The sequence below is a fragment of the Choloepus didactylus genome, chromosome 4 (genome assembly GCF_015220235.1).
Source record: "Choloepus didactylus isolate mChoDid1 chromosome 4, mChoDid1.pri, whole genome shotgun sequence".
Classification (NCBI taxonomy): domain Eukaryota; kingdom Metazoa; phylum Chordata; class Mammalia; order Pilosa; family Megalonychidae; genus Choloepus; species Choloepus didactylus.
Window position 1 is genome coordinate 64160348 of NC_051310.1, and position 144179 is coordinate 64304526.

Sequence of the window (144179 nt, forward strand, 5' to 3'; positions counted from 1 at the left end):
TCCAAAACCACTGATTTATCATTGCAGTCTATGTATTTTAGATCCTGTAGTAAGTAAATAGTGGAGTTATAAATCAAAAATACAGTAGTATTGGTATTTATATTTACCATGGAATCTTTACTGGAAATCTTTAATTCTTCATGTAGTTTCAGTCAATTGTTTAGTGTCCCTTCCTTTCAGCCTGCTCAACTCCCTTTAGGATTTCATATAGGACTGATTACTGGTGATGAATTTGCTCAGCTTTTGATTATCCAGGAATGTTTTTATCTCCCCCTCATTTTTATCCTCCAGGTGTTTGTGAATTCTCCAAGTCTCTGATGGTTATTGACTTCTATTTGTATTCTGTTGTGGTTAGAGAATGTGCTTTGAAGAAATTCATTTTTTTTTTTTTTTAATTTATTGAGGCTTGTTTTTATGCCCCAGCATATGGTCCATTCTGGAGAAAGATCCATGATCACTACAGAAGAATATGTGTCCCAGTGACCTGGGATGTAATATTCTATATATGTATGTTAATAATTTCTATATCTCTCTCTCCTTTCCTTGTTTCTCTGTCAGTAGGGCTCCCTTTAGTATCTGAAGTAGGGTAGGTCTTTTACTAGCAAAATCTCTCAGCTTTTGTTTGTTTGTGAAAAAATTCAGCTCTCCCTCAAATTTGAAGGAGAGTTTTGGTGGATAAAGTATTCTTGGTTGGAAAGTTTTCTCTCTTAGAATTTTAAATATGTCATGCCTCTGCCTTCTCACCTCCGTGGTGGCTGCTGAGTAGTCTCTAATTAGTCTTATGTTGTTTCCTTTGTATGTGGTGAATTGCTTTTCTCTTGCTGCATTCAGAACTTGATCCTTCTCTTCAGTATTTGACATTCTGATCAGAATATGTCTTGGAGTGGGTTTATTTGAATTTATTCTATTTACAGTTCACTGGGCATTTATGCTTTGTGTATCTATATTGTATAGAAGGTTTGGGACATTTTCCCCAACAATTCCTTTGAATACTCTTTCTAGATCTTTACCCTTCTCTTCCCCTTCTGGGACACCAATGAGTCTTAAATTTGGATGTTTTATTTTATGTATCATATCCCTGAGATCCATTTTGATTTTTTTGATTTTTTCCCCATTCTTTCTTTTGTTCTATCATTTTCTGTTCTGTGCTCCTCAAGGAGGCTGAGTTGTTGTTCAATTTCCTCTAATCTTGTATGATGAGTATACAGAGTCTTTTTAGTTTGGCCTACAGTTTCTTTAATTTCCATAAGATCTATTTTTTTAATTTCCTTTTGCAATATCTTCTTTATGCTCTTCTAGGGTCTTATTTATGTCTTTTATATGCTGTGCCATTCTCCTCTTCATGTCCTTTATATCCTGAGCCATGCTCTTGTTACCAGTCTGTAATTCTTTGATTAATTGTGCCAGGTTCTGTGTGTCTTCTGATCTTTTGATTTGGGTGTTTTGGTCTGCGTTTTCCATATCATCTTGTTTTATCATATGCTTTCAGATTTTCTGTTGTTTTTGGCCTCTTGGCATTTGCTTTACTTGATCCCTAATTTGACATAACTGCAGCTTGGTGGTGTACACTTTCTCTAACTAACCAGTAGGTGGTGTCCATGAGTCACCTATTTCCCTCAAGTCAGTTCTCCCCCACTTTGTCTTTGTGTTGTGTGGGGGTCTGATTCTTGTGGGGTCCAATTTGTGTACTAAGTTTGGGTGTGTTGCTGGTGCTGTCCACCCTGAATGTGGAGTGTGTGTCTGAGCAGTTAGGGAGGCAGGGCAGCTTTAATAATCAAATCTCCCAGGTGTTCCTGGAGATTTAAGGCTGTTGCAGGAGCCTAAGCCTTCATTTCAGTCTTTCCACCAATTGTCTCTGCTGCTGACCCACAAGTCCTTGGTATTCATGTGGGGTCCCTGGGATTTCCTAGTGGTTCCCCCTTCCCAGGTGTTTTCTTCCAGGACCTCTGCTGATGGAGGGCCATGCCACATCAATAGTGCATGCCAGCCTCCAGGGAAGCCCTGAGTCACTGGGCCATGCAGGGGTATTTCCAGCCTGCTTCAAAGATGGTTGAATGGGACTCATTAACTTCCCCCTTTACACACAGCTCTGCCCTCCCAGCTCCAGGACAATCAGGCTTGGGTGTATTAAAGGGCACTGTCCATGGCTGATATTGTGGCTTGTGTGTAGTGCTGCAGGAAAGGATCCCCATCACACTGGGTTTCTTAGCACAGCTCTGGGCTGTGGGTCCGGCCCCGGGCAGGAGCCTCCCCTGCCTGCTGGGGAGATGGCTGCAAGGAATGCAGTTTTTTTCTCCTTTTGGCTCCCCTCTGCTCCTCTGGTCTTGAGACAATCAGCAGCAGGTGTGGGAAGGGGTATCCTCCATGCCAGACACTGAGGCATTAGCCCAGCTTTCTCCCATCATGCTTCACTGTGCAGCTCTCCCTGTCATCACTCCCAGTCTTTTTTTTTTAAAGGACTAGTCCATCTCCAAACACCAGCCCACCATTTCCCCCCACTGCAGTGTGGCTGTGGGACTTTCAGCCAGCTTACTCATTTCAGAATGCAGGCTCCTGGTTTCACCAAATACATGTTCCCTGTGGATTTAGCAGACCTTGTCCAGCTGCTGCATCTCTGGCAGTGGTGTTCTGGCAGCAAAATGTTTTAATTACACTGAACAAGGATGTGTGTGAGTACAGGTGAATGAGGAAGGCTGGGGACATATAGGACACCAGAAGGAAAGATAAAAGATAAAGACTGGGACTGTATGATTCAGTGTAAACTATAGTGGTCAATGATGTTGAATAAAGGTGCAAATATAAGAATGTTTTTACACGAGGGAGAACAAATTAATATCAACTTTGCAAGGTGTTGATAATAGGATGGTATTTCAGGAAAATACAATCAATGCAAACTAGAGTCTATAGTTAACAGGAAGATAATAATATGTCTAATCTTATTATAACAAATGCAATATATTAAAGATAAATATCTGTAAGTGGTGGGTTTAAGGAAGGGGTATGGGATTCTTGGTGGTGGTGGTGTTTGAAATTTTTAATGTAATTTTTTATCTTTATTTTATTGTTTTGTCATTTTTTACTTTATTTTTCATTTTTCTTTTTTCTCTTCCTCATTTTTGGGAGAAGAAATGGAAATGTCTGCATATATTTTGTGGTGGTGAATGCACAACTATCTGATTATACTGGAACCACTGATTGTTTACTTAGGATGAAATTTTTAACAAAATAAACAGATGGATACAATTGCTGGAGAAAATTTGGTGAGATGGATGTACTTAATCACTGCTGGTGGAGAAGGAGAATGATTCAGCCCCTCTGTAGGGCAGTGTGGAGGTTCTACAGAAAGAAAAGTATGGGGTTTCCACATGGTTTTGCAACCCCTTTATTGGGCATAATGGAAAAACTGAGAGCAGGGACATGAAAGGACATTTGCACACTGGTGTTTATGACAGCAGTATTCATGATTTGCAATGGATGCAGGTGGCCTAAGGGTATATCAGCTTATGAATGGAAAGGTGAACTGTGGTGTATACACACAGTTGCAGAATATCTCTCCTGAGGAATTTGATAATGAGGATGTAGACTCTTCTCTATGCTGCTCTCATATACCACCTGATGTTTTGTTCTGATAGTGAAGAACCAGTTATTTCTTCTCATATAGCAGTACGTTTAACAGAAATTTTACCTGAAAACACTCAAGCACAATTTCCAAATGATAAAGGTGGAAAGGCCTTACTATTATAACTGGGACAGATGGTTCATATCCTTTAAGTCCTATATTAGAAGGTCATACTGAAGGAGAAGTTAAACAGTTAAAATATGAATATTTTCAAGAAAGCAGTAAGGCTTTCTCAACCTTATTAGATAATATCTAACTTTCTGGTTCTCTGTGCAGAAAGAAAAAAGGATGGGGTTTCAGATGCTACTTTAATCATAAAGAAGTCATAAGTAATGTAGCAAATCTGAATACAATTCTAATCAAATATATGTTTATCAACAGGATGTAATGTCTAAAATAATCATATAATGAAATAAGAGAACTATATTAGTAAGTTAGAGATAAATAGTAGTAAACTTCTAATATTTAGATTTTATGTAAGGAAAAAGTATGTAATATTGCTCTTACAGAAGTAATAGCTTAATTAGAAGAAATATTATCTGTAGAGCTTTGCAGACATTCAAGCCTACATCTGTGATAATACTGTGAATACCCTCCTTTGTTCTTGAATCACTCATGGATCAAGATGCTTTGTGAACCACTCATGGTTCAAATGTAAAATAGAATATGAATTGATTGAATGTAAATCAAAAGCGCTATAAATTCTCTGTAACACAGACAAGGGGGAGCTCTCTGATCACATGTCCAGATACATCTGGAGGAGCAGGGGCTCCCAGGCTTGGTAATGTATCAATTTTTACATTGCAACTTGTTCTTCTTACCTTAAATGATCCTTTAGTAAAAATGTTTTGAAATTGAATTCTTGTCTTGAGTGTTCTTTACTTTTAAACTATACTCCTCATTGAGTGAGAGTTTACTTCCTGAAAACCAAAGTGACAGAATCATGACTAGATAAGGCTCAGACCTTTTCTAATGGAGGTCACTGGTTTGAGGTGTAAAGAGACAAACCCATGACAATACCATGGAATATTGAGCACCTGCAAGAAGAAATTAAATTTTGTGGTATGCAATTATGTAAATGGACTTTGAGGACAGTGTAATTCATGAAATAAACCAGAAATGTAAAGACAGACATTATAACATCTCACTAATGTGGTCTAACTATAATGTGCAAACTCTGAGAATTGAATCTGACAGTGTAGGTTATCAGGGGAAGGCTTATTGTAATGGTTACTAGATTGCAAGCTCTTATAGCAGTTACCTCTATTCTTGAGTTGTAACAGTGATTTCTAGATTCTGAGATGCTGAGCTCTTGTGTATAACCTGGTCAGTCCCTCAAATTTTGCATATCTGTATGACAGCTGAGACTCAGAGTTAGAGTTCAGTAGCTATGAATGTTAAAATTACTCCACACAGCAAATGTTAAAGAAGCTGGAAAAGAGATTATACTTCAATTAGAGATATGAACAAAATGACCTTGGTTAGGACTATGGTAAATCAGGCTAAAGTGTAAAGGATGATATTGACTGTGCTTTAAAACTTCAACTTCTGGGTGAGACCAAAGAGAGAGATGTTTATTTGGTGGAAAATCTTTACTTTCTGTAGCACACTATGTTATTTAACTTGTATGGTCAGTTTATTCAAATACCATAATTATATGGAACCCTGAATAGGGAGTGAGGTCTGGTTTGTTTGTACAGGTTAATGTGATGTCCCAATATATCCCAGAGTAATTTGGGCATAGGATAAAATTGTAGTTGTAAAGCCCCCTTCAGACACTGGTGGAAAATGTGGAAATATTAAATTTACCCACCTGGGGAATTCCATATATTTTCACAAGCATTGGGGACCATCAATTTAGTATGCTGAGTCCTTAATCTTGGGCCTTGCCCTTATGAAGCTTGTTATTGTAAAGAAGGGTCTAAGTCTACTTATACATGTGCCTAAGTGTCATCCCCAGAGAACCCCTTTTGTTTCTCAAATGTGGAGTCTCTCTCTAAGCCAACCTGGCATGTGGACTTGCTGCCCTCCCCCATATTTGGGACATGACTCCCAAGGATATAAGTCTCCCTGGAAATGTAGGACATGACTCCTAGGGATGGGACTGGACCTGGAATCCTGGGATTGAGAAAGGTTTCTTGACCAAAATGGGGAAGATAAATGAAACAAAGCAAAATTTCAGGAACTGAGAGATTTGAAATGGAGTCGAGAGGTCATTCTGGAGTTTGTTCTTATGCATTATACAGAAATCCCTTTTTAGCTTTCATTATATTAGCATAGCTAGAAGGAAATACCTGAAGCTGTTGAACTGCAACCCAGTAACCTTGATTCCTGAAGACAAGTGTATAACTACATAGCTTATATGGTGTGAGCATGTTATTCTGAAACCCTCATGGCTCAAACTCCCTTTATCCAGTGGATGGATAGATAAGCAGAAAAATAGGCGCAAAAAGTAAATGAATAACAGGGGAGATGGGGAAATGGGTTGTTTTGGGTGTTCTCTTATACTTTTATTTTTGTTCTTATTTGTATAATTTTTGAGTAATGAAAATGTTCAAAATTTATTGTGAGGATGATCACACAACTACGTGATGATGCTGTGAGTGACTGATTGTACACTTCAGATGATTGTATGGTATGTGACCTTATCTCAATAAAATTTCAAGAAAAAGTATCTTTTTCATTCTTAAAGTAAAGTTTATCAAGGATGCCAGAATATAAGAACATGTTCTGACTAAAACCTACAACTGCACATACACCCTCACACTCAGTCACGCTCAGATACACATAAAACTCTACATACAATAGGTTACTAAAGAGAGATAGATGATAGATGATGGTTATAGATAGGTGAAATGAAAGGGAAAGATGGAATATCACAACGTATAAAGTGTTACTGGATGTTTTTATACATTTATAATTGGGCATGAAATTGAATTCTAATGCAGCAAGTAAATGCAAACAATTTTAAAAATCAATAATACAGCAAATATCAAAGAAGTAAAAAAAACTGCAAAATAATGAATATTATAAATAATTATTTCAGACCATTTTCCATGGGCATATAAAATGAATATATAAAAATAAAAATATATGATTAATATTGTACTGAATAGATGTATGAAATCTTGACAAAAATATTTCAAATAAAATATTCTTTATTATACCATTTTTATATGTTTATTTACTCAATACATGTTTTCCCAACATTCAAAACATTGTCATGTATTTTACCAATTAGTGCATGGCTGTTTTTCTTTCCTCAAAAATTCTGAATTTAAAAATGCAATTGTTGAAAATTTTCATAATAATCAGGAAAGTGTTTTAAATCATTTTTTTAGACAGAGACAATAATTTTATGAGACCAGTATTATGCTGATATCCAAATCAGGGAAACATATTTTTTAAATTACAGACAAATTTTCAGCATGAACATAGATGCCAAGACCCTAACCAAAACTTTAGCAATGAGAATTCAAAAGTAGACTAAAATAATATTGTATTATAATCAAATGCAATTTAGCCAATCCTTGCTTTGTATTAATGGTACTGAGTGAATAAAGCCAGAAAATATATAGCATATAATGTTTGATTCCATTTACATAAAATTTCAGATAATGTGGTCTAATGTATAATGACAGAAAACAGATTAGTAGTTGTCTGAAGATGGGGGACAAACATAAGGAAACTTTTGAAGGTGATGACTATGTCCATTGTCTTGACTGTAATGAGGTTTTCATATATATATGTGTGTATATATATATATAGGTATTTATATATTTATATACACACACACATATATATGATATATATATATATATATGTCAAAACCTTTCAGATTGTAAAGTTAAATATATGTAGTTCCTTGTGTGTTTGCTGATCTGGGATGGTGGCACAGTCTCTTCTGCCTGTGTTCAGCAAGTGAGCTATAAATGAGAGTCAGCTGCTCTAGTTTACTGTAATTGAGAATATCAATCTCTGTTCCATGTTCTCTCTCATTCTCCAGAAGTTTAACTCTGCCTTACTTAAATGACAGTTGCATGAATCCAAGGAAGTGAGAAGTAGTGTGTAATGTCTCTGTATGCCTACAATACACCTGGGACACTGTTGCTTCAGCCTCATTATTTTTAACAAAGCAAATCAAAGGTCAGTCCAGATTCAATGGATTAGGAAAATGGGATCCAAAATTTCATGGAGTCAAATTGCAGTGGTTGTTGATATAAGAGAAGGAAATTTTGGGCAATTTTTACAATCCATCTAACGTACTGTAATAATTGTTAATATACTCATGTTATACTGAGTCATGTTATGTTTGTGATCACAATGCTGGTGTCCACTTTCCATTTTTTAATGCAATTTTGTTAAGATATAGTCATATACCATGTAATTCATCCAAAGTATACAAATAATGGCTGACAATATCATCATATAGTTGTTTATTCATCACCACAATCAATTTTAGAATATTTTCATTATTCCAAAAAAAGAAAAAATAAAAATAAAAAGTAACACCCCAAACAACTCATATCACTTAACCCCCCTAATATTTATACATTTTTGTCTTTATTTTATCTGCCCACCCACTGGAAAAAAGGAGTATCAGTCACAAAGTTTTAACAATCACATGGTCACATGATAAAAGCTATATGTTTATACCATCATCTTCAAGAATCCAGTCTAATACATTACATTTCAACAGATTCAGGTTAAAATATTAAATTTTGAAGAGAAATTTGGATTCTTTTTTTATTTTTCTATGTAGAATTGTTATTTTTAATACTTGAAAGTAGCATCATATGAAAATTGCTGTTCATAAATTTGAAAATCATTAGAAATCATTTTATAAATTTGCAGTGGGCTTGCAATATTCCTTTAAAATATTAATTTATTATTAATTAATAAATTAATAACAATTAATTATGTTTACTACTCATTACATTCAAAAATTAAACATAAAAATGAAATAACTGTACAGAGAATACTAATAAACCATTGATTTTTCATAAACCATTTATCTTCCCATTGAATCCCACTAGAGAGTGTCACACAATGGTAGCATCACATCCAGGTTGGAATTGGGTGGTCATTGTGGTAATACCACTACAGCCTTTCCCACAACCCTCCCCTCTTGTTGAGTGTACTTGTAGAAAAAAAAGAGAAACAGAGCAGTTTAGCATAATGGGATTGACATTCCTCAGGTGTACCTTAGTCAGGTGACTATCTGGTCCTCTTTTCCATCTAAGGTAACTACTTCCCAATACCTACTGAACTGCCATGCTTCCCTTCTCAGGAATACAGTATTTAGTGTCCAAAGAAATGAGGGTACCACTGGGTAAATTTTACTTCCTGATCAGCTTTGCCTATTGTTTTAGTTTTCCATTCCAATATTCTATTGCTGTGTTTCCTCAGGGTTGATAAGAAGCATGAGAAGTCTGTCACATAACTTGGAAGTGTGCCCATTGCTTGGCCATGTGTGCTGTAAATAATGTACCTTGACATGAATGGAGTTTGGTTGCATATATGGACACATGGCACAGCTGTTTCTGTAAGGTTGCAATGGTGTGGTGACACATGGGAATTGCTGTCTCTTATCTGGAATATGTGTTTAAGGCAGTGAGACACCACCAGAACCTGTGCCTAAGAGACAGGTGTCCCATGTGTTTGAGCTGCAGCATTGTGTAGGGCATAAGCCGTGGTTGATGTAGCCCAGCTACCATTTTGATTTCATTGGAAGAAGCCAAAAAACTGGGTTACATCTTGGGCTTCTGCTTCCTCCTGTGTGCTTTGGCTCACTCTTACCACTGAGGTGGGCTTCTGTGTCCCATTCCAGGGTGGATCAAGCAGGCAGTCATTGCAACCTGTTGAATACATGCTTGTTCAGCATAGGAATCCCACTCATGTTCCATTTAGATGGCATTTTGTCTTGGACATGTATATGGGTGATGAATAGGTCACCTTACCAGCTAGGAAGATGATGACACAGCTCCTGTCTTCATATGAGGGAGGCTTTAATAGTCTAATTATTGATTTGTCAGTTACAAGACCATATGGGTAAATCCAATTTACAATGGCTCATGAGACTGTAATTATGTAGCAGTAAGTTGTGGTTGAAGAGACCTGCACAATGAGCACAACTGCATGGAGTTTTGCTCTTTGGGCAGAAGGCCTTCATCCGGTCTTAGTCAGTAGGTTGTTGTTCTTGGATTGGATGGCAGCAGCAGATTTGTAGCTCCATCATGAACCAAGTCATGCTGACCAGCTGGGACATTTTCAAACAGGGGCCACACTTGACCAAGAGAGGGGCAGAAGGAGCCCCAGCAGGCTATTCATCCCCCTTAGGTAAATCAGCTATTTTTCATGGAGTTCACTGACTTCCTGAGGCCCCAGGCAGGTTAGGTCTTTGATATAACCTTTCTATTTAAGGATGGAGCTTTGCTGAGCCTGTTCAGCTTTGTTAGTAGGATTAGTGAGTACCCAAGTGAACATGGGCAACTCTGATCTTAAAATCAGTTTTGGTATTCAGGGCGAAGAACAGCACCTCAGCACTTAATCTATGGTAATCTACTGTCTGCCTTCAGGCTCCTGAAGTCTTTTACTCTGGCCAAGACTGGGTTGTTGAACTGTGATGGGGTGTCTTTTAACACTTCTGCCTGAATTGAGTCATAATTCAAGAAAGTAATGTCATTTTCCCCACCAGGGAGAAGGTATTGCTTTTGTTGAACAAACAGCTTGGCTATGGCACATTGGTAGTGTGCAGGAGTTGATAAACCCCATGGTTTGGGCTGTAAATTCTCATAAAGAGAGGTTGAAACCCCTCAGTTGATGCTGGTCTTCCCAGACACAGGTAGCTAATTGTTGAGACCTATAATACACTAGAGGAGGAAATGTGATCACTGGTGCATAAAAATGTCACAAAGGACTCCACTCACAAGCACATTCACAGTATAGTGTTATTGGCTATAATTTCAATTCTTTTTTTTTTTTAATTTACATGCCACATAAATCCTCCCCCCTTTTCTCTTCTACCCAAAGGTGATCTAGGGCCAACAATCACTGGAGGGGACCTGGAAAACTTAGCCCCACCCCAGATCATTATTCTTAAAGGGGGTAAGATCAGGGTACAAGTGAGGGAGTCATCTTCTCTATCCAATGCTTTGGGTTCATAGTCAAAATCTCTTCCTCACTGGGACACAGGGAAGCCTTTTCAACTTTGCTTCAAACCACCCTGACTGGGTACAAAGAATTAGAGGGCAGTGATGCAGGATACACAATGTTTCTAGTTCTGTGATCCCTCTTCCTCATATTCCCTTATTGTTCATAAGAGTGCCTTAATGCATATCTTAGAGGGAACCCCTTCATCAAATAGTTTTGGTGAAGCTCTTTTTAGGAAACCCATAAATTTCTCCTTTATCTATCACTTGCTTGAGAAACCAAGTCCACATTTCACAGTTAGCAGACTCTGTCCCTCCTTTGTCTTTCCCCAGTCACACTTTGCATTTCTGTTATGGCACTTTGTTCAGGACAGCTTCCCCAGTCTCAGTTCCTCTCCCTCTGAGCCTGGCTTGATGAAGATAACTGACACTTTCTTGCTATTTCCACTCACAACAGACATTATGGGTGAACTTATTCACCACCTCCCCCACAATCAACCTGGAAGACAATAATAGGACAGGGGGTCATCCCCTGGGGTGTTCCCTGTTTCATGATATCTGAGACAGGACCTTCACAACCATGTCCTGCCCTTGGGTAGGGATTTATAATGAAGTATCTATCACCATCATTCTCAGGGCCTTCAGAGCTTCATGCATAGTTCTCCATTGGATTTTCCTTTGTGGGAAATCTCCTTCAGTTGAGAAAACCACTCTCATACTCCCAAGAACACAGACAAAAGCAGTTTGCGGGAACAAGAGGGTGGAGTGGTGAGGTGTGAGTTTTAGTTACTCCTCTGGGGAAGTTTGTAGAAAGCCAGGAACTGCATGGACTGGACACTGCAGAGCAATTTGAGTTTGGAGATACTTCATACAACACTCATGAATGTGTGGAACAGCTGAGATCAGTGAAATCTGTAAGTTCTCAAACCAGGGGTCACATGCCCCTCCCTGTCAGTCTCAGTCCCATGGGAGGAGGGGTTGTCAGCCCCGGGAAACAGGATGGAGAACTGCAGTTACAGCACTGATTAAAGTCACAGAGGGTTAAACAAAAATTCCAACCATAGATAGACTGAGACCAGACACCAGAGAATCTGGGAGCAGTGAGCCTGGCAGAGAGGAGACAGGGCTAGGAAAAACAGCAAAAAAAAAAAAAACACCCCCAAATCAAAAATAGACAAAAATAAAAGCAGAGACATTTTGGAGTTTGGGTGAACATAATATAAAGAAGGGCTGGGTTCAAACAGAATCAGGCATGTATGCAATTCCAGGCAGTGAGGGCCCTTGTCTGAAAAGGGGTTTCTTTGCTTTCTTGATTGTTCCTTAATCACCCTCAATTCCTTGTCTTTTAGCATTTCAATAGCCTATTAGATTTGCAAGGACTGTAAACAGCCCATACTGGGCCCTTCTTTTCCTTTTTTTGTTTTTTCTTTTTTTTTTTTTTTTTAACTTTTTCTCTTTCTATAAAACAGTTATTCTAACAAGCCCATTACAGAAAGCCTCAAAGACTTGCAATTTGTGACTGGACAAGAGCATAAATAAGATAGCTCTGGGGGGGGGGATTCTGGGAAGATGATGGCATAGAAAGAAGTGGAAGACTTAGTCTCCCCCAGAACAATTCATAAATGAACAAAAACCCAGTAAATAACCTGGAATGGTAGCAGGGAGACAAACATGACAGTACACTCAACTTCCACCGACATGAATTGGGAGGAATGCCCAAGATCACAGCATAAAATCTGTAAGTAAAATTGTGGACCTGCACTGAGAGCCGAGAACCTAGAGCCGGGAGCCCCTCCCTCATGGAAACCATGCCATGCACTTTCTCAACCCAGCTTCAAGTGAGGTTTTAATAATGACTGCTCAATACAGACAGCAAATCCTCCAGAAGCAGAGGCTTTTGGTGACAACTGACCTTGGGAGAATTGGGGGAAATTTTCTGTCTCTTGCTCTCTCTCTGTGGAGAAAACCTCAGCTGCTCTCAGCCCACAAGGCATTGCAGTAAAGACAGCCTCACACATTCTGTATTCTGAAATGAGCTGAGATCCCCATGGCACAGCCAAGCGGCCCACAGTTTCCCTAGAGGGACGGCGCACACTGATGGCATAGTAGGGCATCCCCCTCAGCTGAGGGAAGATCATGGCTGGGAGGGGGATCCGCTCAGAGAACCCAGGGGTTCTACACCAAGTCCGGTGGTTTAGGGGACACAGAGAGAGAGCTGCCCTTCCTCCCTGGCCACCCATGCATGTGCCCCACATTCAGGGCAGGCAACTCCAGTGGCATGCACAGGCTGAGCTCTCCAACTGAACACACAAGAATCATTTCCCCCCATTACATGAGAACTGACTGGAGGGATATAGGTGGCTCACAGACACCATCTGCTGGTTACTTAGAGAAAGTGTATGTCACCAAACTGTATCTCTGAAAAATTAGATCAATATCCCTTTTTTTTTTATACAACTTGAAAGAACCCTATCAAGCAAAACAAATGCCAAGAGGCCAAAAAAACAGCAGAAACTCTTAATGCATATGATAAAACCAGATGATATGGAGAATCCAGGCCAAACACACAAATTGAGATTTTGGAAGAAACGTTATTCCTCACAAATTTAATTAAAGAACTACAATCAAAGAATGAAAACATGGCAAAGGATTTAAAGGACATCAAGAGGACCATGGCCCAGGATATAAGGGCCATAAAAAAGACACTAGAAGAGCATAAAGAAGACATTGCAAGAGAAAATAAAAAAATAGAAGATCTTATGGAAATAAAAGGAACTGTTGGCCAAATTAAAAAAGACTCTGGATATTCATAATACAATACTAGAGGAAGCTGAACATCATCTCAGTCTCCTAGAAATCCACAGAACAGAAAATGAAAGAACAAAAGAAAGAATGGAGAAAAAAATTGAAAAAATTACAGTGGATCTCAGGGATACAATAGATAAAATAAAACATCTAAACTTAAGACTCATTGGTGTTCCAGAAGGGGAAGAGAAGGGTAAAGGTCTAGAAAGAATATTTAAAGAAATTGTTGGGGAAAACTTCCCCAACCTTCTACACAATATAAACACACAAAGCATAAATGCCCAGCAAACTCAAAATAGAATAGATCCAAATAAACCCACCCCAAGACATATTCTGATCTGACTCTCAAATACTGAAGAGAAGGAGCAAGTTCTGAAAGCAGCAAGAGAAAAGCAATTCACCACATATAAAGGAAACAATATAATACTAAGTAGTGACTACTCAGTGGCCACTATGGAGGTGAGAAGGCAGTGGCATGACATATTTAAAATTCTGAGAGAGAAAAATTTCCAGCCAAGAATACTTTATCCAGCAAAACTCTCCTTCAAATTTGAGGGAGAGCTTAAAATTTTCACAAACAAATGCTGAGAGACTTTGCCTATAAAAGACCTGCCCTACTTCAGATTCTAAAGGAAGCCCTATGAACAGAGAGACAAAGAAAGGAGAAAGAGATATAGAGAATTTTAACAGACATATATAGTACCTTACATCCCAAATCACCAGGGCACTCATTTTTCTCTAGTGATTACAGCTCTTTCTCCAGAAGGGACCATAAGCTGGGACATAAAACAAGCCTCAAGAAATTAAAGAAAAAAAATTGAATATACTCAACATTCTCCAAACACAATGGAATACAAATAGAAGTCAATAATTTTTGAACTATAATTCCACTATTTACTTCCTACATGATAAAAAATACACAAACTCTAAGGACAAATCAGTGGTTTTGAACTCACTGTAAAATATGTAATTTTAGACAACTATATAAAGGTGGGGGAATGAAGGAGTATAGGAACATAGTTTATGTGCCCTATTGAAGTGAAGGAGGTATCAAAGAAAAACAAGATTTATAGGGATCTAAGAGGTTAATTTTAAGCCCCACAGTAAACACAAAGAAATTATCAGAGAATATAACCATAGAGATGAAATTAGAGTTTGGGTTAAGAGAAATGGGGGAAGGGGCAATGGGAAGTTAAGAAAGGAGTGTAGGGTTGCTGTTTGAGGTGAAGGGAAATTTCTAGCAATGGATGGTGGGAAAGAGAATAACATCATTCTAAATGTGATTAATCCCACTAATGGAAGACTAGGGAGGGGGTGGAATGGGAAGATTTAGGCTGTATATATATTTCCACAATTGAAAAAATGGAAAAAAAAAAAATAAAGACAGTCTAACTAGATGACAATTGAATGCTAAGGATGAATTTGGATGGGATTGGAGGGTGGAGGACAGGTGGCTCGAAGGGTCACAGTTGAGACATAAGGAAAAGGAAATATAGAATGTAAGCATTGTATCATTGTTGAATCTCTTATACTTCTGAGCTCTGCTTAATGGAATTACATAAAAGAATGTTCTTGTTCATGGGAAGTACATATGTGAATTATAGTGTATGTTCAAGGATGTGTGCAGCTAACTCTTATAGGTTCAGAAGACAGAGAAATATAGGATGGATGATAGGGAGGGAGGGAGGGTGGGAAAGAAATAGTGATGTGACAGCATGTTAAAGTTGGTGGATTGAGATATCGGGGGAGGGGTGTCAGGGTATGATGAAATTCTGTGTATGGTTCTAGTATTGTTTTTGCAGCTATTCATGTAACTTTGAATTTATTTCAAAACAAAATAAAAATAAATAAATAAATGCAACTTATTATAGATTAAAAAAAAGATAGCTCTGGGAGACAAAGGAATATGTCTTGTGGGGAAGGAAATTCACAAAATACCATAACTTCCCAAGAAAACGGGAGCCTCGCCCAGCTCCAATGGTAGTCATACTTTTAGGAAGTCAGATCCCAGGGGATGGAATTCAGAAACCAGCTTCAGTCAGCCAAATCCCTGAAAGGGTAAGTGTCACTGGGAGAACTAAAGGCTCCACACCTCCTTACAATGATGAGGGCTGCAGGCTGTTAAGCATCACTTGCTGGACAGCATAGGAGAAGCACACAGTCTAAAGGTCTCACAGGAGGGTCTCATTCTCAAGGAAACTCCATACCCTCCTCCTGAGACCTGGGCATCCCTGGACTCAGAAAAACTGACTGGGGTTAACCATATCTGAGGAGACCACCATACAAGAAGGCTACATAGAGGCAGGGAAAGAAACAGAAAAACAAGTGGTGAAAAACTCTGATCAACTAAACAGACTCTAAGTTAAATGTCTAGAATAAGCTGAACTGAACACCAAATGTTAGAGAACAAAGACAATCAACAAGAAAACCCTACATGTAAGAGTGAAAACAAGTTCCAGAATAAACTAATCAAGAAATTCAGATGCCTAGACAGCTTAAGATAATGAGCCATACTAGCAAACATGAAAACATGGACCAGCCAAAGGAACAAGTAGTTCAACCAAGATACAGGAGTTGAAGTAATTTTTTCTAAGTAAATTCAATGAATTGAAGGAAGAACTAATTGGAGATGTTCAAACAAATCTAAATAAATTCAAAAATCCAGTCAATGAACTGAGGGAGGATATAGCAAAGGAGAGGAAGGATATAAGGAGGACATTGGCTGACCATAAGGAAGAATTCTTAAACTTGAAAAGCAAACGGCAGAATTTAAGGGATGAAGGGCATAATGGAGGAGATGAAAAAGACAATGGAGGGAACAACAGTAGATTTGAACAGGCAGAAGAAAGGATCAGTGAATTGGAAGACCAGACATCTGAATTCACACACATGAAAGAACAGATGGTGAAAAGAATGAAGAAATATGAAGAGAGTCTTAGGGAACTGAATGACATGAAAAGCACATATATACATGTTATGGGTGTCCCAGAGGGAGAAGAGAGGGGGAAATATGCAGAAAGTATAATAGAAGAAATAATCAGTGAAAATTTCCCAACTATTATGAAAGACAGAAAATTACAGATTCAAGAATCACAGTGTACCCCAAACAGAATAGACCCCAATACAACTACTCCAAGACACTTGCTGATCAGATTGTCCAATGTCAAAGACAAAGAGTGAATTCTGAAAGCAGCAATCCATCACATACAATAGAAGCTTGAAAAGACTATGTACAGATTTCTCTGCAGAAACCATGGTGGTGAGAAGACATTGGTATGATATATTGAAGATACAAAAAGAGAAGAATTGCCAACCAAAAATTCTATATCCAGCAAAGCTCTCCTTCCAAAATAAGGGAGAGATTAAGATATTTTCAGAGAAAATGAGAGAGGTTTTGAATAAGAGACTGGTGCTACAAGAAATGCTAAAGGTAGTACTACAGGCTGAAAGGAAAACACAGGAGAGAGAGTTCTGGAGTAGAGTATAAATATGAAGACTATCAGGAAGGGTAAAAAGAGATAAAGCACAAAACATGATGTATAAAATCTGAAAGACAAAATGGTAGAGAAAGTACTGCTCTTACAGGAATAACACTAAATGTTAATGGATTAAACTCCCCAATAAAAAGACTGGCAGAATGGATTAAAAAACAGGACCCATCTATATGCTGTCTACAAGAAACTCATCTTAGACACAAGGACAAAAATAGGTTGAAAGTGAAAGGTTGGAAAAAGATATTTCATGCAAACAGCCACCAGATTTCTATTCCAGAATGTATTTTATAACACTGCTATACCATTTGTCTTTTTCAAATTCAGAAGCATTTTGTTGATGGTTAATTAATTTGGAATGGTCTTATGAGGGAATTTATTTAAGGTATGAAACCTTGTTGCCAATAAAATTTGTTGCACTGCTCCTTTTTGTTTTTGCTGTTCTTATATTCTGGCTCAGTTTGGGGAGTGTGTTTCTATTTTTCTTTATTTAATGGTGAAAACAATGCTTCTAACAGTTTAGATACTTGTTTAACATTTCATTTGTGTTCCTGATAAGTCAGGAATCCCCAATGTTTTCATAACTCTCCAAAATCATGAACTACTCCAAATTCTCATCTGTTGTCAGTATATATATCAACAGCTTTTCCTTTAGCTACATGAGAGCCTCTACTTAAATGTTTTAACTTAGGTTGCAAGGTTATGATGAGGCCAAGAACTTGTTGACATTCAATTGCTTCTAATGTATCATTTTCTGCATAGCCAGCCTGAAATTTATCTGTTTCTGTTTTAAGATAAGTCACATATACAAATAAGGTCAAGTCCAGTTTAATCAAAGGTTTTTTGTAAGCCTAGTCCTGGAGAGGAATAATTGTAAACACTGAGAAAGCACAACAACACCATCTTGAGGCTCACCTTCTTCAATGCAGTGGCAACATGTTTGGGGATTTGTATTACAGCAGAGGATTTGGATATTTCAAGGAGAGGATTTGGGGATTTGTATTACAGCAGAGGATTTGGATATTTGAAGGAGAAAACAATATGATTTCCTAAGAGGTCAGCCTGATAGTTCACATATGCTGGGGTTTCCTTGTAATTACAAGCCAGTATACAGCCCATGGCTCTTTTAACCATAAAGTGAGACCTTCAACCAAATAACCTGATGCCTCAACTGATTTGGCAGCAGTGGTTCTGCCTTCAGACAACTGGGAATGCAGAAGCTTAGAATCCAACTGAAGGCTTCATACATATGGGTCTCTGTTGACTCCTGTGTCTTAGAGTGAGGACAATTAAAGCTTGATCTTGATTTTCACAAATAATGAAAACGTTTACATGCAATTGGATAAGCTTAAATTTGGTGGTTGCCAGGACTGCATGAAGTCTTTTTGAAGATGTTTAAATGGTCCTGTTGGTTAAGGCATTTGACCCAGTCCCAACACTTCACTTTCACCAGGGTTATGTTAGTGACAGGTGAAACATGATCTATATACAAGCCTTGCTTCTCATTTAAAGTGCCTTTATTTTCCTGAAGGCAAAGCTCTGACCTGTACATGATTGCAAGCACTTTCAGGGAAACACCAATGTGTAACAATGTAACAGAAAAGGAAATTTGGTTATTTTTGTAGGATGTAAAATTTTTTTAAAAATTGAAATTATAGCCAATAACACTATAATATGATATAGCCAACTGAAAAGTCACAGGAAAATTTGAGATCAAGAAGACTATGATTTGCTTGCAGAAGGCAAAATGTCAAATTCTCAGGGGTGTTTCATACTGTGTCAAATAAGGTCAGAGGTCACTATGAAACAATACTTGACTCCCTATTTAACCAAGTGACAATAAAAGATATAAAAAGTAATTATGGATGTTAATGATTTTTTCTTATTTGTAGTTATTTTTAAAGTGAAAAAAACTGAGTTCTTTTAAACAATCAAATACATGATCAGTCCAGGTAACAACTGTGATAAAACAGAATATCTGCCTTCTAGGTCAAATACTCAAAAGGTAAATAAAGTTTTTCATAATATCTAAGAGCAGACCAATAATCCCAGTCAGTATTGTCATTTTAACAGAGAGAAAACTAAGTTGTAGTTTATAAGAATACACTATTTCTTAAAAATCTTATAGGAAAATCTGTTAAATCTTACCAAGCTTTGACCACAAGATAAATGAAATTTATTTTCTGCAAATTGTCAAAAACTTTCTAAATCCATTAAAGTTTTATCCTACATTTTTTATCTTTTCAAATTCTTTAATAACAAGTAATTTTTATTTAGGACAAAACAACTCATTCAATGTTGTTAAAATTGCAACTTACCATGAATGCTTCGCATTGTGGACTATAATCATCCTTGACCAATTTTTATTGTTTATAAAATCCTTGCAATTTTTTGGAATGGGAGCTGCTGGGCTGCTCCTGACAATGCTCTGTGCCTGTGCCCATTGTATTTTATGGAACATAAAAAAGAATTAAAATATAATAATAAAATTCCAAATAAGTAAATAATATTTACAGACTATTTTCTTTGTGTCACAGCCCATGAGGGCTATTCCAGTTCACAGGCCAAAGAAGAAAATGAGCATTTTCTGATACATGAACTTTTATTCAGGGCTTACCAAAAGGATGAGAAGTCACAGAGAGATCATGATGGCTCTCTCAGGCTGGGTGGGCATCACATTTGCAGGGAAGTTGACCACATGCTTGAAAGAGGACAGCAAGCCAGTTATAAGGCTTTAAGACAAAGACATTCCTAAGGATGGGGGAACATAGATGGGGAACAAGTCACTATGATATGGGTTGTGGTGCAGGAAGGACTAGATTAATATTTGATGGTGGGGAGATCTGGGATACAATTACATGTTGCTCTTTTGTGAGATCAAGAGCCTCTCACTTCCTGCCTACTCCCCATTTCATGTTTTAAAGATACATTTTAAGGTCAGCTCACCCTTTTTCTACTGGCTTACAAAGATTAGCTCCCTAGGTCACATAGACCACTCTGTGCTAAGGTCTGCAGGCCTGTTTTTATCAGGCCAGGGGCTGCCACAATCCACCCCAATGCAACAGTTTGCATTGACCATAGGACAGAATTTACATCCATAATTCACAATTCAATAAACAACATAGGATTAATATACTGGTACAGAGATATAATAAACCTATTAGCAAGTGGCACAATGGTCAAATTAATGAGTTCCACCATTTAGACAACAGAGCCATTAGATAAATTATCACTACTTTGTATGTGATTTTGCATATGATCAAGAGTGTGGGTTACATTTTGTGAATTACCAGGCACAAACATACAACACTGAATATTAATTAGAGCACAAGTACCACCTGGGGCTAAAATAGCTAAAGGAAAATATCTACCAGGCAGTCTGCTTTATTCTATACCTATTTTTTACCATTTTTCATCTGTGACTACAGAAATAATTTTCCCTTTTCCACCAACTTTCTGCAACTTTCTATATTCATTCAGGTTTTGTTCCATATCTTTTTTATTCTGCATTGAGGACACAATTACTTTCCTTTTCCTTCAATAAAAACATCCCTCATACCCTCTATATTCAAGTCACCAAAATAAATCTGGAAATTTTTCTTAAGCAAACATTTCATAACATATAATTACCATTAAAATTAAACTTGTTAGAATAATGCTAAATACTCAAGACATTTTAGTTAATGCATTATTGAAATAGTAATACATATTTTTTAAAAGCAAGAATTAACCACAAATGTAAGCATTCAATTGGACAGCTGAGTGGTTAACAGTCTATAATGTGAATCTTCATTTGTAGATAGAAGAGTTCCAGGTGTGGGAATTTTAAATACCATATTTTCTTCCCCTGCAGGGAGCCCTTCAGTGTCAGATGTACAGTTAGTTTGGGGTATAATGAGTGCTTGCAAAGTTATGCATGCAGTTCCCTGGGGGTTGGGGAGTCCCAGATGGGAAATACAAATAACTCCTGGCATCCTATGTAATTCTAATACCCCATGGACTTAGGATTTTCAACAGCATGGCTTCATGGGCCAAAACCAGAGCCAGTTGAAATTAATTTCCCCCAAAGTTTAGTGTTTGTGGCACAGGGAAGAGTAGGGTATCATTGCCCCATTGCAGCTTGAAGTCAGCCAGCCCCTTTGGGTCTGGAGTTAATGCTGATACAGTCCTTGAGTCCACTGTTTCTATCATTCTTTAAGTGTTCTTTTAAAAGGCCATTCTCTCATTCAATTAACCGAGCTGCTGTGGGATTTAGGACAAGTGAAAAGTCTAAAGGACATCAAGTTCATAGCCCAGGCTTGGATTAATTGCCCAGTGCAGTGGGCCCCCTATTGCTGTCTACAGATGTGGGGATCCTGATAAAAGGCACTTAATTTTTCCAAGCTACCTATGGTAGCTTCTTGGTTGGTCTTGCCCAATAGGAAGGCCAGCAGTAGTCCATTAGCCATATCCATGGTGGTAAAGGCATATTTTTCTCTTTGGACAGAAGAAGGGGGCCAATTTATTCTACTTGCCACCAGATGACAGCAGTTTTCTGGTGCAGTCATTCAGCCACTTCATGAGTCATCTGTGTTAGGCTGTGGAATATCACTAGGGTATCCACTTCTATATTATCTGGTAATAAATTGGTGGTGTGGGCAGAGACATGAAAACAGTTACCTTACATTTGTGGCAGGCAATCCAGATGTCTTCCCACCAGATGGTGTCAGCAAAGAGCTGGATAGTAATGGCTGTCCAGGTAGCAGTTACCCATGTGCCAATCAATGCAGAGGTAGGTATATTTCCTTTTCTATCAATGGTGGGCATGGGAGGAACCACATCAGGAGGATTGACAGGAAGAGGGGCTTATTGCACTTCCACATAGGAGACAGGTCCTAATATTTCATGAATCTCTGTACTTAAAGAGCCATTGTCAAAAATGCCACATTGTAGGATGCAGACATTCCATTTTGTCAGCTGCTCACCTGAGCACTCCCCAAATGGGGCTCATTTATAGTGTCCCATATCCACACACCTGTGTGGCTATGGTCTTCTGTAAGGTCACTGGACACCTAAGTTAGACCTTCAACTTGTAAAAGAGCATTATAAGCTGTGCACATTTGCTCTTTTATAGGGATATATCTGAGTTCTGTGCCCTTCCATAGTTAGGACCAGAATTTAATAGGTACACATTTAGCTTGTTGACTTTGCCACAAACTGCACCCAAAGCCAATATTGGCACTGGCCACTTCCAAATCACAGGGTATATTGGGGTCCACACCCCTTAAAGCCTGTACTTGCACAATAGTTTGCTTAGCCATTTTAAACACAGCCTGTTGTGGAAATCCCATTCCTATGCTTTTCCTTTTCTAATTAGGGTGTACAAAGATATTAAAATTCATGCTAAATAGAGTATAAACACTTTCCAATAACTTAATAAACCAAGGAAAGCTATTAACTGTTCAGAATTTAGGAATGTGGGTAACTTTGTATTTTAAAACAACAACTGAAGGAATAGCCTTAGTTTTACCCAACCAGACAATACCCAGGAACTTGATAGAGTAGTCAGGCTTTTCTGGAGATTTCCAGTTTTGAAGGTATCCTTGTAGAAGCACAGCAAATGTCCATTGTTGTTTTCCCCACATGAAGGCTAACATAGGTTGACTGAAAGAATCAAAAATTATTCTAAATAACCTATTAGCAAGGTGTAACACAAAACAAAACAGGAGCAACCAGTTCACAAATGGCTTTCTAGGTTTTTATTGATATTGGCTATTAATATCTCTAAATTCAGCCAGGGGAAATTCCTAAGATGAAATGAGCAACTTTTGATTAGATGCTGCTGCTACTGCCCCACACACTTCCCTCCTTGGGAGAACAGGGTATTGAGCTTCCTCTGTTTTAACCCATTGTTGGACCACAGGTTGATCATGCTTACATTCCTTAGTATTAATATCCCAGTCAGACAGGGGCTCTTCATCTTTTGATGAGAAATCAACAGGGTCCCACACTTTAGGGTCCCATTTAAGGGAAGCTATGTTATGCCTAACTTGCATTTTGGGCATCTTATGCCCTCTTAATCTAGTGTGCTGGCATGCCAGTATTTCTAAACTTTAATCCAGAACATCTTTCAAATCTGCTTGTGCTAGAATCATATCTTCTTCTGGCTTTAGTTAATTCCCAGGTGGCTTACAGCCATTTTTCTGCTAAAGTTTCTTCAGTAGTGGTGCATAAGCCTCTAACAATGACCAGCCTGACACAGCCACAATCTGGTGACCCTTTTCTCTTTCTGAATCCCCAATACTCCTACAGCATGCTGCAGTATGGCTATTAGTACAGCCAGAGAGTTATAAATATTTCTATATGCCCTCAGCAGATTCCACTCATCTAGGAGGGTAGCCACCCCTCCACACATAGACATCCATTCTGCTGGGAAGGTGGGCAACCCTTCCCACATAGAAGTCACAGGTCATCCTGGTCTCCTGCCCAGGGAATTCTCATTTGCCTTCCCCAAGTTCATGCCATCAGGGCCCAGGATTTCCTTAATCTCCAGCTGGCAGCAATTTGATTCTTCTGGCTGGCACACCAATTGCCACAGCCTATGAGGGCTATACAAGTCCACAGGCCAAAGAAGACAATGAGCATTTTCTGATACATGAACTTTTATTCAGGGCTTACCAACAGGGTGAGAAGTCATGGAGAGATCATGACAGCTCTCTCAGGCTGGGTGGGCATCACATTTGAAGGGTAGTCAACCATGTGCTTGAAAGAGGACAGCAAGCCAGTTATAAGGGTTTAAGACAAAGACATTCCTAAGGGTTGGTGAGCATAGATGTGGGAACAGGTCACTGTGATATGGGTGTGGTGGTGCAGGAAGGACTAGATTAACATTAGACAGTGGGAAGTTCAATTACATCTTGCTCTCTTGTGAGACCAAGAGCCACTCACAACATGCCTGCTTCCTGTGTCACATTTTAAAGTTACATTTTAAGGTCAACTCAACCTTTTTCCCTTTACTGGTTTACAAATATAATAGGTTAAATATTAGCTGCCTAGGTCATAGAGAGTGCTGTGTGCCAAGGACCACAGGCCTGTTTTTTGACTAGGGGATGCCAGAGAAACTCTGGCATTAAGAGAGTCTGGGAAACAAACCTCATTTCAGTTAGAACCTGTGGAGAAGGCAGACTCATCCCAGGTACCCAAAGATTCCTTGATTTCAAGGGGGTTCTTGGACTGCACATGGGCATGCCTCATGGTGAGCTCTGGTAACATTGAGTACCCAGGATGCTAAGCAAAATGTCAAAGATACATTAATAACTTCCGTGCCATTGAAAAACTATGTGGGCCAATATTTGGCCAGTGGCACATATCTTAAAACCCAAGTAGCCAAAATCAACAAGGAAATGCCTTGGTGATTTTGGCAAATGATCATCCTGGGAGAGTCAAAAGCTCACCATCCATTGGGTGCTGCAGAAGAATCCCTATACAGGTAACTCAGACAATATGGGCAAAAACCCTCCTCCTATCACCTGCCCATTTGGAGTGCCCTTTAAATATTCAGATCCCAGAAGCAGCCATTGTGTTAGAGGCCAGTCACTTAGCAACCTGGGGATCAGTGTGAGTCAGGTTGGAGGCAGCAAACAGCATAACAGGTCCATGTGCATTCTAATGAACTGCCTGAAATCAAGGCAATTTGGGGAACCTGGGCTGACTCTGTCCTCTCCCAAGCTTTTAGCTGAAATAAATATCCTTTCCCAAGATTCCTTAATACCAGGATTTCCTGCTGTATGTTTGGTACAGGGATTCCTATTTGGAGTAATGGAAAAGATCAGTAAATCTTGGTGTTGACTGTAGGAGATTCTGCAAATAATGTTCAGCAGAAAAGTCTATATGTGAAAGAGGTTAAGAAGGATATGAAGTAGTGCATATGAAATTAGAAGAAAAGAGAGGAAAATAAGAAAAAATAGGACCTAGCAGCAATAAGGAAGACCCATAGGAAAATACGTTGCCTGAATTAAGAGTACAGTTTTTATATTGGAAATGTAATGTAATCACCTGCATTGGAGATACCACATTGTTCTAGTTTGCTAATGCTGTCAGAATGCAAAACACCAGAGATGAATTGGCTTTTATAAAAGGGGGTTTATTTGGTTACATACTTAGAGTCTTAAGGCCATAAAGTGTCCAAGGTAACACATCAGCAATTGGGTACCTTCACTGGAGGATGGCCAATGGTGTCCAGAAAACCTCTGTTAACTTGGAAGGCATGTGGCTGATGCCTGCCCCAAAGTTCTGGTTTCAAAATGGCATTCTCCCAGGACATTTCTCTCTAAGCTGCAGTTCCTCAAAAATGTCACTCTTAGTTGCTCTTGGGGTGTTTGTCCTACCTTATCTTCTCTGGAGCAAAAGTCTGCTTCCAATGGCTCTCTTCAAACTGTCTCTTATCTGCAGCTACTCTCTCAACTTCTGTGGATTCTTCAAAGTCCTCCTCTTGTCTGTGGCAAGCCTGCTCCTTCTGTCTGAGCTTTTATAGTACTTCAGTAAATTAATTAAGGCCCATGCCAAATGGGCAGGGCCACACCTCCATGGACACTATACAGAGTTATCACCCACATTTGGATGGGGTAGATTTCCATGGAAACAACCTAATCCAAATGATTGAACTGAATCCCCACTAATATGTCTGCCTCCCCAATATTGTATCAAAGAACATGGCCTTTTCTGGGGTATATAATATATACAAACTGGTACATTCCACCCCATGGACCCCAGAAAAACATGGTCTTTCCATATACAGAACACATTCATCCCATCACAATATCACAGAAACTTAAATCATTCCAGTAACAATAGTTAAGTACAAGATCCCATCAAAATCAATTACAGGGGTGGCTGGTCCTAAGGCATAATTCCTCTCTGGCTCTGAACCTGTGAAACTTAGCACAAGTTATCTGCTTTCTATATACAAAGGAGGCACACTCATAGGGTAAACATTCCTATTGCCATAAGGGGAAACTGAAAGGAAAACAGTATTTAAGGGACCAAAACAGTTCCTAAAACTTGCAGGACAAACTCCATTAGATTTCAAAGTCTGAGAGTCATTTACAGAATGATGTTGCATCCTTGGGGCTTGAGAGAGCAGGAGTCTATCCTTTCCTAAGGACCTTTTTGGCAGCCCTTTCCTCTACAAATGCTGGAGTGAGTTCTCCAACATAGCCACACATTGGGAAGACAACCTACTTTGCCCCACCCTCCTCAAACATTGGGGCATCACCTGGATTCCTTTCCATCTCCAGGGCACATGCTCAACCCCTTCAGAACAGCAGGGTGGTTGCCAGGCTCTCTCCATTCCCCTGGGAATGTGCTCCACCCTCTTTGTGTCCTGGGGTGGCAAAACTCTTCTGGAGCATCAAGGCAGAAGGCCCACCCTCGACCTCTGGGCAAATTCACCCTTTCCACACATGTGGGCCACTCTGTTCTCCAAGCCAGAAACCTCTTGACTCCAGGTCTCAATCTCCATGGCTCTGTCCTTGAAGAAATTTTTCCTTCAATTTGTTCCTTGTCTGTCTCTTCCAGTTTTAATTGGCAGTAGCTCTGTCTGTAAAGAGCTCACAAAAATTCTGTTGGATTTGCATGAAACACAGAGGGGTCAAAGTCATCAGACAACAGGACTTTCCATAAATCTTTTCGGCTTAACTCCTTCTCCAATCTTGTGTTGTACTGAAATCATGGCTGGGTTTCATGTTTGGTTACATCCTCATGTTGGGCTGTAGCTTCTCAGGTTTCACTGTCTCGAAGCCCAGAGATTTCAGGTCATCAATTTCTGGTTTCTTTGATACCAAGACTTCATTTCTTAACTTATCTCTGTCCTCTTGCATTTTACTGCAAGGAAAAGCCAGACTACTTCTATGTTTTGCTTGGAGATTTCATAAGCTAAATATTCCAGGTTGTCACTTTCAAATTCTGCTTTCCTTCCAACACCAGGTCTCAATTTTGCCAAATTTGCTGCCACTTTAACATAAGGATCACCTTTCTTCCAGTTCACAACATCACATTCATCATTCCTGCTCAAGGCCTCATCAGAAGTATCTTTAGAGTTCATATTTCCACAGTGTCTTCAAAGCAGTTTAGGCCTTTTCTATCAAGCTTCTCACAATTTTTCCAGAATCTTCCCCTTATGCATTTAAGAAGCTGCTCCAAAATGTTTGGTGTTTGCAAACTCAGCAGCACCAGCACCCCACTCTTGGTACCCAAATCTGTTCTAGTTTGCTAATGCTGCCAGAATGCAAAACACCAGAGATGAATTGGCTTTTATAAAAGGGGGTTTATTTGGTTACACACTTAGAGTCTTAAGGCCATCAATTTTCCAAGGTAAGAAATCAGAAATTGGGTACCTTCACTGGAGTATGGCCAATGGTGTCCAGAAAACCTCTGTTAGCTGGGAAGGCATGTGGCTGATGTCTGTCCCAAAGTTCTGGTTTCAAAATGGCATTCTTCTAGGACATTCCTCTCTAAGCTGCAGTTCCTCAAAAATGTCACTCTTAGTTGCTCTTGGGGTATTTGTCCTACCTTATCTTCTCTGGAGCAAAAGTCTGCTTCCAATGGCTGTCTTCAAAATGTCTCTTACCTGCAGCTACTCTCTCAGCTTCTGTACATTCTTCAAAGCCCTCCTCTTGTCTGTGGCAAGCCTGCTCCTTCTGTCTGAGCTTGTATAGTGCTCCAGTAAACTAATTAAGGCCCATGCTGAATGGGCAGGTCCACAACTCCATGGGCACTATACAGAGTTATCACCCACAGTTGGATGGGGCACATTTCCATGGAAACAACCTAATCCTAATGATCCAACATAATCCCCACTAATATGTCTGCCCCCACAAGATTGCATCAAAGAATGTGGCTTTTTCTGGGGGACATAATATATACAAACCAGTACACATGTTAATGAAAATTTGGACTATGATAGAAGCAAAGTAGTTAATTTAGGTTATTTGTTTTTCCTAATACTTTCCCTTTTTTTTGCATGTGAGGTGGTTTTTTGTTGTTGTTTGTTGCTATAAATTTTTGATAAGGTAAAAATTGAAATGAAAGAAAATAAAAATAAAAGTTATCATTTAAAAAATAATCACCCTGAGGGCACAATAATTTTCTGCCAAACCTGCCCAAAATTTATAAGCTCAATCTAATCATGAAGAAACATTTTAAAAACACAAAGAGAGGAACATTCCTTAAAATGTTTCTACAGGGCACTTCAAATATATCAATATGAAGGAATGAAAAAATATCTATATTCATATTAAAGAAAATAAATATACCTGACAAAAAATGCAATGTTTGATATGAGACTGGACACTTATTTTGTTGTTGTTGTTTTCTTTCTCTATTTCAATTATTATTATAATTATTAAGGTTTTGCTTGTTCTAAAGGACATTGTGGATTGTGTAATCAAGGTTAATTTCCTGACTGTGATAATCTTTCTGTGAATAGATAAGACAGTGTATTTGTTCTTAGATGAAATGCTACAAGAATATTTAAAGAGAGAGACATTTTGGTTATACATTAATTTCCAACGGTTGAGGAAAAAGTTATTATACAAAGAAAATAAACCAATATTAACTCAGCAAAAATAATTAAATAAATTAAATCAATGTCAGATGAGTTGGTTTCCCACCTCATGAAGGTAGAGGGTCAGATTAGGGCTAGCTTACACTCACCTGCTATCACTAGATTTGAAATGAATGGTCACAGTCAGTGCCATCTGGACCTACACTCTTGGGCATCAGCACATTTGGGATTTGACAGGTAGGGAAGTCTTCTTCCTTTGCTCAAAACTGTGCTTTCAGAACTGGAAAAAATATGCCACAGCTGTTGTTACTGCTTCCCAAGTCCAGTACCATGTAAAAGGGGGTAGTTGGGAAGGGCACTCACAGATTCCTGGGTAACACACACTATCAGGGTCAGGGCAGGCTGGCTCCCAGAGCAGAGATATCCCTCAGGGAAATGGTAATTCCTGGATGAAGAACCAAGCAATATTGATGGCACACCATCATGCCTGCCCTTTGAGAGTCTCCACACTTTCCTCAATCATGACTCCAACCCACTCAATTCTAAAACACAGCCAATCATCATTATCTGGGCTCTGCATCACAGGAACCCCCTTGACAGTAACTCAGCATTTAGGCCCAGAGTGAGGCTTCTGGCAAGCACAAATAGAGCTTTCCAAGAAACTGCCAAAATCCTATTCTGCTTTGGGAAGCTGGGCTGACTATCTCCTTTCCAAATTTTCTAGCCACAATAAGATTTGTTTCCAGAGATTTCTTAGCTCAGGAATTAATGCAGAATATTGGGCACACCTGAGTAATGGGATTCCTATTTGCAGTAATTGGAAAGATTCAGTAACACTTGCTGTGGAGTGTAGCTGATTCTACATGTAAGGATCTGCAGAGAAGTCTATATTTGAAAGTGGATATGAGGGATACAAAGCAGTCTAATGGAACTAAATGACAAGAGAGAGAAATAAGAAACATAGGACTGTGTCACAATAAACAAGACCCCTAAGAAAATACATGGACTGTATGAAGAGTGGAGTTTATAATATTACAAATCTTTGACTAACTGCATTGAAGATAACACATTAATGCAAACATGGACAATGATGGAAGCAAAGTAGTTATTTCAGGTTATTTGCTTTCTTGAAGCTCTTTGTTTTGTTGTGAGGTGGTTATTTTTGATATTTGTGCATTGTTTTAGTTTATAAAGTTTAAAATAAAATAAATACAATGAAAGGAAATAAAAATAAAATATAACATTTAAAATTAATCACCCTGAGAGCACAATAATTTTCTGACATTCCTGTCTAAAATTCATAAATTTAATCTCATCATGAAGAAAGACTGAATGAACACAATTTATTGAAAATTCCTTAAGAGGATGATTCAGTAGTTTTCAAATATATCCAGATGATATAATATGAAGAAAATGAAAAAATATGCAAAGCCCCCCTGGGGAACATGCTCACTATCAGGGCAAGGATAGGCTGGCTCCCAGATTAGGGATGTCCCTCAGCACAATGGTAATTCCTGGACCAAGAACCAAACAATATTCAGTGTACACCATAATGCCTGCCCTCTTGGAGTCTCCATCCCTGTCTGCAATTATGCCTTCAACCCACTCAACCCCAAAAATATCAGCCTGTCCAAATATCATGTGGTCTCTTCATCATAGGACCACCTTGATTGCCACTCAGCATTTAGGCCCAGAAAGAGACTTCTGGCAAGCACAAATAGAGCAAGAAATCCCACCACTAAGACAGCCATGCACCAATCCTCATGTCAGCTATAAACAGTGGACAGGGCAGACACAGCAAAGTTGTCCAAATTTCCCCTGACTTCAAGTGGGTTCATTGACTGCACATGTGCATGCCTCCGGTAAATGAGCACCCAGGATGCTAGCTCTGTGCCTCAGATACAGTGGTAACATCTGTGCCATTGAAAAAGATAGGTGGGACCATGCTTGGTCAGGGACACTTCACTTAAATTCACACCTAATGCACAACCTGGAATTTGCCCTTGGGTCTTCTGGTATGGGATCATTTTGGGAGAGCCAAAGCTCACCATTAAGTGGGTGTGCAAGTGATTCTGTGTGCTGCAGAAACATCCTCATATGTCTACTCCAGCCTGCATGGGCCACAACACCTCATCCATCACCTGCTTACTTGGGGTGCCCTTTAAGTTTTCAGACCTCAGGGCAGCCATTGGTTTATAGGCTCTTGCTTAGCTACCTGATGCTCATTCTGAGGCAGTGAGGGTCAGCATAACATGTGCCTGTGCATTACAAGGACCAGACAGAATTCTAGGCTGCTTTGGGAACCTGGGATGACTCTGTGCTCTCCACAGTTCCTAGCCACAGTGAGATTTCTTTCATGAGGTTTCTTAGCTCATGATTTCCTGCTGTATGTTGGGCACACCTGGGTCCAGGGATTCCTATTTGCAGTATTGGGAAAGATCAAGTAACACTTGGTGTGCATTGTAGCTCATTCTGCACATAAGTTCCAGCAGAGGAGTCTATATTTGAAAGTGGATATGAGGGATGTGAAGTAGTGTAATTGGAACTAGATGACAAGAGAGAGAAATAAGAAACATAGGATTGTGCAGCAATAAACAAGTCCCCAAAGAAAATATATGGACTGTATGAAGAGTACAGTTTACAATATTACAAATCTTTAATCAACTGCATTGAAGGTAACACATTAATGCAAACTTGGACAATGATGAAAGCAAAGTAGTTATTTCAGGTTATTTGCTTTTCTGAAACTTTGTTTCATTTTGATATATGGTGGTGATTTTTGATGTTTGTGCATTGTTTTAGTTCATAGATAAAGTTTAAAATAAAATAAATACAATGAAAGGAAATAAAAATAAAACTAACTTTTAAAAAATAATCAACCCAAGGGCACAAAAATTATCTGACATTCCTACCTGAATTTCATAAACTCAATGTCACCATGAAGAAAAACTGGATAAATATAATTTGAGGAAAATTCTTTAAAATGACAGTTAAGCAGTTCTCAAATGTGTCCAGAAGAAGGAAAGAAGTGATATATATTTAGATGAAAGATTATAAATATACCTGAAAATGAAATGCAATGTTTGATATGAGACTGGACACTGTTTTTTTTTGTCTTTCTTCATTTCTATCATTATTATTACTGTTAACAGTTTGTTTGCTCTATAGGACATTATAGGGTAATTGTTGGGTGTGGACAAGGCCTCTATTTGAGATATTGGTACTACACCAAGGTTCATTTCATGATTGTGATAATGTTCCTGTGATTAAATAAGAGAATATCTCTGTTCTTAAATGAAATGATGCAAGAATAAAGAGACAGACATTGTGTTTACACATTAGTATCCATGGGTTAAAGCAAAGGATTTGTTATACAAAGACTATGAACCAATTTTATCTCAGTGACAAAAATAAAATAAAATAAACCAACATCAGATAAGTTGGTTGCCTTCCTCATGAAGGCAGAGAGTCAGACCAGGGCAAGATTACACTGATCTGCTTTCATGGGATATGAGAAGAATGGTCACAGTCAATGCCACCTGGGCCAACTCCCTTAGGCATCAGCATATTCAGGATTGGACAGGTCAGAGATGTCTTCTTCCTTTGCTAATATCTTCCTTTCAGCACTGGAAAAAAAATGTGCCACTTCTGTGTTTACTGTCTCCCAAGGCCAGCAACAGGTGAGAGGGTGACTTGGAGTGGGCATTCACAGTTTCCTGGGGAACACACACACTGTCAGGGCCAGGGAATGCTGGCTCCCAGATCAGGGATTTCCCTCAGCACAGTGGTAATTCCTGGACTAAGAACCAAACAGTATTCATTGTAAACCATCATGCCTGTCCTCTGGGAGTCTCCATCCCAGTCCCCAGTCATTCATCCAAACCACTCAACTCTAAAACCACAGCCAGTCACAGTCATGTTTTCTCAGTATCACAGGACCCCTTGAAAGTCACTTAGCATTTAGACCCAGAGTGAGGCTTCTGGCAATAGCAAATAGAGCAGGAAATCCCACTGCTAAGACAGCCATGAACCAAAATTCATGTCAGCTAGAACTTGTGGACTGGGCAGATGCATCCCAATGTCCAAAGCTTCCTTGACTTCAAGAAGTTTTATATAATGCTCATGGGCATGCCTCATGGTGAGCTCTGGTAAGTGAGCACCCAGGATGTTAAGCTCCATGCCTCAGATACAGTGGTAACTTCTGTGATATTGAAAAATATAGGCAGGCTCATGTTTGGCCAGGGACATTTTACTTAAAGCCCAACCTATGCCTGGAATTTGCTTAGGACTTCTGGTATATGGTTGTCCTGAGAGTGTCAAAAGCTCACCATCCAGCAGAGGCACAAGTGATCTTGTGAGCTGCAGAAGCATCCTCATACTCCAGACTGCATGGGCCACACCTCACACATCTCCTGCATACATGGAGTGCACTTTACATTTTCAGACCTCAGGGCAGCCATTGGGTTACAGGTCTTGCACTTAACTTGATGCTTATTGTGAGACAGGTGAGGGTCAGCATAACATGTCCATGCACACTCCAATTGCCCACCAGAATTCTTGGTTGCTTTGGGAACCTGGGCTGACACTCTCCTCTCCACAGGTTCTAACCCAAGTGAGATATTTTACTGAGGTTTCTTAGCTAGGATTTCCTGCTGTATGTTTTGCACACCTGGGTAAAGTGATTCCTGATTGCAGTATTGGGAAAGATCCAGTAACACTTGGTGTGGAATGTAGCTGATTCTGCATGTAACATTGAGCAGAGGAGAAGTGGGGCAAGATGGCAGAGTGGCAAGCTTTAGGTTTTAGTTAGTCCTCCAGGGCAGTAGGTACAAAGCCAGTAACTGCATGGACTGGACACCAGAGAGCAATTTCACTTTGGATGTACTTCATACAACACTCACAAATACATGGAACAGCTGAGATCAGTGAAATCTCTAAATTCTCATGGCCAGAGTACTCATGACCTTCCCTGCCAGTCTCAGTCCCATGGGAGGAGAGGCCATTAGTGCTGGTAATGCAGAGGGAGAACTGCATTTGCAGCTTTTATTGAAAACTCAGGCTGCTGATCCAAAATCCAAACATAGATAGACTGAGACCAGACACTAGAGTATCTGGGAGGAGACAGCCTGGGGGAGAGGAGACAGGGCTAGCTGAAATAGCAAAACAAAAACTCAAAAATAAAAGCAGAGACTTTTTGGAGTTCTGTTGAACATAGAATGGAGAAAGGCAGGGCTCAAACAGATTCAGACTCATGTGCAAATCCAGGGGGTGATTTTCCTAAAGACCAGTTTCTCTGCTTTCCTCATTGTTCCTTAATGTCCCTAATCACATTGTCTTAGCATTTCAATAGCCTTTAGATCTGCAAGGAGAGACCTTTTTTTTTTTTTATCTTTTTCTCTTTTTCTAAAACAATTACTCTAATAAGCCCATTACACTAAGCCTCAAAGACTTCTAATTTAGGCCCAGACAAGAGTAGAGCTAAAAGAGCTCTGAGACACAAAGCAATAAGACCAGTGGCTGAGAAAATTTGCTAAACACCATAACTTCACAAGAAAATGGGAGTGACCCCTTACAGACATGTTCCCAGTGGTCTGGGAATGCTCCTGCCTGGCACTAGCAGCATAGCCCAGAGCTGCCCCAAATGACCCAGTGTTATGGGAAGTGTTTCCAACAACTCATGCACAAACCACACTGTTGAGCATGGATAATAAGCCTTTTCCTGCACCCTCAGCAAATTGTCCTGGATCTGGGAAGTTGGAGCAGTCTGAAAAAGGGGGAAATTAACATGCCCCCATTCAGCCATCCTTTCAGCATACTGGGAACACCTGTATACAGCCCTGCAGCCAGAACCCTCGATTGGGGGATGGTGCTCACCTCTGAGGTAGAACAGTTTCCCTCAGCAGAGGAACTAGTAGTGCATGGCTTGGAAGAGGGACCCAATCACATGTCCTAGGGACCATATGCCAATACAAAGGACATGGGGGTAGGCAGCAGAGACAAACTGTGGCAAGACTTAACTGAAAGATTAGACTATTATAACAGCTTTAAATCTAAAGGAACACCTGCAAGATTTGATTATTAAAGCTGACCCATCCCTAACCACTCAGACACACACCTCATATGCAGGATGGGCAACACCAAAAACACATGGAAGCTTGTGGCACCACTGGATCCCAACAATGAATCTACACACCCTCACTCACCACAAGACAAAGTAGGGGGAGAACTGCCTTGAGGATAATAGGTGGCTCATGGACACAACCTGCTGTTTAATTAGAGAAGATACTCCATGAAGCTTAGATCTTACAAATTAGTGATAAGGGTATGAATCAGTAAACATATCCTAAAAGAAACCTATCATGTTAAGCAAATGTCAAGAGGCCAAAAACAACAGAAAATTTTAAAGCATATGGAAAAACCAGATGATATGGATAGCCAAAGCCCAAACACCCAAATCCAAAGGTCAGAGGAGACAGTACATGGAGCAATTTAACAAAGAATGAAAGACAAACAATGAGAGCATGTCACAGGAGATAAAGGAAATGAATAAGAGCATGGCACAGGATAAAAAGGACATGAAGAAGAACCTAGAAGAGCATAAAGAAAAAATTGCAAGAGTAAATAAAAAAATAGATGACATTATGGAAATAAAAGGAATTGTTGATGAAATTGACAAGATTCTGGATACTCATAGAACAAGACTAGAGGAAGAAGAACAGTGAATCAGTGACCTAGAGGACAACAGAATGTAAAATGAAAGAACAAAAGAAGAATAGGGAAAATAATAAAAATTGACCTTAGGGATATGATAGAAAATATAAAACATCCAAATATAAGACTCATTGGTGTTCCAGAAGGGGAAAAGAAGGGTAAAGGTCAAGAAGAGTATTCAAAGAAATTGTTGGGGACAACTTCCCAAATCCTCTAAACACCATAAATACAGAAATTATAAATGCCCAGTGAACACCAAATAGAATAAATCCAAGTAAACCCATGCTAAAACATATTTGATCAGACTGTCAAATACTGAAGAGAAGGAGCAAGTACTGAAAGCAGTAAGAGAAAAGCAATTCACCACATACAAAGGAAACAGCATAAGACTAAGTGGTGACTACTCAGCAGCCGCAATGGACATAAGAAGACAATGGCATGACATATTTAAAAATCTGAGACAAAAAATTGCCAACCTAGAAGTCTTTATCCAGCAAAGTTCTCCTTCATATTTGAGGAAGAGCCTAAATTTTTCACAGAAAACAAATGTTGAGAGAATTTGCTGAAAAGAAACCTGACCTACTTGAGATACAAAAGGGAGCCCTAGTGACAGAGAAACAAAGAAAGGAGAGAGAGATATGGAGAAAGGTACAGTACTAAAGAGATATGTTATGGGTATATTAGAGGACATTCAGAGAGAGAGGGAAAATATATCTGAGAAACATAAACCAAAGGAAATGATGGCTGATTCAAGAAATGTCTTCACAGCAATAATGTTGAATGTAAATGGAATAAACTCCCAAATCAAAAGATATAGATTGGAAGAATGGATCAAAAAAATTAACCATCAATATGTTACATATGAGAGACTCATCTTAGACAAAGGGACACAAAGAAATTGAAAGTGAAAGGATGGAAAAAAATATTTCATGCAAGCTACAGCCAAAAGAAAACAGTAGTAGCAATATTAATCCCAGAAAAAAAAAGACTTTAAATGCAGGGATGCTATGAGAGACAAAGAAGGCTACTACATACTAATAATAGGGGAAAATCAACAAGAAGAAATAACAACCATAAATGTTTATGCACCCAATCAAGGTGCCACAAAATAGATGAGACAAACACTGGAAAAACTAAAGGAAGCAATGGATGTTTCCACAATTACTGTGGGAGGCATCAACACATCACTCTCTCCTATAGACAGATCAACCAGACATAAGACCAATAAGGAAACTGAAAATCTAAACAATCTGATGAATGAATTGGATTTAACAGACATATAGAACATTACATCCCAAATCATCAGGATACACATTCTTCTCTAGTGCTCATGGAACTTTCTCGAGAATAGATCATATGCTGAGACATAAAATGCCTCAATAAATAAAAAAAAATGAAATTATTCAAAGCATATTCTCTGACCACAATGGAATAGAATTAGAAGTCAGTAACCATCAGAGACAGAAAATTCACAAATACCTGGAGGTTAAACAACTTGCTCCTAAACAATCAGTGTTTTAAAGAAGAAATAGCAAGAGAAATTGCTAAATATATACAAACAAAAGAAAATGAGAACACAACGTACCAAGACATATGGGATGCAGCAAAAGTGGTACGGGGGGGGGGAATTTATAGCACTAAATGCATACACTGAAAAGGAAGAAAGAGCTACAATCAAAGAACTAATGGATCAACTGAAGAAGCTAGAAAATGAACAGCAAACGCATCATAAACCAAGTAGGAGAAAAAAAAATAACAAGGATTAAAGCAAGAATAAATGACATAGAGGAAAAAAAAATAGAAAGAATAACTATCACCAAAGTTGGTTCTTTTAGAAGATGAACAAGGTAGAAAAGCCCCTAGCTAGACTGACACACTGAAACAGAGAGAAGACGTATATAAACAAATTAATGACTGAGAATGCTGACATTACTGTGGATCTGAAAGAAACTAAAGAAATTTTAAGAGGATTCTATGAGCAACCTGTGCCAACAAACTGGATAATTTTGAGGAAATGTTCAATTTCCTGGAAAGATATGAACAACCTAGACTGACCAGAGAAGAAATAGAAGAGTTTAACCAACCAATCACAAGCAAAAAGATACAATCAGTCATCAAAAAACTACCCACAAATAAATGCCCAGGGCCAGATGGCTTCACAGGGGAATTCTACCAAATATTCCAAAAAGAACTGACACCAATCTTACTTATACTCTTTCAAAACATCAAAGAAAATGGAACCTACCTAACACATTTTATTCTTAATATACCCTTATTAGTTTTAATTGTCTCCCTCTATCTTTCAAACAGAGATATCACAACATAATTAAGGGGTCAGTGAAAAGAAATAGATATCAATCCTAAATGTGTTTGCTTGAAAATGCTTGGAAATTTCATTTATCCCCTCTTAGTAGTAGATAAGCAAGTACCAGGAAAATCAGCAAGGATATAGAAGACATGAACAAGACTATTTACTAACTGGATTTAATTGCCTTTGATAGAACATTCTAACCAACAACAGAAGAATGCACTTTCTTTTGAAGTGTATATGAAACATTCTCTAAAACAGATCAACCAAATTATGGGCAGAAAACAGACCTTAGCAAATGAATTAGAATCATACAAATATCATTTTCTAACCATAAGAGAATTAAAAAGGAACAAAAAGTATGTCTAGAAAATCCGTAATTATTTGGAAATTTTAGATATCATTTGTGAATATCCTAGATATCAAAGAGGAAACCACAATAAAAGTCAGAAAATATTCTCAAATGAAAATGAAAACAACATATCAATATCTGTTGGATATTGCTGAAGCAGGGCTTAGAGGGAAATTTATAACATTAGGTGTTTAAATTTAGAAAGGCATAAAGGTCTAAAATCAATGATATGTTTGCATTTTGTATAACTGGGAAAAGAAAGGGAAATTAAAACCAAAATAAGCAGAAAACAGGAAATAATAAAGATAGCAAAAGTAGCAAAATTGAAGACAGAAAAATAAGAGACAATCAGTAATACCAATAGCTGAATCTTTGTAGATATTAATAAAATTAATAAACACCTAGCCAAACCTTCAAAAATGAAAAGAGCATGGTACTGGAGAAGGCACAAGATGACAGAGTGGTGAGGTGTAGGTTTCAGTAACTCCTCCAGGGCATTAGGTGGAAAGCCAGGAACTGCATGGACCAGACACTGGAGAGCAATTGGACTTTGGGCAAACTTGACACAACACTCATGAATGTGTGGAACAGCTGAGATCAGCAAAATCTGTAAGTTCTTGTTGCCAGAGGACCCATGCCCTTCTGTGCCAGGCTCAGTTCCATGGGAGGAGGGGCCATTGTTGCTGGGAACCAGGAGGGGGGAACTGCAGTTTTGACTCTTATTGAAACCTCAGGCTACTGATCCAAACTCCTAACATAGATAGACTGAGACCAGATACCAGAGAATCCAGGAGCAATCAGCCTGGTGGAGAGGAGATAGCACTAGCAAAAACAGCAAGTAAAACCCAAAAATAAAAGCATAGACATTTGGAGTTATATCAAATGTAGATCAGGGAAGGGCAGAACTCATACAGAGTCAGGCTTATATGCAAATCCAGAAGGGGAGTTTCCTTCTCTGAAGAACTGGTTTCTCTGCTCTCCTGATTGTTCCTTAATGGCCATAATCTCCTTGTCCCTTAACATTTCAATAGCCCATCACATCTGCAAGAACTGCCCTTCTCTTTTTTTTAATTTTTTTTCTCTTTTTCTAAAACAATTACTCTAATAAGTCTGTTATAGAAAGCCTCAAAGACTTGCAATTTGGGCCAAGACAAGAGCAGGCTAAGAGAGCTCTGAGACAGAAGGCAATAAGTCCAGTGACTGAGAAAATTTGCTAAACACCACAACATCCCAAGAAACAGGGGGCATCCCCTTACACCCATCTTCCCAGTGGGCAGGGAATGCTCCTGCCCAGCACCAGTGCCACAGCCCAGAGTTGCCCCAAACAACCCAGTGTGATGGGAAGTGTTTCCAACAACACAGGCACACAACAGAATATTGGGCATGGACAAGAGCCTTTCCTCCACCCTCAGCTAATTGTCCTGGAGCTGGGAAAGCAGAGCTGTGTGAACATGACCCATTTAGCCACACTTTCAGCAGACTGGGAATGCCCCTACACAGCCCTGCAGCCCAGAAATTCCCTAGAGGGATGGTGCTCAGCAGAAGACCTAGGAATGCACAACTTGGAAGAGGGACCCAATTGCAAGTCCCAGGGATCATATGCCAATACCAAGGACTTGTGGGTCAGCAGGTGAGACAAACTGTCACAAGATTGAAGTGAAGGATAAGACTATTGCAACAGCTTTAAATCTCCAGGAACACCTGAGAGATTTGATTATTAAAGCTGCCCCCTCCCTCAGAAACATGCGCCATATGCAGGGTGGGCAATACCAACTACACACACAACCTTGGTGCACTATTGGACCCCTCAAGACTCACACCCTCACTCAACCCAAAGACAAAGTGGGGGAGAACTGGTTTGGAGGTAATAGGTGGCTCATGGATGCAACTTGCTGGTTAGTTAGAGAAAGAGTACTCCTTGAAGCTGTATATCTGAAAAATTAGAGAAAAGTGTTTGAATTGGTCCACATATCCTAAAAGAACCCTCTCGAGTTAAGCAAATGCCAAGAGTGCAAAAACAACAGAAAATTTCAAACCATATGAGAAAAACAGATGATATGGATAACCCAAGCCCAAACATCTGAATTTAAAGATCAGAGAAGAAACAGTACTTGGAACAATTAATCAAGAACTAAAGGCGAACAGTGACAGCATGTTGGATATAAAGGACATGAAGAAGAGCATGGCACAGGAAATAAAGGACATGAAGAAGAGTCCAGAATAGCATAAAGAAGAAATTGCAAGAGTAAAAATATAGATGACCTTATGGAAAGAAAAGAAACTGCTGACCAAATTAAAATGTTTCTGGATACTCATATTACAAGACTAGAGGAAGATGAACAGTGAATCAGTGACCTAGAGGACAACAGAATGGAAAATGAAAGAACAAAAGAAGAATGGGGAAAAAATTAAAAAAATTGAAATGGACATCCGGGATATGATAGACAATATAAAATGTTCAAATATGAGACTCATTGGTGTTCCAGAAGGGGAAGAGAAGGGTAAAGGTCAAGAAGAGTATTCAAAGAAATTGTTGGGGACAACTTCCCAAATCTACTAAACACCATAAATACTGAAATCATAAATGCCCAGTGAACTCCAAAAAGAATAAATCCAAATAAACCCACGCTGAAACATATTCAATCAGACTGTCAAATACTGAAGAGAAGGAGCAAGTTCTGAAAGCAACAGAAAAACAATTCACCACATACAAAGGAAACAGCATAAGACTAAGTAGTGACTATTCAGCAGCCACCATGGAAATAAGAAGATACTGGCATGACATATTTAAAACTCTGAGAGAAAAAAACTGCCAACCAGGAAGTCTTTATTCAGCAAAGTTCTCCTTCATATTTGAGGAAGAGCTTAAATTTTCCACAGAAAACAAATGTTGAGAGAATTTGCTAAAAAGAGACCTGACCTACTTGAGATACAAAAGGGAGCCCTAGTGAAGGAGAAACAAAGAAAGGAGAAAGAGATATGGAGAAAGGTACAGTACTAATGAGATATATTATGGGTACATAAAGGACATTCAGAGAGAGAGAAAAAATATATCTGAGAAACATAAACCAAAGGATAAGATGGCTGATTTAAGAAATGCCTTCACAGTAATAATGTTGAATGTAAATGGAATGAACTCCCAAATCAAAAGATATAGATTGGAAGAATGGATCAAAAAAATTAACCATCAATATGTTGCATAGAAGAGACTTATCTTAGACAAAGGAATACAAAGAAATTGAAAGTGAAAGATGGAAAAAATATTTCATGAAAGCTACAGCCAAAAGAAAGCAGGAGTAGCAATATTAATCTCAGATAAAATAGACTTTAAATGCAAGGATGCTATGAGAGACAAAGAGGGCCACTATATACCATAAAAGGGGCAAATCAACAAGAAGTAATCATAAATGTTTATGCACCCAATCAAGGTGCCACAAAATACATGAGATGAACACTGGCAAAACTAAAGGAAGCTATTGATATTTCCACAATAATAGTGGGAGACTTCAATACATCACTCTCTCATATAGACAGATCAACCAGACAGAAGACCAATAAGGAGATTGAAAACCTAAACAATCTGATAAGTCAATTGGATTTAACAGCCATATATAGAACATTACATCTGAAATCACTGGGATACACATTCTCCTCTAGTGCTCATGGAACTTTCTCCAGAATACATCATATGCTGGGATATAAAACAAGCCCCAATAAATTTAAAAAAATAAATTTTTCAAAGCATATTCTCTGACCACAATGGAATACAATTAGAAGTCAATAACCATCAGAGACTTAGAAAATTCACAAACACCTGGAGGTTAAACAACACACTCCTAAATCTGGTTTAAAGAAGAAATAGCAAGAGAAATTGCTAAATACATAGAGGCAAATGAAAATGAGAACACAACATACCAAAACCTATGGAATGCAGCAAAATCTATACCAAGGGGGAATTTTATAGCACTAAATACATACATTAAAAAGGAAGAAAGACCCAAAATCAAAGAGCTAATGGATCAACTGAAGAAGCTGGAAATGAAAAGAAAACCAATTCTAAACCAAGAAGAAGAAAAGAAATAACAAGGATTAAAGCAAAAATAAATGACGTACAGAACAACAAGAACAACAACAACAAAAAAAAACAATAGAGAGGACAAATAACACCAAAAGTTGTTCTTTGAGAAGATCAAGATTGAGAAGCCCATAGCTAGACTGACAAAATCAAAAAGAGAGAAGAACCATATCAACAACTTAATGAATGAGAAATGTGACATGACTGCAGATCCCAAAGAAATTAAAAAAAGTTTAAGAGAATACTATGAACAACTTTTTGCCAACATACTTGATAATGTAGAGGAAATGTACAATTTTCTGGAAACATGAAAAATCTAAAATGACTAGAGAAGAAATAGAAGACCTCAACCTACCAGTCACAAGAAAAGAGATCTGGTCATCAAAAAACCTTCCACAAATAAATGCCCAGGGCCAGATGGCTTCCCAGGGAAATTCTATAAAACTTTCCAGAAAGAACTGACACCAATCTTACTTAAACTCTTTCAAAACATTGAAGAAAATGGAACCTACCTAACTCATTTTATGAAGCTAACATCAGTCTAATAACAAAACCAGGCAAAGATGCTACAGAAAAGTAAAACTATATGTGTATCTCCCTAATGAATATAGATGCAAAAGTTCTCAACAAAATACTTGCAAATTGAATCCAAAGGCACATTAAAAAAATCATATACCATGACCAAGTGGGGTTCATTCCAGGCATGCAAGGATGTTTCAACATAAGAAAATCAATCAATATATTACAATACATTAACAAATCAAAACAGAAAAATCAAATGATCATCTCAATAGAGGCTGTGAAAGCATTTGACAAAATCCAACAATGCTTGATTAAAACACTTCAAAATACAGGAATTGAAGGAAACTTCCTCAATATGATAAAGTGCATATATGAAAAACCCACAGCCAGCATAGTACTCAATGGTGAGAGACTGAAAGCCTTCCCTCTAAGATCAGGAACAAGACAAGGATGCACACTCTCATCACTGTTATCCACCATTGTGCTGGAAATGCTAGCCAGGGCAGTACCGCAAGACAAAGAAACAAAAGGCATCCAAATTGGAAAGGAAGAAGTAAAACTGTCATTGTTTGCAGATGATATGATCTTATATCTGGAAAACCCCGAGAAATCGATGATACAGCTACTAGAGCTAATAAACAAATTCAGCTAAGTAGCCAGATATAAGATTAATGCACATAAGTCAGTAATGTTTCTATATGCTGGAAATGAACAAATTGAAGAGACACTCAAGAAAAAGATACCATTTTCAATAGCAAATAAAAATATGGAGTACCTAGGAATAAACTTAACCAAAGATGTAAAAGACCTATACAAAGAAAACTACATAACTCTACTAAAAGTAATAGAAGGGACCTTAAAAGATGGAAAAATATTCCATGTTCATGGATGGGAAGGCTAATTATCATTAAGATGTCAATTCTACACAAACTCATCTATAGATTCAATGCAATCCCAATCAAAATTCCAACAACCCACTTTGCAGACTGGGAAAAGCTAGCTATCAAATTTATTTGGAAAGGGAAGATGCCTTGAATTCCTAAAGACACTCTAAAAAAGAAAAATGTAGTGGGAGGACTTATACTCCCTGAATCTGAAGGTTATTAAAAAGCCACTGCTGTCAAAACAGCATGGTACTGGCACAAAGATAGACATATTGATCAATGGAATTGAATTGAGAATTTGGAGATAGACCCCCAGTTCTATGGCCGATGGATCTTTGATAAGACCCCTAAATCCACTGAACTGGGACATAACAGTCTTTTCAACAAATGGGGCTGGGAGACTTGGATATCCATATACAAATGAATGAAACAGGACTCCTACCTCACACCCTACACAAAAATTAACTCAAAGTGTATCAAACATCTCAATATAAAAGACAGTATCATAAAACTAGAAGACAATGTAGGGAAAAATCTTCAAGACCTTGTATTAGGTAGACACTTCCTAGACTTTACACCCAAAGCACAAGCAACAAAAGAAAAAATAGATAAATGGGAACTCCTCAAGCTTGCATCTTTCTATACCTCAAAGTAATTTGGCAAAAAGGTGAAGAGGCAGCCAACTCAATGGGAAAACATTTTTGGAAACCATGTATCTTAAAAAAGATGGATATCTTGCATATAAAAAGAAATCCTACAACTCAATGACAGTACAGACAGCCCAATTATAAAATGGGGAAAAGATATAAAAAAACAGTTCTCTGAAGAGGAAATACAAATGGCCAAGAAACACATGAAAAATGTTCAGCTTCACTAGCTGTTAGATGCAAATTAAGACCACAATGTGATATCCTCTCACACCAGTTAGAATGGCTCCTGTTAAACAAACAGGACACTTCAAATGCTGGAGAGGATGTGGAGAAATTGGAATTCTTATTCATTGTTGGTGGGATGGTATAATGGTTCAGCCACTCTGAATGTCAGTCTGGCAGTTCCTTTGAAAACTAGATATACAGTTACCCTTTGATCCAGCAATTACACTTCTCTGTATATACCTGGAAGTCCTGAAAGCAGTGACATGAACAGATATCTGCATGCCAATATTCATAGCAGCATTATTCACATTTGCCAAGAGATGGAAATAACATAAATGTCCTTCAGCAGATGAGTGGATAAATAATAGGTGATATATACACATGATGGAATACCACATGGCTGTAAGAAGGAACAATGTTGTGAAACATATGACAACATGGATGAGCCTTGAAGACATAAAGCAGAGAAAAATAAGCCAGGCACAAAAAGAGAAATATTATATGCTACCACTAATGTGAACATTGAAAAATGTAAAAAAAAAAAAAAAAAAAAAAAAGTTTTATAATGTAGAATGTAGGGGATCTCAATAGAGAGCAATTAAGGAAATGGGAGTGATAACCCAATAAGAACAGATAAGCTCTTTGGGTAAATTTAATATTCTGGGAATCCCCAGGAATGACTATGGTCTGTTAATTTCTGATGGTTATAGTAGGAACAGGTTCACAGAAATGTTGCTATATTAGGTTATTTTCTTGGGGTGGAGTAGGAACATGTTGGAAGTAAAGTAGTTATTTTAGGTTAGTTGTCTTTTACTTACTCCCTTGTTATGGTTTGTTTGAAATATTTTTTTAATTATATGATTTTTTAATTTTTTTGATATAATTGATTTAAAAGAAGTTAATGAAAAAAATGAAAAATTATGCAGGACCCCTTGAGGAGCTGATAGAGAATGCAGGGGTTTTGGGCTTTCCCACATCGATTTTTGGTGATATGCTCAAAGATATATGGGACCGGTGGTTTGATGCGCTGAGCCCTCTTCCCCTTGGGAAGACTGTTGCTGAAAAGGAGAGGCTAGGCCTCCGTATAATTGTGCCTAAGAGCCTCCTTCCAAATGCCTCTTTGTTGCTCAGATGTGGCCCTGTCTCTCTAGCTAAGCCAACTTGGCAGGTGAAATCACTGCCCTCTCCCCTATGTGGGATCAGACACCCAGGGGAGTGAATCTCCCTGGCAACATGGAATATGACTCCCAGGGAGGAATCTTGTTTGGCACCATGGGATGGAGAACATCTCCTTGATCAAAAGGGGGATGTGAAAGGAAATGAAATAGTCTTCAGTGGCAGAGAGATTCCAGATAATCCAAAAGGTCACTCTGGTGGGCACTCTTATGCACAATATAGACAACCCTTTTTATGTTCTAATGAATTGGTATAACTAGCAGGAAATACCTGAGACTATCAAACTACCACCCAGAACCCATGAATCTTGAAGAAAATTGTATAAAAATGTAGCTTATGAGGGTTGACAATGTGATTGGGAAAACCACATGGACCACGCCCCCCTTTGTCTAGTTTATGGAAGGATGAGTAGATAAATGGAGGAAGGAAAAAATTCACCCAGTGTTATTTTTTTCTTTAATTGCTCCTTTTCACTTTAATTTTTATTCTTACTATTTGTGTGTGTGTGGTAATGAAAATGTCAAAAATTAATTTTGGTGATGAATGCACAACTATATAATGGTACCATAAACAACTGAATATACACTTTGTTTTGTATGACTGCATGGTATGTGAATATATCTCAATAAAATGAATTATAAAAAATGAACATTAAATTTTAATATACTTTAGAAGAGGAAAGCACAACAAATAAATACTTGAATGATAAACGATGAGTAACATATCTGAAGTATATTTGAATGTTATTTCATAGTTATATATTTCAATTTTTCAGACTGTGATGCATAACTACATGTTTGCATAAATATCTGGAAAACAACTTAATAAAACAAGATGTTTTAGAGTTTTGTTTATTTTTTTGTCATTAATATAAGACATCTGTCAACAATTTGGGAACTATTGAAAATCTACATATTTTATTTTATAATATATAAATACCATGTAATCTGGAAATAAATTTGTGAAATAATTAATTTGAGCTGTATTTATAAAAGTAAGTCGGGCCTTTGAGAGAGATAATAATAACCAGTTTCAGTGATAACTTTCTGTATTATAAATGTCACATTTATACTGACAAAAGTACTATTTACCTTATGTATTAATCCAGGAAAAAAATATGTATAATTTTCTAATTTCCTTACTATTTCACTCATTTACTTCTGGAAGGATATTTAGAGACCTTGAAAAACAAGGGGGGAAATCTTATAAAAATTTTAATTACAAAAAAATTTCAGCAGAGGAGTCAATATTTGAAAGTGGATAGGAGGGATACGAAGCAGTCTAACTGGAACTAGATGACAAGAAAGGGAAATAAGAAACACAGGACTGTGCAGCAATAAACAAGACCCTTAAGAAAACACATGGACTGTATGAAGAGTACAGATTATAATATTACAAATCTTGAATCAACTGGATTGAAGGTAACACATTAATGCAAACTTGGACAATGATGGAAGCAAAGTAGTTAATTCAGATTATTTGATTTTCTGAAACTTTGCTTTTTGTTATAAGATGGTGATATTTGAGGTTTGTGCATTGTTTTAGTTTATAAAGTATAAAATAAATACAATGAAAAGAAATAAAAATAAAAAATTCATTTATAAAAAACAACCTGAAGGCAAAATAAGTTTCTTCCCTACCTGTCTGAAATTCATAAACTTCAATCTCATCATGAAGAAACACTGGATAAACACAATTTGAAGAAAATTCTTTAAGAGGATCATTCAGCAGTTTTCAAATATGTCCAGATGAAGGAAATAAATGATATATATTCAGTTGAAATGTTATAAACATACCTGAAAAGAAAATGGAATGTTTGATATGAGAATGGACACTGTTTTTCTTTTTGTTTTGTTTTGTTTTTTGTCTTTCTTCATTTCCATCATTATTATTAACATTTTGTTTGTCTATAGGACAATATTGGGTATTTGTTGAGTGTGGACAAGGCCTCTATTTGGGATAATGGTACAACACCAAGTTTAATTTAATGATTGTGATAGTGTTCCTGTGAATACATAACATGATATCTTTGTTCTTAGATGAAATGCCACAAGAATAATTAAAGAAACAGACATTTGCTTTACACATTAACTTCCATGGGTTAAAGCAAAAGAGTTATTATACAAAGAATATGAACCAATATTAACTCAGTGAAAAAATAAAATAAACCAACATCAGATGAGATGGTTACCCTCTTCATGAAAGCCCAGGGTCAGACCAGGGCAACAGTCCACTAACCTGCTTTCATGGAGAAGAGAAGAATGGTCACAGTCAATGCCATATGGGCCTACTCCCTTGGGCATCAAAGCATTCAAGATCAGACAGGTCAGGGATGTATTCTTCTTTGGTAATGAACTTCCATTCAGCACTGGAAAAAAAGGTGCCACATCTGTGGTTAATCTCTTCCAAGTCCAGCACCATGTAAAAGGGGGACTTGGGGTGGGCATCCATAGTTTCCTGGGGAACACACTCACTGTCAGGGCCAGGATAGGCTGGCTCCCAGATCAGGGATTTCCCTCAGCACAATGGTAATTCTGAACCAAGAAGAAAACAATATTCAGCATACACCATCATGCCTACCCTCTTGGAGTCTCCATTCCTGTCCCCAATCATGCCTCCAACCCACTCAACACAAAAAATATCAGCCTGTCCACATATCATGTGTTCTCTGCATCACAGGACAACCTTGGCTGTCACTCAGTGTTTAGGCCCGGAATGAGACTTCTGGCAAGCACTAATAGAGCAGGAAATCCCAATAGTAAGACAGCCATGAACCAACCTCATGTCAGCTAGAAACTGGGGACTGGACAAATGCATCCCAGTTGTCCAAAGCTTCTGTGACTTCAAGCAGGTTCACACACTGCTCATGGGCATGCCTCATGGTGAGTTCTAGTAATTGAACACCCAGGATGCTAAGCTCCATGCCTTAGGTATAGTGGTAACATATTTGCCATTGGAAAAGATAGGCAGGCACATGCTTTACCAGGGACACTTCACTTAAAGCACCGTTTATGACAGTCCAATCTGGAATTTGACCTTCTAGTATAGGATCATCCTGGGAGAGTCAAAAGCTCACCATCCATCTGGTGTGAAGGTGATACTGTGAGCTACAGAAGCATCCCGTATACATTTCCCAGACTCCACAGGTCACAACATCTCCACAATCTCCTGCACACTTGGGGAGCAACATAAGTTTTTGTTCCTCAGGGCAGCCATTGGGTTACAGAACTGTCACTTAGCAACCTGATGCTCAATGTGAGGCAGGTGAGTGACAGCATAATTTGCTTATGTGCATTCCAAGCACCTGCCAGAATTCTAGGCCACTTTGGAACCTGCATGCTGACTCTGTCTCCTCCACAGGTTTGAGCCCCAGTGAGATTTCTTCCCTGAGGTTTCTTAACTTGGGATTTCCTGCTGCATATTGGGTACACCTGGGTACACAGATTCCTATTTGGAGTAATGGGAAAGATTCAGAAACACTTCGTGTGGTGTGTAGTTGATTCTGTACACAAGGGTCAGCAGAGAAACCTCTATTTGAAAGTGGATATGAGATATGTGAAGTAGTGTAATTGAAACAAGATGACAAAAGAGGGAAGTAAGAAACATAAGACTGTGAAGCAATAAACAAGACCCCTAAGAGAATAAATGGATGGTATGAAGAGTACAATTTACAATATTATAAATGTTTAATCAACTGCCTTGAAGATAACACTTTAATGAAAACTTGGACAATGCAGGAAGCAAAATAGTAATTTCAGGTTATTGATTTTCTGAAACATTGTTTTTTTATAAGTTGGAGATTATTGATATATGTGTTGTTTTAGTTTATACATAAAGTTCAAAATAAAATAAATACATTGAAAGAAATAAAAATAAACTTATCATTTAAAAAATAAACACCCTAAGGGCACAATAATTTCCTGCCATTCCAGCCTAAAAATCATTAACTAAATTTCATTAGGAAGAACCTCATTAAAAAGACACAATCTGAGGAATATTCTTTAAAAGGATGGTTCAACTGTTTTCTAATGTACAGATGAAGGAAAGAAATGAGATATATTGAAAAGAGAAAAATGTACCTGAATAGGAAATGCTGGTTTTGATATAACACAGGGCACTGTTTTTATGTTATCTTTCATCATTTCTATCATTATTATTACTATTAACATTTTTTTGGTCTATAGGATATTATTGTGTAATTGTTGAGTTTTGGACCAGGCCCCTAGATGTGATACTAGTACTACAACACGGTTAAATTAATGATTGTGGTAATATTCGTGTGAATACAGGAGAGAATGTCTCTGTTCTTACATGAAATGCCACCAGAATAATTAAAGTGACTGACATTTTTTACACAAAAATTTCTAATAGTTAAGGAAAATATTATATAAGGAATATGAACTAGTGTTAACTAGTTGAAAATATAAATGAAATAATCATCTTCACATGAGTTGATTTCACTTTTCATGAAGGTACAGGGTCAGATCAGGGTGAGATTACACTGACATGCTCTCATGGGACATAAGAATGGTCACAGTCAGTGCCACTTGGGCCTACTCCCTTGGGCATCAGCAAATTTGGGAATGGAGAGGTCAGGAAAGACTTCTTCCTTTGCTAAAAACCTTGCTTTCAGATCTGGAACAAAATATATGCCACATCTGTGGCTAATCTCTCCCAAGTCCATCACCATATAAAAGGGGGACTTGGGGTGGGCATTCACAGTTACCATTGGATCATTCTCACTGTCAGAGCCAGGGTATGTTGGCTCCCAGAACAGGGATTTCCCTCAGTGCAATGATAATTACTGGACCAAGAAACAAACAATATTCAGTGTACACCATCAGGCCTCCCAACTGGGAGTCTCCAACCCTGTCCCCAATAATGTCTCCAACCCCACAACCCTAAAAATATCAGTTTTCATCATGTGGTCTATGAATCACAAGACAACATTGAATGTCACTCAGCCTTTAGGCCCAGAATGAGACATCTGGCAAACACAAATGGAGCAAGAGATGCCACCACAAAGACAGCCATGAACCTATCTTCATGTCAGATATAAACAGTGGACAGGGCAGACACAACCAAGTTGTCCAAATTTTCCTGACTTCAAGGGAATTCATTGCCTGGACATGGGAATGTCTCAGGTTGATCTCTGGTAAGTGAGCTTCTGGAATGCTAAGCTGCATGTCTGAGACACAGCAGTAATTTTTGTGATATTGAAAATTATGGCAGGCCCAAGCTTGGCCAGGGACACTTCACTAAAGCTCCACCTATTCCACAACAACATGGAATTTGCCTTTGGACTTTCCAGTGTAGGATACAGTTAGGAGAGTCACAAGCTCATCATCCATCAGAGGTGTAGGTGATCCTCTGTGCTGCAGAAGCTTCCTCATATGCCTATTCCAAACTGCAGAGACCACAACATCTCCTCAATCACTTGCACTCTTGGGGAGTGCTTATAAATTTAAGAACACAGGGCATCCTTGGAGAGAGAGGCATGTTGCTTAGCAAACTGATACTCATTGTGAATCAGATGAGGGTCAGCATAACTTGCACATGCACATTTCAAGCACCTGCCAGAATTCTAGGCCACTTTTTGAAGCTGGGCTGACTCCATCTCCAACACAGTTTATAGCCCAAGTGAGATTTCTTTGCTGAGGTTTCATAACTTGGGATTTCCTGCTGTATTTTGGACACATATGGATAAAGGTATTCCTAATTGTTGTAATGGGAAATTTTCAGAAAAACTTCATGTGGTGTATAGCTGATTCTGTACACAAGGCTCAGCAGAGAAGACTATTTGAAAGTAGATGTGAGGGATGTGAGGAACTGTAACTGGAAGTAGACAAGAGAGGGAAAAAAGAAACAAAGGACTGTGCAGCAATAAACAGGACCTCAAGGAAAATACTGAGACTATAAGAAGAGTACTGTTTATAATATTAGAAATCTTTAATCAACTGTCTTGAAGATAACCCATGAATGCAAACTTGTGCAATGGGGGAAGAAAAGTACATATTTCTGTTTATTTGCTTTTCTGAAACTTTGCTTTGTTTTATTACAAGGTGGTGAATTGGATGTTTGTGTGTTGTTGTAGCTTATACATTATGTTTAAAATGAATTCAACACAATGAAAGAAACAAAAATTAAATTTCACATTTAAAAAATAATCACCATGAGGGCACAAAATTTCTCCATTTCCAGCATAAAATACTTAAACTCAAGTTCCTCAGGAAGAATCACTGAGAAAAATACAATTTGAAGAATATTCTTTAAAAGGGTGTTTCACCAGTTTTCAAATATATCCAGATGAAGGAAATAAAGAGATATATTCAGATGAAAGAGGATAAATACACCTGAAAATGAAATATAATGTTTGATATGAGACTGGACACTATTTTTGTTTTTGTTTTTTTCCCATTCTTTATTTCCATCATTACTATTACTATTAACATTTTGCTTAGTCTATGGGATATGAATGGGTAAATGTTGAGTTGGGGACCAGGCCCCTAGATGAGATAATTGTACTACAACCAGGATAACAATCATTAATTGTGGTAATGTTCCTATGAATACATAAATGAATCTCTCTGATCTTAAGTTAAATACTAAAAGAATAAGTAAAGAAACAGACTTTTTTACATATAAATTTCCAATTGTTAAAGAAAAGCTTATTATTTTGTAGCTTATAGAAAATGTTTAAAATTAATGCAAAACAATGAAAGAAACAAAGATTAAACTTTTCATTAAAAAAATAATCACCATGAGGGCAAATAATTTTCTGCCAATCTGACCTAAATTTCATAAACTCAATTTCATCAGGAAGAACCTCTGAATAAAAAACAATTTGAGGAATATTCTTTAAAAGATGATTCAGCAGTTTTCTAATATGTCCAGGTGAAGGAAATAATTGAGATATATTCAGATGAAAGGGAATAAACATACCTTACAAAGAAGTGCAATATTTGATATCAGACTGGACACTATTTTTGTGTGCCTTTCTACATTTCTATCATTATTATTGCTATTAACATTTTGATTGGTCTATAGGACATGATTGGGTAGTTGTTGAGGTGGGGACAATGCCCATAGATGAGATATTTGTGTTACACCCAGGTTAATTTAATGATTTTGGTAATGTTCCTGTGAATACATAAGGTATTGTCTCTGTTCTGATGTGAAATCCTATAAGCATTATTAAAGAAACTGACAATATTTTACACATAAATTTCCAATTGTTAAAGAAAACCTTATTATACAAGGAATATGAAACTTTGTGAACTTGGTGAAAAAAATAAACAAATGCACTTCATATGTGTTGGTTTCCCTCCTCATGAAGGCACAGGGTCAGATCAGAGTGAGCTTACAATGACCTACTTTCATGGGATATGAGAAGATAGGTCACAGTCAGTGCCACTTGGGTCTACTCACATGGGCAATGGCAAATACAGGAATGGAGAGGTAAGGGAAGTCTTCTTCTTTTGCTTATAACCTTGCTTTCAGAACTGGAACAAAGTATGCACCACATATGTGGTCAATCTCTCCCAAGTCCAGCACCATGTAATATGGGGACTTAGGGTGGACACTCACAGTTACCAGGGGATCATTATCACTGTCAGAGCCAGGGTATGTTGGTATCCAGAACAGGGATTTCCCAAAAGGAAATGATAATTCCTGGACCAAGAGACAAACAATATTCACTGTACACTTCATGCCTGGCTTCTGGGAGTCTCCATCTCTGTCTCCAATCATGCCTCCAACCCACTCAACTCAAAGGATATCAGCCTGTCCTCATATCATGTGGTCTCTGCATCACAGGATCACCTTGATTGTCACTCAGCATTTAGGCCCAGAATGAGACTTCTGGCAAGCACTAATAGAGAAACAAATCCCAGCACTAAGAGAACCATGAGTCAATCCTCATGTCAGCTATAAACAGCAGACAGGGCAGACACATCAATGTTGTCCATATTCCCCTGATTTCATGTGGGTTCACTAACTGAACATGGGCATGCCTCATGGGGAGCTCTGCTAAGTGATCACCTGGGATGTTAAGCTTCATGTCTTAGATCCAGTGGTAATTTCTGTGCCATTGGAAAAGAAATCAGGCCCAAGCTTGTCTAGGTTCATTCATTAATTCTCCATCTATCCCACATCAAATTTGAATTTGCTCTTTAGCATTCCATTATACCTTCCTCCAGGGAGACTCAAATGCTTATCATCCATCAGGAGTGCAGGTTCTCCTTGGTGCTGCAGAATCATCCTCATATACCAACTCCAAACTGCACAGGCCACAACTCCACCATCATCTAAACACCTGGGAAGCCCATTACATTTTCACACCACAGGGCAGCCATTGGGCTAGAAGCCAGTTGCTTAGCAACTTCATGCTTATTGTGAGGCAGATAAGGGTCAGCATAACTTGCACATGCACATTCCAAGCACCCACCAGTATTCTAGGCTGCTTTGGAAACTGGGGTTTCTCTCTCTCCTCCACAGGTTTGAGCTCCAGTGAGATTTCTTCCTGAGTTTTCATAACTTGGGTTTTCCTGCTGTATATTGGGCACACCTAGGTACAGGGATTCCTATTTTGAATAACGGGAAAGATTCAGAAACACTTGGTATACTGTGTAGCTGATTCTGCAAACAAGGGTCAGCAGAGAAGCCTCTATTTAAATTTGTATAGGAGGATGCGAATCAGTGTAACTGTAACTAGATGACAAGTGAGGGAAAAAAAAAACATAGAACTGTGCAGCAATAAACAATACACCCAGGAAAAGACAAGGATCGTATGAAGAATATTGTCTATAGTATTAGAAATCTTTAATCAGATGCCTTGAAGATATCCCATTAATGCAAACTTGTGCAATGGGGGAAGCAAAGTAGTTATTTCAGGTTACTTACTTTTCTGAAACTTTTCTTTGCTTTATTATAAGGTGGTAATATTTGATGTTTGTGTGTTGTAGTGTATAATGTTTAAAATGAATTCAATACAATGAAAGAAACAAAAACTGAACTTCTCATTTAAAAACATAATCACCACGAGGGCACAATAATTTTCTGCCAATCCAGCCTAAAATTCATAAACTCAATTTCATCAGAAAGAACCTCTGAAAAAAACACAATTTGATGAATATTCTTTAAAAGGATATTTCAGTAGTTTTCTAATATGTCCAGAAGAAGGATAATATTGAGATATATTCAGATGAAAGAGAATAAAAATACCTGAAAAAGAAATGCAGTGTTTGATATGAGACTGGACACTATCTTTGTTTTATGTCTTTTAAATTTTCTATCATTATTATTAATGTTAACATTTTGCTTAGTCTATCAGACATGACTCAGTAATTGTTGAGGTGGGGACCAGGCCCCTAGATGAAATATTTGTACTAAAACAAGGTTAATTTAATGATTTTTAATGTTCCTGTGAATACATAAGAGAATGTCTCTGTTCTTAAGTGAAATACTACAAGAATAATTAAAGGAACTAACATTTTTTTACTCATAAATTTCCAATTGTCAAAGAAAACCGTATTATACAAGGAATATTAAAAACTGTTAACTCAGAGAAAAAATAAATTAAATAAATGCACTTCATATGTGTTGGTTTCCCTTCTCATGAAGGCACAGCGTCAGTTCAGGGTGAGATTATACTGACCTACTTTCATGGGATATGAGAAGAATGGTCACAGTCAGTGCCACTTGGGCCTACATGCTTGGGCAGCAGTAAATTTGGGAACAGAGAGGTAAGGGAAGTCTTCCTCCTTTGCTCATAATCTTGCTTTCAGATCTGGATCAAAAAATGTGCCACATCTGTGGTTAATGTCTCCCAAGTCCACCACCATCTAAAAGGGTTCTTGAGGTTGGTATTCACAGTTACATGAGGATCATTCTCACTGTCAGAGTCAGGGTACATTGGTTCCCAGACCAGGGATTTTCCTTAGCACAATGATAATTCCTGGATCAAAAAACAAACAACATTCAGTGTACACCATCATGCTTGCCTTCTGGGAGTCTCCATCCCTTTCCATAATCATGCCTCTAACCTACTCAACTCAAAAAGTATCAGTCTGTCCACATATCATGTGGTCTTTTCATCACAGGACCTCCTAGACCATCACTCAGAATTTTGCCCCAGAATGAGATTTCTTGAAAGCAAAATAGAGCAAGAAATCCCACCACTAAGACAGCCAAGAGCCAATCCTTATGCAAGCTATAAACAGAGGATAGGGCAGACACATCAAAGTTTTCCAAATTTCTGTGATTTCAAAGGGGTTCTTTGACAGCACATGGGCCTGTTTCATGGTGTGCTCTGCTAACTGAACACCTGGGATGCTAAGCTGCATGTCTGAGATCTAGCAGTAATTTCTGTGCCATTGGAAAAGAAAGGCAGGCCCAAGCTAGGGCAGGGGCACTTCATTAATGCTCCACCTACCTCAAACCAAATTGGAATTTTCCCTGGGCATACAAGTATAGAAACCTAATGGGAGAGCCCAAAGCTCACCAACCATCTGGGGGCAGGTGATCCTCAGGGCTCCAGAATCATCCTCATAAAACTACTCCAAACTGCACAGGCCACAACACCTCCAAAATCATCTGCATACTTGGGGACCCCTTTACATTTTCAGATCCCAGGGCAGCCATTGGGCTTGAGACCTGTTGCTTACCATACTAATGCTCATTGTGACACTGGTGAAGGACAGCATAATTTGCACATGCATATTCCAAGCTCCTGCTAGAATCCTAAACTGCTTTGGAAACTGTGCTGACTCTGTCTCCTCCAACTTTTCAAGCCCCAGTGAGATTGCTTCCCTGAATTTTGTTAACTTGGGCTTTCCTGCAGTATACTGGGCACACCTGGTTACAGGGTCTCCTATTTGGAGTAATGGGAAAAATTCAGTAACCCATAGTGTGGTGTGTAGCTGATTCTGCACACAAGGCACAGCAGAAAAGCCTCTATTTGAAAGTGGATATGAGGGTTGTGAAGTAGTGTAACTCTAACTAGATGACAAGAGAGGGAACAAGGAAACACAGGTCTGTGCAGCAATAAAAATTGCCCCAAGGAAAATACATGGACTGTATGAAGAGTAGTGTTTATAATATTATAAATCTTTAAACAAATGCCTTGATGATAACCCACTAATGCAAACTTGTGCAATGGGGGAAGCAAAGTAGTTATTTCAGGTTATTTGCTTTTCTGAAACTTTTCTTTGCTTTATTATAAGGTGGTGATTTTTGATGTTTGTGTGTTTTGTAGCTTATAGACAATGTTTAAAATGAATTCAATATATTGAAAGAAAAAAATTAAACTTCTCATTTAAAAAATAATCACCTTGAGGTCACAATAATTATCTACATATCCAGCCTAAAATTCATAAACTCAATTTCATCAGGAAGAACCTCTGAAAAAAACACAATTTGAAGAATATTCTACTAAAGGATGGTTCAGCAGTTCTCTATTTTATCCAGTTGAAGGAAATAATTGAGATATATTCAGAAGAAAGAGAATAAATATACCTGAAAAAGAAATGCAATGTTTGATATCAGACTGGACAATATTTTGGTTTTGTTCCTTTCTACATTTCTAACATTATTATTAGTATTAACATTTTGCTTGGTCTATGAGACATGATTGGGTAACTGTTGAGATTTGGACCAGGCCCCTAGATGACATGTTTGTACTTCACACAGGTTATTTAATGATTGCAGTAATGTTCCTGTAAATACATAAGAGAATGTCTCTGTTCTTAAGTGAAATACTACAAGAATAATTAAAGAAACTGACATTTTTTACTGATAAATTTCCAATTGCTAAAGAAAACATTTTTATACAAGGAATATGAAACAATGTTAACACAGTGAAGAAATAAATTAAATAAATGCACTTCACATGTGTTGATTTCCCTCCTCATGAAGAGACAGGGTCAGATCAGGTTGAGTTTACACTGATCTGCTTTCATAGAATATAAGAAGAAAGATCACAGTCAGTGCCACTTGGGCATTCTCCCATGGGCATCAGCAAATTTCAGAATGGGGGGTCAGGGAAGTCATCTTCCTTTACTAAAATACTTGCATTCAGATCTGTAACAATATATGTGCCACACATGTGGTTAGTCTCTGCCATGCATGGCACCACATAATAGGAGGAATTGTGATCCTTTACAGTTACTTGTAGATCATTCTCACTCACAGAGCCAGGATATGTTGGCTCCTAGAACAGAGATTTCCCTCAGGGCAAGGAAAATTCCTGGACTAAGAAAGAAACAATATTCAGTGATCACCATCATGCCTGCCCTTTGAGTGTCTCCATTTTTGTCCACCATCATGACTCCAACAAACTCAACTCAAAAAATTTCAGCCTTTCCATGTAACATGTGGTCTCTGCATCACAGAAGCACCTTGATTGTCACTCAGCATTTTGACCCAGAAGGAGACTTCTGGTAAGCACTTATAGATCAAAATATCCCACTACTATGAGAGCCATGAGACAGTCCTCATATCAGGTATAAACAGTGGACAGGACAGACACATCAAATAAGTCCAACTTTCCTTACTTCAAGTGGGTTCAGTGAATAAACATGGCCATGCCTTATGGTGAGCTTTGCTAAGTGAGATTCTGGGATGGTAAGCTGCATGTCTAAGATCCAGTGGTAATCTCTGTGCCTTTTGAAAAGAAAGGCATGTCCAAGCTTCTCCATGGGCACTTCATAAAACCTCTGCCTACCCACACAGAACTGGAATTTGCCCTTGGGCATAACATTACAGCATTGTAATGGGAGGGACTAAAGCTCACCAGCCATCTGGGGGCAGGTGATCTGCAGGACTGCAGAATCATCCTCATATACCTAACCCAAACTGCAAAGACCATACCTCCACCATCACCTGCACACTTAGGGAACCCCTTTCATTTTCCAACCATAGGTCAGCCATTGGGCTAGAGGCCTGCTGCTTAGCAACCTAATGCTCATTGTGACACAGGTGAGAGCATAATTTGTGCATGTGCATGCCAAGCACCCAATAGAATTCTAAGCTGCTTTGGAATCTGTGCTGACTCTGTCTCCAGTACCATTTTGAACCCCAGTGAGATTTCTTCCATGAATTTTATTAACTTGGGATTTCCTGCTGTATATTGGGCACACCTGGGTACCAGGACTCCTATTTGAAGTATTTGGAAAAATTCAGTAACCTATGGTGTGGTGTGTAGCTGATTCTGAAAGTGGATATGAGGGTTGTGAAGTAGTGTAACTCTAACTAGATGACAAGAGAGGGAACAAGGAAACATAGTTCTTTGCAGCAATAAAAAGTATGCCAAGGAAAATACATGGACTGCATGAAGACTACTGTTTATAATATTAGAAATCTTTAAAAAAAATGGCTTGAAGATATCCCATTAATGCAAACTTGTGCAATGGGGGAAGCAAAGTAGTTATTTCAGGTTATTTGCTTTTCTGAAACTTTGCTTTGCTTTATTATAAACTGGTGATTTTTGATTTTTTTGTAGCTTATAGACAATGTTTAAAATTAATTCAATACATTGAAAGAAACAAAAAATTAAACTTCTCATTTAAAAATTAATCACCATAAGGACACAATAATTATGTGCCTATATGGCCTAAAATTCATAGACTCAATTTCATCAGGAAGAACTTCTGGAAAAAATACAATTTTAGGAATGTTCTTTAAAAGGAAATTTCAGCAGATTTCTAATTTAACCAGATGAAGGAAATAATTGAGATACATTCAGATGAAACAGAATAAATATACCTGAAAAAAAATGCAATGTTTGATATCAGACTGGACACTATTTTGGTTTTGTTCCTTTCTACATTTCTAATATTATTATTACTATTAGCATTTTCCTTGTTCTATAGGATATGATTTTGTAATTGTTGAGGTGTGGGCTAGGCCCCTAGATGACATATTTGTACTACACCCATGTTATATTAATGATTGTGATAATGTTCCTGTGAATACATAAGAGAATGTCTGTGTTCTTAAGTGAAATACTACAAGAATAATTAAAGCAACTGACCTTTTTTCCTGATAAATTTCCAATTGTTTAAGAAAACATTTCTATACAAGGAATATGAAACAATTTTAACAATATGAAGAAATAAATTAAATAAACACACTTCACATGTCTTGGTTTCCATCCTCATGAAGACACAGGATCAGATCAGGGTGAGATTACACTGACCTGCTTTCATGGGTTATGAGAAGAAAGGTTACAGTCAGTGCCAGAAGGGCATACTCCCTTGGGCATTAGCAACTTTGAGAATAGAGAGTTTGGGGAAGTCTTCTTAATTGCTAAAAATCTTGCTTTCACTTCTGTAACAGTATATGTGCCAAATCTGTGGTTAATCTCTTCCATGACCAGCACCAGGTAATAGGGGGACTTGATGTGATCCTCGATAGTTACTACTGGATAATTCTCACTGACAGAGCCAGGGTATATTGGCTTCCAGAACAGGATCTCCTTTAGGGCAATGCAAATTCCTGGACTAAGAAACAAACACTATACAGTGTGCACCATCATGCCTGCCCTTTGAGTGTCCCCATCCTTGTTCACCATCATGCCTCCAACAAACTCAACTAAAAAAAATCAACCTTTCCATATACTATGTGGTCTCTGCATCACAGGACAACCTTGATTGTCACTCAGCTTTTAGTCCCAGAAGGAGACTTCTGGCAAGTACTTATGGAGCAAGAAATCCCACCATTAAGACATCCATGCGAAAACATTCATGTCAGCTATAAAGAGTGGAAAGAACAGATACATCAAAGAAGTCCAATCTTCCCTGACTTCTGGTGGGTTCAGTGACTGAATATGGGCATGTTTTATGGTGAGCTCTGCTAAGTGAGATTCTGAGATGCTAACCTTCATGTCTAAGATCCAGTGGTAATTTCTGTGCCATTGGAAAAGAAAGGCAGGCCCAAGGTTGGCAAGGGCACATAATGAAACACATGCCTACCCACACAGAATTGGAATTTGCCCTTGGGCATAGCAGTATAGCATCCTAATGGGAGAGTCCAAAGTTCACAAACCATCTGGATGCAGGAGATCCTGAGGCCAGCAGAATCATCCTCATATACCTAATCCAAACTGCACAGGCCACAACACCTCCACCATCACCTGCACACTTGGACAGCACCTTACATTTTCATACCACAGGGCAGCATTTGGCTAGAGGCCTGCTGTTTAGCAAACTCATGATCACTTTGACACAGGTGAGGGACAGCATAATATGCATATGCACATTCCAAGCAACTGATGGAATACTAAGCTGCTTTTCAAACTGCTGACTCTATCACCTCCCCAAGTTGGAGCCCCAGTGAGATTTCTTACCTGAATTTTGTTAACTTGGGAGTTCCTGCTGTATATTGGGCTCACCTGGGTAGAGGGTCTCCTATTTGGAGTAATGGGAAAAAATTCAGTAATCCATGGTGTGGACTGTAGCTGATTCTGCACACAAGGCACAGCAGAAAAACCTCTATTTGAAAGTAGATATGAGGGTTGTGAAGTAGTGTAACTAACTTGATGACAAGAGTGGAGAAAAGGAAACATAGGTCTGTGCAGCAATAAAAAGTACCCCAAGGAAAATACATGGACTGTTTGAAGAGTACTGTTTATAATATTATAAATATTTAAACAAATTCCTTGAAGATAATCCATTAATGCAAACTTGTGTAATGGGGGAAGCAAAGTAGTTATTTCAGGTTATTTGCTTTTCTGAAACTTTGCTTTGCTTTATTATAAAGTGATGATTTTTGATGTTTGTGTGTTTTTGCAGCTTATAGATAATGTTTAAAATGGATTCAATACATTGAAATAAACAAAAATTAATCTTTTCCTTTAAAAAATAATCACCATAAGGGCACAAAAATTATCTGCCTATCTGGCCTAAAATTCCTGAACTCAATTTCATTAGGAAGAACCTCTGAAAAAAAAACACAATTTGAGGAATATTCTTTAAAAGGATGGTTCACAAGTTTTCTAATTTATCCAGATGAAGGAAATAATTGAGATATATTCAAAAGAAAGAGAATAAATATACCTGAAAAAGAAATGCAATGTTTGATATGAGACTGGACACTATTTTGCTTTTGTTCCTTTCTACATTTCTAACATTAGTATTACTATTAGCATTTTGCTTGGTCTATAGGACATGATTGGGTAATTGTTGAGGTGTGGGCTAGGCCCCTAGATGACATATATGCACTACACCCAGGTTATTTTACTGGTTGTGGTAATGTTCCTGTGAATATGTAAGGGAATGTCTCTGTTTTTAAGTGAAATACTACAGGAATATTTAAAGAAACTGACATTATTTTACTGATAAATTTCCAATTTTTAATGAAAAATTTTTATTCAAGGAATATGAAACAATTTTAACATGGTAAAGAAATTAAATAAATCACTTAACATGTTTTGGTTTCCCTCCTCTTGAAGACACAGGGTCAGATCAGGGTGAGATTACACTGACTTGCTTTCATGGGATATGAGAAGACAGTTCACAGTCATTGTCACTTGGGCATACTACCATCAACATTTGCAAATTTGGGAATGGAGAGATCAGGGAATTCTTGTTCCTTTGCTAAAATACTTGCTTTCTGATCTAGAGTAACATATGTGCTGCATCTGTGTTTAATCTCTGCCATGCCCAGCACCAGGTAATAGGGGGACTTGGTGTGATCCTTGACACTTACTTGTGAATCATTCTCACTGACAGAGCCAGGGTATGTTGGATCCCAGAACTGGGAATTCCCTCAGGGCAGTGAAAATTCTTGGACTAAGAAACAAGCAATATTCAGTGGGCACCATCATGCCTGCCTTTGAGGGTTTCCATCCTTGTCCACCTTCATGCCTCCAACAATCTCAACTCAAAATATATCAGCCTGTCAACATACCATGTGTTCTCTGCATCCCATGACCACTTGATTGTCATTCAGCATTTATGCCCAGAAGGAGTCTTCTGGAAGCACTAATAGAGCAAGTAATCCCACCACTAAGACAGCCATGAAACAATCCTATCAACTATAAACTGTGGACAGGACAGACACATCTAATAGGTCCCAATTTCCCTGACTTCTAGTGGTTTCAGTGACTGAACATCGGCATCCTCATGTAAGCTCTGCTTAGTAACATTCTGGTATGCTAACTGTATGTTTAAGATCCTGTGTTAATTTCTGTGCCACTGGAAAGAAAGGTAGGCCAAGCTTGGCCAGGGGCACTTCACTAAACCACTGCCTACACACACCAAATTGGAATTTGCCCTTGTGCATACCAATATAGCATCCTAATGGGAGAGTCCAAAGCTCCACATCCATCTGGGGAGCAGGTGATCCTCAGGGCTAAAGAATCATCCCTATATACCTACTCCAAACTGCATAGGCCAGAACACCCCCACCATCACCTGCACACTTGGGAGACCTTACATTTTCAGACCATAGGGCAGCCATTGGGCTAGAGGCCTGCTGCTTAGCAACCTGATTCTCATTGTGACACAGTTAAGGGAAAGCATAATTTGCACTCACACATTCCAAACCACCACTGGAATTCTAAGACACTTTTGAAACTGTGGTGACTCTGTCTCCTCCACCATTTTGAGCCCCAGTGTGAGTTCTTCCCTGAATTTTGTTAATGTGGGATTTCCTGCTGTATATTGGGCACCTGAGGGTACATGGTCTATTTGGAATAACGGGAAAAATTCAGTAACCCATGCTGTGGTGTGTAGCTGATTCTGCATGCAAAGGACAGCAGAAAAGCCTCTATTTGAAAGTGGATATGAGGGTTGTGAAGTAGTGCAACTGTAACTTGATGATAAGAGAGGGAACAAGGAAACATAGGTCTGTGCAGCATTAGAAAGTACTCAAAGGAAAGTACATGGACTGTATGAAGAGAACTGTTTATAAAATTAGAAATCTTTAAACAAATGCCTTGAATATAACTCATTGATGCAAACTTGTGCAATGTGGGAAGCAAAGAAGTTATTTCAGTTTATTTGCTTTTCTGAAACTTTGTTTTATTATAAAGTGGTGATTTATGTTTGTGTGCTTTTGTAGCTTTTTGATAATGTTTAAAATGAATTCAATACTTTGACAAAACAAAAATTAAACTTCTCATTTGAAAAATTATCAAAATGAGGTCACAAAAACTAGCCTCCTAATCAGCCTAAAATTCATATACTCAATTTCATCAGGATAAACCTTTGAAAAAAACAGAATTTGAGGAATATTCTTTAACAGGATGGTTCAGCAGTTCTAATTTATCCAGATGAAGGAAATAATTGAGATATATTCATATGAAAGAGAATAAATATACCTGAAAAAGAAATACAGTGTTTGATATTAGAGAGGACACTCTTTTGGGTTTGTTCCTTTCTACATATCTGACATTATTATTACCATTAACATTTTTCTTGGTCCAAAGGACATGATTGGGTAATTGTTGAGGTGTGGACCAGGCACCTAGATGACATATTTGTACTACAAACAGGTTATTTTAATGATTGTGGTAATGTTCCTGTGGATACATAAGAGAATGTCTTTGTTGTTAAGTGAAATACTACAAGAATAATTAAATAGCCTTTCATTTTTTTACTGATAAATTACCAATTGTTAAGGAAAACATTTTTATAATAGGAATATGGAACAATGTTAACATGGTGAGGAAATAAATTAATTAAACAAACTTCAAATGTGTTGTTTTCCCTCATCATGAAAACACAGGTTCAGATCATGGTGAGATTACACTGACCTGCTTTCATGGGATATAAGAAGAATAGTCACAGTCAGCCCCACATGGGCATACTCTCTTGGTCATCAGCAAATTTCCAAAAGGAAATGTTGGGGCAGTCTTCTTCCTTTGCTAAAAATCTTGCTTTCAGATCTGGAAAAATGTATGTGCCACATCTGTTATTAATCTCTGACATGCACTGCACCAGGTAACAGGGGGCCTTGTGGTGATCCTTGACAGTTGCTTGTGTATCAATCTCACTGACAGAGCCAGGGTATGTTGGCTCACAGAACAGGGATTTCCCTCAGGGCAATGAAAATTCCTGGACTAAGAAACAAACCATATTTATTGTGCACCATCATGCCTGCTTTTTGAGTGTTTCCATCCATGTTCATCATCATGTTTCCAACAAACTTGACTCAAAATATATCAGCCTGTCCACATATCATGTGGTCTCTGCATCACAGGACCACCTGGATTGTCACTCAGCATTTAGGCCCAGAAGGAAACTTCTGGTAAGCACAAATAGAACAAGAAATCCCACCATTAGGAGAGCCATGAGACAATCCTCAGGTCAGCTATAAAGAGTGGACAGGACAGACCCACCAAAGATGTTCAAATTTCTCTGACTTGTAGTGGATTCAGTGACTGAACATCAGCTTGCCCCATGATGAGCTCTGCTAAGTGAGATTCTGGGATGCTAAGCTGCATGTCTAAGATCCAGCAGTAATTTCTATACCATTGGAACAGAAAGGCAGGCCCAAACTTGACTAGAGGCACTTCACAAATCTCCACCTACCCCACAGATATTGTCATTTCCCTTGGGCATACCAGTATAGCAACCTAATGGGAGAGACTAAAGCTCACCATCAATCTAGGGGTGAGGTGATCCTCAGGGCTGGAGAATCATCCTCATATATGCACTCCAATATGCACAGACCACAACACCTCCACCATCACCTGCACACTTGGGGAGTCCTTACATTTTCAGACCACAGGGCAGCCATTGGGCTAGAGGCCTTTTGCTTAGCCACATGATGCTCACTGTGACACAGGTGAGGGACAGAGTAATATTCATGAGCACATTCCAAGCAACCACTAGTATCCTAAGACTCTTTGGAAACTGTGCTGACTCTGTCTCCTCCACTTGTTGGAGCCCCATTTAGATTCCTTCCCTGAATTTTGTTGACTTGGAATTTCCTGCAGTATATTGGGTGCATCTGGGTACAGGGGCTCCTATTTCTTGTAATGGGAAAAATTCAGTTACCCATGGTGTGGTGTGCAGCTCATTCTACACAAGGCACAACAGAAAAGCCTCTATCTGGAAGTGGATATGAGGGTTGTGAAGTAGTATAGCTGTAACTAGATGAAAAGAGAGTGAAAAAGGAAACATAGGTCTCTGCATTAATAAAGAGTAACCCAAGTAAAATACATAGACTGTATGAAGGGTACTTTTTATAATATTAGAAATCCTTAAAGAAATGCCTTGAAGATAATCATTAATGCAAACTTGTGAAATGTGGGAAGCAAAGTATTTCAGGTTATTTGCTTTTCTGAAATTTTGCTTTCCTTTATTGTAAAGTGGTGATTTTATATTTGGGTGTTTTTGTAGCTTTTCGATAATGTTTAAAATGAATTCAATACATTTGAAAGAAAAAAAAAATCAAACTTCTCACTTAAGAAATAATCACCATGAGGGCACAGTAATTATCAGCCTATCTGGCTTAATATTCTTTAACACAATTTCATCAGGAAGAACCTCTGAAAAAAAGACAATTTGGGAAATACTGTTTTAAAGGACAATTCAGAAGTTTTCTAATTTACCCAGATGAAGGAAATAATTGAGATATACTCAGATGAAGGAGAATGAATATACCAGAAAAAGAAATGCAGTATTTGATATGATACTGGACATTATTATGTTTTTGTTCATTTCTACATTTCTAACACTATAATTACTATTAACATTTTGCTTGCTCTTTAAGACATGATTGGGTAATTATTGTGGTGTGGACCAGGCCCCTGGATGCCACATTTGTACTACACCTGGTTATTTAATGAGTGTGGTAATGTTCCTGTGAATACATAAAAGAATGTCTCAGTTCCTAATAGAAATACTTCAAGAATAATTAAAGAAATTGACATTATTTTACTGATATATTTACAATTGTTAAAGAAAATTTTTTATGCAAGGTATATGAAACAATGTTATCATGGTGAAGAAATAAATTAAGTAAATGCACTTTACATACATTGGTTTCCCTCCTCATGAAGGCACAGGTACAGATCAGGGTGAGATTACAATGGCCTGCTTTCATGGGTTATGAGAAGAATGGTCACTTCAGTGACACTTGGGCATTCTCCCTTGGGCATCAGCAAATTTAAAATGGAGAGATCAGAGAAGTATTCTTCCTTTTCTAAAAAAGTTGCTTTCAGATCTGGAACAAAAAATCTGCCACAACTGTGGTTATTCCCTACCAAGCCTGGCACCAGGTAAAAGGGGGACTTGTGATCCTTGACAATTACCTGCAGATCACTCCCAATAAGGGACCCTGTGCATGTCAGCTCCAAGAACAGGGATTTCCCTCAAGGCAATGAAAATTCCTGAACTAAGAAAAAAACCATATTCAGTGTGTGCCATCATGTCTGCCTTCTGAGTGTCTCCATCCTTATCCACCATCATGCCTCCAACACACTCAACTCAAAAAATATCAACCTGTCTGCATACCATGTTGTCTCTGTATCATAGGACAACCTTGATTGTCACTCAGCATTTAGGGCCAAAAGGAGTCTTCTGGCAAGAACTAATAGAGCAAGAAATCCCACCATTAAGACAGACATGAGACAATCCTTGTGTCAGCTATAAACAATGTACAGGACAGACACATCAAAGATGTCTAAATTTCCCTGACTTCTACTGGGTTCAGTGACTGAACATGGGCATGCCTCATAGTAAGCCCTGCTAACTGAGAATTTGGAATTCTGTGATGCATGTGAAAGATCCAGTGGTAATTTCTGTGACTTTGGGAAAGAAAGTCAGGCACAAGCTTGTCCAGGGGCACTTCATTGTACCTCTGCCTACCCACAACAAATAGGAATATGCCCTTGCACATACCAGTATAGCACCCTAACAGGAGAGTCAAAAGCTCACCATCCAACTGGGGTGCAGGTGGTCCTCAGGGCTTCAGAATCATCCTCATATACCTACTCCAAACTGCACACCCTACAAGACATCCACCATCACCTGCACACTTGGGGAGACACATTTTCAAACCACAAGACAGCCATTTTGCTAGAGGCCTGTTGCTTTATAAACTGATACTCATTGTGACACAGGTGAGGGACAGGGTAATTTGTGCATGTGCATTCCAAGCACTCACTAGAAACCTAAGGTGTTTGGAAATGGTGCTGCCTCAGTCTTCTCCACTGGTTTGAACCCCAGTGAGAATTCTTCCATGAATTTTATCTTGGGATTTCCTGCTGTATATTGGGCACACTTTGGTACAGGGACTCCTCTTTGGAGTAGTGGGAATAATTCAGTAATCCATGATGTGGAGTGTAGCTCATTCTGCACACAAGGCTCAGCAGAAAAGCCTCTACTTGAAAATGGATATGAGAGCTATGAAGTAGTGTAACTGTAACTAGATGACAAGAGAAATAAGGAAACATAGGTCTGTACAGCAATAAAAAGTACCCAAAGGAAAATACATGGACAGTATGAAGACCATAGTTTATAATATTAGAAATTTTTAAACAAATGCTTCAAGATAACCCATTAATGTAAACTTGTGAAATGTGGGAAGAAAAGTAATTATTTTGGTTAATTGCCTTTTTTTGAAACTCTGAGATGCTTTATTATAAAGTGGTGATATTTGGTGTTTGTGTGTTTTTGTAGCTTATAGATAATGTTTAAAATGAATTCAATACATTGAAAGAAAAAAATTGAACTTCTCATTTAGAAAATAATCACTGTGCCAGTTTGAATGTATTGTGTCCCCCAAACACCATTATCTTTGATATAGTCTTGTGGGGCAGATGTTTTGGTGCTGATTAGATTTGCTTGGAATGTGCCCCACCCAGTTGTGGGTGATGACTCTGATGAGATATTCCCATGGAGGCATGGTCCCACCCATTCAGGGTGGGACTTGATCAGTGCAGCCATATAAATGGGCTGACATAACAGAAGTAACTCAGTGCAGCTGAAAGTGACATTTCGAAGACGAGCAAGCTTGCTAAAGAGGAACATCCTGGGAGAAAGCCATTTTGAAACCAGAACTTTGGAGCAGACACCAGCCATGTGTCTTCCCAGCTAACAGGTTTTCCGGATGCCATTGGCCATCCTCCAGTGAAGGTACCCAATTACTGATGTGTTACATTGGACACTTTATGGCCTTAAGACTGTAACTGTGTAGCCAAATAAACCCTCTTTTTATAAAAGCCAATCCATCTCTGGTGTTTTGCATTCTGCAGCATTAGCAAAGTAGAACAGATTTTGAAACCGGAAGTTGGGTGCTTTTGCTGCTGAGTCTGCAAATACCAAACATGTTGGAATGGCTTTTCAAATAGATAAGAGGAAGATTCTGGAAGAATTGTGAGGAGTTTGATAGAAAAGGCCAAAACTGCTTTAAAGAGACTGTTTATGGAAATATGGACTCTAAAGATACTTCTGATGAGGACTTGAGCAGAAATGATGAATGTATTGTTGCAAACTGGAGGAAAGGTGATCCTTGTTTTAAAGTTGCAGAGAATTTGGCAAAATTGAGTCCTGGAGTCAGATGGAGGGAAGAATTTGAAAGTGACAACCTGAAATACTTAGCTGAGGAGATCTCCAGACTACATGTGGAGGATGTACCCTGGCTTCTTCTTGCAGCTTATAGTAAAATGCAAGGGGAGAGAGATAAACTTAGAACTGAACTCTTGAGTTCAAAGAAACCAGAAGCTGATGGCTGGGAAAATTATGAGCTTCCAGGGGGTGGAATCCCAGAAGCTACAACCCAATGTGAGGATGTAACCAAACATGGAACCCAGCCACCATTTCAGTACAAGCCAAGATTGGAGATGGAATTATCCAGAAAGGATTTGTGGAAAGTCCTATTGTCTGATGGATTTGACCCCTGCATGCTTCATACAATGCCAACAGAATTTTTACAAGATCTTTACAGAGTTATTGCCAGTCTCGACTGGAGAAGACAGACAAGGAACAAACTGAAGGAAAAATTTCTTCAAAGACAGAGCCATGGAGGTTGAGGTCTGGAGTCAAGAGGTCTTGGGCCGGGACAGCAGAGTGGCCCACATATGTTGAAAGGGTGAGTTTGCCCTGGAGGTTGAGGGTGGGCCTTCCACCTCAATGCTCAGGGAATGCTTTGCCACCTCAGGTCCCAAAGAGAATGGAGCACATTCCCAGGGAATTGGGGAGAGCCTTGCTGCCACCACACTGTTCTGAAGGGGTTGAGCATGTGCCCTGGAGATGGAAGGGAATCTGGGAGATGCCCTGACATTTGAGGAGGGTGGGGCCCAGAAGGTGGTCTCCCCATTGTGTGGATATATTGGAGCACTCATCCAAATGTTTGGAGAGGAAAGGGCTGCCACAAAGGCCCTTAGGAAGGGTTAGAGTCCCACTTTCTCAAGCCCCAAGGAAGCAACATCATTCTGTTAATGACTCTTAGACTTTGAAATCTAATGGAGTTTGTCCTGCGAGTTTTAGGAAATGTTTTGGTCCTGTTAACCCTGTTTTCCTTACTCTTTCTCCTTATGGCAATGAGAACGTTTATCCTATGAATGTCCCTCCTTTGTATATTGGAAGCATATAACTTGTTCTAAGTCCACAGATCCAAAGCTAAAGGGGAATTATGCCTCAGGACCCACCACGCCTGTAATTGATTTTGATAGGATCTTGTACTTAACTTTTGTTACTGAAATGATTTAAGTTTTTGTGATATTGTGATGGAATGAATGTATTTTGTACTTGGAAAGATAATGTCATTTTGGGGTCCAGGGGGTGGAATGTGCCAATTTGAATGTGTTGTGTCCCCCAAATGCCATTATGTTTGATGTAGTCTTATGGGGCAGATGCTTTGATGCTGATTAGATTTGCTTGAAATGTGCCCCACCCAGGTGTGGGTGATGACTCTGATGAGATAATCCCATGGAGGCATGGCCCCACCCATTCAGGGTGGGACTTGATCAGTGGAACCATATAAATGAGCTGACTCAAAGAGAAGGAACTCAGTGCAGCTGTGAGTGATGTTTTGAAGAGGAGCAACCTTGCTAAAGAGGAATGTCCTGGGAGAAAGCCATTTTGAAACCAGAACTTTGGAGCAGATGCCAACCACATGCCTTCCCAGCTAACAGAGGTTTTCCAGATGCCGTTGGCCATTCTCCAGTGAAGGTACCCAATTACTGATGTGTTACCTTGGACATTTTATGGCCCTAAGACTGTAACTGTGTAGCCAAATAAACCCCCTTTTTATAAAAGCCAATCCATCTCTGGTGTTTTACATTCCACAGCATTAGCAAACTAGAACAATCACCATGAGGGCACAATAATTATCTGCCTATCCAGCCTAAAATTCATAAACTCAATTTCATCAGAAAGAATGTATGAAAAATCACAATTTGAAGAACATTCTTTAAAAGGATGTTTCAGCAGTTTTCTAATTTATTCAGATGAAGGATATACTTGAGATATATTCAGATGAAAGAGAATAAATATACCTGAAAAACAAATGCAGTATTTGATATGATACTGGACATTACTATGTTTTTGTTCCTTCCTACATTTCAAACATTATAATTACTATTGACATTTTCCTTGGTCTATAGGACATGATTGGGTAATTGAGCCATGGACAAGACCCGTAGATGCTATATTTGTACTACACCAAGGTTATTTTAATGATTGTGGCAATGTTCCTGTGAATACATAAGAGAATGTCTCTGCTCTTTAGTGAAATACAAGAATATTTAAAGAAAGTGACAATTTTTTACTGACAAATTTCCAATTGTAAAAGAAAAGTTTTGTATACAAGGAATATGAAACAATGTTTACAAAGTGAAGAAATAAATTAAATAAATGCACTCCACATGTGTTGCTTCCCCTCCTCATGAAGACACAGGGTCAGATCAGTGTGAGATTACACTGACTTACTTTCCTGGGTTATGATAAGAATATTTACAGTCAGTGCCACTTGGACATTCCCCCTTGGACATCAGCAAATTTGAGAATGGAGAGATCAGGAAGACTTCTTCCTTTTCTAAAAATCTTGCTTTCAGTTATGGAACAATATATGTGTCACATCTGTGCTTATTCTCTGCCATGCCCATCACCAGGTAATAGGGGGACTTGATTTTATCCTTGATAGTTACTTCTGGATCATTCCCAATAAGTGACCCTGTGTATGTTGGCTACCAGAACAGGGATTTCCCTCATGGCAACGAAAAGTCCTGGACTAATAAAAAAACCATATTCAGTGTGCACCATCATGCCTGCCCTCTGAGTGTCTCCATCCTTGTCCACCATCATGCCACCAAAAAACTCAACTCAAAAAATATCAGCCTGTCTGCATACCATGTGGTCTCTGCATCACAGGGCAATCTTGATTGCCACTCAGCATTTAGACATAGAATGAGACTTCTGGGAAGAACTAATAGAGCAAGAAATCCCACCATTAAGACAGACATGAGACAATCCTCATGTCAGCTATAAACAGCAGACAGAACAGATACATCAAAGATGTCCAAATTTCCCTGACATATATACTGGGTTCAGTGAGTGAACATGGGCATGCCTCATGGTGAGCTCTGCTAAGTGAGAATTCTTGATGCTGTGCTGCATGTCAAAGATCCAGTGGTAATTTCTGTGACTATGAGAAACAAAGGCAGGCCCAAGCTTGTCGAGGGACACTTCATTAAATATCCACCTACTCACACCAAGTTGGTATATGCCCTTGGGCATACCAGTATAACATCTTAACAGGAGAGTCCAAAGCTCACCATCCATCCAGGGGGCATGTGATCTTCAGGGCTTCAGAATTATCCTCATATACCTACTCCAAACTGCACAGGCCACAACAACTACCCCATCACCTGCTGACTTGGGGAGACACTTACATTTTAAGACCATTGTGCTAGAGGCCTGTTGCTCAGCAACCTGATATTAATTGTGACACAGTTGTGGGACAGCATAATATGTGTGTACACATTCCAAGCACCCACTAGAAATCTAAGCCACTTTGGTAACTGGGCTGACTTTGTCTCCTCCACTGGTTCATGCCCCAGTGAGATTTCTTTGATGAATTTTGTTAACTTGGGCTTTCCTGCTGTATATTGGGCTCAGCTGGGTACAGGTACTCCTATTTGGAGAAATGGGAAAAATTCAGTAACCCATGGTGTGGAATGTAGTTGATTCTGCACACAAGGCACAGCACAAAAGACTCTATTTGAATGTGGATATAAGGGATATGAAGTAGTATAACTGTAACTAGATTACAAGAGAGGGAACAAGGAAACATAGGTCTGTGCAGCAATAAAATGTACCCAAAGGAAAATACATGAACTGTATGAAGAGTATTGTTTAAAATATTAGAAATCTTTAAACAAATGCCTTGAAGATAACCCATTAATGCAAACTTGTGCAATGTGGGAAGCAAAGTAGTTATTTCAGGTTATTGGGTTTTCTGAAACTTTGCTTTGCTTTATTACAAAGTGGTGATTTTAGTTGTTTGTGTCTTTTTGTGCCTTATAGATAATGTTTAAAATGAATCCAATACATTGAAAGAAACAAAAATGAAACTTCTCATTTAAAATAATCACCATGTGGATAAAATAATTATCTGCCTATCCAGCCTAAAATTCATAAACTCAATTTTATCAGGAAGAACCTCTGAAAAAAGCACAATTTGAAGAATATTCTTTAAAAGGATGGTTTGGCAGTTATCTAATTTATCCAGATGAAGGAAATAATTGAGATATATACAGATGAAAGAGAATAAACATTCCTGAAAAAGAAATGCAATGTTTGATATGATACTGGGCATTATTATGTTTTTTTTCATTTCTACATTTCCACCACTATGATTACTATTAACATTTTGCTTGCTCTATAGGACATGATTGGGTAATTGTGGTGTGGACCAGGCCCCTGGAAGCCATATTTGTACTACACCCAGTTATTTAATGATTGTGGTAATGTTCCTGTGAATACATAAGAGAATGTCTCTGTTCTTAAGTGAAATACAAGATTATTTAAACAAACTGACAATTTTATACCAAAAATTTCCAATTGTAAAAGAAAACCTTTTTATACAAGGAATATGAAACAATGTTAACACAGTGAAGACATAAATTAAATAAATGCACTTCACATGTGTTGGTTAACCTTCATGTGAAGATACAGGGTCAGATCAGGGTGAGATTACACAGACCTGCTTCCATGGGATATGAAAAGAATGGTCACAGTGAGTGCCACTTAGACATTCTCCATTGGGCATCAGCAAATTTGAGAATGGAGAGGTTAGGGAAGTTCTCCTACTTTTCTAAAAAACTTGCTTTCATATCTGGAACAATATATGTACTAAATCTGTGGTTATTTTCTGCCATGCCCAGCACCAGGTAATAGGGGTACTTGGTGTGATCCTCAACAGTTAATTGTGGATCATTCCCAATAAGGGACACTGTGTATGTTGGCTCCAATAACAGGGATTTCCCTCAGGGCAATGAAAATTCATGGACAAGGAAACAGACCATATTCAGGGTGCACCATCATGCCTGACCTTTGAATGTCTCCATCCTTGTCCACCATCTTGCCACCAACAAACTCAACTCAAAAAACATCATACTGTCTGCATACCATTTGGTGTCTGCATTAGAGGACAACCTTGATTTGACTCAGCATTTAAGCTAAGAAGGAGAGTTCTGGCAGAAAATAGAGCAAGAAATCCCTCCATGAAAACAGACATGAGACAATCCTCACATCACCCATAACCAGTGGACAGGACAGACACATCAAAGTTTTCCAAATTTCCCTAACTTCTACTGGGTTCAGTGACAAAACATGGACATGCTGCATGGTGAGTTCTAAGTGAGAATTCAGGGTGCTGTGCTGCATGTGAAATATCCAGTGGTAATTTCTGTGCCTTGGAAAAGAAAGACAGGACTAAGCTTGTCCAGGGGCACTTCATTAAACCTCTGCCTACACATACCATATTGGAATATGCCCATGGGCATACCTGTATAACATCCCAATGGTAGAGCCCAAATCTCACCCTCCATCCTGGGTGTAGGTGATCCTTAGGGCTGCAGAATCATCCTCATATACCTACTCCAATCTGAACAGGCCATTATGCCTACATCATCACCTGTGCACTTGCAGAGACCCTTACATTTTCAGACCACATTGCAGAAGTTGGTCTAGAGTCCTGTTGCTTAACAACTTGATGTTCACCGTGACCCAGGTGAGGGACAGCATCGTTTGTGCATGTGCTTTCCAAGCACCCACTAGAAATCTAAGCCACTTTGGAAACTGTGCTGATGCTGTCTCCTCCACTGGTTCGATCCCAAGTGAGATTTCTTCCATGAATTTTGTTAACTTGGGATTTCCTGCTGTATATTGGACACATCTGAGTACAGAAACTCCTATTTGGAGTAATGGGAAAAATTCAGTAACCCACGATGTGGAGTGTAGTTGATTCTGCACACGAGGCACAGTATAAAAGACTCTATTTGAAAGCAGATATGAGGGTTGTGAAGTAGTGTAATTGTAACTAGATGACAAGAGAGGGAACAAAGAAACATAGGTCTGTGCAGCAATAAAAAGTACCCAAAGGAAAATACATGGAGTGTATGAAGAGTACTATTCATAATATTAGAAATCTTTAAGAAAATGCCTTGGAGATAACCCATTAATGCAAACTTGTGCAATGTGGGAAGCAAAGTAGTTATTTCAGGTTACCAGCTTTTCTGAAACTTTCTTTGCTTTAGTATAAATTGGTGATTTTTGGTGTTTGTGTGTATTTGTATCTTACAGATAATGTTTAAAATGAATTCTATACATTGAAAGAAACAAAAATTAAACTTCTCATTTAAAAAATAATCACCATGAGGGCACAGTAATTATCTGCTTATCCAGCCTAAAATTCATAAACTCAATTTCATCAGGAAGAACCCCTGAAAAAAACACAATTTGAGGAATATTCTTTAAAATGATGGTTCAGCAGTTTCTAATTTATCCAGATGAAGGAAATAATTGAGATATATTCTGATGATATAGAATAAATACACCTGAAAAAGAAATGCAATGTTTGATATGAGACTGGACAGTATTATGTTTTTGTTCCTTTCTACATTTCTAACATTATTATTACTATTAACATTTTGAATAGTCTACAAGACATGATTGGGTAATTGCTGAGATGTGTACCAGGTCCCAAGATGAAATATTTGTAATACACCCAGGTTATTTTAATGATTGTTGTTATGTTCCTGTGAATACATATGAGAATTTCTCTGTTGTTAATTGAAATAGTACAAGAATAATGAAAGAAACTGAGTTTTTTACTGATAAATATTCAATTGTTAAAGAAAATGCTTTCATACAAGGAATATGAAATGATGTTAACATGGTGAATAAATAAAGTAAATGCACTTCACATCTGTTGTTTCCCTCCTCATTAAGACACAGGTTCAGATCAGGGTGAGATTAGTGACCTGCTTTGATGGGATATGAAAATAAAGGTCACAGTCAGTGCCCCTTGGACATTCTCCCTTGGGCATCAGCAAATTTGAGAATCGAGTTATCAGGAAAGTCTTCTTCCTTTTCTAAAATACTTTCTTTCAGATCTGGAACAATATATGTGCCTTATCTGTGGTTATTGTCTGCCATGCTGAGAACCAGGTAATAGGGGGACTTGATATGATCCTTTACAGTTACTTGCAGATCATTCCCAATAAGGGTCTTGTGTATGTTGGCTACAAGAACAGGGATTTCCCTTAGGGCAATGAAAATTTCTGGATGAAGATACAAACCATATTCAGGGTGCACCATCATGCCTGCAATTACAGTGTCTCCATCCTTGTTCACCATCATGCCACCATGAAAAGCAACCCCAAAATTATCAGGCTGTCTGCATACCATGTTGTCTCTGCATCACAGGACAACCTTGACTGTCCCTCAGCATGTAGGGTAAGAAGGAGACTTCTGGCAAGAGCTAATGGAACAAGAAATCCAATCATTAAGACAGGCATGAGACAATCTTCAGGTCAGCTACAAACAGTGGAGAGGACAGACACATCAAAGATGTGCAAATTTCCCTGACTTCTACTGGGCCAGTTACAAAACATGGGCATGCTCTGCTAAGTGAGAATTCAGGATGCTGTGCTGCTTGTGAAATATCCAGTGGTAATTTCTGTGCCTTTGTAAAAAAAGGTATGGCCATGCTTGTCCAGGGGCTCTTCATGAATCCTCTGCTTACCCACCCCATATTGGAATATGTCCTTGGGAATACCAGTACAACATCCTAACGGGAGATTCCAAAGCTCACCAACCATCTGGGGTGCATGTGATCCCCAGGGCTGCAGAATGATCCTCATATACCTACCCCAAACTGCACATGCCACAATGCCTCCACCATCACCTGTGGACTTGTGGAGCCCCTTAAATTTTCAGGCCACAGGGCAGCCATTAGGCTAGACACCTGTTGCTTAGCAACCTGATGATCTTTGTGAGACAGATAAGGAACAGTGAAATTTGTGCATGCACATTCCAAGCACCCACTAGAAATCAGATCATCTTTGGAAACTCTGCTGACTGTCTCCCCCACTGGTTTGATCCATAGTGATATTTCTTCCATGAATTTTGTTAACTTGAGATGTCCTGCTGTATATTGGGCACACCTGTGTACAGAGACTCCTATTTGGAGTAATGGGAAAACTTCAGTAAACCATGTTGTGAAGTGTAGATGATTCTGCACACAAGACACAGCAGAAAAGCCTCTATTTGAAAGTGGATATGAGGGTTGTGAAGTAGTGTAACTGTAACTAGATGACAAGAGAGGGAAGAAGGAAACATACATCTGTGCAGCAAAAAAGATAACCAAGGGAATTACATGGGCTGTATGAAGAGTACTGTTAATACAAGTCTTTAAATAAATGCCTTGAAAATAACCCATTAATGCAAACTTGTGCAATCTGGGTAGCAAACTAGTTATTTCAGGTTATTTGCTTTCCTGAAACTTTCCTTTGCTTTAGAATAAAGTGGTTATTTTTGGTGTTCGTGTGTTTTTGTAACTTACAGATAATGTTTAAAATGAATTCAATACACTGAAAGAAACAGAAATTAAAATTCTCTTTTAAAAAATAGTCACCATGAGGGCATAGTAATTGTCTGCCTATCTGACCTAAAATTCATCAACTCAATTTCATCATGAAGAACCCCTGAAAAAAATAAAATTTGAGGAATATTCTTTAAAAGGGTAGTTCAGCAGTTTTCTAATTTATGCAGACAAAGGAAATAATTGAGATATATTCAGATGAAAGAAAATAAATATACCTGAAAAGGAAATGCAATGTTTGATATGAGACTGGACACTATTATGTTTTTGTTCCTTTCTACATTTCTAACATTATTACTATTAACATTTTGATTGGTCTATTGGGCATGATCAGGTAAATGCTGACGTGTGGACCAGTACCCAAGATTACATGTTTGTACTAAACCCTGGTTATTTAGTGATTGTGGTACCTTTCCTGTGAATATATATGAGAATTTCTCTGTTCTTAAGTGAAATACTACAAGAATAATTAAATAAATTGACATTTTTATTACTGATAAACTTTTAAATTTTAAGGAAACCTTTTTATATAAGGAATATGAAACAATGTTAACATAGTGAAGAAATAAATTAAGTAAATGCACTTTACATGTGTTGGTTTCTGTCCTCATTAAGACACAGGGTCAGATCAGGGTCAGATTACACTGACCTGCTTCCATGGGATCTGAAAAGAATGTTCAAATTCAGTGCCACTTGGGCAATTTCCATTGGGCATTTGCAAACTTTAGAATGGACAGTTCAGGGAAGTCTTCTTCTTTTTCCAAAATAATTGCTTTCAGATCTCAAGCAGTATATGTGCCACATCTGTGGTAATTCTCTGCCATTTCTAGCACCAGGTAATAGGGGGACTTGATGTGATCCTTGACAGTTACTTGTGGATCAATCCTAATAAGGGCCCTGTGTATGTTGGCTCCAAGAACAGGGATTTCCTCAGGGCAATGAAAATCCCTGGACTGAGAAACAAACCATATTCAGTGTTTCCCATCATGCCTGCCATTTGAGTGTCTCCATCCTTGTTCACCATAGTGCCACCAACAAACTCAACTCAAAATATATCAGCCTGTCTGCATACCATGTGGTCTCTGCATCATGGGGCAACCAAGATTGTCACTCAGCAATTAAGCTAGAAGGAGACTTCTGGCAAGAACTAATAGAACAAGAAATACCACAATTAAGACAGTCATGAGACAATCCTCATGTCACCTATAAACAGCAGACAGGACAGGCACATAAAAGATGTCCAAATTTCCCTGACTTCTACTGGTTTCAGTGACACGACATGGGCATGCTGCATGGTGAGGTCTGCTGAGAATTTGGGATGCTGTTCTGCATGTGAAATATCCAGTGGTAATTTCTGTGCCTTTGGAAAAGATAGTCAGGGCCAAGCTTGTCCAGAGGCAATTCATTAAACCTCTGCCTACCCACACCAAATTAGAATATGCTCCTGGGCATTCCAGTATACCATCCTAATGGGAGAGTCCAAAGCTCACCATCCATCAAGGGAGCAGATGCTCCTCAGGGCTACAGAATCATCCTCATATGCTTATTCCAAACTGCACAGGCCACAACACCTCCAAAATCACCTATGAATTGTGGAGTCTTTTATATTTTCAGACCACAGGACAGCCATTTGGCTAAAGGCCTGATGCTTAGTAACATGATTATTTTTGTGAAACATGTGAGGAACAGTGTAATTTGCAAATGCACATTCTAAGCACCCACTAGAAATCAGAGCCTCTTTGGAAAATGTGCTGACTCTGTCTCTTCCACTGGTTTGATCCCCAGAGATATTTCTTCCATGAATTTTGTTAACTTGGGATTTCCTGCTGTATACTGGGCACACCTGGGTACAGGGACTCCTTTTTGGAGTAATGGGAAAAATTCAGTAACCCATGGTGTGGAGTGTAGATGATTCTTCACACGAGGCACAGCAGAAAAGCCTCTATTTGAAGGTGGGTATGAGGGTGCTGAAATAGAGCAACTGTAACTAGATGACAAGAGAGGGAACAAGGAAACATAGGTCTCTGCAGCAAAAACAGTACCCACGGGAAAATACATGGACTGTATGAAGAATATTGTTTATAATATTAGAAATCTTTAAACAATTGCCTTGAAGATATCCCATTAATGCAAACTTGTGCAATGTGGGAAACAAAGTAGTTATTTCAGGTTATTTGCTTTTCTGAAACTTTGCTTTGCTTTATTATAAAGTGATTTTTGGTGTTTGTTTTTGCAGCTTACAGATAATGTTTAAAATGCATTCAATACATTGAAAGAAAAAAATTAAACTTCTCTTTAATAACTAATCACAAGAGCACTGTAATTATCTGCCTATATAGTCTAAAATTCATAAACACAATTTCGTCAAGAAGATCCCCTGAAAAAACACAATTTGAGGAATATTCTTTAAAAGGATGGTTCAGCAGTTTTCTAATTTATCCAGATGAAGGAAATAATTGAGATATATTCAGATGAAAGAGAATAAATATACCTGAAAAAGAAATGCAATGTTTGATATGAGACTGGACACTCTTATTTAAGTTTTTTTTCCTTTCTACATTTCTAACATTATTATTACTATTAACAATTTGAATGGTCTATAGGATATGATTGGGTAATTGCTGAGGTGTGGACCAGGCCTCAAGATGACATATTTGTACTAAACACTGCTTATTTACAGAATGTGGTTATGTACCTGTGTATACATAAGAGAAGTTCTCTGTTCTGAAGTGAAATACTACAAGAATAATTCAGAAACTGACATTTTTTAACTAATAAATTTTCAATTGTTAAAGAAAAAATTTTAGGGAATATGAAACAATGTTAACACAGTGAAGAAATAAATTAAGTAAATATAATTAACAAGTGTTGGTTTCCCTCCATATTAAGACACAGGGTCAGATCAGGGTGAGACTACACTGACCTGCTTTCATGGGATATGAAAAGAACGGTCACAGTCAGAGCCACATTGGCATTCTCCCTTGTGCATCAGGAAATTTGAGAACGGAGAGATCAGGGAAGTCTTCTTCCTTTTCTAAAATACTTGCTTTCAGATCTGGAACAGTATATGTACCACATCTGTGGTTTTCTTTGCCATGCCCAGCATCAGGTAATTGGGGGACTTTGGTGAACCTTGACACTTATTTATGGATCATTCCCATTAAAGGCCCTGTGTATGTTGGCTTTTGAACAGGGATTTCCCTCAAGACAACAAAAATTACTGGACTAAAAAACAAAACATATTCAGTGTGCACCGTCATGCCTGCCATTTGAGTGCCTTCACCTTTGTCCACCATCATGCCACCAACAAACTCAACTCAAAAAATATCAGCCTCTCTGCATAGCATGTGTTCTCTGCATGACAGGAGAACCTTGATTGTCACTCAGCATTTAGGCTATGAAGGAGACTTCTGGCAAGAACTAACAGAAAAATAAATCTGACCATTAAAACAGACATGAGACAATCCTCATGTCAACTATAAACTGGAGACAGGACAGACACATCAAAGATGTGCAAATTTCCCTGACTTCTACAGGTTTCAGTGACAGAACATGGGCTTGCTGCACGGTGAGCTCTGCTAAGTGAGATTTTGGGATGCTGTGCTGCATGTGAAATATCCAGTGGTAATTTCTGTGTCTTTGGAAAGAAAGGCAGGACCAAGCTTGTGCAGGGGCACTTCATTAAACCTCCACCTACCACACCAAACTGGAATATGCCCACGGGCATAGCAGTATAACATCCTAATGGGAGAATCCAAGGCTCACCATCCATCTGGGTTGCAGGTGATCCTCAAGGCTGCAGTATCGTCCTAATCTACCTATTCCAAACTGCACAGGCCACAATGCCTCAACCATCACCTGTGCACTTGTGGACCTCATAATATTTTCATACAACAGGGCAGCCATTGGGCTAGAGACCTGTTGCTAAGCAACCTGATGACCTTTGTGACACAGGTGAGGGGCATCTGCATGTGCAGTCCAAGCACCCAATAGAAATCTAATCAGTTTGGAAAATGTGCTGATGCTGCTCCTACTCCAGTTCTATCCCCAATGAGATTTCTTTCAAGAATTTTGTTATCTTGGGATTTCCTGCTGAATATTGGGCACATGTAGGTACAGGGACCCCTATTTGGAGCAATGGGAAAAATTCAGTAACCCGTGGTGTGGAGTTAGATGATTCTGCACACAAGGCACATCAGAAAAGACTCTTTGAAAGTGGATATGAAGATTGTGAGGTAGCATCACTGTAACTGGATGATAAGAGAGAGAACAAGGAAACATTGGTCTGTGCAGCAATAAAATTCACCCAAAGGAAAATACATGGACTGTTTGAGGAGTACTGTTTATAATATTAGAGATTTTTAAACAAATGCCTTGAAGATAACCCATTAATTCAAATTTGTGCAATATGGGGAGCAAAGTAGTTATTTCAGGTTATTTGCTTGTCTGAAATTTTGCTTTGCTTTATTATAAAGTGGTGATATTTGGTGTTTGTGTGTTTTTGTAGCTTACAGATAATGTTTAAAGTTAATTGATATATTGAAAGAAACAAAATTAAACTTATCATTTAAACATAGTCACCATGAGAGCACAGTAATTATCTGCCTATCCAGCCTAAGACTCATAAATTCAATTTCATCATGAAGATCCCCTGAAAGGAACATAATTTGAGTAATATTCTTTAAAAGGATGGTTTGATAGTTTTCTAATTTATTCAGGTGAAGGAAATAATTGAGATATATTCAGCTGAAAGAGAATACATATACCTGAAAAAGAAATGGAATGTTTGATATGAAACTGGACACTATTTAGTTTTTGAACCTTTCTACACTTCTAACATTACTATTACTATTAACATTTTGATTAGTCTATAGGACATGATTGGGTAGTTGTTGAGGTGTGGACCAGGCCCCAAGATGACATATATGTTCTGCACCCAGGTTATTTTAATGATTGTTGTTATGCTCCTGTGAATACATAAGAGAATCTGTTTTTAAGTGAAATACTACAAGAATAATTAAAGAAACTGACATGTTTTTACTGATAAATTTTCAATTGTTAAAGAAAACATTTTTCTACAAGGACTATGAAACAATGTTAACATGGTGAAGAAATAAATTAAGTAAATGCACTTCACATGTGTTGGTTTCCCTCCTCATTATGAACCAGGGTCAGATCAGGGTGAGAATACACTGGCCTGCTTTCATGGGATATTAAAAGAATGCTCACAGTCAGTGCCACCTGGGCATTCTCACTTGCAGATGAGCAAATTTGAGAATGGAGAGATCAGGGAAGTCTGATTCCTTTTCTAAAGTACTTGCTTTCAGATCTGGGACAGTATATGTGCCACAACTGTGGTTCTTCTCTGCCATGCCCAGCACCAGGTAATAGGGGGACTTTGTGTGATCCTGACAGTTATTTGTGGATCATTCCCATTAAGGGTCATGTGTATGTTCACTCAAAGAACAGAGATTTCCCAGAGGATGATGAAAATTCCTAGACTAAGAAACAAACCATATTCAGTGTGCACCGTCATGCCTGCCATTGAAGCGTCTCCATCTTTTTTCACCATCAAGCCACCAACAAACTTAACTCAAAATATATTAACCTCTCTCATAGCATATGTTCTCTGCATCACAGGAGATCCTTGATTGCCACTCAGCATTTAGGCTAAGGAGGAGACTTCTGGCAAGAAGTAATAGAACAATAAATCCCACCATTAATACAGACATGAGACAATCTTCATGTCAGCTATAAACTGTGGACAGGACAGACACATCAAAGATGTGCAAATTTCCCTGACTTCTACACAGTTCAGTGACAGAACATGGGCTTGCCAGATGGTGAGCTCTGCTAAGTGAGATTTTGGGATGCTGTACTGCATGTGAAGTATCCAGTGGTAATTTCTGTGCCTTTGGAAAGAAAGGGAGGACCAATCTTGTACAGGGGCACATAATTAAACCCCTGCCTACCACATCAAATTGGAATATGCCCATGGGTTTGCCTGTATACCATCCTAATGGGAGAATCCAGAGCACACCATCAATCCAGGTTGCAAGTGAACCTCAGGGCTGCAGAATCTTCCTCATCTACCTTCTCCAAACTGCACAGGCCACACCACCTCCACCAATACCTGTGCAATTGCAGACCCCCTACAATTTTCAGACCACAGGGCAGCCATTTGGCTAGAGGCCTGTTTCTAAGCAACCTGATCTTTGTGACACAGGTGAGGGGCAGCATAATTTGCGCATGTGCATTCCAAGCACCTGCTAGAAATCTAATCTGCTTGGAAAATGTGCTGACTCTGCTCCTGCTCCAGTTCTATACCCAGTGGGATTTCTTCCATGAGTTTTGTTAACTTGGAATTTCCTGCTGTGTATGTGGCACATCAGTCTACAGGGACTCCTATTTGGAGCAATGGGATAAATTCGGTAACCCATGGTGTGGAGTGTAGATGATTCCACACACAATGCACATCAGAAAATCCTCTCTTTGAAAGTGGATATGAGGGTCATGAAGTGTAGCTGTAACTAGATGATAAGGGAGGGAAAAAGGGAAGAGAGTTATGTGCAGCAATAAAAAGTACCCAAAGTAAAATACATGGACTTTTTGAAGAGTACTATTTATAATATTAGAATTCTTTAAAGAACTGCATTGATGATAATTCATTCATTCAAACTTGTGTAATGTGAGAAGTAAAGTAGTTATTTCAGGTTATTTGCTTTCCTGAAACTTTGTTTTCCTTTACTATAAAGTGGTGAGTTTTGTTTTTGTGTGTTTCTGTAGCTTACAGATAATGTTTAAAATGTGTTCAATACATGCAAAGAAACCAAAATTAAACTTCTCATTCAAAAAATTATCACCATGAAGGCACAGGAATTATCTGCCTATCCAGCCTAAAATTCATAAAATCAATTTCATCAGGAAGTACCCCTGAAAAAAACACAATTTGAGGAATATTTTTTAAAAGGATTTTTCAGCAGTTTTATTTATTCAGATGAAGGAATTAATTGAGTAGTATTCAGGTGAAAGAGAATAAATATACCTAAAAAAAGAAATGCAATGTTTGATATCAGACTGGACATTATATTTTTGTTCCTTTCTACATTTCTAACATTATTATTACTATTAACATTTTGATTGTTCTATGGGACATGATTGGGTAATTGTTCAGTTGTGGACCAGGCCCCATGATGACATATTTATACTACACAGAGGTTATTTTAATGATTTTGGTTATGTTCCTGTAAATACATTAGAGAATTTCTCTGTTCTTAAGTGAAATACTACAAGAATAATTAAAGAAAATCACATTTTTTACTGATAAATATTCAATTGTTAAAGAAACCTTTTTTAGACTGGGAATATGAAACAATGTTAACACGGTGAAGAAATAATTTGAATAAAGGCACTTCACATGTGTTGGTTTCCACCTCATTAAGACACAGGTTCAGTTCAGGGTAAATTTTGCAGCAACAAAAATTACCCAAAGGAAAATATATGGACTGTTTCAAGAGTGCTGTTTATAATATTAGAAATCTTTAAACAAATGCCTTGAAGATAAGTAGATAAGTAATTAATTCAAACTTGTGTAATGTGGGAAGCAAATTAGTTATTTCAGGTTATTTTCTTTTCTGAAACTTTGCTTTATTATAAAGTGGTGATATTTGGTGTTTGTGTGTTTTTGCAGCTTATGGATAATGTTTGAAATGAATTCAATTCACTGAAAGAAACAAAAATTAAACTTCTCATTTAAGAAATAATCACCATGAAGACACTGTAATTATCTGCCTATCCAGCCAAAAATTCATATATTCAATTTCATCAGGAAGTACCCCTGGAAAAAACACAATTTGAGGAATATTCTTTAAAGGGATGATTCAGCAGTTTTCTAATTTATCCTGATGAAGGAAATAATTGAGATATATGCAGATGAAAGAGAATAAATATACTTGAAAAAGAAATGCAATGTTTGACATGATACTGGACACTTATGTTTTTGTTCCTTTCTACATTTCTAACATTATTACTATTAACATTTTGATTTGTATATTGGACATGATTGGATAATTGTTGAGGTGTGGACAAAGCCCAAAGATGACATATTTGTACTACACCCAGGTTATTTTAATGACTGTGGTTATGTTCCTATGAATATGTGACAGAATTTCTCTGTTCTTAAGTGAAATGCCACAAGAGATTTTAAATAATCTGACATTTTTTCACTGATATATTTCCAACTGTTAAATAAAATGTTTTTGGACAAGGAATATGAAACAATGTTAACACAGTGAAGAAATAAATTATGTAAACACACTTCACATGTATTGGTTCCCTCCTTGTTAAGACACGGTCAGATCAGGGTGAGATTACACTGACCTGCTTTCATGGGATATGAAAAGAATGGTCACAGTCAGTGCCCCTTGGGCAATCTCCCTTGGGCATCAGCAAATTTGAGAATGGAGAGATCTGGGTAGTCTGCTTCCTTTCCTAAAATACTTGCTTTCATATCTGGAACAGTATATGTGCCACAACTGTGGTTATTCTCTGTCATACCCAGCACCAAGTAATAGGGGGAATTGGTGTGAACCTTGACAGTTGCTTGTGGATCAATCCCAATAAGGGCCCTGTGTATGTTGGCTCCAAGAACAGGGATTTCCCTCTGGACAATGAAAATTCCTGAGTAAGAAACAAACCATATTCAGTGTGCACCATCATGCCTCCCATTTGAGTATCTCCAACCTTGTCCACCATCATGCCACCAACAAACAACATAAAAAATATCAGCCTTTCTGCATAACTTGTGGTTTCTGCATCACAGGACAACCTTGATTGTCACTCAGCATTTAGGCTAAGGAGAATTCTGGCAAGAACTAATAGAACAAAAATATCCACCATTAAGACAGACATGAGACAATCTTCACAGCAGCTATAATCAGTGAACAGGAGAAATCTATCATGATGTCCAAATTTCCCTGACTTACTGGGTTCAGTGACAGAACATGTGCATGACTCATGGTGATCCTTTCTATGTGAGAATTCAGGATGCTGTGCTGCATGTGAAATATCTAGTGGCAATTTCTGTGCCTTTGGAAAGAAAGGCAAGACCAGGCTTATCTAGGGGCACTTCACTAACCTTTGCCTACACACACCAAATTGGAATATGCCCTTGGGCATACCACTGTAGCATCCTAACAGGAGAGTGCAAAGCTCACCATCCCTCTGGGGTGCAGGTGATCCTCAGGGCTGCAGAATCATCCTCTTATACCTACTCCAAACAGAACAGACCACAATGCCTCAACCACCACTTGTGCTCTTGTGGAGCCCATTATATTTTCCGAGCACAGGGAAGCCATTGGGCTAGAGGCCTGTTGCTTAGCAACCTGATGATCTTTGTCACACAGGTGAGGGACAGCATAAATTATGCATGTGCATTCCATGCACCCACTAGATATCAGAGCCACTTTGGAAACTGTGCTGACTCTGTCTCCTCTTCCAGTTCAATTCCCAGTGAGATTTCTTCCATGAATTTTTTTGACTTGGGATATCCTGCTGTATATTGGGTGCACATGGGTACAGGGACTCCTATTTGGAGCAATGGGAAAAATTCAGTAACCCAAGTGTGGAGTGTGGATGATTCTGCACACAAGGCACATCAGAATAGCCTCTATTGGAAGTGGATATGAGGGATGTGAAGTAGTGTAACTGTAACTAGATGACAAGAGAGGCAACAAGGAAATATAGGTCTGTGCAGCAATAAAGAGTACCTAAAGGAAAATACATTGACTGTTTGAAGAGTACTGTTTATAATATTAGAAATCTTTAAATAAATGCCTTGAAGATAACCCATTAATTCAAACTTGTGCAATGTGGGAAGCAAACTAGTTATTTTAGGTTTTTTTTTTCCAAAACTTTTCTTTGCTTTATTATAAAGAGGAGATTTTGGTGTTTGTGTGTTTTTGTAGCTTTCAGATAATGTTTAAAATTAATTTAATACATTGAAAGAAACAAAAATTAAACTTCTCATTAAAAAATAATCACCATGTGGGCACAGTAATTATCTTCCTATGCAGCCTAAAATTCATAAACTCAATTTCATCAGGAAGAACCCCTGAAAAAAACACAATTTGAGGAATATTATTTAAATGGATGGTTCCACAGTTTTCTAATTTTCCTGATGAAGGAAATAATTGAGATATAGTCAGATGAAAGACTAAATTTACCTGAAAAAGAAATGCCATGTTTGATATGATACTGGACACTGTTATGTTTCTGTTCCTTTCTACATTTCTAACATTATTATTACTATGAACATCTTGCTTGGTCTATAGGACATGATCGAGTGATTTTTGAGGTGTGGACAAGGACCCAATATGACGTATTTGTACTACACCTAGGTTATTTTAATGATTGTGGTTATACTCTTGTGAATACATAAGGGAATTTCTCTGTTCTTAAGTGAAAAACTACAAGAATAATTATAGAAACTGAATTATTTTACAGAAAAATTTTCAATTGGTAAAGAAAACTTTTTTATAGAAGGAATATGAAACAATGTTAACACAGAGAAGAAATAAATTAAGTAAATGCACCTCACATGTGTTGGTTTCCCTCCTCATTAAGACAGTGTCAGATCAGGGTGAGATTACACTGACTTGCTGTCATGGGATATGAAAAGAATGGTCACAGTCAGTGCCCCTTGGTCATTCTCCCTTGGGCATCAGCCAATTTGAGAATGGAGAGATTGGAGAAATCACCTTCCTTTTCTAAAATCTTGCTTTCAGATCTGGAACAATGTATGTGCCTCATCTCTGGTTATTCTTGGTCATGCCCAACACCAGATAATAGGGGGACTTGGTGTGATCCTTGACAGTAACTTTTGCATCATTCTCAATAAAGGACCATGTGCATGTTGGCTCCAAGGATAGGGATTTACCTCAGAGCAATGAAAATTCCTGGACTAAGAAACAAACTATATTCAGTGTGCACCATCATGCCTGCCTTTGAGTGTCTCCATCCTTTTCCACCATCATGCCTCCAAAAAACTCAACTCATAGTATGACAATCTGTCTACATACCATGTGGTCCTGCAGCACAGGACAACCATGATTGTCACTCAGCATTTAGGCCCAGAGTAAGACTTCTGGTAAGAACTAATAGAGCAAGAAATCCCACCATTAAGACAGACATGAGATAATCCTCATGTCAGCTGTAAAAAGTGGACAGGACAGACAGATCGAAGATGTATAAATTTCTCTGCCTTCTACTAAACATGGGCATGCCTCATTGTGAGCTCTGCTAAGTGAGATTTTGGGATACTGTGGTGCATGGCAAAAATCCAGTGGTAATTTCTGTGCCTTTGGAAAAGAAAGGCAGGCCCAAGCTTTTCCAGAGGCACTTCATTAATCCTCCACCTTCACACATCAAATGGGTATATGCCCCTGGGCACACCATTATAGCATCCCAAAGGGAGAGACCAAAGCTTACCATACATCAGGGGTCATTTGATCCTCAGGGCTGCAGAATCATCCTCATATACCTTCTCTAAACTGCACAGGCCATAACACCTCCTCCATCACATGCACACTTGGGGAGCCCCTTACATTTTCAGACCACAGGGCATCCATTAGGAGAGAGGCCTGTTGCTTAGCATCCTGTTGCACTTTGGGACACAGGTGAGGGACAGCATAATTTGCACATGCACATTCTAAGCACCCACTAAATATTAAAGCCACTTTGGAATCTCTGCTGACTGTCTCCTCTAATGAATAGAACCCCAGAGTGATTTCTTCCATGAATTTTGGTAATTTGGAATTTCCTGCAGTATATTGGGCACACCTGGTTACAGGGTCTCCTATTTGGAGTAATGGGAAGAATTTGGTAACCCATGGTGTGGAGTGTAGCTGATTCTGCACACAAGGCACAGCAGAAAAGGCTGTATTTGAAAGTGGATATGAGTTTTGTGAAGTAGTGTAGCCGTAACTAGATGACAAGAGAGGGAACAAGGAAACATACATCTGTGCAGCATTAAAAAGTACCCAAAGGAAAATACATGGACTGTATTAAGAGTACTATTTATAATATTAGAAATCTTTAAATAAATGCCTTGAAGATAACCCACTAATGCAAACTTGTACTATGAGGGAAGCAAGGTAGTTATTTTAGGTTACTGGCTTTTCTGCAATTTTGTATTGCTTTATTATAAAGTGGTGATTTTTGGTTACTGGCTTTTCTGAAATTTTGTATTGCTTTATTATAAAGTGGTGATTTTTGGTGTTATGTGTTTTTTTTAGCTTAAATATAATATTTAAAATGAATTCAATACATTGAAAGAAACAAATTAAACTTCTCAATTTAAAAATAATCAACATGAGGGCACTATAATTATCTGCCTATCTGGCCCAAAATTCATAAACTCTATTTCATCAGGAAGAACCTCTGAAAAAAGCACAATTTGAGGGCAATTCTTGAAAAGGTTGTATCAGCAATTTTCTAGTTTACCCAGATGAAGGAAATCATTGCAATAAATTCAGATGAATGAGAATAAATATACCTGAAAAAGAAATGCAATGTTTGTTATGATACAGGACATTGTTATGTTTCTGTTCCTTTCTACATTTCTAACATTGTAAATACTATTAACATCTTGCTTGGTCTATAGGACATGATTGGGTAATTGTTGAGGTGTGGACAAGCCCCTAGATGCCAAATATGTACTACACCCAGATTATATTAATGATTGCGGTAATGTTCCATTGAATACATAAGAGAATGTCTCAGCTCTTATGTGACATACTAAAAGAATAATTAAAGAAACTGATATTTTTTAACTGATAAATTTCCAATTGTTAAAAAAAGCCTTTTTAAACAAGGAATATGAAACAATGTTAACATAGTGTAGAATCAAATTAAATAAATGCACTTCACATATATTGGTTTCCCTCCTCATGAAGACAGAGGTTCAGATCAGGGTGAAATTACACTGTCCTGCTTTCATGGGGTATGAGAAAAATGGTCACAGTCAGTGCCACTTGGGCATTCTCCCTTGGGCATCAGCAAATTTGAGAGAGGAGAGATCAGGGAAGTCTTTCTTTTCCAAAAAACTTGCTTTCAGATCTGGAAGAATATATGTGCCACATCTGTGGTTATTCCTGGCAATGCCTAGCACCAGGTAATAGGGGCTTGGTGTGTTCCTTGACAGGTACTTGTGGATTATTCCCAATAAGGGACCCTGTGTATGTTGGGATTCCCCTCAGGGCAATGAAAATTCCTGGACTAAGGAAGAAACCATATTCAGTGTGCACAATCATGCCTGTATTTTGAGTGTCTCCATCCTTGTCTACCATCATGAATCCAACAACTCACCTCAAAAAATATCAGCCTGTCTGCATACCATGTGGTCTCTGCATCACAGGACAACCTTGATCATCACTCAGCATTTAGGCCCAGAAGGAGACTTCTGGCAAGAACTAAGACAGCAATAAATCCTACCACTAAGACAGACATGAGACAATCCTCATGTCAGCTATAAAATGTGGACAACACAGACACCTCAAAGATGTCCAAATTTCCCTGACTTCTACTTGGTTCAGTGACTGAACATGGGTATGTCTTATGGTGAGCTCTGCTGAGTGAGAATTTGGGATGCTATGCTGCATGTCAAAGATCCAGTGGCAATTTCTGTGCCTCTGGAAAAGAAAGGCAGGCCCAAGCTTGTCTAGGGGCACTTCATTAAACCCCTGGCTACCCACACCAAACTGGAATATGCCCTTGTGCATACCAGTACAACATCCTAATGGGACAATCCAAAGTATGCCATCCTTCTGGAGGCAGGTGATCCTCAGGGCTGCAGAATCATCTCCATATACCTACTCCAAACTGCACAGGCCACAACACCTCAACCATCAACTGCACACTTGTGGAGCCCCTTACATTTTCAGATGACTGGGCTCACATTGGGCTAGTGGTCTGTTGCATAGCAACCTGATGCTCTTTGTGACACAGGTGAGGGACAGTGTAATTTGCACATGCACATTGCAAGCACCCACTAGTAATCTAAGCCACTTTGGAAACAGTTCTGACTTCATCTCCTCCACTGGTTCATGCCCCAGTGTGATTTCTTCCATAAATTTTGTTAACTTGGGGTTTCCTGCTGTATATTTGGCACACCTGGGTACAGGGACTCCTATTTGGAGTAATGGGAATCATTGAGTAACCCATGGTGTGGAGTGTAGCTAATTCTGCACACAAGGCACAGCAGAAAAGGCTGCATTTGAAAGTGGCTATGACAGTTGTGAAGTAGTGTAACTGTAACTAGATGATAAGAGAGGGAACAAGTAAACACAGGTCTGTGCAGCAATAAAAAGTACCCAAAGGAAAATATATTGAATGTATGAAGAGTACTGTTTATAATTTTAGAAATCTTTAAACAACTGCCTTGAAGATAACCCTTTAATACAAACTTGTGCACTGTGGGATGCAAAGTAGTTATTTCAGGTTATTGGCTTTTATGAAACTTTGTTTTGCTTTATTATAAAGTGGTGATTTTTGGTGTTTTTGTGCTTTTGTAGCTTACAGATAATGTTTAAAATGGATTCAATACATTGAAAGAAACAAAAATTAAACTTCTCATTGTAAAAAACATTTACCATGTGGGCACAATAATTATCTGCCTATGCAGCCTAAAATTCATAAAATCTATTTCATCAGGAAGAACCTCTGAAAAAAACATAATTTGAGGTGTATTCTTTAAAAGGTGGTTTCAGCAGTTCTCAAATTTATCCAGATGAAGGAAATAATTGATATATATTCAGATGAATGAGAATAAATATATCAGAAAAAGAAATGTAATGTTTGATATGATACTGGACATTATTATGTTTTTGTTCCTTCCTCATGGTGCCAGAGAGAAGCTCTCTCCCAGCAAGCAAATATAGTTCAGCTGAGCTCCAACAGGGGTCTTAAGTAGTGAGTGTGAACTACTCACTACAGGTACACATCCCCAAAAATCAGACAGAGGCTTTGGGTGATGACTGACTTTGGAGAGATGGAGGGTCACCTTGGACTGGGTCTGGAGGGGACTATCTGTTTCTTTTTTGGCCCAGTGGAGAAAGCCCCAGACATTTTCAGTTTCCAGGGCTGTGTCTCAGGGAAGGGTAGAGACAGCACAAGCATAGAGAGAGACCATTGAAATGCTAATGACCTCCACCTGGGGGCTCTGTCTTCTCTAGGAGGAAAGGGGTGGGGCCCTTTCCATTCAGAACCAGACACCAGAGCCTGGGGGAACACGGCCATACCTCCTCACACCAGTCAAGAATTATAGGCCAACAGGCATCACCTGCTGGGCAGAAAAGCACAGTGACCCAAGGCATTAAATGGTGCAGCAATTTTCTAAGACACACCCTCAGGGAAACCAGATACTGAATATTTCTTCCCTCTGGCACCTGAGCCTATTCTGGTCTGGGAAAATCTGATTTGGATAACCAAAGAAACCATGCCTAGACAACAGAAAATTACAACCTACACTAAGGAAAACAAAGTTATGGCCCAGTCAAAGGAGCAAACGTACACTTCAACTGAGATACAGGAATTTAAACAACTAATGCTAAATCAAATCAAAAAGTTTAGAGAAGATATTGCAAAAGAGATAGAGGCTGTAAAGGAAACACTGGGCATATATATGGCAGAAATCAAAAGTTCAAAAAAACAACTAGTAGAATCTATGGAAATGAAGGGCACAACACAGGAGATGAAAGACACAATGGAAACATACAACAGCAGATCTCAAGAGGCAGAAGAAAACACTCAAGAACTGGAGAACAAAACACCTGAAAGCCTACATGCAAAGGAGCAGATGGAGAAAAGAATGAAAAAATATGAGCAACATCTCTGGGAACTCAAGGATGAAACAAAGTACAATAATGTATGTATCATTGGTGTCCCAGAAGGAGAAGAGAAGGGAAGGGGGGCAGAAGCAATAATAGAGGAAATAATTGATGAAAATTTCCCATCTCTTATGAAAGACATAAAATTACAGATCCAAGAAGCGCAGCATACTCCAAACTGAAGAGATCTGAATAGGCCTTCACCAAGACACTTAATAATCAGATTATCAAATGTCAAAGACAAAGAGAGAATCCTGAAAGCAGCAAGAGAAAAGCAATCCATTACATACAAAGGAAGCTTAATAAGACTATGTGCGGATCTCTCAGCAGAAACCATGGAAAAAAGAAGGAAGTGGTGTGATATATTTAAGATACTGAAAGAGAAAAACCGCCAACCAAGAATCCTGTATCCAGCAAAGCTGTCCTTCAAATATGAGGGAGAGCTCAAAATATTTTCTGACAATCAGACAATGAGACATTGTGAACAAGACACCAGTCCTACAGGAAATACTAAAGGGAGCACTATAGGGTGATAGAAGACAGGAGTACATGGTTTGGAACACAATTTTGGGAGATGGTAACACAACAATGTAAGTACACTGAACAAAGGTAACTATGAATATGGTTGAGAGAGGAAGGTGGGGAGCATATGAGACACCACAAGAAAGGAAGATAAAGACTGGGACTGTGTAACTTGGTGAAATCTAGAGTATTCAACAATTGTGATAAAATGTACAAATATGTTCTTTTACGAGGGAGAACAAGCAAATGTCAACCTTGCAAGGTGTTAAAAATGGGGAGGCATTGGGGGAGGGATGCAGTCAGCATAAACTAGAGACTGTAACTAATAGAATCATTGTATTATGCTTCCTTTAATGTAACAAAGGTGATATACCAAGGTAAATGCAGATAAGAGGAGGGGATAGGGAAGGCATGTTAGACACTTGACATTGGTGGTATTGTCTGATTCTTTATTCTACTTTGATTTAAGGTTATTTTTCGTTTTGCTGCTTCCTAGCTGTCATTTTTTTTCCTCTTTCTTTTGCCTCTCTACCTTCTTTGACTCTCCCTCTTCCCTTGTGGAAGAAATGTAGATGCCCTTATACAGATAGTGGTGAAGGTGGTGAACACATACATATGTGACCATATAGAGAACCATTGATTGTTAGTATGGAATGTATGACATGTGAACAAAACCATCTAAAAAAATGGGTTGATGAAGATGCCTCAAGGGCAATATACAGAGTGAAATAAGCCAGACACATGAGAAGAATTATTGCAGGGTCTCACTGATAGGAAATAATTATAATATGTAAAGTCATAGACATGAAATATAAGGTACCAAGATATAGGATGAGGCTTAAGAATGGGGAGTGGTTGCTTAGTATGAGCAGAATGTTCAATTAGGATGAACTTAAATATTTGGAAATGAACAGGGGTGTTGGTAGCAATATGTGAGAATAACTAACAGCACTGAATGGTGTGTGAATGAGGTGGAAAGGGATGAGGTGGAAAGGGGAAGCTCAGAGTCATATATGTCACCAGAAGGAAAGTTGTAGGTCAAAAGATGGGAATGTATAAAACTGAATCCTATGGTGGGCAATGTCCATGATGAACTGTACAAATACTAGAAATCACTTCCATGAACCAGAACAAATGTATGACAATGCAATTAGAAGTTAATAATAGAGGGGCATATAGGGAAGAACTGTATACCTATTACAAATTATATGCTACAGTTAGTAGTATTTCAACATTTTTTCATAATCAGTAACAAATGTACTATATCAATACTATGAGTCAACAATTGAGGGGGGTTGGTTAGGGATAGGGGAGGATTAGAGTTTCCTTTTCTTTTTCTTCTTTTTTCATCTTTCACATTATTTCTTGTCTGGAGTAATGAAAAGTTTCTAAAAATTAAACAAAAATACAGTGTGATGGATGCACAGCTGTATGAGGGTACCCAGGGGCAAGTGATTGTACACTTTGGATCTTTGGATAATTGTATGGTACCTGAACAATCTCAATAAAAATGAAAAAAAAAGTACCCAAAGGAAAACACATGGGCTGTATGAAGAGCACTGTTTATAATATTAGAAATCTTTAAACAAATACCTTGAAGATAACCCATTAATGCAAACTTGTGCAATGTGGGAAGCAAGATAGTTATTTCAGGTTACTGGCTTTTCTGAAACTTTGCTTTGCTTAATTATAAAGTGTGATTTTTGGTGTTTGTGTGTTTTTGTAGCTTATAGATAATGTCTAAAATGAATTCAATACATTGAAAGAAACAAAAGTTAAAATTCTCATTCAAAAAATAATCACCATGAGGGCACAATAATTATCTGCCTTTCCATCCTAAAATTCATTAACTCAATTTCATCAGGAATAACCTCTGAAAAACACACAATTTGAGGAGTATTCTTTAAACAGTTGGTTCAGCAGTTTCCTAGTTTATCCAGCTGAAGGAAACAATTGAGATATACTCAGATGAAAGAGGATAAATATATAAGAAAAAGAAATGCAATGTTTGATATGATATTGGACATTATTTCATTTTTGTTCCTTTCTACATTTCTAACATTATAGTTACTATTAGCATCTTGCTTTTTCTATAGGACATTATTGGGTAATTTTGAGGTATGGACAAGGACCCTAGATGCCATATTTTTACTACACTCAGGTCATTTTAATAATTGTGGTAATGTTCCTGTGACTACATAAGAGAATGTCACTGCTCTAAGTTGACATACTAAAGGAATAATTAAATAAAATGAAATATTTTGACTGATAAATTTCCAATTGTTAAAAGACTTTTTATAAAAGGAATATGAAACAATGTTAACAGTGTAGAAATAAATAAATGTACTTCACATGTGTTTGTTTCCCTCCTTATGAAGACAGAAAGTGGGTTCAGGGTGAGATTACACTGACCTGCTTTCATGAGATATGAGAATAATGGTCACAGTCATTGCCACTTGGGCATTCTCCCTTGGGCATCAGCAAATTTGAGAATGGAGACATTGGGGAAGTATTCTTCCTTTTCTAAATATTTGCTTTCTGATCTGGAACAATGTATGTGTCACATCTGTTTATTCTTGGCCATGACAAGCACCAGGTGATAGGGGGAAAATGTGTTTTTTCCCTCCTCATGAAGACAGAGAGTGGATTCAGGGTGAGATTACACTGACCTGCTTTCTTGGGATAAGAGAAGAATGGTCAAAGTCAGTGCCACTTGGACTTTCCCTCTTGGGTATCTTCCTTTGTAAAGAAACTTGCTTTAAGATATGGAACAATATATGTGCCACATCTGTGGTTATTCTCTGCCATGCTGAGCACCAGGTAATAAGGGGAATTGGTGTGATCCTTGACAGTTACTTGTGGATCATTCCCAATAAAGGCCCTGTGTATCTTGGCTCCAAGAACAGGGATTTCCCTCAGGGCAATGAAAATTCCTGGACTAAGAAACAAACCATATTCAGTGTGCACAATCATGCCTGTCCTTTGAGTGTCTCCATCCTTGTGCACCATCATGCCACCAACAAACTCAACTCAAAAAATATCAGCCTGTCCACATACCATGTGTTCTCTGCATCACAGAACAACCTTGTCACTCAGCAATCAGGCCCAGAAGGAGACTTCTGGCAAGAACTAATAGAGCAAGAAAACCCACCATTAAGATTGACATGAGACAATCCTCATGTCAGCTATAAAGAGTCAACAGGACAGACACATCAAAGATGTGCAAATTTCCCAGACTTCTACTGGGTTCAATGACTGAACTTGGGCATGTCTTATGTTGAGCTCTGCTTAGTGAGTATTCAGGATGCTGTTCTGCATGTCAAGGATCCAGTGGTAATTTCTGTGCCTTTGTAAAGGAAAGGCAGGCCCAAGCTTGTCCAGGAGCACTTCATTAGACCTCCACCTACCCACACCAATGTGAATATGCCCTTGGGCATAACAGTATAGCATCCTATTAGGAGAGTCCAAAGCTCACCATCCATTTGAGGACAGGTGATACTCAGGGCTGCAGAATCAACCTCATATACCTATTGTAAACTGCACAGGCCACAACACATCCACCATCACCTGCCCACTTGGGGAGCCCCTTACATTTTCAGACCACAGGGCAGCCATTGGGCTAGAGGCCTGTTGCTTAGCAACCTGATGCTGTTTGTGACACAGGTGAAGGACAGTATCATTTGTGCATGTGCATTCCAAGCACACACTAGAAATGTAAGCTGCTTTGCTAACTGTGCTGACTTAGTCTCCTCCACTGATTCAAGCCACAGTGTGATGTTTTCCATGAATTTTGTTAACTTCTGATTTCCTGCTGTATATTTGGCACATCTGGGTACAGGGACTCCTATGTGGAGTAATGGGAAACATTCAGTAACCCATAGTGGGGAGTGTAGCTGATTCTTCACACAAGGCACAGCAGAAAAGGATGTATTTGAAAGTGGATATGAGGGTTGTGAAGTAGCTTAACCATAACTAGATAACAAGAGAGGGAACAAGGAAACATGCATCTGTGCAGCAATAAAAAGTACCCAAAGGAAAAAACATGGACTGTATGAAGAGTACTGTTTATAATATTAGAAATCTTGAAACAAATTCCTTGAAGATAACCCATTAATGCAAACTTGTGCAATGTGGGAAGCAAAGTAGTTATTTCAGGTTAATAGCTTTTCTGAAACTATGCTTTGCTTTATTATAAAGTGGTGATTTTTGGTGTTTGTGTGTTTGGGTAGCTTACAGATAATGTTTAATAGATATTCAACACATTGAAAGAAAAAAATTAAAATTCTCATTTAGAAAATAATCACCATGTGGGCACAATAATTATCTGCCTATCTCGCCTAAAATTCATAAACTCAATTTCATCAGGAAAAACCTCTGAAAAAAACACAATTTGAGGAGTATTCTATAAAAGGTTGGTTCAGCATTTTCTAATTTATCCAGATGAAGGAAATAATTGAGATATATTCAGATGAATGAGAATAATTATACCAGAAAAAGAAATGCAATGGTTGATATGATACTGGAAATTAATATGCTTTTGTTCCATTCTACATTTCTAACATAATTACTATTAACATTTTACTTGGTGTATAGGACATGATTGGGTAATTGTTGAGGTGTGGACAAGGCCCATAGATGCCATACTTGTATTACACCCAAGTTATTTTAATGGTTTTGGTAATGTTCCTGTGAATACATAAGAGAATGTCTCTGATCTTAAGTGATATAGTAAAAGAATAATTAAAGAAACTGACATTTTTTGACTGATAAATTTTACAATTGTTAAAAAAAACCTTTTGTATAAGGAATATGAAACAATCTTAAGGTGTAGGAATAAATTTAATAAATGCACTTCACATGTGTAGGTTTCTCTACTCATGAAGACCCAGGGTCAGATCAGGGTGAGATCACACTGACCTGCTTTCATGGGTAATGAGAAGAATGGTCACAGCCAGTGCCACTTGGGCATTCTCCCATGCATATCAGCAAATTTGAGAATGGAAACATCAAGGAAGTCTTCTTCCTTTTCTAAAAAACTTGCTTTCAGTTCTGGAACAATATATGTGCCACATCTGTGGTTATTCTTGGACATGCCCAGCACCAGGTAATAGGGGGACTTGGTGTGATCCTTGACAATTATTTCTGGATTATTCCCAATAAGGGACCCAGTTTATGTTGGCTCCAAGAACAGGGATTTCCCTCACGACATTTAAAATTCCTGGACTAAGAAACAAACCATATTCAGTGTACAACATGATGTCTGCCCTTTTAGAGTCTCCATCCTTGTCCACCATCATGCCTCCAAAAAACTCAACTCAAAAAATATCAGCCTGTCCACATATCATGTGCTCTCTGCATCACAGGACAACCTTGATTGTCACTCAACATTTATGACCAGAAGGTGACTTCTGGCAAGAACTAAGAGAGCAAGAAATCCCGACATTAAGACAGATATGGAAAATCCCTATGTCAGATACAAACCTTGGACAGGACAAACACAACAAAGATGTCTAAATTTCCCTGTCTTCTACTGGGTTCAGTGACTGTACATGGGCATGCCTAATGGTGAGCTCTGCTAAGTGAGAATTCAGGATGCTGTGCTGCATGTCAAAGACCCAGTTGTAATTTCTGTGTCTTTGGAAAATAAAGCAGGCCCAGGCTTGTCCAGGGACAATTCATTAATCCTCCAACAACACACAGCAATTTGGAATATGCCCTGGGCATACCAGTATAGCATCCTAATGGGAGAGTCCAAAGCTCAGCATCCATGTAAGGGGCAGATGTTCCTCAGGGCTTCAGAATCATCCTCATATACCTTCTCCAAACTGCACAGGCCACAACACCTCCACCATGACCTGAACACTAGTGGAACCCTATATTTTCAGACCACTGGGCAACCATTGGTCTAGAGGCCTGTTGCTTAGCTACCTGATGCTCATTGTGACACAGTTGAGGGACAGCATAATTTGTGCATGTGCATTCCAAACACCCACTAGAAATCTAATCCACTTTGGAATCTGTGCTGAATGTCTCTCCTCCACCAGTTTGAGCCCCAGTGGGATTTCTCCCATGAATTTTGTTAACTTGGGATTTCCTGCTGTATATTGGGTGCACCTGGATACAGGAACTCCTATTTGGAATAATGGGAAAAATTCAGCAATGCCTGGTGTGGAGTGTACCTAATTCTTCACACAAGGCACAATAGAAAAGCCTCTATTTGAATGTGGATATGAGGGTTGTGAAGTAGTGTAACTGTAACTGGATGACAAGGGAGGGAACAAGGAACCATAGGTCTGTGCAGAAATAAAAAGTAACCGAAGTGAGTTTGTGGGGCAACATGGTGGAGTGGTGAGATGTATGTTTTAGTTACTCCTCTAGGGAAGTAGACAGAATGCCAAGAACAGTGTCAACTGGACACCACAGTGCAAGTTGACTTTGGGCATACTTCATACAACACTCATGAACATGTGGAACTGCTGAGATCAGTGAAATCTGTAAGTTTTTGCAGCCAGGGTACCCACACCCATCCCTGCCATACTCAATCCAATGGCAGGAGGGGCCATCAGCACTGGGAAGCAGAAGGGAGAACTGCAGTACCAGCTTTTATTGGAAACTCATTCTACTGATCCAAACTCCAATCAGATAGACTGAGACCAGACACCAGAGAATCTGGGAGCAGCTAGCCCAGCAGAGAGGAGATAGGGATAGCAAAAACAGCAAGAAAAACCCCAAAATAAAAGCAGAAGCTTTTTGGAGTTCTGGTGAACATAGAAAGGCTAAGAGCAGAGCTCAGGCCCTGAGGCTCATATGCAAATCCAGAGGAAAACCTTCTCACTGCCCCCTGGACCTTTCCTTAATGGCCCTAATTGCTTTCTCTCTTAGCATTTCAATAACTCATTAGACTTGCAAAGAGGGCCCTTTTTAATCTTTTTTCTTTTTCTAAAACAATTACTTTAAGAAGCCCAATACAGAAAGCCTCAAAGACTTGCAATTTGGGCAGGTCAAAACAAAAGCAGAACTAAGAGAGCTCTGAGACATAAGGCAATAATCAAGTGACTGAGAAAATTCACTAAACATCACAAATTACCAAGAAAAGGGGGGCATTCTCTCACAGCCATCATCCTGGTGGACAGGGAACACTCCTGCCAATTGCTGGCCCCATAGCTCAGAGTGTCCCAGACAACCCATTGTGATGGAAGTACTTCTAATAACATGCACACACCACAAAATTGGCATAGACATTAGTCTTCCCTGCACCCTCATCTTGTTGACCCAGAGTTGGTAAGGTGGAGCAGTATGAATTAACATGTCTCATCCAGCCATCCTTTCAGCAGACTGGGAGCCTCCATACACAGCCCTGCAGGCCAAAACTGCCCTGGGGGGATGGCACTCACCTGTGACATAGCACAGTCATCCCTCAACAGAGGACCTGGGGGTGCATGGCCTGGAAGAGGGACCCACTTGCAAGTCTCAGTGGCCATATGCCAATACCAAGGACTTGTGGGTCAGTGGCAGAGAAAAATGTGGCAGGACTGAACTGAAGGATTAGACTATTGCAGCAGCTTTAAAACTCCAGGAACACCAGAGAGATTTAATTGTTAGAGCTGCCCCACTGCCCTGACCACCCAGAAACATGCCCCATATACAAGGTGGGCAACAACAATTAACACACAAGCTTAGTACACCAATTGGACCCTACAAGACTCACTCACCCACTCACCACAAATACAAAGTGAGGGAGAACAGGCTTGAGGGGAACAGGTAGCTTGCAGACACAACCTGCTGGTTAGTTAAAGTGTACTCCATGAAGCTGTAGATCTCACAAATTAAAGATAAGGATTTCAATCAGTCTACAAGTCCTAAAAGAACCCTATCAAGTTAAGGAAATTCCAAGAGACCAAAAACAACAGAAAATTTTAGGGTATATGAAGAAACCAGACAATATGGATAACCCAAGCCTGAGCATCCAAATCAAAAGATCAGAGGAGACACAATATCTGGAGGAATTAATCAAAGGACTAAAGATGAACGATGAGACCATGGCACAGGAAAAAAAGGACATGTAGAAGAGCATGGCACAGGATATAAAGGACATCAAGAAGACCATAGAAAAGCATAAAGAAGACATTGCAAGAGTAAATAAAAAAATAGATGATCTTATGGAAATTAAACTGTTGACCAAATTAAAAAGATTCTGGATACTCATAGTACAAGACTAGAGGAAGTTGAACAATGAATCAGTGACCTGGAACATGACAGAACAGAAAATGAAAGAATAAAAGAAAGAATGGGGAAAAATTGAAAAAATTGAAATGGACCTCAGTGATATGATAGATAATATAAAACATCCAAATATAAGACTCATTGGTGTTCCATAAGGGGAAGAGAAGGGTAAAAGTCTAAGAACAGAATTTAAAGAAATTGTTGGGGAAAACTTCCTGAATCTTCTAAACACCATAAATACACAAATCATAAATCCCCAGTGAACTCCAAATAGAAAAAATCCAAATAAACCCACTCCAAGACATATTCTGATCACACTGTCAAATACAGAAGAGAAGGAGCAAATTCTGAAAGCAGCAAGAGAAAAGCAATTCACCACATACAAAGGAAAGAGCATAAGACTAAGTAGTGACTACTCAGCAGCCACCATGGAGGTGAGAAGGCCATGACATAATATATTTAAAACTCTGAGAAAAATTTCCAACCAAGAATATTTTATCCAGCAAAGCTCTCCTTCAAATTTGAGGGAGAGCTTAAATTTTTCACAGAGAAACAAATGCTGAGAGAATTTGCTAACAAGAGACCTGCCCTACTGGACATACTAAAGAGAGCCCTACAGACAGAGAAACAAAGAAAGGAGAGAAAGACATGGAGAAAGGTTCAGTACTAAGAGATTCATTGTGGGTACATTAAAGAATATTAATAGAGAGAGAGAAAATGCATATATGACAAACATAAACCAAAGGATATGATGGCTGAGCCAAGAAATGCCTTCACTGTTATAATGTTGAATGTAAATAGATTAAACTCCTAAATTAAAAGATACAGATTTGCAGAATGTATAAAAAAATGAACCATCAATATGTTGCATACAAGAGAGTCATCTTAGACACAGGGACACAAAGAAATTGAAAGTGAAAGGATGGAAAAAAATATTTCATGCAAGCTACAGCCAAAAGAAAGCAGGTGTAGCAATATTAATCTCAGATAAAATAGACTTTAAATGCAAGGCTGGTATGAGAGATGAAGAAGGCCACTGCATACTAATAAAAGGGGGAATTCAAGAAGAAGAAATAACAATCACTAATGTTTATGCACCTAATCAAGGTGCCACAAAATACATGAGAGAAACAATGGCAAAACTAAAGGAAGCAATTGATGTTTCCACAATAATTGTGGGAGATTTCAACACATCACGCTCTCCTATAGATAGATCAACCAAACAGAAGACCAATAAGGAAATTGAAAACCTAAACAATCTGATAAATGAATTGGATTTAACAGACATATATAGAAGATTACATACCAAATCACCAGGATACACATTCTTCTCTAGTGCTCATGGAACTTTCTCCAGAATAGATCATATGCTGGGACATAAAACAAGGCTCAATAAATTAAAAAAGATTGAAATTATTCAAAGCACATTCTCTGGCCATAATGGAATACAATCAGAAGGGTTAAAGAAGAAATAGCAAGAGAAATTGCTAAATATATAGAGATGAATGAAAATGAGAGCACAACATACCAGAACCTATGGGATGCAGGAAAAGTACTGAGGGGGAAATTCATAGTACTAAATGCATATATTAAAAAGGAAGAAAGAGCTAAAATCAAAGAACTAATGGATCAACTGAAGAAGCTAGAAAATGAACAGTAAACCAATCCTAAACCAAGTAGAAGAAAATAAATAACAAGGATTAGAGCAGAAATAAATGACATAGAGAACAAAAAAAAAAAATAGAGAGGATAAATAATACCAAAAGTTGGTTCTTTGAGAAGATCAACAAGATTGACAAGCCCCTAGCTAGACTGACAAAATCAAAAAGAAAGAAGACCTATATAAACAACATAATGAATGAGAAAGGTGACATTACTGTGGATCCTGAAGAAATAATAATAAAAAAAAAAACTGTAAGAGGATACTATGAACAACTGTATGGCAACAAACTGGATACTGTAGAGGAAATAGACAATTTCCTGGAAACATATAAACAACCTAGACTGACCAGAGAAGAAACAGAAGACCTCAACCAACCAATAACAAGCAAAGAGACCCAATCAGTCATCAAAAAGGTTCCCAGAAAACAAATGCCCAGGCACAGATAGCTTCACAGGAGAATTCTACCAAACTTTCCAAAAGGAACTGACACCAATCTTACTTAAACTCTTTCAAATATTGAGGAAAATGTAACACTAACTAACCCATTTTATGAAGCTAAAATCAATCTAATAACAAAACCAGGCAAAGATGCTACAAGAATGGAAAACTACTGGCCAATCTCCCTAATGAATATAGATGCAAAAATCCTCAACAAAATACTTGCAAATTGAATCCAAAGACACATTAAAAAAATCATACCTCATGACCAAATGGGGTTCATTTCAGGCATGCAAGGATGGCTCAACATAAGAAAATCAATGTATTGCAACACATTAACAAATCAAAGGGAAAAATCAAATGATCAAGCATTTGACAAAATCCAACATCCCTTTTTGATAAAAACACTTCAAAAGATAGGAATTGAAGGAAACTTCCTCAATATGATAAACAGCATATATGAAAAACCCACAGCCAGCATAGTACTCAATGGTGAGAGTCTGAAAGCCTTCCCTCTAGGATCAGGAATAAGACAAGGATGCCCACTATCACCACTGTTATTCAACATTGTGCTGGAAGTGCTAGCCAGGGCAATCCAGCAAGACAAAGAAATAAAAGGCATCCAAATTGGAAAAGAAGAAGTAAAACTGTCAATGTTTGCAGATGATATGATCTTACATCTGGAAAACCCTGAGAAATTGATGATACAACTACTAGAGCTAATAAACAAATTTAGGAAAGTAGGGAGATACAAGATTAATGCATATACATCAGTAATGTTTCTATATGCTAGAAATGAACAAACTGAAGAGACACTCAAGAAAAAGATACAATTTTCAAAAGCAACTAAAAAAATCAAGTACCTAGGAATAAACCAAAGAAGTAAAAGACCTATACAAAGAAAACTACATAACTCTACTAAAAGAAATAGAAGGGGCCCTTAAAAGATGGAAAAATATTCCATGTTCATGGATAGGAAGCCTAATGTCATTAAGATGTCAATTCTACCCAAACTCATCTACAGATTCAATGCAATCCCAATCAAAATTCCAACAACCTACTTTGCAGACTTGGAAAAGCTTGTAATCAAATTTATTTGGAAATGGAAGATGCTTGAATTGCTAAAGACACTCTAAAAAAGAAAAACGAAGTGGGAGGACATACACTCCCTGATTTTGAAGATTATTATAAAGCCACAGTTTTCAAAACAGCACAGTACTGGCACAAAGATAAATGTATTGATCAATGGAATTGAATTGAGAATTCATAGATAGACCCCCAGATCTATGGCCAACTGATCTTTGATAAGGCCCCCAAAGTCACTGAACTGGGTCATAGCGGTCTTTTCAACAAATGGGGCTGGGAGAGTTGCATATCTGTCTCCTAAGGAATGAAAGCGTACCCCTACCTCACACCTTACACGAAAATTAGCTCAAAATGGATCAAAGATCTCAATATAAAAGAAAGCATCAAGCTCCTAGAAGATAATGTAGGGAAACATCTTCAAGACTTTGTATTATGCAGCCAGTTCCTAGACTTTACACCCAAAGCACAAGCAACAAAAGAAAAAAATGGATAAATGGGAACTCCTCAAGCTTAGAAGTTTCTGTACCTCAAAGGAATTTGTCAAAAAGGTAAAGAGACAGCTAACTCAATGGGAAAAAAGTTTTGGAAACCATGTATCTGACCAAAGACTGACATCTTGCCTATATAAAGAAATCCTACAACTCAATGAAGATAGTACAGACAGCCCAATTATAAAATGGGGAAAAGATATGAAAAGATAGTTCTCTGAAGAGGAAATACAAATGGCAAAGAAACACATGAAAAAATATTCAGCTTCACTAGCTATTAGAGAGATGCAAGTTAAGACCACAATGAGATATTATCTCACCCCAATTATAATGGCTGCCATTAAACAAACAGGAAACTACAAATACTGGAGGGGATGTGGAGAAATTGAAAGTCTTATTCATTGTTGGTGGGACTGTATAATGGTTCAGCCACTCTGGAAGTCAGTCTGGCAGTTCCTTAGAAAACTAGAAATAGAGTTAACCTTCAATCCAGCAATTGCACTTCTCAGTATATACCCAGAAGATCATAAAGCAGTGACATGAACAGATATCTGCATGCCATATCATAACAGCATTATTCACAATTGCCAAGAGATGGAAACAACCCAAATGTCCTTCAACAGAAGAGTGGATATATAATATGTGGTATATACACACAATGGAATACTATGCAGCAGTAAGAAGGAATGATGTCATGAAACATATGACAACATGGATGAACCTTGAAGACATAATGCTGAGGAAAATAAACCAGGTAAAAAAAAGAGAAATATTATATGCTACCACTAATGTGAACTTTGAAAAATGTAAAACTAATGGTTTATAATGTAGAATGTAGGGGAACTAGTGATAGAGAGCAATTAAGGAAGGGGTAATGATAATCCAATAAGAACAGATAAGCTATTGTGGGTAAATTTGATGTTCTGGGAATGCCCAGGAATGACTATGGTCTGTTAATTTCTGATGGGTATAGTAGGAACAAGTTCACAGAAATGTTGGTATATTAGGTTACTTTATTGGGGTAGAGTAGGAACATGTTGGAAGTAAAGCAGTTATCTTAGGTTAGTTGTCTTTTTCTAACTCCCTTGTTATGGTCTCTTGAAATGTTCTTTTATTGTATGTTTTTTTATTTTTTTAATTTTTTATACAGTTGATTTAAAAAAATTTAAAAAAGGAAACATGGAAAAAAATATGCAGAGCCCCCTGGTGGAGAATGCAGGGGTATTGGCCTGTCCCACCTTGATGGTTGCTAATGTGCTCACAGACATAGGGGACTGGTGGTTTAATGGGTTGAGCCCTCTACCACAGGACTTGCACTTGGGAAGACTGTTGCTGCAAAGGAGAGGCTAGGCCTCCCTATAATTGTGCCTAAGAGCCTCCTCCTGAGTGCCTCTTTGTTGCTCAGATGTGGCCCTCTCTCTCTAGCTGAGCCAACTTGAAAGGTGAAATCACTGCCCTCCCCCCTAAATGGGATCAGACACCCAGGGGAGTGAATCTCCCAGGCAACATGGAATATGACTCCCTGGGTGGAATGTAGACCCAGCATCATGGGATGGAGAACATCTCGAACAAAAAGTGGAAATGACAGGAAATGAAATAAACTTCAGTGGCAGAGCGATTCCAAAGTGAGCCGAGAGGTCACTCTGATGGGCACTCTTATGCACAATGTAGAAAACCCTTTTTAGGTCCTAATGAATTGGGGTTGCTGATGGTAGATATCTGAAACTATCAAACTACAACCCAGAACCCATGAATCATGAATACAATTGTATAAAAATGCAGCTTATGAGGGGTGACAATGGGATTGGGAAAGGCATAGGGACCACAGTCCCCTTTGACAAGTTTATGGATGGATGAGTAGAAAAATGGGGGAAGAAAACAAACAAACAAACAGACAAAGGCACCCAGTGTTCTTTTTTACTTTAATTGCTCTTTTTCACTTTAATTATTATTCTTGTTATATTTGTGTGTGTGGTAATGAAGGTGTCAGGGATTGATTTTGGTGATATATGTACAACTATGTAAAGGCACTATGAACAATAAAATGTATGATTTGTTTTGTGTGACTGTATGGTATGTGAATATATATCAAAAAAAAAAAAGAATAAAAAAAGTACCCAAAGGAAAATACATGGACTGTATTGAGTACTATTTATAATATTAGAAATCTTTAAACAAATGCCTTGAAAATAACCAATTATTGCAAACTTGTGCAATGTGGGAAGCACAGTAGTTATTTCAGGTTACTGGCTTTTCTGAAACTTTGGTTTATTACAAAGTGGTGATTTTTGTTGTTTGTGTGTTTTTGGAGCTTATAGATAATGTTTAAAATAAATTCAATACATTGAAAGAAACAAAAATTAAACTTCTGCTTCAAAAAATAATCACCATTGGGACATGATAATTATCTGCCTATACAGTCTAAAATTCATAAATTCAGTTTCATCAGGAAGAACCCCTGAAAAAAACACAATTAGAGGAATATTCTTTAAAAAGTTGGTTCAGCAGTTTTCTAATTTATCCAGATGAAGGAAATAATTGAGATATATTCAGATGAAAGAGAATAAATATACCTGAAAAAGAAATGCCATGTTTGATATGAAACTGGACATTACTATGTTTTTGTTCCTTTCTACATATCTAACATCATAATTACTATTAACATTTTGCTTGGTCTATAGGACATGATTGGGTAATTGTTGAGGTGTGGACAAGGCCCCCAGATGCCATATTTGTACTACACCCAGTTTATTTTAATGATTGTGGTAATGTTCCTGTGAATACATAAGGGAATGTCTCTGTTCTTAACTGAAATACTAGCAGAATATTTAATGAAACTGACATTTTTTGCTGATAAATTTCCAATTGTTAAAGAAAATCTTTCTATACAAGGAATACGAACCAATGTTAACATGGTGAAGAAATAAATTAAACAAATGCACATCACATGTGTTGTACTACACCTGGTTATTTTAATTATTGTGGTAATTTTCCTGTGAATACATATGAGAATGTCTCTGTTCTTAAGTGAAGTACAACAAGAAAATTTAAAGAAAGTGACAATTTTTTACTGATAAATTTCCAAATGCAAAAGAAAAGCTTTCCATACAAGGAATATGAAAACAATGTTAACATGAAGAAATAAATTAAATAAATGCACATCACATTTGTTGGTTTCCCTCCTCATGAAGATACAGGGACAGATCAGGCCCAGAAGGAGATTTCTGGCAAGAACTAATAGAGCAAGAAATCCCACCAATAAAACAGACATGAGACAATCCACATGTCAGCTATAAACAGTGGACAGGACAGACACATCAAAGATGTTCAAATTTCCCTGATTTCTACTGGGTTCAGTGACTGAACATAGGCATGCCTCATGGTGAGCTCTGCTAAGAGAGAATTTGGGATGCTGTGCTGCATGTCAAAGATGCAGTGGTAATTTCTGTGCCATTGGAAATGAAATGCAGGCCCAAACTTGTCTAGAGGCACTTCATTAAACCTCCGCATACCCACAACAAATTGGAATATGCCCTTGAGCATACAGTATGCAATCTAATGGGAGAGTCCATAACTCACTACCCATCTGGGAGGCAGGTCATCCACAGGGCTTCAGATTCATCTTCATATACCTACTCCAAACTGGAAAGGCCACAACACTTCCACCATCACTTGCACAATTGGGGAGTTCCTGAAATTTTCAGAACAAAGGGCAGCAATTGGGCTGGAGGTCTGTTGCCTAGCAACCTTATGTTCATTGTGACACAAGTGAGGGACACTGTATTTTGTGCATGCACATTCCAAGCACACCCTGGAAATCTAGGCCACTTTGGAAACTGCACTGAATCTGTCTCCTCCAACAGTTTGAGCCCCAGTGAGATTTATTCCATGAATTTTATTAACTTGGATATCCTGCTGTATATTGGGCTCACCTGGGTACAAGGACCCTGTTAGGAGTAATTGGAAAAATTCAGTAACCCACAGTGTGGAGTATAGATGATTCTGCACACAAGGCACATCAGAAAAGCCTCTATTGAAAGTGGATATGATGGTAGTGAAGTAGTGTAACTGTAACTAGATGACAAGAGAGGGAACAAGGAAACATAGGTCTGTGCAGCAATAAAAAGTACCCAAAGGAAAATACATGGACTGTACAAAGAGTACTGTTTATAATGTTAGAAATCTTTAAACAAATGCCTTGAAGATAACCCATTAATGCAAACTTGTGCACTGTGAGAAGCAAAGTAGTTATTCCTGGTTATTGGCTTTTCTGAAACTTTGCTTTGATTTATTATAAAGTGTGATTTTTGGTGTTTGCGTGTTTCTGTAGCTTATAGATAATGTTTAAAATGAATTCAATACATTGAAAGAAAAAATTAAACTTCTGACTTAAAAAATAACCACCATGAGGACACAATAATTACCTGCCTATCTGGCCTAAAATTCATAAACTCAATTTCATCAGGAAGAACCTCTGAAAAAAACAAAGTTTGAGGAATATTCTTTAAAAGGTTGTCCAGCAGTTTCCTAATTTCTCCAGATGAAGGAAATAATTGAAATATATTTAGATGAAAGTGAATAAATATACCTGAAAAAGATATGCAATGTTTGATATGATACTGGACATTATTATGTTTTTGTTCCTTTCTACATTTCTAACATAATTACTATTAACATTTTCCTTGCTCTATAGGAGATGGTTGGGTAATGGTTGAGGTGTGGACCAGGCCCCTGGATGCCATGTGTACAACAATGGTTTATTTTAATTATTGCAATAATGTTCCTGCAAATATGTAAGTGAATGTCTCTGTTGTCAAATGGAATTCAACAAGAATATTTAAAGAAAGTGTCAATTATTTACCGATAAGTTTCCAATTGTAAAAGAAAAGCTTTTTACGCAAGGAATATTAATGTTAACACGGTGAAGAAATAAATCAAATAAACACACTACATGTGTGTTGGTTTCCCTCCTCATAAAGACACATGGTCAGATCATGGTGAGATAACATCAACCTTCTTTCATGGGTTATGAGAAGAATGGTCACAATCAATGTCACTTTGGCATTCTCCCTTGAGCATCAGCAAATTTGGGAAAGCAGAGGTCAGGGAAGATTTCCTCCTTTTCTAAAAAATTTGCTTTCATATCTGGAAAAATATATGTGCCACATCTGTGGTTATTCTCTGCCATGCCCATCACCAGGTAATAGGGGGACTTGGTGAGATCCCTAACAGATACTTGTGGATCTGTTAAGGGGCATAGTATATCTTGGCTCCAAGAACACGTATTTCCATCAGGGCAATGAAGATTCAGAAACTAAGAAACAAAGCATATTAAATGTGCACCATTGTTCCTACAATTTGAGCATCTCCATCCTTGTCCAACATCATGCCTCCAACAAACTCAACTAAAAAAATAACAGCCTGTCTGCATATCATCTGGTCTGTGCATCACAGGACAACCTTGATTGTCACTCATCATTTAGGCCCAGAAGGAGACTTCTGGCAAGAATTAATAGAGCAAGAAACCCTACAAATAAAACAGACATGAGACAATTCTCTAGTCAGCTATAAACATGGACAGGACAGACACATCAAAGATGTCCAAATTTCCCTGACTTCTACTGGGTTCAGTGACTGAACATGGGCATGACTCATGGTGAGCTCTGCTAAGAGAGAATTCAGGATGCTGTGCTGCATGTCAAAGATACAGTGTTAATTTCTGTTCCATTGAAAATGAAAGACAGGCCCAAGCTTGTCTAGAGGCACTTCATTAAACCTCCACATACACACAACAAATTGGAATATGCCCTTGGGCATACCAGTATAGCATTCTAATGGGAGAGTTCAAAGCTCACCATCCATCCAAGGGGCAGGTGATCCTCAGGGCTTCAGAATCATCCTCATATACCTACTCCAAACTGCACAGGCCACAACACCTTTACCATCACCTGCACACTTGGGGAGCCCCTTACATTTTCAGACCACAGGGCAGTCATTGGGCGAGAGGCCTGTGGCTTAGCAACCTGATGTTCATTTTGACAGAGATGAGGGGCAGCATAATTTGTGCATGTGCATTCAAAGCACCTGGTAGAAATCTATGCAGCTTTGGAAACTGTGCTGACTCTGTCTCCTCCACCGGTTCAAACACCAGTGAGATTTCTTCCATGAATTTTGTTAACTTGGGATTTCCTGCTGTATATTGGGCTCACTGGGTACAAGGACTCCTATTTGGAGTAATGGGAAAAATTCAGTAATCCATGGTGTGGAGTGAAGTTGATTCTGCACAGAAGGCACAGCATAGAAGATTCTATTTGATAGTGAATATGAGGGTTGTGAAGTAGTGTAACTGTAACTAGATGACAAGACAGGGAACAAGGAAACATAGCTCTGTGCAGCAATAAAAAGTACCCATAGGATAACACATGGACTGTATGTAGAGTACTGTTTACAATGTTTGAAATCTTTATACAAATGCCTTTAAGATACCAGATTAATGTAAACTTGTGCAATGTGGGAAGCAAAGTAGTTATTTCAGGTTATTGGCTTTTCAGAAACTTTGCTTTAGTATAAAGTATTGATTTTTGTTGTTTTTGCATTTTTATAGCTTATAGATAATGTTTAAAATGAATTCAACACATTGAAAGAAACAAAAATTAAACTTCTCATTTAAAAAATAATCACAATGAGGGCAGAATAATTATCTGCCTATCCAGCCTAAAATTCATAACTCATTTTCATCGGGAAGAACCTCTGAAAAAAACGCAATTTAAGGAATATTCTTTAAAAGGTTGGTTCAGCAGTATTCTAATTTACCCAGATGAAGGAAATAATTGAGATATATTCAGATGGAACGGAATAAATATACCTGAAAAAGAAATGCAATGTTTGATACGATCCTGGACATTATTATGTTTTTGTTCCTTTCTACATTTCTAACATTATAATTACTATTAACATTTTGCTTGATCTATGGGACATGATTGGGTAATTGTTGACATGTGGACCAGGCCCCTAGATGACATATTTGTACTACACCCAGTTATTTTGATGATTTTGGTTATGTTCCTGTGAATACATAAGAGAATGTCTCTGTTCTTAAGTGAAATAAAAGAATATTTAAAGAAAGTCATGATTTTTTCCTGATAAATTTCCAATTGTAAAAGAAAAGCTTTTTATACAAGGAATATGAAACAATGTTAACATGGTGAAGAAATAAATTAAATAAATGCACTTCACATGTGTTGGTTTCCCTCCTCATGAAGACACAGGGTCAGATCAGGGTGAGATTACACTGACCTGCTTTCATTGGTTATGAGAAGAATTGTCACATCAGTGCCACTTTGGCATTCTCTCTTGGGCTTCAGAAATTTGAGAATGGAGAGATCAGGGAAGTCTTCTACCTTTTCTAAAAACTTGCTTTCAGGTCTGGAACAATATATGTGCCACATCTGTGGATATTCTCTGCCATGCCCAGCACCACTAATAGGGGGTGTTGGTGTGATCCTTGACAGTTTCTTGATGACCATTCCCAATAAGTGAACATGTGTATATTGGCTCCAAGAACAGGGATTTCACTCAGGGCAATGAAAATTACTGGACTAAGAAACAAATGATATTCAGTGTGCACCACCATAAACTCAATTTCATCAGTTAGAGCCCCTGAAAAAAACACGACTTGAGGAATATCCTATAAAAGAATTGCTCAGCAGTTTTCTTATTTATCCAGATGAAGGAAATAGTTGAGATATATTCAGATGGAAGAGGATAAATATTCTGAAAAAGAAATGCAATGTTTTATATGGACTGGAAACTATTATATTTTTGTTCCTTTCTACATTTCTAACATTATTATTGCTATTAACATTTTGATTGTTCTATAGGACATGATTGGGTAATTGTTGAGATGTGAACCAGGCCCCCAGATGACATATTTATACAACACCCAGTTTATTTTAATGAATGTGGTAATGTTCATGTGAATACATAAGAGATTGTCTCTGTTCTTATATGAAATACTACAAGAATAATTAAAGACACTGACATTTTTTAATGATTAATTTCCAATTGTTAAAGAAAACCTTTTTACGCAAGGAATATGAAACAATGTTAACACAGTGAAGAAATAAATTAAATAAATACACTTCACATGTGTTGGTTTCTCTCCTCATGAAGACACAGGGTCAGAACAGGGTGATATTTCACTGACCTTCTTTCATGGGATATGAGAAGAATGGTCACAGTCAGTGTGACTTGGGTATTCTCCCTTCGGCTTCAGCAAAATTGAAAATGGAGGGATCCAGGAATTCTTCTTCCTTTTCTAAAAAAATTGATTTCAGTTCTGGAATATGTGTGCCATGTATGTGGTTAATCTCTGCCATGCCTAGCAGCAGGTAATAGGGGCTCTTGGTGTGATCCTTGACAGTTACTTGTAGATCATTCCCAATAACAGACACTGGGTATGTTGGCTCCCAAAACAGGGATTTCCCTCAAGGCAATGAAAATTCCTGGACTAAGATACAGATAATATTCACTGTGCACCATCATTCCTGCCCTTTGATTGTTTTCATCCATGTCCACCATCATGCCTCCAAATAAATCAACTAAAAAATTTCAGCCTGTCCACATACCATGTGGTCTTGGCTGCACAGGACAACCTTGATTGTTACTCAGCATTTAGGCCCAGCAGGAGACTTTGGGCAAGAACTAATATAGGAATAAATTTCTCCATTAAGACAGACATGAGACAATCATGTCAGCTATAAACAGTGGACAGGACAGACACAGCTAAGGTGTCCAAATTTCCCTGACCTCTAGTGGGTACAGTGACTGAACATGGACATGCCTCATGGTGAGCTCTGCTAAGTGAGATTTTGGGATTATGAGATTTATTTCAAAGATTCAGTGGTAATTTCTGTGCCTTTGGAAAAGAGAGCCAGGAGCAATCTTGTCCATGGTCACTTCATTAAACTTCTGCCTACCATCACCAAATAGGAATATGCCCTTGGGCATATCAGTATAGCATCCTAATGGGAGAGTCCGTAGCTCACCATCCTTCTGGGGGACAGGTGATCCTCAGGGGTGCAGAATCATGCTCTTATACCTACTTCAAACTGCACAGGCCACAACACCTGCACCATCACCTGCAAACTTGGGGAGTCCCTAGCATTTTCAGACCACAAGGCATCTATTTGGCTAAAGTCCTGATGCTTAGCAACCTGATGCTCATTGTGTCACAGGTGTGGAACAGAGTAACTGTTCATGCACATTCCAAGCCCCTGTTAGAAATCTAAGTCATTGGAAATTGTGCTGACTCTGTTTCCTCCACCAGTTGGAGCCACAGTGAGATTTCTTCCATGAATTTTGTTAACTTGGGATTTCCTGCTGTATATTGGGCACAGCTGGGTACAGGAACTCCTATTTGGAGTAATGGGAAAATTTCAGTAACCCATGGTGTGGAGTGTAGCTGATTCTGCACACAAGGCACAGCAGAAATGTCTCTATTTGAAAGTGGATATGATGGTTGTGAAGTACTGTAACTGTAACTAGATGACAAGAGAGGGATCAAGGAAACATACGTCTGTGCAGCAATAAAAAGTACCCAAAGGAAAATACATGGACTGTGTGAAGAGTACTGTTTATAATATTAGAAATCTTTAAACAAATGCCTTGAAAATAACTAATTAATGGAAATGTGCAATTTGGGGAGCAAATTAGTTATTTCAGGTTATTTGCTTTTCAGAAACTTTGCTTTCCTTTATAACAAATTGGTGATTATTGGTGTTTATGTGTTTTTGTAGATTATAGATAATGTTTAAAATGAATTCTATACATTGAAAGAAACAAAAATTAAACTTCTCATTTAAAAAATAATCACCATGAGGGCACAATAATTATCTACCTATCTGGCCTAAAATTCATAAACTCAATTTCATTAGGTAGAACCCCTGATAAAAACACAACTTGAGGAATACTCTTTAAAAGGATTGCTCAGCAGTTTTCTTATTTATCCAGATGAAGGAAATAATTGAGATATATTCAGATGAAAGAGAATAAATATACCTGAAAAAGAAATGCAAAGTTTCACATGGACTGGACATTATTATGTTTTTGTTCCTTTCTACATTTCTGACATTATTATTGCTATTAACATTTTGATTGGTCTATAGGACATGAATGGGTAATTTTTGAGCTGTGGACTAGACCCCTAGATGACATATTTGTACTGCACCCAGGTTATTTTAGTTATTGTGGTAATGTTCCTGTGAATATATAAGAGAATGTCTCTGTTCCTAAGTGAAATATTACAAGAATAATTAAAGAAACTGACTATTTTTACTGATAAATTTCCAATTGTTAAAGAAAACCTTTTTATACAAGGAATATGAAACAATGTTAACACAGTGAAGAAATAAATTAAATAAATGCACTTCACATGTGTTGGTTCCCCTCCTCATGAAGACACAGGGTCAGATCAGGGTGAGATAACACTGACCTGCTTTCATGGGTTGTGAGAAGAATGGTCCCTGTCAGTTGCATTTGGGCATTCTCCCTTGGGCATCCTCTAGAGGTTAACAACCTTTTTTCTTTATCAAATGTGTCATCCCTCTCTCTAAGCCCAACTCTGCAAATAAATTCACTACCTTCCCCCACTACATAAGACATGACTCCCAGTAATGGCCCTGGCTTGACATCATGGTGTTAAGGATGATTTCTTGACCAAAATATGGAAACACTGAAACAAAATAAGGTTTCAATGGCTAAGAGTTTTCAAATAGGCTCAAAAGGCTATCCTGGAGGTTACTCTCATGCAAGCTTCAGCAAGATATTGCAAATTGCCATGGCATGCAAAGCCCCAGCCAACAGTATTCCTGAAAGTCTAAAGAGTACCGTAGACTCTGGAACTCTACCCATATCTCCACTTGAGACTCTATAAATATGTTACACACTAAGTTTATTTTTTGGAAACTTAAAGCCTCCCAATTACTTCTATGCCAGATAAATCTCCAATTCAAGAGGTAACAGTTTCATCAAGGACATCAACCAGCTACACCTATCTTTCTCACAATGTTGACACCTCTTTTGAATATGAACAAGTTTGAGTGGTCATTGCCTTGATATCCCTGAAGATTGAGACAATGATCAAATGAAAGGGAGGAATAGCAACAGACAAGATAGGATTTAACAAATGATTATGACTAATGAATAATTGTATAGATTATTTTTTAGTCTATAGTGTTTGGGAACAGTTAGAAGGAAATAACTGATATTGTGGAACTGTAATCCATAACATTCTTTGAAATTTGCTGTATTACTTCCCATTAAGCCATACTTTGAAAACTACCACTTTTCTGTATATATTTCACAATAAAATTTTTTTTAAAAAAGTGTTTACCAGTTTAAAGAAAAAAATTTTTAGGAAAAATTAACTTTCTATCCAGGATAAGCAAATATTTACACAAGTTTTTAGGTTACAAAAATAAGTTTATATTATGGAACAAAATAAACTAAACTAAATCTAAAAGTTGATATGGGTTAATACATAGGACAGATACTCAGCACTGATCTTTAATATTTGTCAAATATGACCCCTTACAAAAATATGAGAAGTCACATATTTGAGAAAATAAATTAATAAGAAAACTGACTTGTAGACAGCAGGAAGGTTTTATTCCTTGAAAATGTTCCATTCAACATGGAGTTTTTTTAAAGTAATTCAATCTAAATATAGCCAAGAGTGGTAAAGAAGGGTCTCTCAAATATCAGAAAATTTTATCATAAAAAGAATATTTAAATCATATTTTTCTTAGTTCTATGTGGCCCTATATGTTTTACTCTCCAGATGGAAGTAATGTTAGTTTTATTGCATATGTTTATTTGTATATACATATCTTAGGTTATAATTTCTTCTGGCTTTCATTATTAAGTATTTTTCAAGTACTTAAATTGCTTTAACTGAGTACTGTATTATTTTTGTATTTATTTCACATTTCATTTTATAATGCCAGAAAATGTCTGTAACTCATCTCCACATCTGATTTGTTGGGGTTTCCTTTGAAAATCATAACTATATCTGATCTAAAGTGATTCTCAAAAACTTTTAGTCATAACCACTCATTATAACATGTAATTACTGAAAATATTTACCCATATTACAGAGGATAAGTGGAGAGTGTTATATAAAACAGAAGTTGTTATTTTATTAGATTGGTATCTCAAGTTTAAAAACAGGTATTTTGGAGTGATGTAATATGTAAAACCTTTTTTGGTTTCCTCTTTACCATGTTGGTGGGGGAGGAAATTCAACTGTATGGTTGAGGAGGGACAACAGAACACACAACATTTAAATGTATAGATGAGATTTAAAGCTGTTTCCTAGTCACATAAATTCACAGTCTCTGGGAGGAGGACAAGATACACCATGCAGGAAGACACAGAGGTGACACTGGGGGATGGAGTGAACCAACAGGGAATGGAGGAAGCAAGCTTTGTAACAAGAGGTGAAGATGTCCCTGGTTTCTGTGGGAAGATGATTACCTTAGTAGAATAATTCTGTAGGCTGGCAGGGAAATGCAGACAGCTATGCAGAGAAAAGCAGGAACAGAGTTTGTCCAAGTGATAAGGAGGATTGTGAGGAGGGGGATATGAAGTTAAACCTTTTGAGGCTTTCCCAGCTTTACTACACATCAAGGCACCCTATAATATTGAGCCTTTATCAAATCTCATATGACAATGAATGTATATTATGTGAGTTTGAATTTCACAGAAAAACAGCAGAATAAACTGAAAATGTATCTTTATAATTTTCCTGCACAAAGCTTTCTTAATAATACTTTCCTCATATCTTCCTGCTTTTTTTAAATTGAGATTGTTCACATTCCATACAATTATCCAAAGATCCAAAGTGTACATTCAGTTGTCCATGGAGCATCATAAAGCTGTGCATGCATCACCACAGTTGTATTTTTTGAATTTTTAGAACACTTAAATTACTCCCGAAAAGAAATAAAGACCAAAAAGGGAACTCAAATCATCCCATACTCTTAAATACCCCCCTCATTTATTGACTCATAGAATTGGTATAGTACATTAGTTACTGCAGATGAAAGAATGTTCAAATACTACTAACTGTAGTATATAGTTTACAATAGGTACACTTTTCTCCCTATATGCCCCTCTATTATTTACTTCCAGTTATAGTTTCATATATTTGTTCTAGTTCAGGAAAGAGATTTCTAATATTTGTACAATTTATCATGGACATTGCCCACCACAGGATTCACTGTTTTATACATTCCCATTTTTAACCTCCAACTTTCTGGTGACATATATGACTCTCATTTTACCCTTTCCACCAACTTCACAAACCATTCAGCACTGTTAGTTATTCTTACAACATACTATGATCACCTCTGTCCATTTCCAAACACTTAAGTTCAACCTAGTTGAACATTCTGCTCATAAGAAACAACTGTTTCCTATTCTTTAGCCTCATTCTATTTCCCGGTAACTTATATTTCATGTCTAAAAGTTTACATATTATGGTTTGTTCATATCAGTGAGACCTTGAAGTGTTTGTCCTTATGTGTCTGACTTATTTCACTTGATATAGTGCCCTTAAGTTTTCTTCATCAGCCAATTTCTTAAGAGTTTTGTCACACACCATACATTCTGTCCTAAGTAAACCATTTATGGTTCCTGCATAGTCATGTATTTATGTATTCAGCATCATCACCACTATCTGTGTAAGGACATCAACATTTCTTCCACAAAGAAGGAGGAGAAGTCAAAGAAGGTGGAGAGATAAAGGAAAAGAAAAAAGAAAGGAAAAAAAAAATTACAGCTATGAAGCAACCAAAGGAAATATAACATTAAACTAGGGTAGAACAAAGAGTCAAGCAACATCACCAATGCCAGGAGCCCCATACCCATCCCTTTTGTCTCCTCTTGTATGCATTTAGCTTTGTTATGTTGCCTTTGTTACATTAAAGACAACATAATACAATGTTTCTGTTAATTATAGTCTCTAGTTTGCACTGATTGCATTTCCCCCCCAATACCATCCTATTTTTAACACCTTGCAATCAGGTTTACTTGGTTACCCCAATCAGGTAGTCGTAGAACAGAATGAGCTCAGCTCTCATAAGGGGGAAATATTCAGTATCAGGTCTCCCCGAGGGTGTGTCTTAGAAGATTGACCCACACTGTGAGGCCTCAAGCCTCTGTGCCCTTCCTAAAATGCCCAGCAGGTGGTGCCTATCAGCCTGTCATTCTGGTGTAAAAAAGCATGGCCCCCTTAGTACTTAGTTTCTGTTTTGGCTGTTTTCCCCCAGGATCTGGATTCTGGTAATGAATGGGAGGCTGATAGTAGGGCTAGATACCACCTCCTTCCTCTTAAGGAAGATAAACCCTGTAGGAGTGATCATCATCATTTAAATAGGTTCTTTGTCTCTCTGACCCTGCTATCTCTGCCCATGTCTGATCAGAGAGCTGTGAACTGAAAATGGCTGTGGCTTTCTCCACTGAGCCACTCAGATTGAGAGATAGAAAAAGGCACAGAAAACCCCCTTCAGGGCCAGTCCTTGGTCCCTCCAGATTCACCCACCAGTCAGAGACAGTACCCAGTCATCTGGGCTCCCCCTCCCAGCACAGAGAAGTCCTTGGGCTCTTTAACCTCAGTCATCACTAAAAGCTTCTCTTTGCTTGTTGGGGATTTGCACCTTGTATTGAACAGTCCATGTTTGTCAAAACTTCAGGTGGAGCTGGACTGAGGTATATTCCGTTGCTCAAAGAGTGCTACTCTCTATCACAGTAAGGTTTTGCAGTTCAGGCTGCCATGGGGGGAATGGATTCCAGGCTCAAGTCTGCAGTGTTTACTTCAGATTTTAGCTGTGATCTCAGGCATTCCTCTCAATCCAGGTTGGTGTATGATATGTGGACAGTCACCATTAGCTTAAACAGTCATTCCAGTTTATTTACTAGTTGTTACTGGTTGTTTAATAGTTGTTCCAGGGAGACTAACTAACTTTCGCTCCTCTCTATGCCATATCTTCTTTCCCATTCTTCCTGTTATTTTTAAGACTCTAGATGATATGATTAAAAACAGAGGAACAGTGTTATAAAATACATAATGAATCATGTCCTGTATCATTTCAGAGGTCACTGAAGGCTTTAGATTCATAAAGCTGCCAGGGCTGAGGAAGACATATACCATGAAGATGTGAGTGACACAGGTTGAAAAGTTTTCCCTGACTCTCTGCTGGTAGGCAATTTGAATACAGTTGAAAATATGCAAGTATAAGGCATGGCAATGAAGATAAAGCAGCCACAACCAAACACCATGACAGAGTCAAGATTTACAATCTCATTAATGAAGGTGTCAGAGAATGAGAGCCTCAGCAGATAGGAGGCATCACAGAACTGATGGACCATGTTGTAGCAACAGCAGGGCAGACAGAATGTTTTCACAGCATGGAATCTTGAGTAGGTCAGACCATTCAGGAGTGAGGCCAATGCCATATGGACACAGGCATGAGGGTTCATTATTCTAGGGTATTGGAAGTTCTGACAGATGGCCACATAGTTGTCCTGGGCCATGATGGTGAGGAACATCTCCACATATGTGTAATAAATGACTCTGCTGATCTGAGCTGCACAGACAGCCATTGATATGGTCCTTTTGCCAGTGAGAGACTTGGCACAGGCATGGGAACAGTGAGAGAAATGTGACACATGTCTAAAATGGACAGTTTCCTGAGGGAAAATACATGGGTGTGTGTGTGTGAAGGTTCTGGTTGATAGTGGTGGAAATGACAATAACAGGGTGGTCAACTACATCAGTAGGAATAACATGGAGTGCAGGAACCTCAGTTTCCAACTGTCAGAAAAAAACGTGAGGGGTGTTTTAGTTTGCTAATGCTGCCAGAATGCAAACCACCAGAAATGGATTGGCTTTTATAAAAGGGGGTTTATTTGGTCACACAGTTACAGTCTTAAGGCCATAAAGTGTCCAAGGTAACACATCAGCAATCGGGTACCTTCAATGGAGGATGGTCTATGTTTTACCTCCTATCTATAAGGATACATTTTATAATTAATTTATAAATGGTAAGCCATAAATATTTGTCCTTTTGTGCCTGGCTTATTTTAAGCAACATGTTGTCTTCAAGGTCCACTTATCTTGTAGTAAATATAAGCACTTCACTTCTTTTATTACAACTGAATAATATTCCATTGTATGGATACATCACATTTTGTTTATTCATCTATTAGTGAACACTTGGGTTTTTCAACTTTTTCATTTTTGTGAATAATGCTGCAATCAACACTGGTGTACAAATATCTATCTGAGTCCTGGCTTCCAATTCTTTTGGGTATGTACCTAAGAGTGGAATTGCCAAGTCATGTAGTAATTCTATGTTGTACTTTCTAAGGAATTGTCTAATCATTTCCACAGTAGTTGCAGCATTTCACACTCCTACCAACAATGTATAAGATTTCCTACTTCTCTGCATCCTTGCCAACCCTTGTTATTTTGAGTTTTAAAGATAATGGCTATTCTATGCATGTTAAGTGGCATCTAATTCCTGCTTTAATTTGCATTTCTTTCATGCCTAATGGCATTGAGCAGCTTTTCATATACATAGTGGCATAGTGGCTGTTTGAATACCTTCTTTGGAGAAATGTCTATTAAAACTTTTTGCACATTTACTAAGTGGGTTATTTTTTTGTTGTTGAGTTGTAGGAGTTCTTAATATATTCCAGATATTACACTCTTACAAGACATATGGATTTCAAATATTTTCTCCATTCCATGGGTTTTCTTTTTGCTTTCTTGATAACTTCCCTTGATGTGCACAATTTTTAATTTTGATGAAATCTTTATCTTTTTTTCTCTTGTGTTGCTTCACCTTTTGTTGTAAAACTAAAATCAGTGTGTGAGAAGTGTGGTTGCTTCATATCCATGACATTTGGAATTATCACTTTTTATTGTAGCTGTTCTAATAAGTGTGTAATGATATCTGATAATGGTGTGATGACTAGCATTGTTGAACATCATTTCACATGCTTATAGACCACTTTTATATGCTCTGCAGTGCAGTGTCACTTCAAGTCTTATGCCCTTTCTTAAATGGAATGTTTGTTTTTTATAACTGAGCTTTGAGAGTTTGTATACAGTCTATTAGCCCCTTATCTGACATGTTCTTTGCAAACATTTGCCTCAATCTGTACTGTGTCATTTTATCTTCTTAACAAGATCTTTTACAGAGCAACATTTTTCAGTTCTGAAGAAGTCTGTTATGTAATACTTTTACTGAATTTTATATCTAAGAACATTTCATAGGTACCAAAGATTTTCCTCTAAAAGTACTGTCTTGTAAAATATTTATAGTTTACATATTACACTAAATGCCATGACAGTGTTGAGTTAATTTTTGTACTAATATGAGTTTCAGGTCAAAATTATTTTCTGTCTTTTTTTTTTTTTTTGGCTTATAGCTATCCAACTGCTGCAACACATTTTGTTGAAAACTTATCTTTCTTCCATTCAATCATGATTATAACTTTGTCGTATATTAGAAGGCTATACTTATACATTTTTATTTCTGTGTTTTCTATTCTTTCTATTATGTTCCTTTCATCTATGTGTCTTCCTGCCAATAATACACAGTCCTAGTTTCTGTACCTACATTAGTCTTCAAATGTGGTAGTGTATGCCTTTCTACATTTTTCTTTTGTCAAAATTATTTTAGTTCTTTTCAATTTAATATGAATTTTAGAAAATAGTCTGAGTTTACAGTTGCTCATACTGCGACTTTCACAGGAATTGTGTTAAACCTTTATATCACTTTGGGAAGAATTGTCACCTTTTCTTTGTGAGTCTTCCAATCCACAACCACCAGATTTCTCTCAATTTATTTAGATATTCTTTAATTTCTTTCAAAAGCATTTTTGTGGTTTCCAGCATACAAATTTTGTGCAAGTTTGTTTGATTTACATCTTAATATTTCTTTGGTTTTCCATGAGGGATTACAAATGGCATTCTAATTTGTTCCCATGTGCTTGTTGTCAGTATAGAGAAAAATAATTTTCCACATTTTTCTGGTAACCTGCAACCAGCTGAACTTACTCATTACTTGAGGAGGTTTTCTGCAGATTTTTTGGAAATTTCTATATAGGCCATCATCTTATCTGCAAATAGAGTGGTATTTCTTCCTTTCTAAATGCATGGTGTTCATCTTCTTCTTGTCTAAAATTGTGTGGTCCAGAGTTTCTAATACCATGTAAATACCAGTGAGAATTGATATCTGTGCCTCATATCCAATATTAGCAGGAAAGCATTCAATATTTCACATTATCTATGATATTAGTTGCAGGTTTATGTTATTCTCTATCACAGTTAGGAGTCTCCCCCTTTATTCCAAGATTTCTGACAGTTTTATCATGGATCATGCTGTATTTTGTCAAATGCTTTTCTGCAAGCATGATATGATCAAACATTATCTTTTCATTTACCCTATTATTATCTTAGGTTACATTGAGGTTTTTAAAATCAACTGAATCTTGCATTGCTGGAATAAACTCCACTTGTCATGGTGCATTATTCTTTTTATATATTGTGAAATTTAGATGCTAGTATTTTGTAAATAATTTTTGCCTCTACCTTGATTAGGGAAATTGGTCCATAATATTATATTCATTTTTTATTGTGTATGGCCTTTGTCTGGTGTTCGTATCACAGGAATATTGGCTTCTAAAGATAAAGGAGGATAATAGCTGCCTCTAGGATGCCATGCAGACTATGGCAAGTAGATTGACCTGTATTGCAAATTCAAAACACAACCTCACAGAAGGTGGTAAGGAAAATAAGAACTGACCTAAGTGACTTTGGAAGATGTGAAAATGTAAGGTAACATTTTTCTCAAAAGGATAGAGGTTATCAATTATGAACCTACTTGACTGTATACTAGAGTTGAAAAAATAACTAAATAAACTGTAATAAACTGGCTTAGGAGAGGAAGGCATTTGCTCAGGTCCCATAATCAGAGGCTGTGCCCCACACTTGTCTATGATACAGAAACTGGATATGAAGTAGACTCACCATTAGAGACTGAGGGTCAATTTCAGACAGATTCCCAGGAGCCACTGTCAGGCAGCTTCCTCCTGGAGTCTCAGAAACCCAATAAGCCTACCACCCAGAGGGAACATCTGTAATGGCAAAAACCTACTCACACAATATTTGTGAATTCATCACCAAAGTCAACAAGCATTATTCATAAAGAATTGCACACACAACTCCCCTATCCCCAGAGAAGCAATCTCCCTTAAGTCAGTTCCCAGGACACACCCCTCTCTTCATGAACCCCCTTCACATACAGCCCCCAAAGCTATGCTTTTCTCCTTGAAGCATCTCTCCTCTTTGTCAACATACCCATGGCTGCTGCCCCAACCAGGCCCCATCCAGGGCTTCCAGCCTCAAAACCAGACCTTCCTATCAAAGCCAGCATTGAACCACAAGCTACCAAGGATGGCAAGTTCCCTTCAGGAAGACTTTAAGCCTCTGATAATGAGCTCAGCTGAGGATGAAGGCACCCAGCTGAGAACTGCAATGTCCTCATGTGCGGAGTGCCTGCAGGGCCACCTCATGCTCCCTGTGCTACTGTTCAGTGTCTGTTCATCATCATCACCTGCAGGTGTCTGTCTGCATGGGGCACCTAGGCAAGGAGGCTGGTGCAGGGTCATGGGGGCCAGCACTTCCCAGGCCACTTCCTGAAGGTCCTTGAGCAGTATAAAGGCTGTTTGGCTATAGTGTCCACAAAGAAACAATTGTCAATCTGTGGGGCATTGGGACTGGGGCTTAGGGTCCCAGTCTGTGGGAGAAGAAACATTTATGCCTCATTGAGCTAGGGAGGCCAGGGCCACATAAGGGCATTAAAATGACAATGATAATACACCTGTCAGCCTTCATTGACCTCACACTCTCTGCTAGAAGTTGCACTAAGCCCTTTATGGACATGACACAAAAGGTAAACTGAGGCTCAGAGCAGTGGTTCATGTTCCAAGGCAAATGCTCAGGTACAGTAAAGCTGGGGCTCATTCTCAAATGTCTCCTTCCTCTTCTTCTGCATTATATGTTCTCCCACTGGAGAGTTGGGACATCTGTGGGCCAGAAATTGTGGGCTTGTCTGTAGTCCATGGGCAGGAGCAGCTGGAGCTGATTTTTCACAGGTCAAGGCTCCTGGGCCACCACCTTGCCCACAGGACCAGTTCTCCCACCAGGTGGAGAGACCATAATGGTGCTACAACAATGCTCTGAAAAGGGAACCGAGTCTGAGACCACCCTGGCCCTCAGAAGAGGGGGTTGAATTCAGAGCTGAATCCTCAAAACTGGGGTCTGAATCATTTACTATACTCATGCATCTCAGCCTAGCACTGGGTGCCTCTCCAGCCCCACAAGTGTGTTCTCCTGGGTGAAATGTGGTGCCCAAGTTTGTCATAAGAGTAAGGGTCAAATTTGACTTCCCAAGGCTTTGAGAGGTTCCAGGAACTCTGATAACACACTCTGACCCTACACATTTTCTATCTTCTGAATTCATCCCATCAGCTTCGTACTAAGGACAGCTCTCTCTGGCAGCTTCTGGGACATGCAGGATTTGGGTCCAAGACCCAGAAAGAGATCTGTTTCCAGCAAATTTTTGGGAATCCAAGTAGAGGAGGGAAAAGCCTGAATCTAAACAGGAGTAGGGTGTAGGACTGAAGATACTTTAAAACAAGAGAGTAACAGGGCAGTTGGGGCCTGGGTGAGTGGTGGGAAATATACATTGTAGGACACTGAAAGGTAAGTAAGGACTAGAAGTTTTCTTCTAATTATGGTATGGCAGTGAATTTGAATGTACCTTTTTGGAGCATTTTGTACACTCTTTTTCAGATTTATATCACAAATTCTTATTCTGAGTTCTCTTTGTTTGAATTCTTTATCAATAAACCTAGTTTTATGCACCCTAATCTGCAAATGGAGTTTTAGGCTTCTTACTCACTTCAATGAATACACTTTCTGAAGAAAATTTGGAACACATAGTCTGATAAATATTTGTGCACTTATGGAGAAAAGGTAACAGGTTGTTTTAACTTAGGATTTCCTCAGCAGATCTATAATTTTCATTTTTTTTTACATAGTGCTCTCCAGATCACATGAATTATTTCATGTTACTAATGTCCAGTTCTGTAAGCTCTTCAATATCCACCTGGGCCTGCCTTACTAACCATCCCCTTTCCTGGAATGCTCCACTATATCTAAGAACTGCCATTCCTTCTGTAGTTCCACAACTAGAAACTTCTTCCTTTTTTCTCAGATTATTTTTGTTATAGGTTTAATTTTTCTTAGATTAATGAATTTAATTAAAATTTAAACAGATAATTCCTTTGCAGGGATCAAAAGTGAATTTGTACTTTTTATACCCCTTGAAACATGGCAACCCAGTTCTTCTTCACAGAAAAACCAATGCCTGGTGGGCTCTACAGTGATGCACAAGCACCCTAGGGCTGTGCAGAGCTGAGCCTCTCCTGCTCCCTCTAGGAGTCAAGATGGTGGCAAGGGGAACCTGGAGCAGTCCTGGAGCCTGAGCCACTGTCAGGAGAAGAGAGAGTGGTGGTGATAGGAGAAGGTCAGCTAGGGGTTCTGGCACTGGGGCAGTTGGCATTGCTGGTGGTGGTGGTAGTGAGGGTGGCAACAGCTGTTCATGCAGCAGTAGCAGCAGCAGCAGGGGGGCCCTCCCAGAAATGAATGAAAAGAGGCTTCTGGATCCAGAGTCTAAGGTGCATACAAGCCCCTGGGATTACACTCTGGAGAACCAGCAGATGGAATGCATGAGTGAGTGATGAAAATGGGTGCTAATGCATCTAACTATCCTCATTCCTTTTCCCCAAGGATGGGGAAATTCACAAGCCCAACAAACTTTTATGGGAACATCATTCTAGTCTCAGCAAGGCTAGTGTTTTGAATCAAAATTGTATAGCCTTGACCACGGCCAAGAGAAACCACAAGACAAAAAAAAAAAGAAAACCTCTGGCATTGCCACCCTCAAAAATTTGTTAAGTGTGTGATCTGCTGATCACACCAAGCAGATGCAAGAACTCTTCTCCTGTAAATGTCAGTGCTTTAGTGGAGGAATTTGAGGTTACTTCAGCCTTAAAGGTGCTTTCTCCATGAGCCAGTTTGACTGGACCAGAAAGATATGGCCCATCTTTATGAGTACAAGTATTATACTGATGTAGACTTACTATTTAAGAAACTTGTATTCCTGCTTATTGTGCCATTTTGGTAGCAAGGTGTCCATTTTTTAAAACACTGTTTTCTTCCTCACCTGAATATGGAGCAGAGATAATAATGGACATTAATACAGCTAGTATCAATATGCCCATGTTTTCTACTTTGTTACACTACCTTTATACAGGAGTCTTTAGAATGGAGGACTCAAGGTTTCAAAATGTCAACATTCTAGTTCAGCTTAGTGAAGAACTTGGAATACCAAATTTCATCAATGTAGATATGTATGGACTCTTTGATTACATGTGTTATTATGATGTCCTTAGTTTTACTTTGGACTGTGAATTGATTGAAGCTTTTGGTGGAAATTATAACTGCTTAGATGAAGAGCTCAAAGCTCACAAGGCCATTATTTCAGCACAATCCCTGTTTTATTTTTCAAAATTTATTACAAAGGAGGATGCAGACTGGTGAAGAAATCATGGACCAAACTTTGAGAACTCCCACAAGAATTATATTAGATGAGTCCATTATACCAAATAATGTGATAGTTATATAATACACTGTATGTATACTGATGTGGTGAACCTCTCTGTTATGCACTGTAGCCCCTCTCTGGGGAGTCTCAGTGAAATGCAGGCTCTCATTGCAGGAGAGCCAAATGTGACTAGGACAAAAGAAGCCATGGAACTTCACCATATAGCACTGCTGGAATTTAACATGCTTGCACAAGATATGAAATTCTGATTTTTAAAGTTTGGTTTCTAGAAATACATATCTGTCTTCCAAATTGTGAGCACAACTGTTACATTGTATGATTTCAGTGTTTTGGATGGGATAGGTTAAGTTTTTCTCTTTTCTCTTAAAATTATGACATCTGAGATAGAACTGAGGGTCAATATTATGTAACTGTTCATTGAGTATTAAAACCAGGCATTCAAAACTTGTGACTAAATAGCAGTAGATGAAACTTGAAGACTCTTTCCTCCCTAATTTAGCGTGATAGGTACAACCTACCACCCATCTACACCCTGTCTCCACCCAAGTTTTGAATTAGTCCAATTTACTAGATTTTAAGGTTATTCTTGATCTAGGACTCCTTGAAAAACAGATTTTCATATTTATAATTAGTGCCTTGTTGATGTTTAAATGTTTAGAATAAGAATAAGCATTCATTAAAACATGAAGAAGGTTACATTTGTATATAAATTTATTTGAAGTAGAGAATTGGGCAGGACTTTCCATATAAATTTTTAAATATCCTATTTCTTATTTTTAAGCTTAACCTGCACATCATGCAGCAGCCTACAGTATCTAAGGCACAATACATATTAGACTCATGTGCCTTCATTTAATTTAAAAAAAAAATTAAGTTAGGACAGAACATCAACACATCTTTGGTGTTTCATGAAAATTTCAATAAATGCATGAAAATTACATTAAAATAGTATGTATCTGCTGGTAAATGCCAGAATCACAGCACTTCAGAGCTGTAAAGAACATTTTGTGGGAGAGCAAAGAGAGTTTACTGTTTTGACACAATGTATACTGAGTATTCTAAGGCCTTATATAAAAGAAAACAAGCTATATCACATGAGATTATTTGAGAAATTTAATTTAATTGATGTTTATTTGCTTAAAAATACATTAGGAGTTGCCAATTAGAAGAGAATATTAATGGTTTGGATAAAAAGACATGAATGTAAAAAGGAAAGCTATGTACATTATTCTAATTTGAGAAAAATGTGTTTTTTATTGCTAAATCAACAAATTAATAGGAGTGTGGGGGAAAAAAGCCTCAAATGACAAAGTTAGTAATAAAATGGAATAAAATGGAAACAGTTATACAGAAAAAGCATTGATAAACATATGTGAAGAAAACTTCGCATTTCTTTTACATTTGGATACAAATCTTATTTTACCATTACCTTTTTTAGTTATAGTACTAGGCTTGCTTTATTAATCACAAATAAAATGTCATTAGGATATTTTCTTTACTTGTTACTTTAAAATAAGAATCACTGTATTAATTATAATAGAATATTTTGATGGCAGACATAAGAAATTGTTGTAAAAAATAACCTACAAGTAGTAGCTTGAGTGACCATAATTAACTCTGTAAAACCAAATTTGTCAGAAAATGCCTCTGAAGAAAAATTTGAAGGTTGCAATACATTATCAGAAAGGTATAATACTTTAATTATTTGGATTATTTTGTTTTTTTGACACATTTAAATAATGGGAAACAAAGTGTGTTGTCTATACTTTGCTGTTTTAAAATAATGAGATATCTATCTAATCTTTAATGTACTGGGGGGGTTGTGTGTGTTTTAAGTTTTGAATGAAAAGTAAAATTATGGGCCAGCTGTTGGTTCTTTGGTTTAAAAAATCATATTTTTTAGTTTTAATCTTTCCAGAGATATTTCATGCCACTGAAGGAAAAGACAAGTTATTTTTTTAAAAAAACATAATGCCTGTGCCAGTTTGGATGTATTATGTACCCCAAAATGCCATATTCTTTGATGCAATCTTCTGGGAGCAGTCATATTAAGTTGATTAGGTTGAAATCTTTGGATTAGGTTGTTTTCATGGAGATGTGCCCCACCCAACTGTAGGTCATAACTCTGATTAGATAATTTCCATGGAGATGTGGATCTGCCCATTCAGCATAGGTCTTCATTTAATCACTGGAGCCCTTTTAAAAGCTTACAGAGAGAAGGAGCTCACTGCTGCAGCTTAGAGATACCTTTTGAAGACTTTGAAAGATGACACTGTCATTTTGGGGATTGCATTTTGAAACACAACCTGGGAGCAAGCAGGCACCAGCCACATGCCTTCCCATCTAGCAGAGGTATTCCAGATGACAATGGCCTTTCTCCAGTGAAGGTACCCTATCATTGATGCATTACCTTGAACACTTTAAGGCCTTAAGACTACCTTTGTAACCAAATAATCCCCCTTTTTAAAGCCAGCCCATTTTTGGTGTTTTGCAAAACAGCATTAGCAAACTGGAACAGATTTTGGTACCAAGAGTTTGCAAATACCAAACATGTTAGAATAGCTTAAGTGGATAAGGGAAAGATTCTGGAAGAATTGTGAGGAGCTTGATAGAAAAGGCCTAAATTGCTCTGAAGAGACTATTTGTGGAAATATGGACTCAAAGATACTTCTGATGAGGCCTTGAGCAGAAATGATTACTGTGTCATTGCCAAGCGGAAGAAAGGCAATCCTTGTTTTAAAGTGGCAGATAATTTGTCAAAATCATGTCCTGGTGTCAGATGGAAGGCAGAAGTTGAAACTGATAAGCTGGGATGCTTATCTGAGGAGATCTTCAGACTACATATGGAGGATATACCCTGGCTTCTCCTTGCAGCTTACAGTAAAATGTGACAGGGCAGAGATAAGCTGAGAAATGAACAATTTGGTATGAATAAACCAGAAAATAATAGTTTAGAAAATTCTGGGCTTCTAGAATATGGACCACAGAGGCTACAGCCCCACATGAGGATTTAACTTAACATGGGCCCCACCCATCATTTCATTACAAGCCAGGATTGGAGATGGAGTTATCCAGAAAGGATTTGTGGAAACTCCTATTGTCTGATGGTTTTGACCCTTGTGTGCTTCATGCCAAGCCAACAAGATTTTTGGGAGATCTGTATAGATGGAGCCTCTGTCAGTCTGTACTGGAGGGGATGGAGAAGGAATAAACTGAAAGAAAAATTTCTTCAAATACAGAGTCATGGAGATTAAGGTCTGGCATCAAGAGGTATCAGGCAGGGAGAGTAAAATGGCTCACACATGCGAAAATGATGATTTTGTCCCAGAGGCAGAGGGTGGGCCTTCTGCCTTGATGTTCAGGAAGTGTGCTGCCACCAGAGGCCTCAGAGGGTGGAGCACATTCCCCAGGGATTGAAGAGAGCCTGGCTGCCACCCCACTGTTCAGAAAGGGGAAAGACTTTGTCCAAGAGAGGTAGTCTGGGTGGCACCCTGATGTTGGAAGAGGGTTAGGCCAAGAAGGTGGTCTCCCCATTGTATGGATATGTTGGAGCACTGACCCAAGCATGTGGAGAGGAAAGGGCTGCCATTCAAGCCTTTGGAAAGGGTTGGACTCCTGCCATATCAAGCCCCAAGGAGGAAATGTCATCCTATAATGACTTCCAAACTTTGAAACCTAATGGAGTTTCTCTGTCAGGCTTTAGGAACTGTTTTGGTCTCTTCAACCCTATTTTCTTTACTCTTTCTGCTAATGGCCATGGAAACTTGTATCTTATGACTGTCCCCACTTTGGATATTGGAAGCAGATAATTTGTTCTATCAGTGGTCCACAGCCAGAGGGGAATTTTGCTTTAGGGCAAGACCACACCTGTGACTGATTTTGATGGAATCTTGTGCTTACCTATTGTTACTGAAAGGATTTAAGCTTTTGTGATATTGTGATGGGATGAATATATTTTGTATTTGGAAACATCATGTCATTTTGTGGTCTAGTGGTTGGAATGTACTCTGTCCCAATTTGGATGTACTGTGTCCCCCAAAATGCCATGTTCTTTGATGCAGTCTTGTAGGAGCAGACATATTAGTGTTGATTAGGTAGGAATATTTGGATTAGGATGTTTTCATGTAGATGTGACCACTCAACTATAGGTAATAAATCTGATTACATAAGATGGTCCCACCCATTCAGGATGGGTCTTGATTTAATCACTGGAGTCATATAAAAAGCTCACAGACAGAAGGAGTTCACTGCTGCAGCTTAGAGATACATTTTGAAGATGGACACTGACGTTTTGGAGAACGTCATTTTGAATCACAACCTAGGAGGTAGCAAACACCAGCCATGTGACTTCCCAGCTAACAGAGATTTCCCAGATGCCAATGGCCTTTCTCCAGTGAAGGTAACCTACTGTTGATGCTTTACCTTGGACACTTTATGGTCTTAAGAGTGTAACTTTGTAAACAAATCAATTCTCTTTATAAAAGCCAGTCCATTTCTGGTGTTTTTCAAAATGACAGCATTAGCAAACTGGAACAATGTCTATCTGAAATTTATATTCAGTTATGCATCTTGTATTTTATTTGGCAACTCTATCAAGGCATATAATGTATTAAGCTGTTGTTAGTTGCCCCATATAAAAGAGCAGTGATGTTACAAGAATGAGACCAGTGTTTGAATCTTGGCTTCATCAACAAATCACTCCATTTTCACATTATCATTGAAAGAGAAAAAATATACTGAATATATAACTAAGTCTGAATTTTTATTCCATTCTGTAACAATGGATGCTACTTAATAATTCCACTTGAGGAGCAAGTGCGGTCGCAGTTGACTCGTCTAGGGGGGGGGGAGTGGCGGCCGGTTGCTAAATCCTAGGCTCTCAGGATTGCTCGGAGGGTACCGGCGGCGGGGGCTCTTTCCCGGAGGCGAGGGCGAGGCGGGGGACTGGGCCCGGTCCCCAGCGGAGGCGTGCAAAGTATGGAGGGCGGCGAGAAAGGAACAGGCGGGACACGTTTCTTTTAGGGTGAAGAAGCCAAGAGAGAGCTTTATTAGGGGAGAGTACAAGCTTATATTGGGCGGTTTAGAGGGCGGGGTAGCTGTAGGGGTTAAAGGCTTGGATTGGTTCTGAGAGGGTGTGGAGGTTGATTGAAAAGGTGCGGGAGTTGCTCCGGTAACGGTGTCTGGCAACAATGTATGCGCACTGGTGGTGATGGGAGTTGCACTGGCAACGGGGAGTGTCCGGGCAAGATAAGGGGGTGGGGAAAAGGCGGTTCCCTCCGGCAAGCCTCCCCCAACAGTGGTATTTTGGGTGAGGAAATGGGGCCTGCCTCCGGCCTCACTTTCCCAGGCCTGGGGGGCTGTGGAGGGCGCTGTCACCCGTGCCCACCACCCTCCCCAGGGGCGGATCCGGTCCCCTGGCCCAGGCCCGCCAAGTTGAAGCACGTAATCAGTGTCCCACAAGCAAGGACTCAGGAAACCTAGGAGCAAGTTTTTGGGTCCAGATTATAAAATGTCTTGATCAATTTATGACAAATGGTTTTCAAATAAATACATTACTTAGTCAACATTTATTGTAAACATCAAAGTGTTAAATAAATGACCTGGGAAAAAGTACTCTAATACAGTAAATGCCAGAGGTTAAACATAAGCAATGGATTCTTTACAAAGTATTGCTTTGTCAGGTTTTCCAGGGCTGAAATCCTTTGCCATACTTTCTTTAATGGTCACTTTCTCAGCAAATAGTAAAAATGGGTTACAATATTTTAATTCAATTTTATTGAGATTGTTCACATACCACACAATCATCCAATGTGCACAATTGTCAGTGGTACCATCATACAGCTGTGCACTCATTTTCCAGAAAAGAAACAAAAACCAAAAAGAAAACTCAAATCTTCCCTTATCCCTAACCCCCATCCATTATTGAATCATGATATTGGTATAGTACATTTGTTACATTTGATGAAATAATGTGAAAAATACTACTAACTTAGTACATATTTGCAATAGGTGTGTTTTCCCCCTACATACCTATTATTAATTTGTATTTCTAGTGCCATATATATGTTCTACTTCATGAAAGAGATTCCTAATATTTGTACAGTTAATCACAGACATTATTCAACACATGCTTCAATGCTTTATACATTCCAATATTTCAAACTCCAAGTTTCTTTCTGGTGACATACATGACTCTAAGCTTCCCCTTTCCACCACCTTCACACACCTTTCACTGTTAGTTTTTCTCACAGTAGCATGCTACGATCACGTCTGTACATTTCCAAACACTTAAGTTCATCCGAGTCAAACATTCTGTCATAATATGCAACTACTCTCCATTCTTTAGCCTCATTCTATATCCTGTTAACTTATATATCATGTCTATGAGTTAACATATTATAATTAGTTCATATAAGTGAGACCATACAATATTTGTCCTTTTGTGTCTGACTTATTTAGCACAATATAGTGACCTCAAGTTTTCTTGATCATCTGATTTTGTTTTTTTGTTGTTGTTGTTTTTTTTAAGACGGTATTGTTCACCCACTATACATTTCATCTTTAGTAAATAATTGATGGGTCCCTGTATAATCATGTATTTATGAATTCGCCAACATCACCACTATCTATATAAAGAAATCTCCATTTCTTCCACAAAGGTGATGGAAGAGTTAAAGAAGGTAGAGAGACAGTGGAAAAAGAAAAAGAAAGAAAAAACTGACAGCAAAAAAAAAAGCAACAAATGGGAAAATAAGATTAAAACAAAGTACAATAAGAGTCAGACAACATCACCAGTGCCAAGAGTCTGACATGCCTCCCTTATAACCCCCTCTTATAGGCATTTTGCTTTGGTATGTTTCCTTTGTTACATTATAGGAAGCATAATACAATGTTTCTGTTAATGAGAGTCTCCAGTTTGCATTGACTGTATTTTTCCCTAATACCACCCCATTTTAAACACCTTGCAAGGTTGATATTAATTTGTTCTCCCTCATGTAAAAACATATTTGTACCCTTTATCACAATTATTGAGCAGTCTAGGTTTCACTGAGTTATAGTGTCCCAGGCTTTATCTTTCCTCTTTCCTTCTGGTGTCCCACATGCCGCTAACCTTCCTCTCTCAACTATATTCACAGTTATCTTTGTTCAGTGTGCTTACATTGTTGTGCTACCATCACCCAAAATTGTGTTCCAAACCTCTCATTCCTGTCTTTTCCTATCTGTCTGTAGTCTCCCTTTAGTATTTCCTGTAGAGCAGGTATCTTGTTCACAAACTCTCTCATTGCCTGTTTGTCAAAGAATATTTTAAACTCTCCCTCATATTTGAAGGAAAATTTTACCAGATGTAGAATTCTTGGTTGGCAGTTCTTTTTCTTTCAGTATCTTCAACATATTACACCACTTCCTTCTTGCCCCCATGGTTTCTACTGAGAAATCTGCACATAGTCTTATCAAGCTTCCTTTGTATGTGATGGCTTGATTTTCTTTCATGTCTTTCAGGATTCTCTCTTTGTCTTTGATGCTTGATAATCTGATTAAGTGTCTTGGCCTAAGTCTATTCTGATCTATTCTGTTTTGGGTACACTGTGCTTCTTGGTTCTGTATTTTATATCTTTCATAAGAGATGGGAAATTTTCAGTGATTATGTCCTTTACTTTTGCTTCTGCCCCTTTTCCCTTCTCTTCTCCTTCTGGGACACCCATGACATGTACTTTCATGCACTTCATGTTGTCATTCAATTCTGTGAGATGTTGCTCATATTTTTCCATTCTTTTTCCTATCTGTTCTTCTGTGTGGAGGATTTCAGGTGTCCTTTTCTCCAGTTCCTGAGTGTTTTCTTCTGCCTCTTGAAGTCTGCTGCTGTATGTCTCCATTGTGTTTCTCATCTCCTGTGTTGTGCCTTTCATTTCCATAGATTCTGCTAATAGTTTTTCAACTTTCAATTTCTAACTGATGTTTGCCCGGTGCTTTCTTTACATCCTTCATCTCTTTTACCATATCTTCCCTGAACTCATTGATTTGGTTTTTTATTTTATTTAGCAGATTTCTTTGGAAATCTTTAGATGACTGCTTCATTAAAGTGAAACAATATCTCAACTGTACCTTGACTGAGATGTAATTTTGTTCCTTTGACTGGGTCATATCTCCACTCTTCCCAGCATAGTTTGTAGTCTACTGTTGTTTAGGCATCTGGATTCCCTAGTTATCCCAATTAGATTTTCCCAGACCAAAATGGGTTCACATCTCAGAATGGGGTTATATTCAGTTTCAAGTCTCCCTGAGGGTTTGTCTTAGAGGTTGAAAGACTTTCCTGTGAGGTCTCTAGCTGCTGTTCTTTTCCTAACCTGGCCAGCTTGTGGCACCTGTCAGCCTGTCAGTCATGACTGGTGTAAAGAGGTGTGGCTCCTTTAGTTTAAATTTTGGCTGTTTTCCCCAAGGCTCTGGGGTCTGAGTTCTGAGGGTAAGTCAGGCCCTTTAGCTGTGCCCAGCTTCCTTCCTCTTAGGGAAGGTACACCCCCTTGGGAGGTATCGTTGGCATTTCAATTTTTCCTTTGTCTCTCTGACTCTGTCAACTCCACCCCTGTCTGGGTCAGAGCACTTTGAACTGAAAATGGCTGAGGCTTCACTCTGCCACTCAGTTTGAATGAGAGAAAAAGGGAAAGAAAGTCCTCTTTCAGAGACTGTCCAAGGACCCCAATTTCACCCATCAGATAGAGCACCTGGCTTTCTGGGCTCCCCTCCAAGGGCACGGGTGTTTTCTGGCTCTCTAAGGTCATTATCTAAAAGTCTCTGTATTTTTTTATTTTTTAATTAATTTTTCCCCTCTCTGTCAGCACCACCTCCTCTCCACTGAGAGAAACATCAGGGTACTTTGCTGCTTGTCTATGTATCTTGTATTCAGCAATCCACATTTGTTGACTAAGAGCCCCAGTTGGAGCTAGGTTGCACTATATTCACTCACTCCAGGAATGCTGCTCTCTCTTACAGGGAGGTTTTGCAAATCAGCCAGCCATGAGGGGAGGGGTTCCCAGCATGGTTCCACAGTTTTCACTTACAGATTTTATGTTGCAGTGTCAGCCTTTCCAACCAATCCATGTTGGTGTATGATGTGTGGGCAGTCACAGTTGTCCCCTAGTAGTTGCCCTAGATTATTTACTAGTTGTTCCTGGTTATTTATTGTTTCAGGGGACTAACTAAATTCCACACATCTCTATGCTTCCATCTTAGCTCCTCCCCCTGAGATACTATTTTTGGAAGTTCATGAACAAGAACAAAATGAACACTGTTCAAACTGTGTATAAGCATTCCTTCCCATTTGAGAATACTACACTTTACGGTAGATCTCTTCCCTCAAAATTCACCAAGAGAGGTATCTAGATAGATAGAACTGTCAGTTTTTAATTCTCAAAATTCATGAGTGGTCTTTTCATACATGTTCTTCTGCAGAGGAAAGATGATGGTGACTCCAGTTGAGTAAGCATCTCAAACTCTCCCAGAAATAGAGGGCATCGGAGCTTCATTTCTTTACCCTCTTTTTGGCCTCAGGATCTCACATCTGCCTTGCCAACACCAGCAGACATACACACATATCCCTGGGAACATGGTTTTTGGACAGGAGAATCTTCCAGTAATGCCTGGGCTCCTATCACCAAGGCAGATTCCTAGTGGTGGCCTCTGTGACTGGAGGTGTTAGGGCAGTCCTTAAACTGTGTTCTCACCTTTCACCCCATTTTTATAAAAGTGTCCTTGTGATGGTACTACCCTTTCCTGCTGCCTAATTTTGTGATTTCTGTTTTCAAGGTAATAACTTCATCTGTGCTTGACCTAGTCCTGAGAATTGACAAATGTTGGAAAACTGGCTCAGCTTACTGATATATTTCATGGCCTATACTTAAAGTGAGGAGTGGGTTTAATAATGTAGATTAAACCAAAAATTTATTGTGTCAGTAGTTAACATGCATTTTGAGTAACATAAGAAAAAGAAAAAATTCTTCCATATTTGAAACTTTTATCAAACAGAGATGTGGATAATGTCATTAAAATTGAGTGAAATTCTTACATACATGTTCATGAGTTCATTTTTACATTACTTTTCATATCTTTTGCCCATTATATAATTGAGCTGTCTGTGCTATTGTCATTGAGTTGTAGGATTTCCTTATATATATGCAAGATATCAGTCTTTTGTCAGATACAAGGTTTCCAAAAATTTTTTCCCATTGAGTTGGCTGCCTCTTTACCTTTTTGAGAAATTCCTTTGAGGTACAGAAACTTCTAAGCTTGAGGAGTTCCCATCTATCTATTTTTTCTTTTGTTGCTTGTGCTTTGGGTGTAAAGTCTAGGAAGTGGCCACCTAATACAAGGTCTTGAAGATGTTTTCCTACATTATCTTCTAGGAGTTTTATGGTACTTTCTTTTATATTGAGATCTTTGGTCCAATTTGAGTTAATTTTTGTGTAGGTGTGAGGTAGGGGGCCTCTTTCATTCTTTTGGATATGGATATACAACTCTCCCAGCACCATTTGTTGCGAAGACCATTATGACTCAGTTCAGTGACTTTGGGGGCCTCATCAAGGATCAGTCGGCCATAGATCTGAGGGTCTATCTCTGAATTCTCAATTCGATTCCATTGATATATATGTCTATCTTTGTGCCAGTACCATGCTGTTTTGACAACTGTGGCTTTATAATAAGCTTCCAAGTCAGGGAGTGTAAGTCCTCCCAGTTTGTTTTTCTTTTTTAGAATGTCTTTAGCAATTTGAGGCATCTTCCCTTTCCAAATAAATTTGATAACTAGCTTTTCCAAGTCTGCAAAATAGGTTGTTGGAATTTTGATTGGGATTGCATTGAATCTGTAGATGAGTTTGGGTAGAGTTGACATCTTAATGACATTTAGCCTTCTTATCCATGAACATGGAATATTTTTCCATCTTTTAAGGGCCCCTTCTATTTCTTTTAGTAGAGTTATGTAGTTTTCTTTGTATAGGTCTTTTACATCTTTGGTTAAGTTTATTCTTAGGTACTTAATTTTTTTAGTTGCTATTGAAAATGGTATCTTTTTCTTGAGTATCTCTTCAGTTTGTTCATTTCTAGCATATAGAAACCTTACTGACTTATGTGCATTAATCTTGTATCCCACTACTTTGCTAAATTTGTTTATTAGCTCTAGTAGCTCTAGTAGTTTGATTTGAGAAATCAAACCATTGATTTCTCAGGGTTTTCCAGATATAAGGTCATATCATCTGCAAACAATGACAGTTTTACTTCTTCTTTTCCAATTTGGATGCTGTTTATTTCTTTGTCTTGCCGGATTGCCTTGGCTAGCACTTCCAGCACAATATTGAATAACAGTGGTGATAGTGGGCATCCTTGTCTTATTCCTGATCTTAGAGGGAAGGCTTTCAGTCTCTCAACATTGAGTACTATGCTGGCTGTGGGTTTTTCATATACGCTCTTTATCATATTGAGGAAGTTTCCTTCAATTCCTACCTTTTGAAGTGTTTTTATCAAAAATGGATGTTGGATTTTGTCAAATGCTTTTTCAGCGTCTATTGAGATGATCATTTGATTTTTCCCTTTCAAATTGTTAATGTGTTGTAATACATTGATTGATTTTCTTATGTTGAACCATCCTTGCATGCCTGGAATGAACCCCACTTGGTCATGGTGTATGATTTTTTTAATGTGTCTTTGGATTTGATTTGCAAGTATTTTGTTGAGGATTTTTGCATCTATATTCATTAGGGAGTTTGGACAGTTTTCCTTTCTTGCAGCATCTTTGCCTGGTTTTGGTATTAAATTAATGCTATCTTCATAAAATGAGTTAGGTAGTGTACCATTTTCTTCAATGTTTTGAAAGAGTTTAAGTAAGATCGGTATCAGTTCTTTTTGGAAAGTTTGGTAGAAATCCTCTGTGAAGTCATCTGGCTCTGGGCATTTATTTGTGGGAATATTTTTGATGACTGATTGGATCTCTTTGCTTCTGATGGGTTGGTTGAGGTCTTCTGTTTCTTCTCTGGTCAGTCTAGGTTGTTCATATGTTTCCAGGAAATTTATTTCCTCTACATTATCCAGTTTGTTGCCATACAGCTGTTCATACTATTCTCTTATAATTTTTTTAATGTCTTCAGGATCTGCAATTATGTCACCTTTTTCATTCATTATTTTGTTTATATGTGTCTTCTCTCTTTTTGATTTTGTCAGTCTAGCTAGGGGCTTGTCAATCTTGTTGATCATCTCAAAGAACCAACTTTTGGTGATCTTTATCCTCTCTATTGTTTTTTTGTTCTCTATGTCATTTATTTCTGCTTTAATCCTTGTTATTTATTTTCTTGTACTTGGTTTAGGATTGGTTTGCTGTTCATTTTCTAGCTTCTTCAGCTGATCCATTAGTTCTTTGATTCTGGCTCTTTCTTCCTTTTTAATATATGCACTTAGTGCTATAAATTTCCCCCTCAGTACTGCTTTTGCTGCATCCCATAGGTTTTGGTATGTTGTGTTCTCATTTTCATTCGTCTCTATATATTTAGCAATTTCTCTTCCTATTTCTTCTTTAACCCACTGATTGTTTAGGAGTGTGTTGTTTAACCTCCAGGTATTTGTGAATTTTCTAAGTCTCTGATGGTTATTGACTTCTAATTGTATTCCATTGTGGTCAGAGAATGTGCTTTGAATAATTTCAATCCTTTTACATTTATTGAGCCTTGTTTTATGTCCCAGCATATGATCTATTCTGGAGAAAGTTCCGTGAGCACTAGAGAAGTATGTGCATCCTGGTGATTTGGGATGTAATCTTCTATATATGTCTGTTAAATCTAATTCATTTATCAGATTGTTCACATTTTCAATTTCCTTACTGGTCTTCTGTCTGGTTGATCTATCTATAGGAGAGAGTGATGTGCTGAAATCTCCCACAATTATTGTAGAAACATCAATTGCTTCCTTTAGTTTTGCCAGTGTTTCTGTCATGTATTTTGTGGCACCTTGATTGGGTGCATAGACATTTAGGATTGTTATTTCTTCTTGTTGAATTTCCCCTTTTATTAGTATGTAGTGGCCTTCTTTGTCTCTCAAAACATCCCTGCGTTTAAAGTCTATTTTATCTGAGATTAATATTGCTACACCTGCTTTCTTTTGGCTGTAGCTTGCATGAAATATTTTTTTCCATCATTTCACTTTCAATTTCTTTGTGTCCCTGTGTCTAAGATGAGTCTCTTGTATGGAACATATTGAGGGTTCATTTTTTTAAATCCATTCTGTGAATCTTTATCTTTTAATTGGGAAGTTTAATCCATTTACATTCAACATTATAACCGTGAAGGGATTTCTTGAATTGGCCATCTTATCCTTTGTTTTATGTTTGTCATATATATTTTTCCCCTCTCTCTCTTAATATCCTTTAATGTACCCATACTGAATCTCTTTACTACTGAACCTTTCTCCAAGTCTCTCCCTCCTTTCTTTGTTTCTCTGTCTGTAGGGCTCCCTTTAGTATCTCCAGTAAGGCAGGTCTCTTGTTAGCAAATTCTCTAAGCATTTGTTTGTCTGTGAAAAATTTAAGCTCTCCCTCAAATTTGAAGGAGAGCTTTGCTGGATAAAGTATTCTTGGTTGGAAATTTTTCTCACTCAGAATTTTAAATATATCATGCCACTGCCTTCTCACCTCCATGGTGGCTGCTGAGTAGTCACTACTTAGTCTTATGCTGTTTCCTTTGTATGTGGTGAATTGCTTTTCTCTTGCTGCTTTCAGAACTTGCTCCTTCTCTTCCATGTTTGACAGAGTGATCAGAATATGTCTCAGAGTGGGTTTATTTGGATTTATTCCATTTGGAGTTCGCTGGGCATTTATGATTTGTGTATTCATAGTGTTTAGAAGATTTGGGAAGTTTTCCCCAACAATTTATTTCAATACTCTTCATAAACCCTTTTCTGCCCCTTCTGGAACACCAATGGGTCTTATATTTGGATGTTTCATATTATCTTTCATATCCCTGAAGTCCATTTCAATTTTTTCAGTTTTTTTTCCCATTCTTTCTTTTGTGCTTTCATTTTGCATTCTGTCATCTTCCAGGTCACTGATTCATTGTTCAACTTCTTCTAGTCTTGTACTATGAGTATCCAGAATCTTTTTAATTTGGTCAACAATTTCTTTAATTTCCATAAGATCATCTATTTTTTTTTATTTAGTCTTGCAATGTCTTCTTTATGATCTTCTAGGGTTTTCTTGATAACCTTTGTATCCCATACTGTGCTCTCATCATTCATCTTTAGTTCTTTGAGTAGTTGCTCTACATGCTGTGTCTCTTCTGATCTTTTGATTTGGGTGCTTGGGCTCGGGTTATCCATATCGACTGGTTTTCTCATATGCTTTATAATTTTCTGTTGTTTTTGGCCTCTTGGCATTTGCTTAACTTGAGAGGTTTCTTTCAGGATTTGTAGACCAATTGAAGTCCTTATCTCTAATTTCTCAGATCTACAGCTTCATGGAGTACACTTTCTCTAACTAACCAGCAGGTGGCATCCACGAGCCACCTGTTCTCCACAAGACAGTTCTCCCTTGCTTTGCCTTTGTGGTGAGTGGGGGAGTGTGCCGGTTTGAATGTATTGTGTCCCCCAAATGGCATTATCTTTGTGGTCTTGTGTGGGGCAGAAGTTTTGGTGATGGTTAGATTTGCTTGTAATGTGCCCCACCCAGCTGTGGGTGATGATTCCTATGGGATGTTCCCATGGAGGCATGGCCCTGCCCATTCAGGGTGCCTTGATCAGTGGCGCTATATAAATGAGCTGACTCAAAGAGAGGGAATAGAGTGCAGCTGGGAGTGATATTTTGAAGAGGAGCAAGCTTGCTAGAGAGGAATGTCCTGGGAGAAAGCCGTTTTGAGGCCGGAGCTTTGGAGCAGATGCCAGCTGCCTTCCTAGCTGGCAGAGGTTTTCCAGATGCCATTGGCCATCCTCCAGTGAAGGTACCCAATTGCTGATGTGTTACTTTGGACACTTTGTGGCCTTAAGACTGTAACTGTGTAGTGAAATAAACCCCCGTTTTATAAAAGCCTGTCCATCTCTGGTGTTTTGCATTCTGCAGCATTAGCAAACTAGAACTGGGAGTGAGTCTTGTGGGGTCCAATTGGTGTACCAAGCTTGCATGTGTAGTTGGTGTTGCCTGACCTGTATATGGGCCATGTGTCTGGGCGGTCAGGGAGGGGGGTTGGCTCTAACAATCAAATCCCCCTGGTGTTCCTGGAGTTTTAAAGCTGCTGCAATAGTCTAATTCTTCAGTTCAGACCTGCCACAGTTTGTCTCTGCCACTGACTCACAAGTCCTTGGTATTGGCATATGGCTCCTGAGACTTGGGATTGGGTCCATCTTCCAGGCCTTGCACCCCCTGGTCCTCTGTTGAGGGACGACTGTGCTATGTCACAGGTGTGTGCCATCCCTCAGGGTGGTTCTGGGCTACTGGGCTGTGTATGGAGGTTCCCAGTCTGCTGAAATGATGGCTGAATGGGGCTTTGTTAATTCACACTGCTCCACCTTCCCAACTCTGGG

At 38.3% G+C, this 144179-nt stretch overlaps 1 pseudogene; it reads left to right on the forward strand.

Annotated features, from left to right (window-relative positions):
• Positions 1-127754: 127754 nt before the first annotated feature.
• Positions 127755-128884, forward strand: LOC119532663 (annotated as a pseudogene).
• Positions 128885-144179: the final 15295 nt, after the last annotated feature.